Raw genomic sequence first — 144,179 nt, 5'->3', positions numbered from 1 at the left:
TGGGGTCTGATGTGTTTCTGGGCCCTGGAGGTGTTCTGACATGCTCTGACATTTGTGCTTATTTCTGTTACTTGTGACATTTTCATGGCTAAAATCTGATTACACTGTATTCAGCACAAACTGCTTCAATAATATGTCACCAGCATGTATGTAAAAGTTTGTAGTTTTGAGATAATGACGTTTATGTGTGGTTTGTGAAAAAAAATGTCACTGAAATAAGGTCATGAAACCCATACTGATTATTTCTTCCCAAGACTTTTAAAAATTGTATCACATAGCCTAGAATTTTTGCTTCAAAACTATGTGAAAATCATATTGCGTACTCATACAGATAAAACAATATATTGACGTAAAATTTGTAAGACATGTTTTGTGTAAGAAAGCTCTATGTGAGGAGGCGTGAATCATCATAAATATTAATTTGTTTCACACCTGAGAAAGACAAAGACCCTTCCATAATGGCCCTATCAGGTGCTATCAGGCCCTATCATTATGAGGAGCTTTGCACAAAGAATGAGTAGATATTTAAAAAGGAATGGCTTTTTTGATTGTTTGAATTTATTTACCATACAACATAATCCAAAGATACACAACAAAGAACAAAAAAGCACATTACTGAACACACTGATTTAAAGACAGAGACTTGAACAGTCACACACCTTTGTGCCAAACGTAGTACATACCTGTCATTTCCAAGGTGTTTGTTTTCATTTTACCATGTTCATGTACAGAGACTCATGTGAATGTTTAAGTCAGCTGGACTCATCAGTAGCATCTGGTCCCTGTAAAAAGTAAAAAAAAAAAACACAAAAAAAAAACACAACTGTGAACATGCTGATATCAAGAGAAACTATAGGTCTGCACGATTTTGGAATACATTTTAGATTTTTCTGGTTAACATTGCGATTTAAGATTCACAAAAAATATATACAGTATAATGAACACCAGGTTTGTTGTGCCTTGTAGACATATACTTGTAGGGCTGCATAAAATAATAATAGCAATAGCCTGTAGCAGACAGCCTATAAATTGTTAAAAAGGAACACGTCAGTAGGCTACACTACACTAGAGAAAAATATATGGATTATCATATGTTACTTCAAATGTTTCCATTTCTTATGACCAGTGTTGGGTAAGTTACTCAAAAAAAGTAATCCACTACAAATGACTAATTACTACTTTAAAATTGTAATTTGATTACATTACTGATTACTGCATGTAAAAAGTAATCAGATTACTAATTACTTTACTTTCAAGTTACTTTGAAAACCTATTAAAACTACAAGAATCGCTACAAAGCGAAACTCAGTTATTTCCGTAATTTAATATTGCAGAATACAGACATCCCAAGTCCCCTGGAAGTTCCAGGAGTCTCCCGCGTGTTGATAGCGGCTCCTTGATGCCCGCAAATTAGTTCAAATCTCCCGGAATCTAGAGCGAGCGAGAAAGAGCGCGCATGCGAGACAGAAGAGAGGGCTGTTTCTCAATATGTTCTTGTGGACTTGTGAAACGTCATCAGTCGCTGCCCAAGTACTGTTCCAATTCAAAGTTCACATCTAGCCAAGTCCAGTTCAAGACCACTGATGTGTTCCTGATCCGCCCCTTTTACCCAGGATGCATCGAGAGGTGACTTTAACTTTGTAGCCTATTAGAGAGCTGACTTATGTATGACTGAACTGTTTGCTTTATTTCTAATTGTACAGCTTCTTATACCTTTTAGGCTACTTATACATTTATACTGGATATTATTGAGCATTAAAACTGACATTTAACAAAAAGAGACAGGGTTGTGTAATTTTATTTTATATATTTTAAAATATATAGAATATTTTTTATATTTATTTTACTATACATTCTCTTCACTGTATGTACATGTATAATAAAATAAAATGACAAGTCTGTCTCTGTTAAATGTCAGTTTTAATGATCAATAATGTTTCATATTTTTAAAATGAAAACAAAAAGAAGCAGGGTTGTGTTTTATATATCGTGTTGTTATAAATATATGCAGTGAAGATAATCAATGTATGCGCACATTTGTGTGGCCATTAGCCTAATATGTTTACGATTTTTTTAAATGAAAAGAGGCAGAGTTGTGTTTTATAACATATTTTGTTTTATTGTGAACGAAAAGAGGCAGAGTTGTACTTTATACCATATTTCGTTTAATTGTTGCCTGAAATATAGCTACATAAAGAGATAACCGGAGTAGCCAGAGCGTGCTGAGTGACACGATCAAGAGCGCCGCGGTTCCGTTTGCAGAATAACCGGACTCGCGTCCTCTCGACCTCGGGAGTTCGTTCTCCTGAGTCGAACTTGGCAAGTCTGAACTACCAAGGACGCAAGTCCGAAGTTTGCGTAGGCTACTATTGAGAAACGGCCAGACTGTGCTCCAAACCGTGTAGCGCTGCGTGTGTGTGTTACTTTGTAACGCGTTATACCCAACTCTGCTTATGACGTTATGAAATGAGATTGGAGTAAAAACATCAAGCCTATTGTTTGGCACATTTTGTTTTGTTTTTAACGCACAGCGCGAGGGAGTGAAACTCACAGCGCATGCAGAGAACATTTACTGAATCGATCGAGCCACTCCAAACTATGAAACATTATTGTTACCACATTATGCATATCTACGTTTGAGCAGATATCCACAAACACAGTATTTAACAGTAAACACTGGTCTAAACATTCTTATATTCACCATATTAGAGTATACACTCATGCTAGCCTACTTTTATTTCATGCTGTGTTATTTTCGAACATAAAAACATCATTGAAACCGTTAGTCCGATCGAGACGCAACCACCGTCAGAAGTTTGCAACCATGGCTTGTTAACTATATTTTAATGCCCAAATGACAAAATATTGATAGTAAGGGGTAAAATTCAATCAAAGTTACGTGTCAGTCATTTTAGACGTGCTTTTTCATAAAAATGACAATAAAAAAAAGTGAGATTTTGCCTCTTGTTGGCGCTATAATAGACCAAAACATGAAATTCCCACTGACTTCAATACAGTTTTGTGATGTAAAATGCTATACTTAACACATGCATTGCTGTAACATTGTGAAACTCAGAATTTGCCACCAGCACCATCCCCTGAAGGTACTCAAAAGACTTCGAGACAGTGCCACCTGTTGGTCAAAAGTTAAATTTAAATATACAAAAATGCTAATAACTTTTGAAGAAATATGCCTATTGCAATGACACTGGTCTTACTAGATTCCTTGGGTCATGCCGAGAACATAGATATCAAGATTGACGTATTTGGACGAACTTCCTGTCCAACATCTTTATTTACTTTCAAAACCTTTTTCGGACTTCTCCAAGACCATTCTTCCGATTTTCACCAAAATCAAATCATATCATCTCCAGACCATGCCGACTAAAAGTTATGGATTTCGTGACGATAGATGAAACCGTTTTCGTATAGCGCAGCAGCAAATTTGAGGCAGGCTGCCAAAATGACTATTAAGTCTTTATCTCTGCAATGCCTTGACATTTTGACACCAAACTTTGTATGTGTCATTGTCACCTCACTCTGACCACATCATATCGATTTCGTAACTGCGCCACCTATTTTTCGCCATTTATCCAAAGTTCTCTTAAAATGTCTTTAATTGCTCCTTGCTGCAGTTGGTCTGCCACTCCCACCCATGATGGCATCTGTTGCCACTTCTTGTGCTTGGCCCCGGTAATGGCTGCTTGCAGCTATATTTCAACATGTTTCTGTCTATATATATATATATATATATATATATATATATATATATATGACACAGCCCTTTTAGTCTGGCACTATTATTATCAAATTATTCAAATCCCTTAGCAAATAGGGCATGCATATAAATTGTGTTTGTGTCTTAGAGGCTGTTTACACGACACCGCTTTCAACTAAAAACGTAAAACTTTATATCCGTTTTGGCTGTTCGTTTACATGACAACAGCGTTTTGGGTGCCTAAAAACGCAAACTTTTAAAAACTTGTTTCAAAGTGCATGTTTTTGAAAAAGTCTCAGTGTAAACAACAAAAACATGAATCGTGCCATGTCCCAAATGGAACACTAAGGACTTCTGGACTTCCTCAGAGTCCACACTTTGGTGACGTCATGTAGTGCAGAACTATGGGGCTCTTGGCACGAGTCCACGAGGGCGCATTGAGAGGTATTTTTGGGACAGACTCGATCGTCACGCCGGAAATAGGAAGATGGTCTGGTTGTTGTTATGGACAGGAGCTGCAGGTTCGGGGAAATATGCTGCCTATTGTTGTTGTTGTTACATATGACTCAGTAAAGCCCTGACAATCGTTTCTATTAATTTAATGAATCATAATGCGATCATATTATTCAGCGCGGTATTGTTAGCCTACGTTTGAGTTATTAGGCACTGGTCGATGACCATAATGTTTGTATACACTTGTATGACCTAGGTCATAAAAACTGCACAAAGGAAAAACTTCTCCGTTTTAAGCATGTCACATTGAGAGACATGCTCTTAGAAATGGAAGGGTTAGAAATTTGCGTGATACGTCGTGAAGCATGTGTAAAATCAGTCCAATGGAAGCCCGCTACGACATAGGTGACGCCATTGACCAGGAAACTATACTGCCCTACAAAGGCAAAAGACCTTAAGTCGCTAGAGTGTGGAACTGAGAAAAATGACTTTAAAGTTTTTTAGTTGTCCAGCCAAATGAATTATAGGTAGGAATCTGAAAATCTGGCAATTTAATGTTTTAGTAATGAAAATTATCTACATAAAAAAATATTGATCTCAAACTTGACCTTTGACACCAATTTTGAAGTTACTGTACTCTGCCTTTGTATTGTCTGCAAAACGTGAGAAGTCATGCCAAGGCAAAGGGCAGTAACTTACACATTATCAATATTTGGTTGCTGATCACCATTAACAAAATCTTTATAGTAACACCAGTATTGTGTTTTATGGTTTGTTTGTGTTTATGTTATGTAAGGTTGGTTCTGTAAAGCACTTTGATCAACTTTTTTTGTTTTAAAATGTGCTTTAGAAATAAAACGATTGATTGATTGATAATTTTGGATGATTTACAATTACTCTTAGCCATTATTGCTATCATCTGATTTGGTTGCATCCTGATGGCATTATTAATTAATTAGACATGACACAATATCTCCATATCAGTAAAGAGTATCTTGTGTGCAGTAAAACTAACAGGTTGACTGCAGATAGGTGACACTGAATTATATGAATACATACAAAATAAGCATATTTGTAATAAGTAAACATATTCATTTAATTAATAATTGAAAAATGCAAAGATATAACAAGATATAAAACAAAGATATAGCAGATAGAACAACGGATCATGTACAAATTTAAAACACATGGAATGGGAATAAGGGAATAAGAGTAAATCATTTACAAGTAAGTGAACTTGGAATCCTGCATCCATTTAATGTTGTTTCAGGGTGTTCTCACTCCTCATCCTCCACAACTTCGCTTACAGGCAGTGAACACCAGAAAGCCCTCCTGTTTTGGGGCATAAAAGGACATAATTTTCCGATTATGTCGTTCTTTTTAGCCTCTTCAATCCCCCGGTCATGTGGTCTCAGGAGAGAGGGAACCTTCAGCTCGAACTTAGCCCGGAGGAAGTCCAACTCGGTAAAGTCAGCATCTATATGGTTTAGTTTGAAGAACAAGCTCCTTGAACCACGTCGCAGCTGGATCACTGACATCTCGCCCAACTTTGATGCCTTCTTGGTCTTAACACAGGAGTGCCCATCCTTCCAATTCAGCACATCTTCATTCCTCATTTCAACCACTTCCACCTTCCTGGAGTTTGAGGTTGTCACAACATTCACAAAATCCTCAAAGTCATACAGCACACCTCCAGGTCGCTTTTTCATCTCCAGCTCGACACCATGATGAAAACTGTCAGCACTCATGAATGTGTGTCCCTTTTCGAAGTATTTCAGAGTTATATCCTCCATGGAGGTGGTATCACCATTTACAAGGCAGACTAGGGAGGATAGCAAGCACCAATTCTTATTTTGGGCTGAACAGTTGTCCACCCAAAAGATGCAGTGGCCTATGTCCCTTTCTTTTTTTAGTGCAGTCACATAGGCCGAGGTGATCTCTGTTGCTCTTCGCCCTGCCGTGCCCTCATGCCAGACCACAGAGATGGTGTTTTTTTTGTCTTTTTTCTTGCCTACAGAGGCAAAGGTCTCATGGAATGCCACGATGCGTTTTGTGAAGATTGATGTTTTTAAACCAGGCATACGAGGCAACATGATGACTTTTTGAAGGTCCACACTCTTCACCAATGTGTCCTCTGGCCAGTCCTTCTCTGCATCAGCCTGGTACATTATTCTGCTCTGCACGGCAGACTCTTTATGTCCAAGCCACCTCTGGCACTGCAAGCAGTCCATATCATGGCCATCCCCATCATGGTCAGTTTTCATGTGCTGATCCTGCAGTACGCACTCCGCACATTCCTCCTCTCCAAGCTTTGCAAAGCTGATCTTCTTATGTTTTACAGCTTTGCGGTAGCTTTCATAGGAGCAGCTGTTGCCTTTTTCCAAATAATCAGCATACATGAGCTTGATGTTAACGTCGCTAGGGAGATAGCGACGATGTGGGGCATGCTCTCTTCGGTAGTGGCTCACTGATGGGTGGAATGATTCAATGTGGTCGTAAAAAGGCTGCATGTCCAGCTTGTTGGATGGTGTATGTCGTCCTCTTTGGTCTCGTGTAATCACCTCATTCCCATTCCCCATCACAGAGAGGACCAGGCTGTCATTCGCTGGGTGGTACCCCAAAGTGGCCAAGAAAAAAGTTTTACAGACCTGCTGTGGGACCTGATCTGCATTATTTAGCCTGTAAACAAAGGACCTGCACCGTCGACTTGTTTTTCCATCCACACAAACTGCTGCTGTTGGTAGCTGGCTGACACTGTGGAACATGAATGCACGTCTGTCTGTGTAGTTGATGTCCCAGTACCTCTTCCAGATCTCCTTACGCCTCTCCTCACTAAATTTGTCTGTGCATTTTCTTCTGCATTTACACGGATCTCCCATTGGTGGGGCTTTGGCTGGAGCGAGGGTAGGCTCTGGTTCTGGCAGTGGAGCGAGTGTGGGCTCTGGCAGTAGAGCTGTGGCTGGAGCTAGGGTGGGCTCTGGTGCTGGCAGTGGAGCGAGTGTGGGCTCTGGCAGTAGAGCTGTGGCTGGAGCTAGGGTGGGCTCTGGTGCTGGCAGTGGAGCGAGGGTCGGCTCTGGCAGTAGAGCTGTGGCTGGAGCTAGGGTGGCCTCTGGTGCTGGCAGTGGAGCGAGGGTCGGCTCTGGCAGTAGAGCTGTGGCTGGAGCTAGGGTGGGCTCTGGTGCTGGCAGTGGAGCGAGGGTCGGCTCTGGCAGTAAAGCTGTGGCTGGAGCTAGGGGAAACTCCATAAGAGCATCAAGCGTGGTGTCAGGTGTGCTGCAGAACAGCTCATCAGAACCAAACTCTGGGAAACTAATATCCAAACAACTATCAAGAACTGTCCATGTTTTTGATTTGGGTGCTGGATCACAATCAATATCGCCATAAGTAACTGAAATGAACAGAACAAATTTACAATGGAGACATGCATGGAAAAATATGGAACATGAACATGAAATATTTGAAGAATATTTGATTAATTAATGTCAATGTTATGAAAATGCCTACCACTGTCCAGAACGATCATTTTTTTTGTTTGTGGTGCATCCGGACCACAAGGAATATCACCACAAGGAACTGAAAGGAATAGAGCAAATTTAATAATACTAAAAATAATAATAACAATAATGATAATAATAAAATAATAATAAGGCATGGAGGGAAATTTGAATAGGAAATAATATTTTATATTCAATACACGTAGGTCCAGCAAACATTTGATTTTACCAATAGGCTATTTGATTAATCAATGTCTACTTTAACAAAGTATCAGGCATAGGCCTACAAGTTAGTGCAACTGGTTAATCAAGGGTTAAGTTTGGCTCGCTGACTGGTGGATTAATCTCAAATGCGTGGAGTGATTTGAATATTGTTTTTCTGACGTAACTGACTACCAGACAAAAAAGCTATAGCCCGTACATGCGGGTGGATACAGTTTTGCAACCAATTATTATTTATTGCAACGTAAAAGGAATTGCCTTTACATCTAATTGAATGTTAATCGCCTGACTTGTGGATTGATGTGAACGCCAGCTATGGAATAATGCTCAGAATGCTTGTGGATTAAACATCTCTGATGACGTTCATTGCCATGGATTTTATCATGTTACAAGAAAAGGTAGGATATGGATTTGCGAGCTGTTTCTATACTGTTTTTATGTGTGATCATACACTAACGTTAACTGCATTCGACTCGCACTCGTGTCGTGCAACTAGTCTGTTGTCTAACGTGACAGTACGTGTCACTGACAGGCTAGCTGGCTGTGAGTGAATTACCATTATGAAAAAAAAAACATTTATTTGAGATTATATACGGTTAAATTACTTATTGCTGGTAAGTTATTTAGTCTCTGCTTGTTTACAGTGCTTATATGGAGCAGTTTGGTAGCCTATTCATAACTGACTAACTTTAGCCTTATGCTAGGCTGCTGTTAGCTAGTTAAATTAAGTAAATCGCGATCTTAAGTTTGTCTAATGCACATTTTGTGTTTCACAATTTCTTACCTTCACAATGATGTCTGCGTTTCAAAGCCATCTCAACCATCATTTTCCCTCGAGAGTAATGGGCCATCCTTACGCTATAATAAAACAACCACTCAACAATATTGTTTTACCTACTCTTTTATTCAGGTATTGTGTGTGAAGTGCTTCAATGACAGTATGACAGTAACACAGGCTACACCGTAACTTAAACGCGGCAAACTTTAATGGACAGTAAAACAAAGGCAGAATACCGTAACTCCTGGCCGGCACAGTAACTTCATATTGACGCGCGGCGATACAAAGGCAGAGTGCCGTAACTCAATTTGAGCATTCCAAAACACAGCCAAACAGCGGTAACTGGTGTTACGGTCTTCTGCCTTGGTTTCTCCTTTGCTTTTTGGAAATTACTGTTAAGACAACCCATCATTTTTAGAAAAAACAACAGAATTGACGCAAGATACTTATCCACATGATAAAGGGGGTCTTGAATTTGCCAAAAATATCAATAACTCATTTTCGACCTAAAACGAAGTTACGGTCTTTTGCCTTTGCACGGCAGTATAAAGCACCCTTGAAATCAGACCGCGACAGCTTCTGAAAGGCCTGAAGCAAGTCGATCAGGGCATGCAGGAAGTATGGCAGGCAAACGCAGCGCCTCGTTCCCTATCAGGGAACCAGGGTTACATACGTAACCTGAGACGTTCCCTTTCAAGGGAACTCGAGCTGCGTTTGAGATGCGGTGGGAACCCCATCCCCACTATGCCATAATGACAAATGCCCGTTCTGTGTGAAGTCCTGCGCACACTAAGAAGCAAGCAGCCTCGCCCCAGGAGTGGAGAGGTCAAGGTCATCGAACCTGACAAATGTATGCGGAGAGGACCATCCTGCCGCATTACAAACGTCAAGAAGAGAAACACCCGAAATTAAGGCCAAAGAGGCCGCCATACTCCGAGTAGAGTGGGTCCCGCACAGCCATAGGTGAAGGCTGTCCGGCCACTTCATAAGCCAATGAAATAGCCTCGACTATCCATTTACTCATAACCTGTTTAGATGCAGGGCATCCTCTCTTGAGTGACCCAAAACAAACAAATAGTTGCTCAGATTTACGCCGGAGGGCAGTTCTGTGAACGTAGGCATCTAAAGCCCGGACTGGACATAACAGGTTAAGCTGTTCCTGGTCTGGGGTATTAAAGGGTGGAGGATAAAAGGCCTGCAGCACTATTGGGCCCCCAACATTCAGTGGGACCTTAGGGATATAACCTGACCTGGGGTAGAGAAATGCCTTCACCATACCAGGTGAAATTCCAGACATGAAGGAGCAACCAACAGAGCATGTAAATCACCAATTCTCTTGATAGAGGAAATAGCAAGGAGAAATAAAGATTTTAGGGTGAGGAATTTTTCTGAAACCTCCTCAATGGGCTCGAAGGGAGCCAAGGCCAGACCCTCAAGTACAATGGTCAAGTCCCATGCCGGTGCTCTAGAGTGCAGTGCAGGTCTCAACCTCAATGTACCACGAAGAAAGCGAGTGATTAAAGGTTCTCTCCCAATAGAAGCACCCCCCAGAGGGGTGTGGTAGGCAGATATAGCCGCCACATAAACCTTCAAGGTGGAAGGAGATAATCTGGCAGAGAAACGGTCTTACAGGAAATCAAGAACTGAACCAACAGGGCAGTTAACAGGATCTAAGCGACGTTCACCACACCAAGTGGAGAATAATTTCCATTTCAATGCATAAAGCCTTCTCGTGGAAGGAGCTCTGGATTGGAGGATGGTCTCAACGACCTCAGTCGAGAGACCGGATTCCCTGAGCCAGGCCCTTTCAGAGGCCAGGCCCACAGTTTCCACAATTCCGGCCGAGGGTGAAATATTGTGCCCCCTGCCTGGGACAACAGGTCCCTCCTGAGAGGAATCTCCATGGGAGAGCCGTCCAGAAGAGACACTAAGTCCGAGAACCACACTCGGGTCGGCCAGAAAGGGGCTACTAGTAGCAGACGAGCCCCCTTCTCGGCGAACCCTCTCCAGAACCCCCGGGAGCATCGGTATCGAGGGAAAGGCGTACAGGTGCAGCCTCGGCCACACCTGCACCAAAGCATCCAGTCCGAGAGGAGCTGGGTGCATGAGAGAAAACCACATGGGACAATGAGTTGAATCTAATGATGCGAAAAGGTCAACTTGAGCCTGACCGAACTTCTCCCACAGGAGCTCCACCACCTCTGGGTGAAGTCTCCACTCCCCGGGCCTCAGCCCCTGTCTTGACAGAATATCCACTCCCACATTCTGTTTCCCTGGACTATATACTGCCCTGAGTGACAGCAATCTCCCTTGGGACCAAAGGAGGATCTGATGGGCCTGTTTGCAAAGGTGTCGTGACCTCAGACCCACCTGATGGTTGATGTAAGAGACCACCGATGTGTTGTCTGTGCGGACCAACACATGACGGCCTCTCAGGTCTGGCAGTAAATATTTGAGCGCTCGAAATACCGCCATCATCTCCAAACGATTTATGTGCCAGGAACATTGATGGTCCTGCCAAAGACCTTGCGCCGAGCGGCCACTCATGACCGCTCCCCATCCCGTGAGTGAAGCATCCGTCGAAAGCGTGACGCGTCGACAAGAAGCCCCCAGCACTGGGCCCTGGGCGAGGAACCAAGGTTTCTTCCACATGACCAAGGCACGAAGGCATAGCCGTGTGACCTTGATCCTGCGGAACGGATTTCCCATCGGAGAAAACCCCTTGGTCCTGAGCCACCACTGCAGGGGTCTCATGTACAGAAGGCCAAAAGTAATTAGGTTGGAAGCAGTTGCCATGAGACCCAACAGTCTCTGAAACTGTTTTACAGTGAGTGACTGGCCTAGTTTCACATTCCTTACGGCTATGAGAATCGCAGAGATAGGCGCAGGAGACAGACGTGTCTGCATTGTGGTCGAATCCCAAATTACCCCCAGAAAAGTGGTCCTCTGAGCAGGGGGGAGCACACTCTTCTTGGTGTTGAGCCGCAAACCCAAATTCTTTATGTGGGACAGAACGACATCTCGATGCCGAACTGCCAACTGCTCTGACTGAGCTAAAATCAACCAATCGTCGATGTAATTCAATACGCGAATGCCCTGGAGTCTCAAAGGAGCCAGAGCTGCATCCACGCATTTTGTAAAGGTGCGGGGTGATAAACCTAGGCCGAATGGAAGGACCCGAGACTGGTAAGCTTCGCCCCCGAAAGCGAACCTCAGGAACTTCCTGTGATGAGGATGGATAGATACATGGAAGTACGCGTCCTTCAAGTCTATTGTGACAAACCAGTCCTCGGACTGAATCTGTGATACAATCTGTTTGAGTGTAAGCATTTTGAACTTGAGTTTCTGAACTCTGCTGTTTAAATGGCGCAGATCTAGAATAGGACGCAACCCTCCATCCTTCTTTGGAACAATGAAGTAACGGCTGTAAAACCCTGACTCTCTGCTGGGAGGAGAAACCCTTTCTATAGCTCCTTTTTGAAGAAGCGTCAGTACTTCCTGCTCCATAACCAGAGCCTGCTGTGAGTCCACTAACGTAGAGAGGACCCCCTGAAATCTGGGCGGACGAGAACCGAACTGAATTCTGTAACCCTTTTCTATTATACGCAGGACCCATGAAGAAATATTTGGCAGAAGTTTCCACGCTGCCAGAAATTCAGATAGGGGAACCAGTCCCTCGGGACTGGTCTCTGGATTTGATGGATCAATCATCTCGGTGCCCTGAAGCGGCGAACCGGCAGGGAACAACCGAACTGACCGTTCTACAACCCTCCTCAGAGGATTGCACGGCGATGCTGACACCTCGGCACCCTGAAGCGGCGAACCGGCAGGGAACAACCGAAGTGGCAACGCTGCGACTCTCCTTGGGGAATCGCCCCCCGGAGGGTGCCAAGGAGGGACGGTTCCTCGGAACCGTTCCTCCCTGGAGGGGACCACCCTCAGAAGCCTGATAGCCTTGGCGTCAGGACTTCTTCTTAGACCCAGCTCTCTTAGTGATGACAGCCCTCAGATCCTGTCTACCTCTAACAGGCTTGGGCTGCGACCGCCACTCAGGAACCCTAGGTTGAGGAGGAGCCCGAGCGGCGACGCTCTGTTTTTGCTGATATCTGTGTGTGTGTGCAGAGCTCGTAGACGGACGAGACTGCTCAAGCTTTATGTTGCGAGCAGCCTCGGGTACACTGGACCGGCGAGGAAGAAACCTCTGAAACGCAGCCGCTTGTTTTTTGTTTTCTTGGAACCGATCGACAACACAATTTATAGCGTCGCCGAACAGACTTGATGGTGAAAGCGGTGCATCCAGAAGAACAGATCTATCTTTGTCTTCAGTATCTGAAAGATTTAGCCATAAATGACGTTCCGTGGCCACCAGGGCTGCCATAGAACGGCCCACAGAATTTGGCTGTTTCCTTGGTGGCCCGGAGAGACAGATCTGTCGTGCGACGCAATTCTCGAATTGCCTCAGCACTAACTTCCTCACAACTGTCCATGTCCCTCAGCAGGTCAGCCTGGTATGCTTGGAGAATCGACATAGTATGTAAGCATGCCGCTGCCTGACCTGCTGCCGAATACGCTTTACCCACTAACAAAGATGTATTTTTTAAAGGTTTAGTGGGTAATGTCGGGGCTTTCAGAGAAGACGATGACTCGGGGGAGAGATAGCTTGCTAGCGTGTCTTCAGCACTAGGCATAGTCAAATAACCAAAGTGATCAATCCCTTGAACTTTACTATAGTTACTAGTCTGCTGATTATGCACTCTGAAAGAAGCCGGTTTAATCCACGATCTCGAGACCTCGGTGTGGAGATCGGGAAAAAACGGGAGTTCCCGACGAGGAGGTCGTGATCTAGATGGCAGATATCGTTCATCTAAAAGACTTTTTCTAGATTCAACATCAACATCATCGGCTGGCCACTCAATATTTAATTTAGTAACAGAACGAGATAAAACCTCCCAAAGCTCCTCATCAGCAGGGGAATGAGCTGGCGAACACTGAATATCCCCCATATCAGCGACATCCAGATCCTCAGAACTGGATAGCCGCAATATTGGTGCCTCAGCCTGGGAAGGAGAAGCCGCAGAGCGGGCTCCTTCCTGGGCAAAGACACCGGATCCAGCAGGCCAGGGCTGAGAAAGGGCGGGGCCCGTCTCAAACCCCGCTACTAGATCCATCTGCGAACCCCAAGATGAAAGCCGACGCTGTGCCTCGGCAGCAGCGGGACCCGCACCTCAGGGAGCGCAAACCGAACCGTCCTCCTCAAAGAACGCCCGGCGAGAGCGGAGAGTTTTCATAGACAAACTCATGCAATGCTCACAATCAGCCCCCTCGAGGACTGACTGGGCATGCTCCACTCCCAAACAAGCAATGCACATACGGTGTGTGTCCCCACCCGTGATATAACGAGGGCAGGGAACAACACAACGCTTATAACTCTGCTTGCTCGCCATGGTGATATATATATATATATATATATATATATATATATATATATATATATATATATATATATATATATATAAGGGGCTTGACAGACAACAATAAATAGACAAGGACAGATATACAGAGAGCGCTTGCTGAAGGTGCAGAAGCTGTCGCGGTCTGATTTCAAGGGCGCTTTATAGTTTCCTGGTCAATGACGTCACCTATGTCGTAGCGGGCTTCCATTGGACTGATTTTACACGTTCTTCACGACGTATCACGCAGAGCGTTCCCACCGCGTCTTAAACGCAGCTCGAGTTCCCTTGAAAGGGAACAAGTATTTTACTAGACCAGCAGTTCCCTTTCAGTCGAGAACGTCAGACGTAGTCGACGGTCGACTGAATTGGGAGATCGCTAGAGAGCCTGTCTTCTTCGAGTACTATTGAACGAGCCAATGTAATTGGCGTGCGTGATTCGCATCACACACTCCGCCCCCGCGGCACGGATATAAATACGGAAGTGGATGCACGCACTAGTTGCCTTTCGCTTCGGAGCCGATCGTTTGATGTCTCTGAGAGTGCTGTTGTCTACAACGAGCGAGTGTGTCGGTGTTCTTCAGGAAGACTCTCCCAGTGCTGGTGTTCTACAGCGCGAGTGCAGCGGTGATCGCGAGCTTTGAGCTCTCAACTGCTGTTTTAACAGCAACAAATTTCTAAATGTTTGTGTGTGTTGATGGCTGGTTAGAGGGCGGAAAAGTGAGTGCTTCACTGTTTCAGTTCTCTGTTCAGTGTTGCCGCGGTCATTCCCCTGTGTGCTCCGGCACTGGTGACGGTCCTATTTTCTGAAAGAGCAACACGGGTGCGTTTGCGTCTTTTTCAAGATGTCATTCCGCCTGTGCGTTTCTGGGTGCGGTCGTTCCCTGTCTCTCTCTGATGGTCACAACTGTTGTATCACGTGTTTGGGCTTACAGCACGCTGAGACAGCTTTTGTGGACAGCTCATGTTTTCACTGTGGGAACATGACTGTCGCAGTGTTGAGGGCGAGACTCGCCTTCGTTCGCGGAGAGCGAGTCCCCATTACCATGCCCCACCCTCGGGTGCTGTGTGGGATGGGTGACCGGAGGATAGTGTTGGATGTCCCGCCCGGTAACCATTCCCTGTGGGCTCCTCACTCCTTCCTTCCACTGCAACCACTGGAGCCTCCTGTGTAGTCTGCTGGTCCATCTGTAATGGGTGGGCCAGCGATTTCACTCGGGGCTCCCCTGGAGGACAGGACGCCGATTGCAGCATCGGAGGGTGAGCTGACTTCTAGAGATGATGACTCGGCTGCATTGTCTCCCTCCGGGAGTTCAATGTTGCCCGAGCCGGATCCAGAATTATCAGCTATGCTGAAACGGGCCGCCGAGGCTGCCGGGCTCGAGTGGAACCTCCACCGTGTCCCGTTCAGTCTCGGTTGGAATCTGGAGTTTGGTATCTTGGGGCGGGCCGCGCTGGTTCTCAGCTCGCCGCCCCAGTGCCTTTCTTTCCCGAAATGCATGGAGAGCTTGTCAGGTGGTGAACAGCATCTTTCTCTGCCAGAAACTGCCTGACTAGCCTTTCCCCCTCATTACCCTTGATGGAGGAACGGTGAAGGGTTGCGAGGTGTCCCTCCATTGGAGCGGTCTGTCGACACAGGTGCACCTGTGTCCGGCGGCCGCTGCCTTTTGGGGGGATCCTCGTCTCCCCCCTAAGGCCTGTGAGTTTCGTCTGTTCCGACGGGCAGAGCTTACAAAGCCTGTGGGCAAGCCCCTTCCTCTTGCGTGCCATGGCGTTGCTGCAGGCTAGGGCACCCATGGCATGCACGAGGGTAATCCAGACCGTGCGCTCATAGGTGAGCACCGCACTGCATCCGACCTCACCCTCCGGGGTACGGGTGTCGTAGCGTGCGTGATCGGTCTGGCGATGTCCACCTTGGTGGTCCAGTAGCGCCTTCGTTGGCTCAGCCTGGTTGGTATGGCGGATGCGGACAAGGTTCGGTTCCTGGTCTCCCCAATTTCCCAGGTTGGGCTGGTCGGCGACGCGGTGGAGAACTGCATCAAACAGTTCTCTGCCGCTCAAGCGCAGACGGAGGTCATCCGGCACATCCTGCCCCGGTGGCCAACTGCTGCCTCCACCCGCCGCCGGTGGCAGCTCCTCCGCCTGCTCGTCGCCGTGGGCGTTCTCCGGCCGCCGCTCCTGCTGGCCCTCCGCAGCAGCCTCCACCCAGGCCTCAGCATGGAGCCGGCCGCAGTAGAGACGCCCAGCCCGCTCCAGGCGCTGCCAAGCCAGGTGGCAAGCGACAGCGAAAGCATTCCGGAGCGGGCCGCCCAGGAATGGATGAGATGCTCTTGGAGTGGCACGATCACTCCCTCCCCCCGGGTGAGGGCCGGGTGGAGCCTTTGTTTATGTGTGTGTCTGTTCCGCCGCTGGCTCCCTAAAAAAAAAAAAAAAAAAAAAAAGCGGAGCAAGCGGTACCCACACTTCAAAGAGAGAGCAATTTCATCTGTTCCTGGGTCCCAAGAGGGCCAGTCTGGTGGGTGTGACCCTGTATAGCCTTACACCCCTCAGCTCCCCCTTGGTCGCCAGCAGGCAGCTTGGTGCGTTCGAGGACCCGGTCATCCGCCTTCTCACGCGCCCCCTGCCGCTTGTGGAGACAGGTAAGTGTTGCACAGCACACTAACACCACTCTCTCTACTTTGCTGCCCCACCTCAGGCTCGGCTACCCCGCTCAAGTCAGTGATAGTCATCACATTAGGTGTTGAGCAGACGTGCTCCTGAAAATTCAGTGATATTCATCACACCGAGTGTTGAGCAGTGCTCCTGACTTGTGCGTGCTTATCTTATCCTGCTGGCGAAGGATTTGATATAGCCGCTCCTCCAGCCGGTACGAAGGCCAGTTGTAAACTCGTTCTTCGTGCTACTAGGGGGTGGGTCGTGACCATCTTGGCCCAAGATTGGTCTGCAGCTTTGACCTGAAAGACAGGTGCTTCAGATCTCTACCTCCCGCACCGCAGGCCATCCTGTGTGTTGCGTCTAAGGGTGGAGTATCAGTACAGTGTCCTTCCCCTCGAGTGCTCCAGAGCCCGTTGGGTCTTCAGGTCAACTGGAAGAGAGTAATCTCGCCCACGGGCTGAGTATCTCTTTTCTAGTTTTGGAGAGGTACTCGGTCCAACATGTCTCTCCAATGAGAATGTGTTCAGCTGGTGTTGAAGTGAGAAAGGGTCCCACTGAAAGAACTTTCAGAGGCTCCTGGGGTATATGGTAGTCGCAGCCTTTGGCTCCCTCCATATGTGACCGGTTCAGCGCTAGCTTCACGATCGAGTCCCGAGGTGACCGTGGCAGAGCAGCTCACCCTGTGTGACTATAGTTCATCCCGGTCTGCTGCCAAACCCTCTTCAACAGAGGGGCCATGTACAAAGGGCGTGTTTTAACGGGGGCCTGGGCGACCCCCGACTACACGGGCATTCGTGCCTCGAGTTGTTAGACATTGCGACCGTTGCGCAAGCTTCCCCTGCATGTCACAAACTCACCCGTCACCTCCTCCTTGGAGTCAGACGCTTCTGAGGGCGCCTTGTTCCACTCCTCCCGCTTACTCAATCGTGCCGCCATCGAGCCTCACAACAGTTATAGCCAGGGCAGGTGGAGACTCCATCCCCTGGGTCCGGCTGGGTCATGACCATTCCGGGGCCGCTCAGTTGCCCCCCCGGTTTTATTTTTCCGCCAGTGTTTGGGTAAACCGAGCGGACTACCCTTGGACAAACACTGGGACTCAGCTGCCCCAGGGGCCCGCAGAAATGCGTTTAACCCCAGTGAGCCTTCTAAAAGTGACTGCGACTCATGGTCGCCTTGCGCCTGCAAGTCAGTGAAATCATCACTCTTCATGTTGAGCAGAATTGCTCCTGAAACTCAGTGAAGTTCATCGCACTCAGGTGTTGAGCAGCAATGCTCCTGTAGCTCAGTGAGTCCATCACAGGTAGCTCAGTGAATTCATCACACGCAGTGCTGAGCAGAAATGCTCCTGGTGCTCAGTGAAGTTCCTCGCACTCAAGTGTTGAGCAGAAATGCTCCTGAAGCTCAGTGAGTTTATCACACTCAGGTGTTGAGCAGTAATGCTCCTGAAGCTCAGTGAACTTGTCACACTCAAGTGCTGAGCAGAAATGCTCCTGTCGTTCAGTGAAATTCTTCGCACTCAAGTGTTGAGCAGAAATGCTCCTGAAACTCAGTGAGTTTATCACACTCAGGTGTTGAGCAGGAATGCTCCTGAAGTTCAGTGAACTTGTCACACTCAAGTGCTGAGCAGAAATGCTCCTGTCGCTCAGTGAGGTTCTTCGTACTCAAGTGTTGAGCAGAAATGCTCCTGAAGCTCGGTGAGTTTATCACACTCAGGTGTTGAGCAGGAATGCTCCTGAAGCTCAGTGAACTTGTCACACCCAAGTGCTGAGCAGAAAATGCTCCTGAAGCCCGGTGATCTTCACATGTTGTGTTGAGCAATGCTCCTGTCTTTTGCGCCCGTCGCTTGCACCTACGTGCCAAGTCAGGAGAGGAACAGGTCTTCATAGTTGCCCCTTATTGGCCCAACTAGACCTGGTTCCCTTCAACAGCCTTCCTGACTTCCCCTGAGAACTCTTTCGGGGACGGGGCACGATGGCACACGCGTTCTTCCCCCGGAGATTCCGGGTGGTCTTACATCTGAACGCGGAGGTTCAGGTGGCTATCACAAAAACATGTGATAGTTACCATCACTTCTGCGAGCACCCCCCAGAATTGGGTAGCGTGCTTACGCCTTTAGAAGTGGAACCTAGTCGTTGAGTGCGTCTTCTCTCCAGAGGAGATCCTGAAAGCTTTCGATCACTTCAGTGTTCTCTTTCCTGCAAAATGGGTTGCAGTAGGCTGTTTTCCTTCACCCTCAAAATGATGTTGCCTCGGTGTTTAAACGACGCTCATCGTGTTGCAGAAGTATGCAAAAGCACGTTCTGATCGTCAGGTTCCTGAGGAGCAAGGTCTTGTAAATCCTTGTGTCCCTCTTTATCCTCTTGGGCCTTGTCCCTGGTGCGACTGCACTGCAGAGACCGCCCCTGAGCCACTGCAGGGAGTGAGTTAAAAATTCTGTTATATCAGTTCTCCTGCTCGCGTGGTCTCTACTAGAGGGTAGGGACTTGCTCGATTTCGGTCAACGTATTGTGCCTGGAGTCTGGGCCGGCTAACTCTCACAAGCTGAGACCCCGGCTCGGATGGTGCCCAAGGTTCCTACCTCTCCCGTAATAGGAGCAGGTGGTGAGCCTGCAAGCGCTGCCCTGGAGGAGGCAGATCCAGCCCTGGCTTCTCTGTCCGTTCGCTTGGACGTGTACAGAATGCAAGTCATAGACCTCAGACCAGCTCTTCAAATATCTTTTGGAATTCAGCAGAGAGGGAAGGCTGTTTCCATGCAAAGTTGCACTTAGTGCTTGCCTTCATTTCGGCAAAGATCTGAGATGCAACATGTCCACTTAGGTGTTGAGCTCCTCTTTGATGAGTGTAAAGTGCTCCGCCTGGGCGTTGACGATATACTTTGCTAAACAGATTCTAGAGTTGGGGGCTGGACGACACCTGGTTGAACCGCTGCTTCCCGTGGGCTCCCTTCTCATGAAGCCAGTTTCACCGTGAGCCCGGTTCAAGTGTCGGCTTGCTGCGCCATTCCCCTCCTATGGACTGGATACGTGCGCCTTTCTACTCCAGTTGAGTTCCCTTAAAATTGAACCCTGTTGAGTTCCTCCACACCCCTCCGACGTTGGACGTGCGGAACGTCTGGTGTTAGGCCTACCACTCGTAAGCAGTGTGGAACCTGTGTTAGGCTGGGTCCATATGTTGCGGTCCCTTCGGTGACCCCATATGTGTATTCTTCCACGATACGGCTCCCTGCGGTGAGCCCGTGTCTTCCCTCGGCAGAGTCTCTCTGCCGTCACTGTCCGGTGTGTCTCCCCCCGTCTTAGGCTGGGGCCACCCCAGTGACATTCCATATGTTAGACTGCCCGGTTTCCGCCCAGTTCATATGTGTATTCTCCACATTACCTCCCTTGGGTTGGATGTGGCTTCCGCAGCGTCCCTTCCTTCCAACGTACGGGGAACGCTTTCCCAGTGGTCCTGTAGGAACAGCAGTGACTTCCCTGGCCTAAGCCCTGTCCTTCCCCGCCTTAAGTTTGCGGGGGCATCAGGAGGCTTTGGTTTAGGCACTGGTAGGTGGCAGCGTTAGTGGCGTGTTCAATGGGTGATCCCAATTCAGTCGACCGTCGACTACGTCTGACGTTCTCGACTGAAAGGGAACGTCCTGGTTGCGTATGCAACCCACTGTTCCCTGAAGGAGGGAACGGAGGACGTAGTCCCCTTGCCACTACCGCTGGACCACCGCTGACCCCGGGTTACTCTCGGCTCCTCAGCGAAAAGCAACTAGTGCGTGCCTCCACTTCCGTATTTATACCCGCGCCGCGGGGGCGGAGTGTGTGATGCGAATCACGCACGCCAATTACATTGGCTCGTTCAATAGTACTCGAAGAAGACAGGCTCTCTAGCGATCTCCCAATTCAGTCGACCGTCGACTACGTCCTCCGTTCCCTCCTTCAGGGAACGGTGGGTTGCATACGCAACCAGGACGTTCTCAACTCTAGCCCTCAAGATCCACTTACCTGCATTTAGCTCCAACCTGGATCAAACTAACCTGCATGTAACTTTCTAGTAATCCTAAAGACCTTAATTAGCTTGATCAGGTGCGTTTGATAAGGGTTGGAGCTAAACTGGAAAGAGGACCTTGAGGGTCAGAGTTGAGAACCCATTAGACATATCCCTTGAATTTGTGAAGAGAGTACTCTTTACTGGATTGTGACATTGCTTTTTGTGACCTCACATGATATCATATTGTATAATGGCAGGTTCAGACATTGAATTTTGCAGATACAGTAATTGGTTCATGCATCTTCCAGTTTGTGTATGGAATGTGAACGCTGGTGTTACATGTACAGTAACTTGATAATTTGTATGGTATGTATTGAAATTGAAAGTACTGTACCTTGTTTTACACTCCACCTATATGAATACATTGAGTGCACTATACTGCCCTACAAAGCAAAAAGGCAGTAACTGCATTTTTGGTCAAAAATGAGTTATTATCATTTTCATGACATTCAAGGCATTCTTTGTTATGTGACAAAACATCTTATCTCAAATGTGTGTTGTTTTGGAGAAAAATGGTAGTCGTTTCTACAGTAGCTGCAAAAAGCCCCAGTGAAACAAAGCAAGAGTACAGTAACATCCATTACTTTATTCTTGTTATGTTTTACCTAACAAAAAACAACCGTGTTGCTGCGCAGTGTAGTTACTGTTGCCATGGTGAACACACACAGCTGATTTTGCGGCATCCTCACGGGATGGTTTAAACATTTGCGATTTCACCCTTCTAACTTCACACAAATTTACATTTAACATTTAGAGGCTAGGCTATCACAATATAAACACCTGTCAGCCGCCAGGGCGGGACTTCCTCTCAGAGGTCCATTCAGATAGCATTATGCTAATTGACAGGCAGTGTTTTAAATAGCTTTGCTTACCTGCCCCTGATCCTCCCTGCTCCTAGCTGTAACTTTATCCTCTGTAACTTCACATCATCGCCGATGCCATGTCATCATTTTGTTGTTCATGTCACAAAGTTATAATCCAACCAGCGGTGAAAAAATATTTAATAACTAGAAAAGCACTCGGAGAGCACTAACCTGTCAAGGCGTGATCTACTTCTCTTATTAGCCTACAAGAACGGCGTCTTCTTTTTTCATAGGCTAATCATTCACGGCGTTAATGTCCAGCAGGAGAATATAACCGTCCATAAACATGGTTTAACATTTATTCTTTAACGTGAACAGGTGTCTGTTCAACTTAAAACACACTCTCTTCGCGGCCGCTGTTTGAAGACTATGTCCGCTGTTTAGATAAGTTAGCGAGTTGTCAGCAAAGCAAGCTTCTAAGTTTTATCCTATTATTGTAGGCCTAATGTAACTTATGAAGCCAGGCTTCGTTTTTGTGTGTTGGCTTTTCTTTCTTCATTTTCATTAAGGGTGCAAAACTGTTCATTTATTGTGTTAGCCTAATTCATGCACTATTTTGTCATGGACCTAATTTAAGTTATTCCCTGCACAATGAAATATTATGATATACAGACATCATCTGTAATATTTGTCCTCTCATACCAGGAGGGTATTTTGGGGTAACAGGAGGGTGTTTTGGTATTCCCTGCCAGTGAGCAATGTTGTGGAGGATGAGGAGTAATAACCATGAAATTTGGTGTTCATCAATTATTTTTAATTTTATTATTATTCTCATATATATATATATATATATATATATATATATATATATATATATATATATATATATATATATATATATATATACAATCTATTATTAAATGTATGTTTACTAATTTTAAATATCTGTCCCATATATTCATTTCATTCAGTACTTTGTGTTTATAAACCTACTGAAACAGATACTGCACCATATAAACTCATCAACTTGTTTATCTTAGTTATCATCATAAGAGTTTGAAAAGCCTTCAGAGTGGTTCGAAACACTTAGGCAAAATTATTTTGTTTTGCTCTGTTGAATTGGAGTTTAACTTGCCTATTATTGCTCCAAAAAATGTTTTGCAGTGCTTTAACATTAATGTGATTTGTAGGTATAGCAGATACTACACTACATTGGAAAATATTGACCTAAAATGGTCAAATTAGTTTGGGTTTGGTATATCCATGTTCAGGAAAACAAATGGTTCCAATTGTTTCAAATACAGTGTATCTAACACACCCAGAGCCCAAGTTGTGGCAAAATAGTTTTTGGAGAATCTGTAGTTACTGCCTTTTTCCTTGGTATGGTCGGTGCCATGTTTTTGGTAAGTAATACAAAGCAAGAATACAGTAACTGCAAAATAGGGGTAAAATATCAAATTAAATATGAGGATTGATTTGTACAAAGAATAAGCTAATATAAAGTAAAAAAAAAACAGCCACATGTCCAATAATCTACCTACAACTACTTAGGCTGGATGACAGGATAACTTTAAAGTCATTTTTCTCAGTTCTGCACTCTGCGTAGTTACTGCCTTTTTGCTTTGTAGGGCAGTATAGACTGGAGTGCATTTCAAAAGCTCAATGCATGCAGTACATATACTAAATAATGTACTGGTCTAACTGCAGAAAGAAAAATTACCTACATTGTGTAATGTATTAAATAACAATGAAATGATGTGCTGTATTGCTTGGATACAAGAAACTAATATAACACACTAAACAGTAACATAGCGTCTGAATACAGTAACAGAGAAAGTGACATAAGGTCTTACTAAATGTGCCATTACTTTCATGGCATATGGGAGGTCAGGGTAATTAAACTCCTGCTTAAAGAATCATATAACCACATTAGAAATGCAGGGCGGAAACAGAGTCCGGTAATTATCATCTTTAATGTTAAAAGAGCCATATTGCTCCAACAGTGAGCCAAGGGTCACCATAACTGGACATTTAGTGAGTGATTCATCTTTGAGGCAGGTGTACTAATGACTTCAATTTAGTTGTAAGCAAGTATGGAGACTGTATCAAGCTCACAACTCGGGTGGATGTGACTGACCAGACTTTCACTTGGTGTAAACTACTTCTTTAGTGCAGGATATCAGACTCTTTTTCATACTGCAAAAATATTTGTTGAATTATTGCAGAAGTGAGTCCCTTAAATAATGCAAATGAGATGCTATTGAGGTTTGTTCATGTGTGTACATTTTATATATTGCATTCTCCTGGTTTCTTTAACCTCATATATTTTTTGTGTGTCCTTGAAGTATATGCAAGGAAATGGAGTTGAGCACTCAAATGAAATTACTTGCCTGATAGTCCCATAATGACGGAGCTCTATGTCAGTGCTTTGCATGAAGACATCAGATATGTTAAAAAAGGAATATATATATATATATATATATATATTTATATATGATTTTTTTTTGTCTAAGAGAAGGGTTGTCACAGTGTTGTGTTGGTTGAAGGAGAAGGCTGAGTCAAGAGGCTTCAGTTCCAACATTTGCTAATATTCAAAAGCAACAAACAGGTACAGACAGGCAGACGGGAAAAGGTAAACTGAAAAATACTCTCCAACACATTAACAGGTAATGTAGACACAAGAACCGACAAACACAGACTGAACAGAAGCCAACTAAATACAAGTACAAATCAAACATAAGGTGAAGACAGGTGACACAAATGATTAAGACGAGAAACAGGTGGATAATTAAGGGAGTGAGTTCAGGTGTGGAGACAAGGAGGATACTGGGTAGTGAAGTGCAGACGAAGACAGACAGGTGCAGATGAGGACTGTGACATAACGCCCCCCTTCAAAAAGGTGCGATCTTGCGCCATAGGACATAAATGGAATGGGGGAGGGGTTCCTGGAGGCTGACGAGGGCGTGACTGATCTGGAGCAGGAAGCCTCCAGGGTGGAGCAGGCTGAGCAGGTGGCCAGGGCGGAGCAGGACGGGCAGGCGGCCAGGGCGGAGCAGGCCCTACGGGCGACCATGGCGGTGAGGACCCTTCGGGCGGCCGTGACGGTGAGGACCCTTCGGACGGCCACGGCGGTGAAGACCCTTCGGCAGGCCTTGGCGGTGAGGACCCTTCGGGCGGCCGTGGTGGTGAAGACCCTTCGGGCCTATGGCCCCCCCACAAAAATTAATGGGGAGAGTGACTGAGTCAGCACAATGTTCTGGGCTAGACGGAATCAGCGGTGAAGGAGTCCCTGGGCTGGACGGAACCAGCGGTGAAGGGGTCTCTGGACTGGACAGAACCAGCGGTGAAGGGGTCTCTGGGCAGGACGGAACCAGCGGTGAAGAAGTCTCTGGGCTGGACGGAACCAGCGGTGAAGAAGTCTCTGGGCTGGACGAACCAGCGGCGAAGAGGTCTCTGGGCTGGACAGAACCAGCGGTGAAGAGGTCACTGGGCTGGACGGCGCCAGCGGCGAAGGCTCTGGGCTGGACGGCGCCAGCGGCGAGGGCTCTGGGCTGGACGGCGCCAGTGGCGAGGGCTCTGGGCTAGACGGTGCAGGCGGCGAGGGCTCTGTGAAAAAGTCTATTAAGTCTAACTCCATCGGATCCCGGACGAGGACCAGCGGTGAAGGCTCTGGGCTGGACGGGACCAGCGGTGACGGCTTTGTGCTGGACGGGACCAGCTGTGAAGGCTCTGTGCTTGACGGGAACAGCGGCGAAGGCTCTGTGCTGGACGGGACCGGCGGTGAAGGCTCTGTGCTGGACGGTACCGGCGGTGAAGGCTCTGTGCTGGACAGGACCGGCGGTGAAGGCTCTGTGCTGGACGGGACCGGCGGTGAAGGCTCTGTGCTGGACGGGACCAGCGGTGAAGGCTCTGTGCTGGACGGGACCGGCGGTGAAGGCTCTGTGCTGGACGGGACCGGCGGTGAAGGCTCTGGACTGGGGTTCTCGGCGGGATGAGATTTAGGAATGCGTTGGGGGGTGCTGGCATTGTACTAGAGGGCCTTTCTTTGGCCCCCTTTGAACCTATTGAGGAAGTTTCTGAGAAATTTATCACGTATAAAACTCTTTTTCTGCTTGCAATCTCCTCACTTAAGAGAATCGGAGATTTGCCTGCCCTGTCGGTTGCACCCTCGTGCCTGGAGTTTTCGCCTGGTATGGTTAAGGCTTTTCTATACCCTAGACCAGGTTATGTCCCTAAGGTCCCTACTAATGCTGTTAGACCTACAGTGCTGCAGGCTTTCTATCCTCCTCCTTTTGTGTCATCAGATCAGGAGAAACTTAACCTTCTCTGCCCGCTTAGGGCGTTAGACCCTTACGTCCACAGAGCTGCCCTGTGGAGGAAATCAGAACAGTTATTTGTGTGCTTTGGGCCACCCAGGAAAGGGTGTCCCGCGTCTAAACAGAGAATGAGCAAGTGGATGGTTGAGGCCATCTCACTTGCTTATGAGTCGGCTGGTCAGCCTTCACCTTTGGCTGTACGAGCCCACTCTACTAGGAGTATGGCTGCTTCTAAAGCATTGTTGTCAGGAGTATCGCTAAGTGATGTTTGTGATGCGGCTGGGTGGTCCTCACCGCATACATTTGTTAAGTTCTATGAATTGGACTTAAGTTCCACTCCTGGGGCGCAGGTGCTCTCGTCCTCTGTGCGCTAGTTCCCACATGACGGTCATTTGCTCCTATGGCGACGTGGGTATTGGCGTTCCCACAGCTTGATGCAGCTCGAGTTCCCTTGAAAGGGAACGTCTTGGTTACGTTTATAACCATAGTTCCCTGATAGGGAACGAGACGCTGCGTCGTTCTGCCATACTCCCAGCATGCCCATTTGTGCTTCCTTCAGGCCTATCAGAAGCTGTCGCGCTTGTGTTTTGGGGGTGCTTTATAGTTTCCTGGTCGATGACGTCACCCGCCTATGACGTTCCGTCTCTCCATTGGACTGATTCCATACGTGCTTCATGACGCACACACGCAGAGGCGTTCCCACAGCTTGACGCAGCGTCTCGTTCCCTATCAGGGAACTAGGGTTACACATGTAACCGAGACGTTCTTCAATGTAATATTCTAAATGTCCATTCACACCAAGAATGATAATAACAATAACGAAAAAGTTTTAATAATCATTCTAATTCTATGAGAATAGTAAAGTCAACTCCACAACTAATGAAAACACAACAGAGGAACAATATTGTTGATTTTTTTTTTCCAGCTGATAATTGACAGCCAATCAGAATCCACCTGACTACAAAGAGCTTAAGCATTTAAGGTGGCAGATGACAAAACTATATACATAATAAATACATAAACAATACAATAACTGTTATAGTAAACACAATGTTATCGTGGATTAGTGGAGTTATTGTCATAGTTATCTTTATAGTTATTGTTCTTGGTGTGAACAGGCCGTAAGTTAGTAATATATGGTTACATTCTTACAAACCCATATATTTATCATTACTAACTTAATCATTAAGAATCCAAACAAATGTGACCAAACCACTTATAAGCTTCTCAAACCATTGAAATGTCATCTGGTTCATCTGATGGGGAAGATTCTGAAGCCTTGAGTTGCTAAGGTTACAGAGGAGAGTTCAGGGTAATGGATGAAAAGTGTTGAATTAAAGTGTTTCTCCCATCAGCTCAAACTGTCAGATGAAAAGGACTCACTCTACTCTACTGCACTGATTTTTTTTTTAATTCCTCTCTTAAATGCAACAATTACTAAATTGTTTCATAACTAAAAAGTGTCTCACATGTCACCATTGCAGCAGCAAAAAGAAAAAATAACTAAAAACCTTTGGCGAACCATCAGCTTTTGAGATGTAAATGGAAAATCTAAATGGTAAAATGAATGGAAATAATTCCCAATAAATAAGATAGCATTTCCTGTGTCAGATCGAACACACCCAATGATTTTAACTAACCCCTAACTGTCACAGACACTTAACCTTAGTTTCATTTTCATGGACTGTTAGTTTGTCATTTTCAGGCATATGTGACCAGTCACGGAAACTAGGGACACAAGTCGGTTCTGGGGCATTTTGAGTTATTCATAGATTCTGAGAGTGTAATATCCAAGCTTTCCAACGATGTGTAACATGTGGAAATCTGATAATATTTGGAGAAGTTGTGGCCATTTTAAAGTAGGCACTTAAAAAAGCTCAAAGAGGAGAAAACGAGCTAAAGATTGTGCAGTTCTCACCTGTCTCTGCTGCTGGGGGTGACGATAGGGCTCATTTACATCTCATTTAGATAAGCCATACCCCCTGTAAAGCTCCTCCATGTGCTTTACAGCTTTTTTTACACTTCGAATGAGTGCACTTCTGCCGCACTAGGCGAAAAACAATTGTGCTGCCCCTCTATTTGCAACGTACCAGCAACAACACACAAAGACCAATAATGCCATATAGCCTGCATATAACGCGAAACCAGCAACAACACATAAAGACCAATATGCCATATACATATAACGCAAAACCAGCAACAACACACAAAGACCAATATGCCATATAGCCTGCATATAACGCAAAACCAGCAACAACACACAAAGGCCAATATGCCATATACATACAGTATAACGCAAAACCAGCAACAACACACAAAGACCAATATGCCATATACATATAACGCAAAACCAACAACAACAAACAAAGACCAATAAGCCATAGGCCTACATATAGCGCAAATAGTACGCAACGCTCGTGTGCCCAAAATGTCAACAATATTAAAGTTTATGTAGGAGGCAAATGCCTGCTGGCATTTTTCTTTAAGCAGTCATTTCTGCAATTTTCCAAATAATCACATTTCACCTCCTCAAATTACTGTTGCAAATCTCTTTACACCACTTTCTTATGTGCGTATACACACACAAATGAAATGTCCGCAAGCACATTATATCATCAGCAGGTTCAGCATCTTAAATAACGACTAAAGAGCAAATGAAGCTTAACTTACATTTCAGAAACACGCACGGCAGGCCTTCATCGCAGCAGCAAAGGTCTTAACTGCATCCTCTATTTCGATTCTCCGTCACATATGCAACAGCCAGCCACCGCTGTCAGCGAGCCGAGCCGCCGTATTGAAGCACTGAGGGCGAGCGCGCTGCGCCCATACCTCCGGTTCAGTTTCCCGAGCCCACGAAGTGCGGCGAAAACATTTTCGGTGTAACTGCCAGACGGTTCATCTCGTCTGCGACAATCTTTGCGGCATCCATCTTCATTGAATTTTGATATCAGAGAGAGCTGGCCAGAGCACAGCATAATAAGTAGCCATGTGGTTGACTTGGAGGGCGGGGGCAAAAGCGCCGGGTTATTCAGTATGGAAATACACACAGACAATGACACGCCACGCCCCTACTGCATGCTAGAATCTCCGAAAACAAGCCGATTTCAACCTCAAAATGTAAGCTTTTAAATATACCAATACTGCTATCTCAAACATGGAGAGGCTTCTTCGTGATTTCAATTAACAGATTCTCCAAAAAATTGAAAATCACCAATTTTGAAAAAAAACTCTTCTTTCTCATTTTGCTCGAAAGTTGTGCTGCCGACTTGTGTCCCTGGTTTCTGTGACGGGTCACATATGTGTTCCTTTGTTCAGTTCCCTTTCAAAAATTGACATGCCCTTCACTCGCTAACTTCCCTCCGTCTTGTTCACTCGGATGTACGTCATTGCTTACGTTGCACGAGTGCCCACTACTGGCGAAAACTGCAATGGGCTGAACTGGAACGTCCTAAGCCCTTGATCACTTGGAACAGCTATTGAGTATTTTCCCTTTAAGAATGTGTTTAATGCAGCATCCAAATGTATGTGTGTTTGGGTTGTTTTACATAAAAAAAGTCTAATTCATATATCATAGAGTTGTTTTTGGTGGTGGTTATTAGACGAGATCTGCAATGACGTCACAATCGTGTTGCATTGTGGTATATGGAACTGCCTGAAGTGTACATATGAAGTAGACTCGTTCCCTCGGTCAAAATCGAGGGAGCAAGGGTCTGCCCATATAAACTTCCCTCGTCCACTTCACGAAGTGGAACGCACTTCAAAATGGCGGCAGGGATTCCCCCGAGGGTAGGTGCTTAGGGAAGTTCGCAAGTGTGTGTCTAAAACTGGACTGGAACGCAGCCAGAGTTAGCTCTTTTTGCTCTTCAGCAAGCGCTCTGTCAAATTGTCTGTCCTATTTGGTGTTGTATGTCCCGTAAGAACTGACCTAAATAAAGATCTGCATTGCAATATAGAATCACGTTTGCCGAGGCAGCGCATAGATTACAGGTCTACTCTGCAATAAAGATTCTGTGTGGGTGCGAGGCATGCACAGTCAGCTTCTGAGGGTGCTGGCTGTGTTCATTGAGAAATATCTCGACGTGCACAGCCGTGTGTTTTCAGGTGTTTCAGACGCGCAATATATTGTAACGTTTGCAGAGGCAGCATGTAGATTACGATCCCTATCCGACAGGTTGATAATCTAACGTTCAGTTTTGTTCCTTAGAATTGGGCTACACATTGCAAATGACTAGACACGCCCACCGGTGTTGATCCGAAGTTGACATTGAGTACACCTGCGCAGTGCAATCAGGATGGTGCGTCTGTGTCTAGTGGTGTGATAAAAACCCTGTCTAAGGTTGGTTAATTGTTGTTCTTCTCTGTGCGGTGTGAAGTAACCGGCTACCCATTTCTAGTTGCTTTGACTCTCTGGTGAGTTGTTTTCCCTTATGTCCCCATCTCAATTGCAGATCATGGTCTAAATATAGCCTATGTTTGCCATCAGGGTCTTGTGTGCGTGAAGTGAGGAGTGCAGGGGACATAAAGGTTACTATAGCTTAACATCCCCTACGAGGTAAGAAGTGTTATAATTAGGGTGACCAGATTTCTCGGAGTGGAATACGGGACAGATACAGAACGCATGCGTATAGAGGGAATGCACGTGACGTCACCGTTGGCCGGAGTGACTGCAGTTACACCCACAAGTGGCAAAAAGACTGAGCGGCAGCATTGGTCTTCAGTGTGAATGCTGCGGAAAAACACACAAAACGCGTCTAAAACAATAAAGAGCTTTGAGACTGACTGTACAACTAGAGTTGACAAGAAATATGAGGAATATTTTTACAGACTACCTAAAGCTACAGAACAGAGAAGCAAATAGATCGCTACAATTCATAAAAACAACTGGACTCCAGGCAGCGAAAGGTGGATTTTCAGTTATCCTTTTTGTGTCAATATGCTGAATTTAGTGGTAAATTCTCTATATATTGTATTGTTATATATTGCAGTGACAACTCATCAATCAAATATTTACCACTGTATATTCTGTATAATTTGATATTTTTAAATAAACACTGACAAAAAACTATACAAGTTTTAAGTCTCTAGACGATATGATGATATATATAACATTGATAAGTGATCACCTGGATTTAGACCTGCCTATTTTGTATTTATATAAAGCATTCACAGGCAAATTTGCTGTATGTATTTCCCTGGTGTCGAAATCAGGCACATATAAATGTCAGGCAACACGATTCCTGGCTGCATGTTAATATCCATGGATCACTGGATCTTTAGTAAGTTGTAAGGAACACTATATTGAGTCCAATCTTTAGTTTAAACTGATAATCGTTTGTTTTACTTGCGTTTTCGCAGTTTCCCCTATTAAATCCAGTCACGCAGGTGCTCTTCTGCCACTCAGTCCGGCTGAGGGGGCGTGTTCCGGCGGGAAAGTGACGTTAATGCATTCCCTCTATTAATGCGTCTTACATGCGCTTCATTAGGCACACTAGCACACACACACAAGGTCTCTCCCTCTCTGTCATGCGTGCGCTACACGGTTTGAACGTAACATATATATTCACTTAGCCTTACGGAAACGAAACCTATTATATATAAAAAAATATATATATATTAACGATGAAATAAGGGACAAAACATGATTTTTTCAGAATAAGTCGGGACACTAAAATTAGAGTGGAAATACGGGGCTGTCCCGGGAAAAACGGGACGTCTGGTCACCCTAGTTATAATTGGTGTCTTATGTTGGGAGATGGGAAATTAATCCATGTATTTACTATTAGTGTTTTTATTTGCAGGTGCGGCCCCAGAGCGCTAGGTGCTGTTTTTTAGTATTTTTTTATTTATTTATTATATTTATTTTTTTGTCACTGTTTCATGGTCTTAGTACAACTGACGGCTGCGGATATTGCGGTTGTGACCTGCTAACGATCGAGCTCTTGTGAAGAAATGTGTTGAAAGACTGACGTAGCCTAATGTATGTTCGGTGAGCTATTAAGTTATAGTACACTGATATGCGGGTAGCCTGGTTCATGTAAAGCAGCGCAAACAATATTAACATCAGTCTTAATTGAGAAGTGAAATATGATGTTACTGTGACTGAGTGTTGTAATTATTTCCTTGTTGTTGTTGTGTTAAATCGATTTGCCAGTTCTATCTGCTGGTGGCTAGACATATTGAGGCTTAACAGAAGGGGGAGTGTATTTGTTTTCTTTTGATATTCTCTTTATTTGGTGTGACACGTGTTTTATGTTTTGTTTGCTCACTGATTTGCTGTGTTTTTTTTTCCCTTCTGTTAAAGTAGTCAAATTGTGGTCTCTTGTTTCTGTCGGTATTAACTGGTAAGCTGTATTTGAGATCTATCTTGATGTTTTTAAGTGGATGATTTTATTTCCTGTGATAAATAAATTTGGCATACTTTTGGAAAGTCACCTCTCTGTCTTCAGTGCAAGCCGAACCAGCAGGGTCCTTCCTTTTGCTGTAATTATGTTTGGTTTAATTTTCTTTTTGGGTTATTTTTATTACTTTATACTTTCCTGGGTAGAGACGGAACCTAGGTGGCGTAGTCGGGTATTTTTATATCTAACCAAAGGTTACAATTATGGAGCATTCGACAGGGTAACCTTTTGTGTGAAGCGGATATGTGACTTTATTACTCTTTATTTGATATCAATTTGTTTTTTTACAGCAGCTAGCGCATTAGAATACTGTTTGGTACTTTCCTCTCCTGTGTTTTTGTTTGTCGCTTAGATCGTCATTATGGAGGATGAGATGCAGCAATTGCGAGACGTGGTAGCCCAACTTAAGGCTGATAATGAACTCCTGCGACAAGAACGTTTGGAGGTTCAGGCAAGTCCGAGTATTGCGCCCTCTGGGTCTAATCATAGGGGGGCGGGTTTAGATGCGGGGCCAAGATCTTCCTCCAATGGTAATCCAGTGGTGATGGAAAGGTTGATTTATGTTCCTAGGGAGAGGAAATGTCCTGTTTTTAGGGGCCGCACCGGAATTTCTTTAGCTGATTGGCTAGAAAGTGAAGGTCAGTATGCGTGTTCGCCATTTATCCATTTTTGATAAAGCACACTTGTATGACCATCTAGAGGGGGAATCTAGGGAAGAAATAAAATTTAGGCCTAGGGAGGACCAGAAAGACCCAGATAAAGTTATTCAAATACTAACTGAGCTTTATGGCTGCCCGGATTCATATATTGTTTTGCAGGAGAATTTCTTCTCTCGACGGCAACTAGAGGGGGAGACGTTCCAAGAATTTTCACATGGCCTTCTTGACTTGATGTCAAAAGTTATACAAAATGCTCCAAATGGTATGCCCAATCCGGATGTCCTGTTGCGTGACCAGTTTGTGGAGTATGTGCTGGATTCTGCCCTTCGTAGGGGATTAAAACAGTTTGTACACCAGCATTCGGGGGCTACCCTACTGGATGTGAGAGGGGAAGCTATTAGATGGGAACAGGAGGGTATGTCGAGGGCTACTGGGGGTCGTAGTTTGTCAACCTCTTCTATTTATGGGCTGCAGTATGGGGTTCAACCCTGAATTATCGGAGCTAAAAGAGATGCTCAAAAAGCAACAAGAGCAGCTTGATCAGTTAACCCGTAGTATGACTTTGCTGCAAAATGCCCCAAGAAGTCTCCCTTTTACCGCAAGTCCCTTTAACAGGGGTTCAGTTATTTGTAGGAAGTGCCAACAGCCTGGTCATTTTGCCCGCGAATGTAGTTCTCAAAGTTTGTCACCAAGGGTTAATCCCTCTCCCTCACGTTACCCTCAGCCAGTCGCGCCAAGGTCCCAGCCCGCTGTTACCTTTCAGGAAAACTAGAACCTTCTGTGCTCCCGAGCCAGAGTTCAGAAGGGTGTGTGTTTGGCTCCGATGCTGTTTTCCCTGCTATAGAGCACATGGCCCCATTATTATCACCATGCCCCCAGGTGACTGTTAGTATGGGGGGGGGGGTGTTAGTTCCCTGTTTGTTAGACCATTGTTCGGGTTCAATGGTGTCTACAGTGACAGGAAGTTTTTATTTGCAGAACTTTGAGCCGTGGGGTGTAGAAAAACTCCACTCCTGTAATTGGTTGCAGCTTAAGGCGCCCAATGGCTTAGATATTCCATACATAGGCTATCTAGAGAGTTAAAGATTCCCCAGGTACTTCTACTCAGGCCTCCGGTATTTTGGGTATGAATGCTATTCGAGAATGTTATCGCGATTTGTTTGGACAGTATGGACCAACTGTTTTTGAAACCGCTTTAGTGCAGCATGCCCCTAATTCTTGGCGACAAGCCTTGCAGAAGTGCCATCAAGCTCAAGTTCATGCCCCTTTAGATTCTTCAGCCCGTGTTCGGGTTCGAGGCGGCAGGTGCATTTGTGTATCAGGCGGTACCATGAAGTTTATTCTGGCTACTTGTTCTCAGCGACATACGGGATTGAATGTAATATTTGAGCCTTCTAGTAGTGGGCTGGCAGCTGGTCTTTTGGCGTTGTTAGGGTAGTTCGTGGACAGGTTTATATTCCAGTAATTAATGTGGGGTTAGTGGATGTTAACCTTTATGCACGAACCGTTCTTGGTACCATTAGTCCAGTAACTGTGGTGAGTTTACCCAGGGGTGTAGAGGATGTCCCCTCAAGTGTGCAGGCCACAGTTTCTTCCCAGATGACTGTAAGTCCCCTACGAGACAAGATAGATTCTGTTGATCTGTCGCCAATGACCCCTGAAGAACAGTGTCAAGTCAGGGCTTTACTATCCGAGTACTCTTCAGTGTTTGCACCACATGATGGCAATTTGGGCTGCACTACTTTGATCTCCCATGACATTCCTTTGACTGATGAGGTTCCTGTTAGGCAGCGTTATAGACGCATTCCTACCTCAGAATATGAAGCTGTTAAGGCACATATTAATCAGTTGCTGGAAACTCAAATCCTAAGAGAGAGTAGCAGCCCCTATGCTTCTCCCATTGTCCTGGTGAAGAAAAAGGATGGTAGCCTGCGACTGTGTGTTGACTATCGTCAACTTAACAGCAAGACCAGAAAAGATTTGTTTCCTTTACCAAGAATTGAGGAATCTTTGGATGCGCTTGCCGATGCCATGTGGTTCACTACAATGGAACTTGCTAGCGGCTACAATCAGGTCCCGGTGGCTTAAAAGGACAAGATGAAGACTGCTTTCTGCACCCCTTTTGGGCTATATGAGTGGAATAGGATGGCCTTTGGCCTGTGCAACGCCCCTAGTACATTTCAGAGACTGGTGGAGTGTATGTTTGGCTCGCAACATTTTCAATCATTGTTGCTGTATCTGGACGATGTTATTGTCTTCTCTTCCACAGTGTCTGAGCATCTGCAACGGCTGGAGGTGGTCCTGAAGCGTCTACAACGAGAAGGCTTAAAGGCCAAATTGGAGAAATGTTCGTTCTCTCAGTCTGAGGTGAACTATTTGGGACATTTGATTACTGCCCAAGGGGTGGCTACCGATCCGAAGAAAATTGAGACAGTTGCCAATTGGCAGCCTCCCCAGCTGGTTTCGGAGCTTCGGTCATTTCTGGGTTTCGCAAGCTGTTACAGGAGGTTCATGGAGTCTTTTGCTAAACTGGCTGCTCCACTTCATCGCCTGGTAGCTGACCTGACTGGAGCTAAAAGGAAGATCCCAGCCCGGTCCGGCAGGGGGGCCTGGACAGAGGAGTGTCAGCAGAGTTTTGATGCCCTGAAGCAACGGTTGGTGAGTGCTCCATTGCTGGCGTATGCCGACTTCTCTTTGCCATTCATCTTAGAAGTGGATGCCAGTTATAGTGGATCGGGAGCAGTCCTGTCACAGGAACAGGAGGGCCGAGTTCGACCAGTAGCCTATGCCAGTCGTGGTTTAAGGCCTACGGAGAGGAACATGTCCAATTATAGTTCCATGAAACTTGATTTTCTTGCCCTTAAATGGGCAATGGCCGAGAAATTCCGTGAGTATTTACTGGGACACAAGTGTGTGGTATATACGGACAATAACTCTCTGAGCTACCTCAACACTGCTAAGCTCGGTGCTTTAGAACAGAGATGGGCTGCCCAACTTGCCACTTTTGACTTCAGTATTAAGTATCGTTCTGGACGTAGTAATCGTAATGCTGATGCACTCTCACGACAGCACCTGGCTGGACCCGTTCTGGAGGCTATGATTCCAGGAAGTTCTCTGCCAGAGCCTCTCCAACAAGTCGCTTCTACTGGACCCATGAGCGAGGTGCAAACATCCATTACTGCTTTCCCTGGCTATGCTTCTGCAGATTTACATGGCCTACAGGAAGCAGATGCAGTGTTGGGAGTATTCCTGAAGTTATGAAGAAGAGGGACATACCCTTCTCACGGAGAGAGGCAGGGGTTGTGTCCAGATGTAGGTAACCTCCTGAAACAGTGGAAGCGATTACAGGTGAAGGATGGCGTAATGTACCGTCAGTGCTACCATCCCCAGGGCGGCGAGGCCTTTCTGCAGCTATTGGTCCCAACATCCTTAAAGACTATGGTGATGCAGCAGCTTCATGATGAGCATGGCCATCAAGGAGTGGAGCGTACGACAGAGCTGGTGAGACAAAGAGGTTTCTGGCCAGGTATGGTTGAGGATGTGAAACGTTGGTGCCAACAATGTGAACGTTGTACTGTTGCTAAAGATGTCTTCCCTCGAGTACAGACATATATGGGTCATTTGTTGGCTTCAAGGCCTAACCAAATTCTGGCCATCGACTTTACTTTGATCGAGCCATCGCAGAATGGAATGGAGAATGTTCTAGTTCTGACAGATGTGTTCTCAAAGTACACCCAGGCCGTGCCTACCAGAGAGCATCTACAGTGGCAAAAGTGTTAGTTAATGAGTGGTTCTACAAGTTTGGCGTTCCTAGTCGCATCCACTCGGACCAGGGGAGGAATTTCGAAAGCACCCTTATTCAACAGTTGTGTGCGTTGTATGGCATTGAACTGAGTCGGACCACCCCAGCCCATCCTACTGGAAATGGTCAATGCGAGCGATTTAATCACACTCTGCACAATCTGCTGCATACTCTGCCCTCGTGCAAGAAGAAGAACTGGGCAGCATATCTCCCTCAAGTGGTATTTTCTTATAACACTACTCCACACCAGTCTACAGGTGAATCCCCATATTTCTTAATGCTTGGGCAAGACCCACAATTGCTGGTTGATTTTCTTTTGGGCAGAATCGATACTCCTACTCGGGGCAGTGTCCATGACTGGATTTCTGACCATCAAGCAAGACTTCAAGTGGCCTATGATGGAGCTAGAAATCGTATGAAGGCTGCAGCGGACCGTAGGAAAGAGCGACATGATCGGAGGGTACAGGATGAGCCTTTGAGCCAAGGTCAACTGGTGTACCTGCGGGACCTTTGTGTGCGAGGCCGAGCAAAGATCCAAGATCGCTGGAGTTCTGTTCTTTATAAAGTGCTGCGAGCCCCGACTGCAGGTGGGTCACTGTACACCATTGTTCCCGTGGAAGATTTGGAGAAGTTTAGACATTTGCATCGTACGTTGTTAAGAGTCCAACCAGCTGGCCGGAATCTGGCAGAACCTGTTAGCCCTCTTCCTTCAGACTCGGATCAAGCATCGGTGGACCCTGGAGAGGAGGATATACTGGATGCGTGGCTAGTGGTGCTGCCAGAGCAAGAAGTCCCTCCCCCAGTGACAGTACCCATTGCTGTCTCTTCACCTACACGTGGTGTGCCACTTCTGACCCAAACCCCTGAGTGTGCCTCCATACCCTCTAGTAGAGTTCCTGAGCCTCCGCTGGTCCATGAGCATTTTTCTAGTGATCCCTCAATGGCATCAGAGGGTGTCTCCATTACTGAAGGAGCACCACTACGACGGACCACTCGAAAGACCGCAGGCTACCATTCCAATGCCCATCATTTGCCAGCGACAATGGTGGGCAGAGGAGGTATTGTGAATTCGCAAGTAACTGTCATTAGCAATGATACTACTCTCTTTAGGCCTTGGCGTTGATATCGTCGGGGCGCCGGATTTAAAAACTAGGGGGTAGATTGTGACAGGTTGATAATCTAACGTTCAGTTTTGTTCCTTAGAATTGGGCTACACATTGCAAATGACTAGACACGCCCACTGGTGTTGAGCCGCAGTTGATATTGAGTACACCTGTGCGGTGCAATCAGGAGGGTGCGTCTGTGCCTAGTGGCGTGATAAAAACCCTGTCTAAGGTTGGTTAATTGTTGTTCTTCTCTGTGCGGTGTGAAGTAACCGGCTACCCATTTCTAGTTGCTTTGACTCTCTGGTGAGTTGTTTTCCGTATGTCCCCATCTCAATCGCAGATCATGGTGTTACGGTTGTGACGTAATGCAGCTATGTTGTTTCTGCTGTTGTTGCTGCTGTCTCCTTCTCCTTTAGGATTGGTCCTGGATCTAATGCAACGCTATGGGTGGTTGGATCAGAGAAGAGGCTTGGACTATAAATTCCCTGGAATTCCTGTAGAGGGTGCTCTCTGCCTCTTTGATTGCCCCGGTGTTGTACTGTGTGTTTGTCAGCCGGTGAAAATGTAGCCCGATTGTGTGATTTATGTGCTCTTAGCTTGTGTTAGCAGAGTGTTGTGTAACTACTTTGATACTGTGTGATCTGTACCCAGCACATCAGTGCCCGTGATCGTATCTGTATGTTTATAATTAATTTGAGAAGCCGTAGGGGGTGAGTGCCTTGTTTTCTTTGTAGGCCGAAAGGCCGTTATTTTTCTCCTGGTTATTGTGCTAGTTAAGGGGATAGGGTATTTCATTGTATGTTTTGTTTCTTTTTCTTGATGCACAGGAAAGGTAGTTTTCGTGGGAAAGTTAGCTCTGTTTGGTTTATTGTTTTGGCATTAGCTCACCCCTGAAGATCTTGCTTCCAATTTTTTCCCCTGCTTGTTTGATTATTTAATTCTGTATTTTCAAGATATTGTTTTATGAATGTCAACACAATGCGGCCCTGAAAACAACTCGGAGGGCAAGAAAATAGCAATAAACTCAAGCTAACTAAAGGAATTGGTTTTGTTGTTTATGTTACACCCTGACCTAGACCAGGGATCGTAACATAAATTGGGGGCTCGTCCGTTGCATATCATTGAAGGTAATTGATATTAGTTTCACATGCATTTGTTGCCTGGTAATTTTCCTTGGGTGCGGGACGAATTTGAGGAGTGTAAGCATGGAATTTGATTTAACGTCATTTACGTTGTCTCCTACCACGGAGGAATTTAATAAATGTCGTAAAGCTGATTTGTTACAAATTGCAGATTTCTTTAATATTGTTGTTCCTAGGGAGGGGCGAAAACAAGTTGTTAAAGAGAAGTTGTATAGCAAATTGGTGGAGGCTAGAATTTTGCCTGATGAATCTGTGGAAGGAGTAACTGGGACGGGTGCTGAGGCAGCAGTTGATGGAGATACCTTTTCTTTTCCTAGCATAGATCCTAGTCATTCCCGATTTGATCCTATGCTAGCTATTAAATTGAAAGAGTTGGACTTGCAGTTAAAAAAACAGGATTATGATGCACAGCTTCTTCACTTTCGGACTCGGGAGTTAGAGGCTGATAGCAAATTTAATTTACGCAGGTTGGAACTACAAGCCAAATTGCCACCTAAAGTGCCTGTGCCTGTGCCCAGATCTAGACCACCATCTCCTCGTTTGCCAGTTTCACCTGCACCGAATCAAAGTCTACCCATTACCTCCTCTGTTGGTGCGTCTGTGACCAGCTTTGATGTGAGTAAATACGTTACACTTGTTCCTCCTTTCAGGGAGACGGAGGTAGACTCGTATTTTGTCGCTTTTGAGCGCATAGCAGCTACATTACATTGGCCAAAAGAGTTGTGGTCGCTGTTATTGCAATGTAAATTAGTGGGTAAAGCTCAGGAAGTGTGCACATCTTTACCTATTGAACAAAGTTTGAATTACGATACTGTGAAAGCTGCTGTTTTGAGAGCATACGAATTAGTACCTGAAGCTTATCGTCAGAAATTCAGAAACCATCAGAAAATTTCCAGTCAAACATTTGGCGAGTTTGCTCGCGAGAAAACTGTGTTGTTTGACAAATGGTGTGCTGCAAGCAGAGTTACAACATTTGAGCAATTACGTGAACTTTTGTTGCTAGAGGACTTTAAAAGTTGTGTTTCAGAGGACATTGTTGTGTATCTGAATGAGCAGAAGGTCTTATCCGTGACTAATGGCGCTGTTTTGGCAGATGAATTTGTGCTCACGCACAAAACTGTTTTTACTCCGTCTGTGTGTAGATAGAAACATGTTTCATCTGTTGAATTTCCTGTAAGAAACGATTCAAGGGTTTTTTTTAAGGGTAAGGGAAAACGAGAGAACAGAGAGGCAGCCTCGAGTGTGTTTCGTAATACAAATGTGGCTCGTGAGGGAGAGAGGCGCGTGTGTTTTTTCTGTCGTGAGCCGGGTCATTTGATTGCAGATTGTAAGCGCTGGAATCAGAATAAACCATCTGAGAAACCAAAGGGAGTTGCTCTAGTTCATATTGCGCCCTCTGCGTGGAACACTATTAATCCGCATACAAACTTATACTGCCCATTTATTATGAACGGTTCAGTATCTCTCTCAGGTGAACAGGGACACTTGAAGCCGATTACGATCTTGCGAGATACTGGTTCGGTTCAATCTTTTATTGTGGAGAGCGCACTCGATTTCTCAGAACGGTCATACTGCGGATCTAGCGTGCTAATCCGTGGCATTGAACTCGGTTGTGTTAAAGTTCCCTTGCACTCTGTTTATCTCCAATCTGATTTGTTCACTGGAGTTGTATGTTTGGGAGTACGTGCTCAGCTTCCGATAGAAGGAGTAGGTTTGATATTAGGCAACGATATTGCTGGTGGTAAGGTGTTTCCTCAGCCCATTGTTGTGGACAAGCCAGAGGTGTCTGGGTTTTGTGAGCGGGTTGATGTGGGCCAACAGTTTCCTTCTGTTTTTACTGCTTGTGCGGTAACCCGTGCTCAGGCTAGGAAGTTTGATGATGTTTTAGATGTGTCTGAAACATTTATGACTGATAAAGTTGACAGAGAGGAATGTGTGCAGGATGTTTCTCCTAAGGGGTGTGATTTCGACCAGGATGTTGCAGTCCAGTTTGAGTCTATGTGTGGAACCGGCAAAGAACAGCTGGCGGCTGCGCAGAAAGCTGACCCGTCTCTGGTCAAATGTCTCACTGAGGCTGTACAAAAAGATAAAGTAGCAGATAAGGATGTGGCTTATGTTTGGGAGGATGGAGTGCTTATGCGTAAGTGGTCTCCATCAGAGAAGGATCTGAGCTGGAAGACTGTTTTTCAGGTAGTGGTTCCTCATAATTATCGTGAACAGATTTTGTATTTAGCCCATGATCATGCTCTCTCTGGCCACCTGGGAGTAAACAAGACTTTTAGTCGCATCCTTCACTATTTTTACTGGCCTGGCTTGAAAAAAACGGTTTCAGAGTACTGCCGTTCTTGTCATGTGTGCCAGCTAACTGGTAAACCTAATCAGGGAATGCCTAGTGCTCCTCTCCATCCTATTCCAATTGTGTCGAAGCCATTTGAGAGAATTATTATTGATTGCGTCGGTCCATTACCCAAAACTAAGTCTGGATATCAGTATTTGCTGACTCTAATGTGTGCTGCTACGCGGTATCCTGAGGCGATTCCTATGCGTACCATTAGGGCTAAGAATGTGACTAAAGAGCTAGTCAAATTTTTCTCTACATTTGGTATTCCTAGAGTGATACAGTCGGATCAAGGTACAAATTTCACCTCCAAGCTGTTTTCTCAGGTTCTGGACTGTTTGTCAGTAAAGCATAAACTTTCTAGTGCTTACCATCCAGAGTCACAGGGAGCACTGGAACGCTTTCATCGACCCTGAAAAGTATGTTGCGTACGTACTGTTTTGAAACTGGGAAAGATTGGGATGAGGGCATTCCCTTGGTCATGTTTGCGGTACGAGAGACCGTTCAGGAATCCTTAGGTTTTAGTCCTGCCGAATTAGTGTTTGGGCACACTGTGCGGGGCCCGTTAAAACTGTTTCGTGAACAGTTGCTGGCAGAGACAACCCCCCAAACTAGCGTACTTGAGTATGTGAATTCGTTCAGAGAACGCCTACACCGAGCTCGTGAAGTGGCACTTTCGGAGTTAGGCCGCACTCAGGTTAAAATGAAGACCCGCTTCGATAAAAAGAGTGTCTTTCGAAGTTTTCAGGAAGATGATTTGGTGCTTGTCTTTCTTCCTCTTCCAGGGTCGCCATTGCAGGCAAAGTTCTCAGGTCCCTACACCATCAAGCAGAAATTAAGTGAAACTGATTATGTCATTAATACTCCTGACAGAAAACGAAAGACCCGAGTGTGTCACATTAATATGCTAAAAGCCTATGTAATGAGGGATGTAGTTCAAAGGATGACGTTCAGAATATGCAAAAAAACACTGATTCCATCTCTCCTGCTATGGCAGCCGTATACTGTCCTGAGGATGATGGGCTGCGAATGCGAGATGTATCGTGTGCTCGGTTGGACAATTCAAAGCTTTTAGTGGATTTAAAGTCCCATCTGTGTTACTTGAGTGAATCTTGTCAAAGTGATGTTATTGCGCTCATTAAAAAATTCCCTGCTCTTTTTTCTGATGTGCCAAGTCAAACTACAGTGTTGGAGCATGATATTGATGTGGGTGATTGCTCTTCTATCAAGCAGAATTCCTATCGTGTAAACCCCATCAAGAGAGAAATAATGCAAGAAGAGACTGCATATTTGTTAGAACATGGCTTTGCTGTGCCAAGTTCCAGTTCATGGAGCTCACCCTGTCTGTTGGTGCCTAAATCAGATGGCAAATTTCGATTCTGTACCGATTACCGCAAGGTAAATTCCATAACGAAACCCGATTCCTATCCTTTACCAAGGATGGATGATTGCATTGATAGGGTTGGCGCTGCAAAGTTTGTGACTAAGCTCGACCTGTTAAAAGGTTACTGGCAGGTACCTTTGACCGCCAGGGCTTCAGAAATCTCTGCCTTTGTTACACCTGATCACTTCCTAGAATACAAGAGGATGGCTTTCGGGATGCGAAATGCACCCGCCACTTTCCAACGCCTGATGAGGATAGTGCTGGCTGGGTTAGGAAACTGTGAGGCATACCTGGATGACATTGTCGTTTGTTCATCTGACTGGGAGCAGCATCTAACAAATCTGTATTCAGTTTTTCATCGATTAAGTGATGCATCGCTTACATTAAATCTTGCTAAATGTGAGTTTGGTAAAGCTGTTGTGACATACCTTGGGAAATGTGTGGGTCAAGGGCAAGTGCGTCCTGTTAATACAAAAGTTGAGTGTATTATTGATTTTCCCGCTCCTAAAACGAAACGAGAGTTGCGCCGCTTCTTGGGAATGACCGGGTATTACCGTGCTTTTTGCAAGAACTTTGCTGAAGTTGCATCACCCCTTACCAACTTACTGAGTCAATCTAGAGTGTTTGAGTGGACTTCAGAGTGTCAGTCAGCTTTTGATGCGGTTAAAACGCTGCTGTGTAGTGCCCCAGTTCTATCAGCTCCGAATTTTTCACAACCATTTTAATTGGAAGTGGATGCGAGTGAGGTGGGAGCAGGGGCAGTCCTTATTCAGGAGGATGCTGTGGGAATTGATCACCCGGTATGTTATTTTTCAAGGAAATTTACGAAATCGCAGCAACATTATAGCACAATCGAGAAAGAGGCTCTTGCGCTGTTACTTGCACTTCAGCATTTCGAAATTTATCTTGATGCTTGTAATGTCCCTATCCTGGTGTATACTGATCATAATCCCCTGGTTTTCCTTTTTCGAATGTCAAATTCGAATCAAAGACTGATGCGCTGGTCTTTGTTGATACAAGGTTTTAACTTGGAAATTTGGCACAAGAAGGGGTGTGAAAATATACTTGCTGATGCCTTGTCACGTGCGCCATGTGAATTTGGGGATTAAGAATTGTTTTGGTGGTTACAAATAATAATTTGTAATTTTAAGGGTGGGGGTGTTACGGTTGTGACGTAATGCAGCTATGTTGTTTCTGCTGTTGTTGCTGCTGTCTCCTTCTCCTTTAGGATTGGTCCTGGATCTAATGCAACGCTATGGGTGGTTGGATCAGAGAAGAGGCTTGGACTATAAATTCCCTGGAATTCCTGTAGAGGGTGCTCTCTGCCTCTTTGATTGCCCCGGTGTTGTACTGTGTGTTTGTCAGCCGGTGAAAATGTAGCCCGATTGTGTGATTTATGTGCTCTTAGCTTGTGTTAGCAGAGTGTTGTGTAACTACTTTGATACTGTGTGATCTGTACCCAGCACATCAGTGCCCGTGATCGTATCTGTATGTTTATAATTAATTTGAGAAGCCGTAGGGGGTGAGTGCCTTGTTTTCTTTGTAGGCCGAAAGGCCGTTATTTTTCTCCTGGTTATTGTGCTAGTTAAGGAGATAGGGTATTTCATTGTATGTTTTGTTTCTTTTTCTTGATGCACAGGAAAGGTAGTTTTCGTGGGAAAGTTAGCTCTGTTTGGTTTATTGTTTTGGCATTAGCTCACCCCTGAAGATCTTGCTTCCAATTTTTTCCCCTGCTTGTTTGATTATTTAATTCTGTATTTTCAAGATATTGTTTTATGAATGTCAACACAATGCGGCCCTGAAAACAACTCGGAGGGCAAGAAAATAGCAATAAACTCAAGCTAACTAAAGGAATTGGTTTTGTTGTTTATGTTACACCCTGACCTAGACCAGGGATCGTAACAATGGTCTAAATATAGCACATGTTTGCCATCAGGGACGTGTGTGCGTGAAGTGATGAGTGCAGGGGACATGAAGGTTACTATAGCTTAACATCCCCTACGAGGTAAGAAGTGTTATAATTGGTGTCTTATGTTGGGAGGGGGGAAATTAATCCATGTATTTACTTTTATTGTTTTTATTGCAGGTGCGGCCCCAGAGCGCTAGCTGCTGTTTTTTTTATTTTTTTTAATATTTATTTTTTCACTGTTTCATGGTCTTAGTACAACTGACGGCTGCGGATATTGCGGTTATGAACTGCTAACAATCGAGCTCTTTAACGAGCTGCTCGTAAGAAATGTTGAAAGACTGACGTAGCCTAATGTATGTTTGGTGAGCTATTAAGTTATAGTACACTGATATGCGGGTAGCCTGGTTCATGTAAAGCAGTGCAAACAATATTAACATCAGTCTTAATTGAGAAGTGAAATATGATGTTACTGTGACTGAGTGTTGTAATTATTTCCTTGTTGTTGTGTTAAATCCATTTGCCAGTTCTATCTGCTGGTGGCTAGACATATATAGGCTTAACAGAAGGGGGAGTGTATTTGTTTTCTTTTGATATTCTCTTTAATTGGTGTGACACGTGTTTTATGTTTTGTTTGCTCACTGATTTGCTGTGTTTTTTTTCCCTTCTGTTAAAGTGGTCAAATTGTGGTCTCTTGTTTCTGTCGGTATTAACTGGTAAGCTGTATTTGAGATCTATCTTGATGTTTTTAAGTGGATGATTTTATTTCCTGTGATAAATAAATTTGGTATACTTTTGGAAAGTCACGTCTCTGTTTTCAGTGCAAGCCGGACCAGCAGGGTCCTTCCTTTTGTTGTAATTATTTCGGTTTAATTTTCTTTTTTGGTTATTTTTATTACTTTACACTTTCCTGGGTAGAGACGGAACCTAGGTGGCGTAGTCGGGTATTTTTATATCTAACCAAAGGTTACACGTATAATAATTATTAAAACAGTATTGTCTGGTAATTATGGCTGCCTTCAATTTTAAGAAATTAAAATTATGAAATATTATCTGACTTTAAGAAGTTAGATATTTTAATTCAGCCTACCATTCAGATCTTGTTTCACTTATCCAGTGTTTATGGCTGCATTTAATTCTGAGGAATTAAAATGATGAGCAGCAAACGTATGCTGCTCTGTCTGCCCCACAGGCTTGCGGCCATGCATTGTTCCTTCCGCACATCGAAAATCGTTTCAGTTTTCCCTGCTGGTCCTCCGCTTCAGGGTATTGAAAACGAGACTAAAATAGCAGGGCTGTCCCCTCCCGTGGAGTAACGAGCGAGAATCGCTCCTCCTCTGAGCCCTCAGGAAATCGATGCTTCGGGACACATCCGTTTTTTAGCGAATGAGCGCTGCAGTGTCTGCACCAAAGGCTTGCGGCCAGGCAGTGTGCGTGTTCGCCCATCGGGAATGGTTTTCGATTATTCCCTCCCGGTCCTCTTCTTCAGGGTGTCGAGAATGAAATGGAAAGAGCCTCCCGTCTGGGGAGCTCTTAGGAAATCGAAGTCTGTATCCCGTGTGAAGTCTGTATCCCGTGTGACACATTGGTTTCCAGCGAACGCACGCTGCTCTGTCTGCCCCACAGGATTGCGGCCAGGCAACGCTCGCGTCCGCACATCGAGAATCGTTTCGACCAAACCCTGCCAGAGAGTCTCTTCAGGGGATCGAGAACAAATCTCGAACAATACCTGAAAGCAGTCTCGAGAGGCTGGTTCCCTTAATAGAATATTTCAAAGCATGGCAAGACCTGCCAAATATTTCTCCTTGGGTCCTGCACACAATAGAGAAGGGTTACAGGCAGCAGTTCGATTCCACCCACCGAAATTACACAGTTTGGTGTGGTCTGCAGTCGACCCAGTGCAGGGTCGGGTATTGGAACAGGAAGTAAACTCCCTGCTGGTAAAGGAGGCCATAGAGCGTGTTCCTCCACCGGACAGGGAGTCCGGGTTCTACAGCCGCTACTTCATAGTTCTCAAGAAGGATGGAGGGTTGCGCCAAATCTAGATCTAAGGGATTTGAATCGGTCTCTGAGGAGATTCAGGTTCAAGATGTTTACTATTCCCATCATTGTGAGTCAGATCAAATCTGAGGATTGGTTTGTCATGATGGATCTATGGGACGCATACTGCCATATATCCATCCTTCCATCTCACAGGAAGTTCCTGAGGTTCACTTTCGCCTGCGAAGCGTTGCAATATTGGGTTCTTCTTCTGTTCGGCCTAGCTCTCTCCCCTAATGCATGGATGCAGCTCCGCTGAAGCTTCAGGGTATCCGGCTGCGAAAGTATATCAACGACTGGCTTATTACGACCCAGTCACAAGAGCTGGCAGTTCGGCATCGAGATGTCGTCCTTGCCCACATCCAGAGCCTGGAGTTGAGACTCAACACGAAAAAAAGCATGTTGGGACCAGCCCAGAGTACCACGTTCCTGGGAGTGGTTTGAGACTCGGTCACGATGCAGGCACAATTGTCTCCCTCCTGGCCACCAGTATAAAGTTAGGCCAAGCCATCACTGTAAAACATTTTCAGAGAGTGTTAGGGCTCATGGCAGCAGCATCCAACGTCATTCCATTCAGCCTGCTGCAGATGAGGGCCCTGCAGTGGTGGTTGAAAACCAAGGGGTTTCCCCGAGTGGGAACCCATTCCGCATGATCAGAGTTGCGCGCAGATGCTTTTGTTCCCTATCTATGTGGAAAAAAACATGGTTTCTGTCCCAAGGACCCGTGCTGGGAGCATAATCTCGCCGGAAAGATGCTTTGACAGACGCCTCCCTGACGGGCTGGGGCGTGGTCATGGATAGCAGGGCTCTGAGCAGCTTCCTCCCAGACCTCAGGGGTCACCACGCAGACAATGTGTCGGTGGTCTCCTACTTGATTCATCAAGGGGTTCTGAGATTGCACCCTCTATCCAGATTGGCACATCAGATCCTCCTGTGGTCTCAGGGGAAGCTGTTATCTCAGAGCAATGCACGTTCCACGGACCAGAATCAGAGAGCAGACATCACATCCCGTCTTTGGTTACGACTGTAACCCTTGTTCCCTTAGGAGTGAACAAGACACTGCGTCCCTCCGCCACGCCTTCCCCTGCCTGGGAGCGACTTGCTTCATCGCAGAAGCTAACTCTGTTGTGTGCCGGCGTCCCTTTGTAGCTTCCATGTATGCCGTCACATGTTACGTCATGACGCAGCACCAATCAGGATTGGATTAGTTTCATTCATACTTCAGATGTGTTACACTAAGGGCGTTCCCCAAAGTGTCGTAGTCATTGTGTCATGGTAATTAATTTAATAAGCACAGGTGTTTATCATTTGTCCCTCATTTACCTTTGTTTTTTTTGTTCAGTGCACACCTCAGTGGTCTGGTGTTGATTGTTTTAACACACTGTTACGCATTTTGGATTATCTTGGAGTTATCGAAATAAACCTTACTTGCATTCATCTTCGTCTCCTCTTTGAGCCATCCTTGACACTAACACTATTAAATGTCAGCATGTTCTATACTCTATGTGCAAAATACAGCCCATGTATAACATTTCAAACTGTGGTGTGGAAAGCTTTTCAAACTTTTCATAATAAAGAAACCAGAATATCAGAAAATTGGGGGTGGATGTCTTTGGTTTGAACCAGTAAGAAACCTCCCAGAAAACCCCATAGCAACCACTCACACCTAGGCAATACATTTCACATAATATTTTGCAAATGTAAGAATCTAGTTTTAATTATTATATAGATTATGTACGTATATGTATTGACTGCAAAGTGTCTGTATTTTCTGTCCAGCACCAAGTTTTTTGGTGTTTTTTTTTTAACACTCTAGCATTTTAGTTTGTTTGTTGTTTTACCTCCAATGCAATGGTCTCTGCAGTGAGCTTTGGTCTTGAGCTTTCTCAGAATAAATCAATAAATGTGTTCTGGAGAGCATTATTGTGAGTGCTAATGACTACAAGCTCAGAAGAGATAAATACACCCACAAAATATTTGCTTTTAAATGGAAGTAATTGCTTCTGCTAACTAGATCTGATTTTAGGCTTTTAAAACATCTAGATTATCTATCTATCTATCTATCTATCTATCTATCTATCTATCTATCTATCTATCTATCTATCTATCTATCTATCTAATGAACACTCAGCAGATTACAGGAAAAGTGCCAAGGAAAGGAGTTACTGTAAATGTAAATAAAATCTGTCTAGCTTGTGAGAATAGTAAGGCATATGTTTTTTCATATGAGTCTCAGCCACATACACTCACACTGACCTGCTGTGATATCTGTAGAAAGAATGTGTGAGAAATCATGACATCTCAAATCCATCTGTTTTTTTTGTTTTTTTGTGTTCTGTGTGTCATAATGGATGGAACTGGAGAATTTAGGGTGGATGTCTTTAGCTTGAACCAGTACGCAACCTCCCAGAAAACCCCCTGGCAACCCCTCGCAACTAGACTAAACTTTTAAGCTGTTTTCCTCATGGGGACCAACAAATGTGCAAATAGATTTTGTCTGTTTTTTTTTTTTTTCCTCCTGCACAATTATTCAATTAAAACCAGCCTCAAGGTGAGAGGAAACCCACCCAATACTGCAACACTGTCTTGGGTATAAGAACATATTTTAACATTGAAAAGATAATTGTCAGGATTCGGTTGTGTATAAACATTGAAGAAAAAGGAGAATCAATATAATGTCTTTACAGTTTTTTTTTCAATTGCTTAAGCACAATTTTGAACACAGGGCCCGGTTTGTCAAAACACCACACACAATTAGCACAACCCTACACCAAAGTAGCACAACACATTTGCAAAATGGAACACTTTTATACAAATATAAACAACTTCATCAAAACAATATTTTGTTACCATACGAAACATACACATTTAATATGACTTCGATCTTTTTAACCAGTTACACACTGCTGTTGCTAACCTAAAACACTTTTAGCAAATCTAATTCTCAGTGATTAGAGTACTGTCAATGAAGTAAACAGAGAACATGCAACTAAACAATAGTTCACCAAACACTACACAAGACCAATGTTGCAGATTGAGTAAAATATCATTGATTTCTCTCCATATACCAAAATCAGTCAACATGGAGAATCACAACAAAACATGTCCCAGTTGTCATGCTACTACAGTAGTGTGCATAAAACTGTTAGCTCAGCAAACAACAGACAAAAGTAAAATACTGTATCCAGTACAGGGGCTCGTTCTTCGTACGTTGCTTAAAACATCCGAGATCAAATGAGACATCCAAGATGATATCATCGTGCTAATCATGATCCGGCTAATTGGGTTCTTCGAACACACCTGTTGTTTATGATTAGTATCGCTGGATTGAGTTATCTGAGATAATTGCGCGTTCATGCGCTGGGTTAAAAGGGGATATGTATCGATAGTAGAAACAATGATCAGCAACGCTGCTATTGGCTGTTCAGCATGGCCAAAGAACGCGCCCAGTTTTTCTCCCAAGGAGAACAAGAGCTTTTAATGGAAGGTTATGCCGAATTTGAATCTTTAATTAAAACGACAGGGAACACCTCGAAGTCTGCAAAATCCAGGAGAGAGGGCTGGCAAAAAGTAGCAGACAAATTAAATGCGTAAGTGCTGTCCATGGTAGATGTTTCTATCACTTTCTACAGTATGTATTTTTGCATTTTAATAATTTCATATTTATTTTGTTCTTTTATGTCAGAGCCTCCGCGGGACCCACTAGAACATGGGGACAAGTAAAAGTGAAGTACAAGAATATTCTACAAAATGGTAGCCTTTAATTCTTATACTGTCTTTATTTTAAAAAGCCAATTTTTTCCTCTTTTTAAAAGCCACTGTTAAATAATGTGTTTGTCTGTTTATAACAGCCACCAAGAAAAAGGCTGAAAAAAAAAAAAAAACAGGTGGTGGTCCTGCACCACCACAATATACCCCAGCAGAGGAGCTGGCCCTTGGGTTGAATGAAAACCGACCCATTGTGGAGGGCATCCCTGGGGGCAGCTCTTCCTCAGACCCAAAGCCAGGGACCAGTAGCAGCAACACCTTTATTACTGGTAGGCTAAATGAGTTTTCAATTCTCTTAGTACACTGTAAAATTATTTGTTGCTGCATTAAATGAAGTATAATCCAAATGGCTTGTACAGTAATTTAAACCGTTTGTGAAAGTGAAAACTTCTAAACTTTTAGTTAATATAAAATATATTGCCATGAGTTATTGATCACATTATATTTTTTACAGTGTAGTTAATTGTAATGACAAATTTTTTTGTTCCCCTCTTTTGTGCAGTTTTACATAATACACCAACACTTTTACCTGTTCCCAAGCAAGTGGTGGCTGAAGCATATGCAGTAAATTGTGTACTTTTTCTAACTTGCATAAAGGGAAGAAAGTACAACACTTTGTAATACCCATTTATTTCCATTGCACAGGACAGTGAAGAAACCCTCTCAGATGACTGTCCTTTGGAGGAAGAACCTGTAAGTGCATAAATAACTTTACACTAATTTGTATATACTTGTGTACCTATTCTTTCTGTCTGCAATATGAGTTGCAGGAGTCCACACCTACAGAAAGGCCTACAGAAAGGCCTACAGAAGAGTCTGCACAAAGAACTGATACAGAGGTGGACAGTGTTGTACTTTTACTTTTTACTTTTGTTGCATGAGGCATGTTTTGACCCTTTTTCTTTCACAAAATGACACAGGGTGATATCCGTTCCCTATATAAACGGCATCTTCAACAAAAAATCGAGTATTTTGACCTGAAAAAACACAAATTAAGAGGAGAAATTGAACTTGACAACTTGAAAAAGAGAAAAATTGCACTAGAGATAGTTGCTTCAAAAGGACCTTCAGAGTAAGTGCTAATACATCATTTGACACATAGTAGTATTGCTGACTTTACATAACTATCTCTTATTGCAGGCAAAGGATGACTTGCTGGCTTTTCTTTATAAAGAATTGTTTAAATAAAACTCCAGGAACTAAGCATTTTTGTCTTGTCTTTTATTACACATTCAAAAATGGTGTTCCACAATTCTGTCCCGTGCAGCTCTGCCACTAGGTTGGTCCAAGTGCACTGGCTGGAGGTCATCATCAGGCTGCACCCCCACCACAGGGGTCCTCTCCTTTCTGATAGTGGCAATGTTATGCAATATGGCACATGCAACAATTATGTCACAGGCCCTGTCAGGTGCAACCCTCAGACCCTACAGACACTGAAATCTTTCCTTTAGTTGCCCAAAGGTCATTTCAATGCGCGCCCTTGTCCTGGCTAGAGCTGCATTGTAACGGGTTTGTGGTCCAGGGTTTGGGTCAGGGAATGGCGTCATGAAGTACTGCCTGCAGGCATAGCCCCGGTCACCAAGCAGGACCCCGTCAAAATTCCCTGTATAATGGAAAAATGCAGTTTTGTTAGGCTCAGCATAAGTGTGTGTAATACTGTGAGCTTGACATTTATAAGTTCCCTTACCACGTTCAAATAATGTGCATAAATGTGACTCTCTGAAAATGCTGGACAGAGTCATGCACTGATCCTGGCCATTTTGCTTCCACATTTGTTATATGGAACATAGAGTCACACACCATCTAAGAGATTTTAGTCAGTCAACTGCATACTTTTTGATTACATTCATTTTTTTATGTAATATATTACTAATCTGGAATATTATAAATTGTAATAGTAACTTGCCTGCACATTTACACTGTGAACCCCCTTTCGGTTCACAAAATCCCCTTCATTGGGCCCTGGTGGGGCCTTGATGGGGACGTGTGTGCAGTCTATGGCACCAATCACGTTAGGGAAGCCTGAAGGACACATACTGTTAGTCATACTTTTTGGCATGGTCATGACTGCATGTCATTAACAATTATAAATGTACCTGCAATAGCAAAAAAATTCTGCTTTACAACCTGGGGTCTTAAGTGGCTTGGAAATACCACAAAACCCCCTAAAAACTGCTTGAGTGCCAAGTAAACTTTGCGAATGGCACGACAGACAGCACTTTTCACTAAGTTCTCTGCATCTCCAATAGTGTAAAGGAACGTGCCACTCGCAAAGAATCTCAGGGCAATGCACACAGTCTGTGCAGTTGTCAAAGCCCGACTCCTCCGTGTTGAACATTTAATGTGTGGTTCCAGCAAATTAATGATGTAAATAACACCCTCACGAGAAAAACGATATCTCTCAAAAATTACACTGTCGCGCTGCGCTAAAGGATCCTGTCTATCCTGCAATACGCGATTAATTCGAAAAGCTCTGCGAATTATCCTCGCACCTTCCGCAACAGGTTTCTGTCCTAAAAATGGACAAGACATGGCTACGACAGACTTCCCGTATCACCTCCGCTTATAAAGCCGCAATCTAATCCTGTTTACATGAAATAAGCCTGCTCGCGAGCAGGTTCAAGCTGGCGCACCTGTTGCTATGACAGCAAGTCTAGGATGAGCTTCGAAGAACCAAACGATCCAAGATCATGCCAAATCGCCAACAATCAAATCCAGCTAACTGAGTTAGCGACGTACGAAGAACAGGCCCCAGGTTACAATTACCGTAAATAACAACAACAACAAACATAAAAAATAATCTGTTTTTACAAGTTTTTTTTTTTGTAGGCTACTGTATCACGTGCCGTTTGGACTGACGAGCAACGGCGTTCTTTCACAAAATCTTGATTTGTTCCCTTCTTAAGTCTCCTCTTGTTTGCAGTCTTTGTCGGATCGTTGTCTAATGTTTCCTGTTCCCTGTGATCCTCCAGTAAGTTTCATGTTCTTTTTTGGTTTTATATTTATTAGTTATGTTTTCCCCCTCGTGGGTTTTGTTTTGTGTTTATATTTTCTTTTGTAAATAAATATAATTTCTCCTGCACTTGAGTCCTCACACTTTTTTCCTTATCCGTTCTGTGACATAACGATCCGACCTAATGAGGACTCAGCGGAGAAGAGGGGCCAAGTCAGAGACTGTTCACGTCACGTCTGCCCAGCGAGAGACTATTCACGTCACGTCTGCCCAGCGAGAGACTGTTCACGTCACGTCTGCCCAGCGAGAGACTGTTCACGTCACGTCTGCCCAGCGAGAGACTGTTCACGTCACGTCTGCCCAGCGAGAGACTGTTCACGCTCCGTTTACCCAGTCAGAAACTGTGCACGTCCCGTCTGCCCAGTCTGAGACAGATCAGGAAATGCCCATTCGTGTGGCCGCCAAGGCACTTTTGGACTATCTGGAGCGTCTGGCTCGGATCCTGGACATGCCCGTGTCTCCTGTCCCAGAGCCGGAGCCAGTGTCTCCTGTCCGAGAGCGAGAGCCGGTGTCTGCTGTTCCAGAGCCGGAGGCAGAGCCAGTGCCCGTTCCAGAGCCGGAGGCAGAGCCAATGCCTGTTCCAGAGCCGGAGGCAGAGCCAATGCCTGTTCCAGAGCCGGAGGCAGAGCCAGTGCCGTCTGCCTTCATGGACCTGGACTATCTGGAGCGTCTGGCTCGGATCCTGGACATACCCGTGTCTCCTGTTCCAGAGCCGGAGGCAGAGCCAATGCCTGTTCCAGGGCCGGAGGCAGAGCCAATGCCTGTTCCAGAGCCGGAGGCAGAGCCATTGCCTGTTCCAGAGCCGGAGGCAGAGCCAATGCCTGTTCCAGAGCCGGAGGCAGAGCCAATGCCTGTTCCAGAGCCGGAGGCAGAGCCAATGCCTGTTCCAGAGCTGGAGCCAATGTCTGTCCCAGAGCCGGTGCCTGTTCCAGAGCCGGAGCCTATGTCTGTTCCAGAGCCGGAGGCAGAGCCAATGCCTGTTCCAGAGCTGGAGCCAATGCCTGTTCCAGAGCCGGAGGCAGAGCCAATGCCTGTTCCAGAGCCGGAGGCAGAGCCAATGCCTGTTCCAGAGCTGGAGCCAATGTCTGTTCCAGAGCCAGTGCCTGTTCCAGAGCTGGAGCCAATGTCTGTTCCAGAGCCGGAGGCAGAGCCAATGCCTGTTCCAGAGCTGGAGCCAATGTCTGTTCCAGAGCCGGAGGCAGAGCCAATAACTCTTCCAGAGCCGGAGGCAGAGCCAATGCCTGTTCCAGAGCTGGAGCCAATGTCTGTTCCAGAGCCAGTGCCTGTTCCAGAGCCAGAGCCAGTGTTTGTTTCTGTGTTCGTGTCTGTTCTTGTGACTGTTACAGTTTTTGTGTCTGTTCCTGAGCCGGTGTCTGCTGTACCTGAGCCGGTGTCTGCTGTACCTGAGCCGGTGTCTGCTGTTCCTGAGCCGGTGTCTGGTGTTCCCGAGCCGGTGTCTGGTGTTCTAGAGCCGGTGTCTGGTGTTCCCGAGCTGGTGTCTGGTGTTCCCGAGCCGGTGTCTGGTGTTCCCGAGCCGGTGTCTGGTGTTCCCGAGCCGGTGTCTGGTGTTCCCGAGCCGGTGTCTGGTGTTCCCGAGCCGGTGCCAGGTGTTCCCGAGCCGGTGCCAGTGTCTGTTCCAGAGCCGGTGCCAGTGTCTGTTCCAGAGCCTCTGCCATGGCCGCCCGAGGGGTCTTCCCCGCCCTGGCCGCCCGAGGGGTCTTCACCGCCCTGGCCGCCCAATGGACTGTCTGCCTTTCCCTGGCCGCCCGATGGACTGTCTCCGTCCCGCCCTGGTCTGTCCCTCCCGTCCCTCCCGTTTATATTTATTAGTTATGTTTTCCCCCTCGTGGGTTTTGTTTTGTGTTTATGTTTTCTTTTGTAAATAAATATAATTTCTCCTGCACTTGAGTCCTCACACTTTTTTCCTTACCCGTTCCGTGACACGTTCCCGACCCTCAATCCCATGTAGAGAATAATACATGTAACTTACTGTACAATGTCACAGGAAAAGGTGAAACTACCTGCTGCATTTTTAAAGTGCTTAAACCTGATTGGTGTGTCTACAATTTACCAATCATGTGTTTGTGTACCTCATGGCTGTGTAAACAGATTGGCTCATAGGTGTGGTAATTTGACAGTCAGTGCTTTGGAATTGCAAGGAAGTGACTTTATGATATACTTCTGTGCCTCATGTATACATGTGTGTCTAGTGTTTTGCAAATCACTGTGTGTAATGTTTTGCGAATAGTGTGAAGCTGACAATGTGCTTACAGTTGTGCAAATCCAGCCTTGTGTTTTGCTCCTTGAGTGTAAGGATTTGCTAATTGTGGGAAAAGTTTAATTTTAGTGTGTAAGCAATCGTAAAAAACTGTAATGACAAAACTCTCGAGATCAGACAGAATAGCTTGACTTACACAATGTAACACAAACGAGAAAGAACAGAGAATGAGGGAGAACAGGGTATCGTTACATGGAGCAAACAATAGAAACTAATGAGGAAACAGGTGAACATAATGATTAATCATACAACTCAGGGAAACTATTTCACAGGGAAATACAATGAAACAGAACATAACTTAGTAATATTTTTAAATTGTAATAATGAAGAAAAATGAAGAATGGGAAATGTTTAAATTTAAATTAATTAAATGTGTCATTGACATTATTTCATCATCCTGAAAAATATCCAACCATCTTTCAACTACCACAATTCATGGTTTATTGAAGCACTGTGGCTCTGTCGCAGGTGAGACATAATCCTACTGATGGTGTTCTGCACCTTTGCCAGGCTTTATTGCCAGTTTCACACAGACATACCACCATCTGGAGTCCACAGAGAACCAATCCAGAATGCAATCTCTAGAGGAAAAGAGAGAATGTAGGTGAAAAAATAAAGAGATATTGCATAAAACTGTACATCATGCATTTCTCAACTGATTATGACAACATTTGCCAAGATACTCAGCAATGCTTCATCACTCATTTAATCTGCATGCTCATTTTGCTTAAAAGGGAGTTTAGGAGAGAGAAAGATTTAAATAAAAAGTGTGTGTGTGTGTGTGTGTGTGTGTGTGTGTGTCTGATATTCGATATGGGGACCAAATGAGGATAGTAATACCAGTAAATTTTGATCTTATAGGAAAAATGTTTTGGTCCCCATGAGGACGGCCGCTTATAAATCATACAGTATATATACAGAGCAATATCATATCTCAATATCAATCTACTTTAAATGTTACACAATTAAGAGAAACAAAATAAACTGGTCAAAAATGGTAGCTAATGGCTAAGTACGGATTACCAAATTAGGCTATTGTCAATATAGTGTGTAATTGGAATGTTGTGGTTGTCTTATAACCTTAGGAGATCAATGGTACATTGTGTGGGTCCTGTGCTGATATACTAATGAAATATCAGCAATCCTGGAAGGCCCCCAGCCAATCAGATTTGAAACGTACTGTTGTATAAATTGTAGCTATATCCTAATAGGAAAGGGAATTATATTTAAAATAAGTAAATAAATAAATAATGTCATCAGCTATACGTTGTTATTGTTATTATTTCACAAAATAAGTTGTAGGCTAAAACAAATGGAACCTTTTTAGAATCCCAGCTAACAAGGAACATTCTCAGAAGAACAGGCTCAGCTGGCATCGTTTTACTATGAGCAGTTTCACCCTCTAGTTATCCGCTTATTCAGTCTTGCTTGGGGTTATTATATAAGTAGGTAATGAAGTATATTTCAGGAATCCGAATACTGCATAGCAGGTTGACGTAGCAAAGCTCTCCCTCCGACTCACTCGCTCCCCTCACATAAAAAAGCACAAGTTTGAGCCTTCTAGCAGATCCTTTCAGAGAGAGCTCATCTGCATCTCACACCTGTAGACGGAAGCTGGACAGAGCTTTCATTCTTAGGATACTGTTACTCACCATTGATGGACTTTGGATTTTATTAATCGCGTGTCGATTCTTGCACAAACCGAGCTTATATTATAGTTAAACATTTCCCCCCGCTCTGATATCGAGAAGTTCAAATCGTCAAGTATCCCCGCAGTGAGCGTGCAGTGACACTGAAACGATGGAGCCGTCAGTCATCCCCGTTGGCGAAATGTCCGACCTTTACTCCATTAACCCGTTTAATGTTACTTTTCCGGAGGACGTTATGGGTTTCGTTCCTGACGGAAGGAACTACACGGAGCCTAACCCGGTAAAGAGCCCCGCGGGAATCATCATCGCAATTTCCATCACTGCTCTATATTCCGTTATCTGCGTGGTGGGACTCCTGGGAAACATCCTAGTGATGTACGGGGTGGTAAGGTAAGCAAGGCAAAAAATAAATACATTTTAGCCTAAATATCTATCTATCTATCTTGATAAACGTTTAATAGATAGTTTGTTTAATACATGGAAGATGACTTTGCGACATAATATATAGCCTATATATATATATAAAAAACACTGCAACAGAACTGTAAATATTATAGTTAGCCTACTGAGATAAAGCCACTGTGCCAACTTCCTAGTCTCTATTTTACATTGTGTGTTGTATTGAGCATATTAAATTAATATGTGAATCAGATTGCCTATGTAAAGCAGCAAGTGCATATTGTAAGAATGATTATTTCGAGCAAATTCTTTACCATTTTCAAAATCACATAGGCTACTGTGAAACCACAAGATGCAGGTCATGCAATACTTATTTTGTGTCATGTCTTAGAACAGGGTATTAGCAATCTTAAGTGTTTTCAATGTCACTGGGTTGTCTGTAAAATTACATTGTCTAAAAAGGAACTGCCCCAGCTGTGCATTTTAAAAATGACAGTAATTGCTCTGTTCTCTTGGTACTGAGGTGCTTCTACACAGACAGCTTTAATCAACATACCAATTGAGTGCTAATTCTACTCTGCTTCCGGGTAAAGTAGAGCTTAGCTTTAACACAAGGTTCTTTAACTTTAGATAATTAGAAAATTATAAGGTGCAAACAGATAAAGATATATTAGGAGCACATGTTAACACAATGTTCTTTAACTTTAGATAATTAGAAAATTATAAGGTGCAAACAGATAAAGATATATTAGGAGCACAGGGAAAACATAAGCAACATTTTTTTTGTGTGTGGTTTACAAAAGATTAACCCTGTAACCTACATCTCAATCAATATTAAGATTAAATGTATTAAGAAAAACTATGGGAAACCATGTTTTGTGGTATAGTCAAATCAATGTTTTACTTCATCATGACAAGTGAATGTGCTAAATTGAATAAAAAAATGGAGAATACCTTTTAACAAAATGTGTAGCAAACAAAATACACAATTATAATTAGAATGTGAAATTAAATAGTAAATTGAATTGATGTACCTTATTTATTATTATTCTAAGGTCAGGTAAGTAAGTCGAATCAGACCTAAATTATTTGTACTATAGTCAAACAAAAGACTTCGCAGGGGTCTGTTGTAGCTCAACGTCATAAATCAATGCCTCGTGAGGCAGAAATTGTTATAAAAATAGAAATCAATTTATTGATTAGTTTATCTAGCAGTAGGCTATAAGTATTCTACAAATAATCTGTATAAGTTAAAGTATAAACATCAAAAAGATTTTGAATCAAAGCAATTTCACTGATGTCACTGTCGTTGTCACATATATTTAATGATAAATTAGTGACCTCCCCAAATGAGTTCATCCAAACTAGTAATGCCCCCTTTTAAAAGGCCTGTTTTATGGGTTCTCCTCCGCATATGGCAAGCTCATCTCCTCTTGTCTGCATCACTTTTCATCCACAGCAACATACTTTACACATAGTTATAAAGCTGCTCTAATAGATGTTTTCTCTTCTACTTTGAGCATAAATAAGTCATCTGTAGAGTTATATGTAGAGCAGTCTCATCCTTATCTCTTTGACCTCAGATTTAACTCTGGACAGCCGCTTCTGCACACACATATAACTATGCAGTGCTAGCCAACCTAACACTCACAGCACTACTTGGTGAATACAATAACACATCATGCAAATGTTATATTCATTGTATTATAAATAAAATACATATGTAACAGTTAAATCATTGGCCATAATGGCTTTTCTATGAAATAATCAAAATAAAGCATTAAACATAATATATTAGTTAAATATGTTGAACAATGAGACAGGGTAATTGTATTCTTAAGCATATAGGGAGTACACAGGAGAATAAACCACACATTAAATACTACACGAGAACCCAACAAGTGAACTGAACATAACAGGGAGTATAAATACCAAGCAAATATAATGACAGACAGGTAAAATAATATGTAACTGTAGTAACAAAACAAAGATATAATCAGTAATCAGGGAAACCAAAACTAAACAGACCAGGGAAATTAACAGAAACAAAACAGAAGAGCAAAATGCTAGTCCATAACACCCATGTCATCATAAATCACAAAAACACATGCACACACACACACACACACACACACACACACACACACACACACACACACACACACACACACACACACACACTCACACTCACACACACACAGCTTTGTTTTTGTGATTTTTGAGGACATTCCTTAGGCGTAATGGTTTTTATACTGGACAAACTGTATATTCTAACCCCTTACACTGCCCCTGTCCCTAAACCTACCCATCACAGGAGACATTCTGCATTTTTACATTTTTAATAAAACACTGCTTAGTATGTTTTTAAAGCCATTTGAAATATGAGGACTCAGGAAATGTCCTCATAAATCACGTTCAAGTTGTAATACCAGTGTAATACCCATGTCATCATAAATCACAAAAACAAACACACACAGCGCTTCACAAACAAGTTGATCGAAACGAAACCGAGACAGCAGTTTGTTTGTTTTCTTTATTTTACAAAAGCACAAGGGTACACAAATATAAGTGGAAACTTTGCAGTTTCGAATGATGTCCTGTACAAATAACGAATCGCACCGGCGCCACACACACACACACACACACACACACACACACACACACACACACACACACACACACACACACACACACACACACACACACACACATACACACATACACATACACACACACACACACACACACACACACACACACACACACACACACACACACACACACACATTTCTTGTAACATTTCTTGTTAATGGGACTAGATTTGGTGTAGCAAATTCGGTTTACAAGAGCCTTAAAATATTCAAAATGTTCTCAAGATTTGAAGCCTCTCCTCTCATACAAGCAGTACCTCTCTGTAAAAAAAAGAAAGAAAAAGAATATATAAATAAATCATTGAGCAGTATAGTGGCCACTAGCAACTATGAGTGGATGGAATGTTCTGAAATTGCAGCTGTAAAAATTCTATCTTCTAGACATTATTTTATGAGCAAAGCTGAACACAGGAAATGATAGATTGTGGGGGTAAGAAAATATAAACAAAATGTGCTCATCTTGTAATGAAGGGAAAAATATTGGAGTACAACCAGTTTATACCCTAATACAGTTTGCCATCAGAAGATGGTGGGAGTCAGTAAGGCTGATAATGATGTTGGATCACACAACTGAGTTGAAGCTCAAGGCACTTGTCAGTTGTCTGTCTGACGGTCTTTTCATCACCTGTCACTGAGAGCTTTGCAAATGAGGAGCCCTGCGTCTGATTATTGAAATGAAGAAAGCCTGTTTATAATTTTAAAACAACATCAACATCATTCTATCCAGCATGTGAGTCTGTCTGGTAAAAGTACATCATCACAACGCAGGTTATAGGTTGGAATATACATTGGAATGGGTGGCTTTGTGATAGAAAGAGTCTCGACTGTAATTGGTGTTCATTTTATATATGTCTGAAATTGCCTTGTATTGTTGCTTTCCCATATAGTGGTGGCCATTAACTACATCTACATCCACAAAATATTTATGCTCTGGTTTTTTTTTTTCAAATACCATTTTCTAAGACGAGGAGAAACATTTGAATTATTATTATCATTTTGTTAGAAACATAATCAGAGACTTTTTTTTAGGAATAGGAATAAAAATTATGTTATTATTTAGTCTCCCAATGTTGTTCCAAACCCAACCCAGGCTCATTGAAAAACATGCCTGTGGTGAGATTTATGCAAAAACTCCACATCAAAGTTATTATTGTAAACGAAAACTGAAACTAAGACTAAAACTATTGGTCGAAAAACATTTTCGTAAACTGAAATAAAATTAAAAATTCATAATAAATGAAAAACTAAAACTAAACAAAACTAACAACAGTTACTGAAAAACTAACTGAAATAAAATAATAAATAACTGTTTGCACAGTTAGTGATGAACACATTGATACTTGTGAACCCGGTCAGAATAACCAGCATAAGAGAGAAAAGAACCTCAACGGGCATAGGCCTGGAGTTAGATCGCCAAGAGCTTGTGAGAAAACTGCATGGGACACGGTAGACACAGATCTATGCTTTGCATTGGAAAGATTAACTGGTACAGTTGAAAAGAAGCTGGATAAATTTGGGGACATAATTTATGCATACGGAAGTGAGAGGTTTGGTATGGAAAAAAGGAAGGAAAAAGTACAAACTACTCCTGCTGTATCTAGACGGCAGCAGAAAATTGAAGGGTTAGTTAGAGAAAGGAGACAGCTGAGGAAGCAATGGAAAAAAGCAGAACAAAGTGCGAAGGAGGGACTCAATCTCTTACAAAGGGCCATAAAAGATAAGCTTGCAACATTACGCAGAGCTGAGCGCCTACGGAAACGCTACAAAAAGAAGGAGCGTGCGAGGGCTAATTTCTATAAAGACCCATTCAAATTCGTAAATAAGTTATTCACTCGTGAGAAGAATGGCAGTTTAAAAGCATCTAGGGTTGAGCTAGAGAGATATTTGGAGGAAACGCATACAGATGCAAAAAGGCTTGAGCCTATGTCAATTCCGTCAGATATCCCACCTATCAATCCACCAGAATACCAAATGGAGGTCTGTGCACCTAAGTGGAAAGAGATAGAGCAGGTTGTGAGAAAGGCAAGGGCTTCATCATCTCCAGGGCCTAATGGAGTTCCGTACAGTGTACAAGAGTGCTTCTGGAGTTCTACGAATTCTGTGGAAATTGATAAAAGTGGCATGGGAAAAGCAGGTTGTACCTAGAGCATGGCGCCGAGCAGGTGGAGTCTTTATACCTAAAGAAAAAGATGCTACAAGCATCAGTCAGTTTCGTCCTATTTCCCTATTAAACGTCGAAGGTAAGATTTTCTTCAGTATTATTGCGCAGAGATTGTCAACCTACCTATTAACCTGTTAACCGTTTCCAGAGCGTCGGCGCACTGAAGCGGTTTTTTTTTTATTTAGTTCAAATTTACTATCAGATTTAATGTTATACCTTGACAAACTATACATCATTAAAAAGATATAATACTCAAGATTCAGTATTTGACCACTATTGTATTCTGAGAAACTTATAGTGACAGTTATGTCTTAATTTGTGTCAGGAGTTATGAAATGAAAAAATGAGTGGATACCTTTAATATGAATTATGAGCGTCAGCTGGTCCATTCATAAAAAACACTCCAAGCTGTCGTCATGACAGCGATTCGCAAAACATCGTCCCTCAGGGCTTTAGCTCAAAAATGTGCAGACTTGGAGAAATATTGATATATTCTCATAGATTCACATCATATTTCTATAGACAGGAATAATATTTGTTGAATTTATACCCAAATGCGTCGATGTAATCATTATGATCGCTTCTTACTGAGATGTGCTGTGTTTTCAATTCATACCAATAGCCTGAGGGCGCTATATGCACAATAACAGTCCATATATGGATCACGAAGAAGACCCATAGTCATGTGACATTCCAGGACGTCACTGATACAGAAAGTAGCTGACAGAGATCGCTGTAACATGCAGATAAAGATGTTTTGAAGACAATAAACATGATTGCAATGATATTTGAGTTACCTGTGTTCTTCAAGCCATGCCAGGTATTTCATAATAATAGATTATATTTATAATGTAATGCTAATCGATATAGATTTCATCATCGTGCAGAACACTATAAATAATACATTTTCTGTCGGATTTTTTTTATCTGAAGCCAAATTAGATCAGAGAAGATTATTTAAAACACTCGACTTGCGTTATAAAGTAAGTTTGGAGCACAAACATGGTTTTAATCTCATAAATGGTCGTGTATTGATGGTGTGCTAAGCTAACATGCTAGCTAGCCCAGGTGCACCTGCCACCAGCAGTTATTGTTTTATGATTTTTTTCTAAATAGGAATGCTTACTGAAATGTTTCAGTGCATTTGATACCAGTTTCAAATATTTAGTGAGAACTTTGATAAAAGAAATTAGGGTTTGAAACCCTATGAATAGCCTGTGAATAGCCAGTCGTTAGTAGCTATAATGCAGACAAAAGAAATGCATATTTAGAGGCATAACCAGTCTGGAGAGGTGTGAATGTGTGCAAGGAGAGACTGACTCTGAATGGGGCTCGTTTGCACCACAAAATAATAGAGACAATAGACTGATTAGATGACTCAGAAGATGACTAAACATCAGTTTGCATTGTAGAGTCTAATCAAAATAAAGTAATTTGACATGATCTTGAAAAACATTTAACTAAATACAGAGTTTTAGACTTATCATTTTCAGATTTTAAATATAAAATGGTCACACATATGGCTTTAGCTGCAGTGCATTTCTAGATTCCTCCAGGGCCAACTTCAATTTTATTTTTATGAAGATGTTTCATAAAAGTAAATTTCTAATAACTTTACAAAACTTTGAAGCTATTTAAACATTTTTTTTTTCATTATGACAATAATTATTTCTACATTTACAATAAACTACTAGGTGTCAGCTTTCAAATGAGATCATACTTGTGCTTTTAGTGCAAAGGGTTCATGAACTGTATCTGTTTAAGTTTGGGTATGCCATTTCTGGGGATTTTTCAAAAGTGGCCTTGAAGGTTAACAGGTTAAAGAATGGCTTCATTGACACGTCAGTTCAAAAAGCGGGCATTCGAGGGTTCTCAGGATGCTTAGAACACATCAATGTTATCTGGCAACGAATTCAATCAGCTAAAAAGGAGAGGAAGGAGCTCCATGTGACATTCCTGGATTTGGCTAATGCATATGGTTCAGTGCCACATGAGCTTCTTTGGGCAGCATTTGAATTTTTTAGAGTACCAATGTCAATAACAAATTTAGTGAAAGCCTATTTTGGAGATTTGCAATTTAGTTTCTCAACTCCAAAATTCAGCACCGCTGTCACGATGCACACACAGGAAACAGAGATCCAATAGCAGTTTTATTTAAAGGGTAATCCGTACTCACAAACTAGTCCAGGCAAGGGTCAAATCCAAAGGCAATCCAAAAACAAGAAAACAAACACGAACAGTCAAAAAACAGGCAACCAGAAGTGGTGTGACAATATACAAGGACTCCGTAACAAACACTAAACAGGCAGGGTATATATAACACAGAACTAACAATGATAATGGGGTACAGCTGAGTGCAATGATGATGGGGAACAGCTGAGTGCAATGATGCAGTGATGGGTACAGACAAGGATTGTGGGGAATGCAGTTCATAAAGTGGATGACACCGTGGGGAAGGAGGACATCTAGTGGATACCTGGGGAACACAAACCCAACACTGTGACATAACCCCCCCTCTACGGAGCGGCTACCAGACGCTCCAAGACAAAACACACAACACAAGAGTTCAGGAGGGAGGTGGAATGGTGGAGGATCAGGGGGAGGGATGGGGGGCCAGGTCCATGAAAGGGAACAGAAACAGGGGGTGATGGTTTAGCCGGGGGGCAGGGCGAAGCAGACGGTTTAGCCGGGGGCCAGGGCGAAGCAGACAGTCCATCGGGCGGCCAGGGTAAAGCAGACAGTCCATCGGGCGGCCAGGGCAAAGCAGATAGTCCATCGGGCGGCCAGGGCAAAGCAGACAGTCCATCGGGCGGCCAGGGCAAAGCAGACAGTCCATCGGGCGGCCAGGGCAAAGCAGACAGTCCATCGGGCGGCCAGGGCAAAGCAGACAGTCCATCGGGCAGCCAGGGCAAAGCAGACAGTCCATCGGGCGGCCAGGGCAAAGCAGACAGTCCATCGGGCGGCCAGGGCAAAGCAGACAGTCCATCGGGCGGCCAGGGCAAAGCAGACAGTCCATCGGGCGGCCAGGGCAAAGCAGACAGTCCATCGGGCGGCCAGGGCGGTGAAGACCCCTCGGGCGGCCAGGGCGGTGAAGACCCCTCGGGCGGCCAGGGCGGTGAAGACCCCTCGGGCGGCCAGGGCGGTGAAGACCCCTCGGGCGGCCAGGGCGGTGAAGACCCCTCGGGCGGCCAGGGCGGTGAAAACCCCTCGGGCGGCCAGGGCGGTGAAAACCCCTCGGGCGGCCAGGGCGGTGAAGACCCCTCGGGCGGCCAGGGCGGTGACGACCAGGGCGAGCATGGCACAGGAACAGCAACAGACACCGGCTCATGAAAAGGCACCGGCTCTGCCTCCGGCTCTGGAACAGGCACCGGCTCTGCCTCCGGCTCTGGAACAGGCATTGGCTCTGCCTCCGGCTCTGGAACAGGCATTGGCTCTGCCTCCGGCTCTGGAACAGGCACTGCCTCTGGAGCAGCAGCCACCGGCTCAGGAACTGCAAACACCGGCTCAGGAACAGTCACTAGAACAAAAATGGTCACAAGGACAGACACAAACACAGAAACAAACACTGGCTCTGGCGCTGGAACAGGCACTGGCTCTGGAACAGACATTGGCTCCAGCTCTGGAACAGGCCTTGGCTCTGCCTCCGGCTCTGGAACAGGCACTGGCTCTGCCTCCAGCTCTGGAACAGCAGACACTGGCTCCGGCTCTGGAACGGACACTGGCTCTGCCTCCGGCTCTGGAACGGGCACAGGCTCTGCCTCCGGCTCTGGCACGGGCACAGGCTCTGCCTCCGGCTCTGGCACGGGCACAGGCTCTGCCTCCGGCTCTGGCACGGGCACAGGCTCTGCCTCCGGCTCTGGCACGGGCACAGGCTCTGCCCCCGGCTCTGGAACGGACACTGGCTCCGGCCCTGGAACGGACAATGGCTCTGCCTTCGGCTCTGGAACAGGCACTGGCTCTGCCTCCGGCTCTGGAACGGCAGACACGGGCATGTCCAGGATCCGAGCCAGACGCTCCAGATAGTCCAGGTTCATGAAGGCAGACGGAACGAGAACAGTCTCTGACTGGGCAGACGGAACGTGAACATTCTCTGACTGGGCAAACGGGACGTGAACAGTCTCTGACTGGGCAGACGGGACGTGAACAGTCTCTGACTGGGCAGTCTCTGACTGGGCAGACGGGACGTGAACAGTCTCTCGCTGGGCAGACGTGACGTGAACAGTCTCTGACTGGGCAGATGGAGAGTGAACAGTCTCTGAATCGGCAGAAGTGACGGTAGACGTCTCTTTCTTCCTCCTCCTCCGCCTTCGGACCACCGGACTCGGGACCCCCGGACTCGGGACCAACGGACTCTGGACCACCGGACTCGGGACCACCGGAACTGGGACCACCGGACTCGTGACGGCGTCGGCATGGCGAGGCTCCAATACATTCCACTGACTCCGATGCTCAAGGTATCTGGTAAAACTCCAAAAGTCCAAGACTTCCAGACCCTTCATTTCCCACCCCGGCAATGGGTCATCAAGACAGGTATTAAAAATGTCTTTTAATGCTGCCTCACTGTATCCCATTCCCCTCGAGAGCGTCCAAAATGACTGGGCTATGCAACCCACCGGCAGGCATTGCTGACGAAAGCTCATCAAATTTTGGACACGGCCCATCCTCTCTTTCTCCGTGGTAGGAGGGAGGATACGGAACCCCATCATGCTGGATCTCTTTGTGACGGAGTCCTTCTGTCACGATGCACACACGGGAAACAGAGATCCAATAGCAGTTTTATTTAAAGGGTAATCCGTACTCACAAACTAGTCCAGGCAAGGGTCAAATCCAAAGGCAATCCAAAAACAAGAAAACAAACACGAACAGTCAAAAAAACAGGCAACCAGAAGTGGTGTGACAATATACAAGGACTCCATAACAAACACTAAACAGGCAGGGTATGTATAACACAGAACTAACAATGATAATGGGGAACAGCTGAGTGCAATGATGATGGGGAACAGCTGAGTGCAATGATGCAGTGATGGGTACAGACAAGGATTGTGGGGAATGCAGTTCATAAAGTGGATGACACCGTGGGGAAGGAGGACATCTAGTGGACACCTGGGGAACACAAACCCAACACTGTGACAACAGCATGGCAATGCTAAGAGGTTGGAATAATGGCAGGATGTACCATTTCTCCACTGGCTTTTACCATGGCAATGGAAGTAATCATTAGGGCATCAAAATGGGTAGTAGGAGGAGAGCGCTTGGCTTCTGGGATGCAACTACCACCAATCAGAGCATACATGGATGATATGACAACCATGACTACAACAGTAGCCTGCACTAATTGGTTATTGGGGAAGTTAACAGATAATATTGAATGGGCACGAATGCAATTTAAGCCCTCTAAATCAAGGAGCATCTCGATAGTTAAAGAAAGGTAGTAGATAAAACATTCTTCATTAATGGTGAGGCAATACCAACAGTTTCTGAGAAGCCAGTGAAGAGTCTTGGGTGATGGTACGGTGGGGATCTAAAGGACACAGTTCGAGTGGGAGAAGTTAGACGACAAGCAGTGGAAGGGTTGAAGAGCATAAACAGCTGTGCTCTACCAGGCAAACTAAAACTCTGGTGCTTTCAGTTTGGTCTACTGCCAAGGTTGCTGTGGTCACTGACTGTGTACGAGGTTTCTTTGACAACAGTGGATAAGCTGGATGCGTTAATAAGTTCATACATCAGGAAATGGTTGGGAGTTCCACGCTGCCTCAGCAGAGTGGGACTTTATAGTAAAGGAGTATTGCAGCTGCCAGTCTCTGCTTTAACCGAGGAGTTTAAGTGTGCCAAGGTCAGACTGGAAATTACTTTAGCAGAGTCACGCAACAAATGTGTAAGGGAGGCAGCCCCTGTGGTAAAAACTGGTAGAAAGTGGTCAGCAAAGAAATCTGTAGTTATAAGCAAAGGCTCACCTTCAAATTGGGGATATCGTGGGACAGGTACAGCATGGAAGAGGGGGTTTTGGGCTCAGTTTAGCTCCTCCTAAATGGCACAAGGCAGGCCCAGCTCACGGATGAAGCTGGTAGTCAACGAGGTGCGAAAGCAGGAGGAGAGGATGAGATGTATAAAGGCCATTTCCCAGGCCAAGCAGGGAAAGTCTCACTGTCCACTCTTGTTGTCCCTCACGCATCCAGCTCCTCTCGGACTGGATGTGTTGGTACAGACGTGGCCGAGGCTACGTTTGTAGGCTTTTCCCCCGATCGCTTTGCTCCCGGGAATTCTGTAGAGAGTTCGCAGGGACCATCTGTGCCTACTTCTTTTATCCCCGCGGTGGCCGGGCAGAGTACGGTTCCTAGATCTATTGTCTCTCCTCTTCCCGTCAGGAGAGACTCTCTGTCCCAAGCAGAGGGCTCTATATTTTACCCTCGTCTCGAACTGTGGAACCTGTGGGTTTGGCCTCTGAGGGGCCCCATCTCATAGGGTCAGGTCTCTCAACCGAGGTTGTGGAGACCATTCTACAATCCAGAGCTCCCTCCACGAGGAAACTTTATGCCTTGAAGTGGAATGTTTTTCACTTCATGGTGCAGTGAGCATCAGCTGAACCCAGTTAGCTGCCCGGTTGGTACAGTTCTGGAGTTTCTGCAGGATCGGTTCACTGCAGGTCTATCCCCGTTGTAGGAATTGAGGGCAAACCAAATATATGAATCTTCCAGGTGATTCGTTCCATAATTCCACACAAATCTCAACATTCCAGAACCGTAAAGATCCCGGCTCCAGCTAGTCTACAAAACGACTTTATGGCCCTGCAAGCTTCAAAGAGATGAGCCTTAAAAAGAGGAAGAACTGGTTAAAGTTGGATAGTTTGGAAAAGGCTGATTGGTTCAGTGATGGCACGGCTCAGAACCCACCAAGATAACGGCAGGGGTTGTTTGATCCCAAGACAAAGGATTTAAAACAGGCCACCTCCTTTTTAAAGACCTTTTGACGACCCCAGGGTGGGAATCTCTTAAAACCACAGAGACTGAGATTTTACATATAAAATACATAAAATCATCCCAAAACAATTATTGACGGACTTCTAATCAAACATTGTTAAACCACATAATCCTATATCGTATCTACCACCTCTGTATGCGTCTATTATGCTTAGATCACATACAAGTCATGTAATTGTTATAACTATTAGATGTTTGAATGAAAGTGTGTCTTGTTTCCTATCAGTACGATCATATGTTCTTAATTCAGAAGATGGCTTGATTGAAATCTGTGTAAAATATGTTGTGTTCTTATAATAGGAATCATGTCTAAACTGTACCATTTTTACTCTCTGCTAGAACTGGAGAAGTAAAGGGATCACAGATAACACATCATTTACGATGAGAGGTGACAAAAATACTGCCTCTCAAATAATTCAGTGTCTTATTGGTCAGAATCATCCAAGAGGTTGGACAAAGAGCTGATTTTAAAATCTTAGGACCCGAAAAGCCAGTAGGGAGTTTAGTAGAGATTTTGTTAAGTTGGGTTGAGGTTTGGTTTGTGAATTTGTTCACTAGAGCAGATTTACAGAAGTCATTGAGAAGCCATGACTGGTAACCAGACAGATGAGTAACCAAGTAGACCAGCAAACAAAAGAACCCAAAGAAGATCAGAAGAACATCCATCGGTTAAACAGCTTCACTCAAGCCATCTAACAACTATCGTCTCACTTTCCTTTCTTTTTCTTAGCTTATTTTCTTTTCCGCTGAGAGTCTCGATTCTAAGTTAAGTTTTGCTGCAAAGTTCCGTTTAAACGATTCGACTGCAAAGCCCGCTTTCCAATTTCAAAGACTTTCATCCATCGCCAACGCACCACGTAATTGGCTGCCCAGAGACATCTATTCAGGCATGAGGACCCACCAGTCGACGAACCCAAGAAACACCCTTTTACGCCGACAAAAGGAATCCCAAAGAAACGCACAGATAAACACAAGTATACCTCCAGACTCTTAGCTGAACTGGTGATTGAGATAAAATTGAATAACCCGCCTAAGAAACGATAGAAGGGTTAAATTAATTATTAATGGTTTGTTCAAGTCATGCCTTATAAGTGCATATAGAAACGTCTATGGTTACGTATGTAACCCTCGTTCCCTGGGTAGGGAACGGAGACGTTACGTCGGATGACGACGAATGGGGTTTCGCTTAGAAAGCCTATCAACTTCGAGTATTACAAAACGAGCCAATGGCAAAGAAATGCAATGGGTCTGCGGAATTTGCATAGCGTATCTCCGCCCTACCTCGAGGGTATAAAAGGAGGACGCCGGCAACATGCAGATATGTTTCTTCGCTGAGAGGCCAAGACTGAGCTCAGGCGATCCCCGCGGTACAGCGGAAAGTGGCAGGCAGACGTAACGTCTCTGTTCCCTACTCAGGGAACGAGGGATACATACGTAACCATAGACGTTCCCTTTCGTTGTCACTCCGAGTTACGTCGGATGACGACGAATGGGGTTACCAGCCTAATCACGCCACCTTCTCAGCTGTCTTCCAGTGCCCTGCGTAAATCGAGATCCCTGTCAAGACTGGACGAAGGACTCCATTTATCACAGGAATACCAAGGTACACTGGGAAGCATATCCCAAGCTTAGGGGAAGTATGCAATTAATGTCAACCCGGAGGGGGAGGGAACTTAGAGAATACACATATGACCCGAAGGAAGCATATGGAAAACACTGGGGTGTCCAGCCGCAGGTGGAATATTTCAACCCCAGGGGTGGGAAGGTGGCTTGCCAAGGGAAAGACACATGCTCAGAGAGGCTCACAGTGGAAATACACATGTGGGGGTCGCTCAGAGGAGGGACAATGCACAGGGGAGGCACCTAGCCGACGCGCAGGCAATAGACACTGGCGCCGACGTCAGGAGTGCTGGAGGAGCTCAGGGCTTTCGGGGAAGCTCACCTGAGGAGAATATCGCACGTATCCAGTCCGTGGAGTGGAATGGCGAGCAAGCGAAGACACCTGGTTGAAGCGAATACATGAGAGGTCACAGTTCCACTCGGAGATTATAGAATCTGGCGAATGTGTTAGGTGTCGCCCAGCCTGCAGCTCTGCAGATGTCTGTTAGCGAGGCGCCAAGCGCTAGAGCCCAAGAGGACGCCACACTCCGGGTGGAGTGGGCAGTCACACCAAGGGGGCACGCCTGGTTCAACCAGGAGCGCTGTCTTCATAGACAGGAATTTAAGCTCGACTGATTGCAGGGGCTCAAATGGAGCACTCTTCAGGGCAGTTAGAACCACTGAGAGGTCCCAAGAGGGAACGAGAGGAGGGCGAGGTGGATTTAGTCTCCACGCTCCTCTCAGGAACCTGATGACCAGGTCGTGCTTCCCCACCGACTTACCTTCGATGAGGTCATGGTGTGCGGCAATGGCGGCAACATAGACCTTCAGGGTGGAGGGAGACAGCCTTCGCTCCAACCCCTGTTGAAGGAAGGAAAGCACAACGCTGATCGAGCATCTCCGCTTAGACGTGTCACGTGGACGACGCCCTAGCGGAAGTGATGGTAGCCACCACCGCTGGTGGTAGGGTACTCAAACCTGCCTTGTCCCATCCAGGAGCCTCACGCGGCGGTTCCATAGATCGGGACGAGGGTGCCATAAGGTGCCCCGTCCCTGAGAAAGAAGGTTCTTCCTCAGAGGGATCGGCCAGGGAGGTGCTGTCGCGAGGAGTACTAGTTCGGGGAACCAAGTCCGGTTGGGCCAGTAAGGGGCAACCAGAATGACCTGCTCCTCGTCCTCCCTGACCTTGCTCAAGGTCTGCGCATGAAGGCTCACTGGGGGAAACGCATATTGCGGCCCTGTGGCCAGCTGTGCACCAGAGCATCCGTGCCGAGCGTGCCCTCGGTCAGGGAATAAAACTGGGCGCAATGGGTCGAGTCGTGAGAGGCAAACAGATCTATCTGTGCGTCCCCGAACTGGTCCCAAATCAGCTAAACTGACTGGGGATGGAGTCGCCATTCTCCAGGGAGTGGCTGAAGCCGTGAGAGCTCGTCGGCTGCACAGTTCAGCGCTCCGGGAATGAAAATGTCTCGAAGCGACCTCAGATGCTTCTGACTCCATAGGAGGAGGTGGCGAGCGAGTTGTGACATACGGCGGGAGCGTAGACCACCTTGACGGTTGATGTACGCTACAGTGGCGGTATTGTCTTAACGGACTAATACGTGTTGACCCCTGAGCAACGCCCGGAAGCGGTGCAGGGCAAGGCGTACTGCCAACAACTCGAGGCAAATGACATGCCATAGCCGCTGGGGCCATAGCCTGTCCAGGAGCCCGCAGCAGCATGTCCATTGCACATGGCGCCCCAGCCCGTGGTGAAGGCATCTGTTGAGACAACAACATGCCGGAAAGCTCATTCCAGGGGGACACCCGCCCTGAGAAAACTGAGGTTCGACCATGGGGTGAAGAACTGACGGCAGGTCGGAGTAACTGGTACTCGGAGCGTGCCTTGTTGCCATGCCCACCTCGGGACTCGGTCGCAAAGCCAAAGCTGAAGCGGTCTCATATGAAGCAATCCGAGCAGCGTGACCGCGGCTGCAGATGCCATATGCCCCAGGAGCCTCTGCAAAAGTTTCAGTGGAACCGCACTCTTGCCCTCGAATTGTCTCAGGCAAGTCAGCAGTGACTGCGCGTGGTCGCTCGTAAGCTGCGCGGACATGGCGACCGAGTTGATGTCCATACCGAGAAAAGAGATCCTCTGCACGGGGCAAAGTTTGCTCTTCTCCCAGTTGACCCGAAGGCCCAGACGAGCTAGGTGCCAGAACACTAGGTCCCTGTGTTCGCAAACCCTATCTCGAGAGTGAGCTAGAATCAGCCAGTAATCGATATAACTCAGGATGCGAACCCTGTGTTCCCGAAGGGGAACAAGGGCAGCCTCGACGACCTTCGTGAAGATGCGAGGAGACAGGGCTAGCCTGAAAGGGAGAACCGCATACTGGTATGCCTGCTCCTCGAAAGCAAACCGTAGGAACGGTCTGTGTCGAGGAAAAATGGAACCAGGAAAGTAGGCGTCCTTCAGGTCGATCGCTGCAAGCCAATCCTGGTGCCGTACGCATTCGAAAACGCGTTTGGCAGTGAGCATCTTGAACGGCATCCTGTGAAGGGAGCGATTCAGCACGCGCAAGTCCAGGATAGGCCGTAACCCACCGGTTTTCTTGGGGACAATGAAGGAGGGGCTGTAGAAGCCGACCGTGGCAGAGAAGAATAAACTTGGCTCCGAAGCGAAAACATATCTGCATGTTGCCGGCGTCCTCCTTTTCTACCCACGAGGTAGGGCGGAGATACGCTATGCAAATTCTGCAGACCCATGGCATTTCTTTGCCATTGGCTCGTTTTTTAATACTCGAAGTTGATAGGCTTTCTAAGCGAAACCCCATTCGTCGTCATCCAACGTAACTCGGAGTGACAACAAAAGGGAACTTGGGATTTCACTATCTCACTCTTGAACTCATTTTTCTTTCCTCCCTCTCTTTCCTTCTGCAACTCGTATGAATGTGTGTGTGTGTGCGTGGGTTTGTGTTAGATATTAGTTCTCTTACGAGAGGTTCTCTCGTATTGCGTAAGTTTAGCTTACGCTACGGGGGAAAGATTCATCTTCTCGAGATACTGAAGCCAAAAAGTTATCCTTAATTTTGTATTCCTTGTCAACGCAGTGCAGCAGCTAGCAGACCTAGAGCAGGCCATCTCGCGTGCTCATTGGCTGCCCTGCGGGCAACTGCTGCAGCCTACCAGTGAGCCCGGCGTGACGTCACGCCCAATGAAGGGCGCCCGCGCCTTCATAGCGTCACAGCCCGCCAGAATGGGCGTGGTTTAGCGTATAACACTAGGGGCTGTAGGCTGAATTCCCTGATTTTCGTCTCTTCAGCGAGCTCTTCGCATCGCTGGATCTGAGAGAAGCCACCGCCGCCGTCGAACAGCGGACAGCCAGCTTAGGAGAGCGCTGAGGAAGCCGGCCGTCTTCGCCACCTTCAGCCATCCGTGCGAGCTATGCTATCCGGCAACGTATCCTTTACCTTGCTAAAACCTACTCTAAAACCTATTCTAAAAGAGCAGCGATTGCTTTTTTAAGACGCCTCGCACTTCCGGCTGTGAAGCGCTTCCGCTGTCGACCCTGCGGGCTCGACTCGAAGCCTTCAACACCCCCCGCCTCTCCTCACCGACGCGCAGCTGCCGCTCACGAGCCTCACTGCCGTCGCATCTGAGAATGAGGCCGAGGGACACGTACGAGCACGCGGCTAGCTCTCTTTACGTTAAAAGAGAGCTACCCCGCCCTCGTGTCCCCGTTCGCGCGTCATGCAGAGCCCTCTCGAGCTCTCTGCATGACCCGGACGGGCATCATCTGTGTTACATGTAGGTCCCGTGCCCACTACTCGTGCGCGCGCCCTCGTACAAACACTGTTCCAGTCCAGTTTACGTTACAAGAGAGCTACCCCGCCCTCGCGTCCCCGTTCGCGCGTCATGCAGAGCCCTCTCGAGCTCTCTGCATGACCCGGACGGGCTTGCGCGCCGCCGTCGAAATGTCTCGCCATGTCAGTCCCCTTAGATAAGGCTACTGCAGTGGTGTATTTGGCAGCCAACGAGCCGGTAATGCAACCCGCTCGCCTGCACACATCCGCCGTTCTCGCGGCGACCCAGAGAAATCTCAAGTGAGTATAATGTCTGATTAAGAATGTAAGTTACGTGCCCGCTCACGAGCGCTCACGCTTACTAACAGACACATCGCCTCCGAAAAGACGTGCGTGTTTAAGTTTATTCCCTGTCAGTCCCCTTCAAACAGGCTACTGCAGTGGTTCAATTAGCAGCCAACGAGCCGGTCTGTTGACCCTCTCGCCTGCACACAAACGCCGTTTCAACGGCGACCCAGAAAAATCTCAAAATGAGTAAAATGTCTGGTCCGGCTCATGCCGTCGGTGTTGTAAGTGTAATGAAGGTGCCCACGCCCCAGTGTTCACCACTACACATAAGCACTCCGAACCTCGCAGAGCACACTCTCCTGAAGCGCAGAAAAGCCGCTCGAGTGTTGAATGTAAGAAATGTGTCCACAAGTCTGTGCCCACTATCTGCCCGCTCTGTTACACGATCAAGAAAGCAGGTTATGAATGTAAGTCTCGTGCCCGCCAGAGTGCGTTCACGCTTGCTAACACAAACCTCCACCCGGGCTCCGCCCGCGCGTTTAAGCGTTATCACAAAACGCAAGGCATTAATAAAACGTTCCCCATCCATTATGATCGGGGCGTCAAATACACTTGTAAGTCCAGTGCCCGCGCTCATGCTTACAGGAAGCTTTTCCACCCGGAGCGCTGCTCGCGCGTCAAAGAGTGAAAAAAGAATGTTCCCCATCCCTTATGATTGGGACATCTCACATAAATCAGCCGGTCTCGGCTTTCAGCGAGCAGCCATTGCCCAGGACCGAGAGTGCGCGCGCCGCGCTTTCGGCTCCGGGTCAGTTTCACAAAAGAAAGCAGGTTTTGGATGTAAGTCTCGTGCCCGCCAGAGTGCGTTCACGCTTGCTAACACAAACCTCCCCCCGGGCTCCGCCCGCGCATTTTAAGTGTTATCACAAAACGCAGGGCATTAATAAAACGCTCCCCATCCATTATGATCGGGGCGTCAAATACACTTGTAAGTCTCGTGCCCGCGCACACGCGCTCACGCTTACAGGAAGCTTTTCAGCCCGGAGCGCTGCTCGCGCGTCAAAAAGTGAAAAAAAAAAAAAAAAAAAAGAATGTTCCCCATCCCTTATGACTGGGACATCTCATATAAATCAGACGGTCTCGGCTTTCAGCGAGCAGCCATTGCCCAGAACCGAGAGCGCGCGCGCCGCGCTTTCGGCTCCGGGTCAGTTTCACAAAAGAAAGCAGGTTATGAATGTAAGTCTCGTGCCCGCCTGAGTGCGTTCACGCTTGCTAACACTAACCTCCCCCCGGGCTGCGCCTGCGCGTTTAAGTGTTACCACAAAACGCAGGGCATTAATAAAACGCTCCCCATCCATTATGATCGGGGCATCAAATACACTTGTAAGTCTCGTGCCCGCGCACACGCGCTCACGCTTACAGGAAGCTTTCCCGCCCGGAGCGCTGCTCGCGCGTCAAAAAATGACAAAAGACTGTTCCCCATCCCTTATGATTGGGACATCTCACATAAATCAGCCGGTTTCGGCTTTTCAGCGAGCAGCCATTGCCCAGAACCGAGAGCGCGCGCACCGCGCTTTCGGCTCCGGTTCAGTTTCACAAGCCCGCAAATGGCGATTTCCCCCCTAGCGGCTCACATAGCTGCGTGGGAAACTATCCCAGGGATTTCAGAATGGGTGTTGAGCACAATAAAGCAGGGCTATACACTTCAATTCATTCGCCGTCCCCCGCGCTTTCAAGCCCGGACCGCGACGATTGTCAATGCGTAAGTAGCACACCTACTTCACGCAGAAATAGCAAAGCTGCTGTGCAAAGGGGCTATAGAAAAGGTACCGCCTTCTCTGAGCGAGTCAGGCTTTTACAGCCGATATTTTCTCGTACCCAAGAAGGACGGAGCCTTCAGACCTATCCTAGATCTGAGATATTTGAACTAAGTGCTTGCGAAAAGACCGTTCAAAATGCTTACGACCAGGAAAATCCTCACGCACGTTCGCCCGAGGGACTGGTTTATTTCTCTAGATCTGAAGGATGCCTATTTTCAGATTCAGATAGTACCCCGTCACAGGCAATTTTTGAGATTCGCCTTCGACGGTCAGGTATATCATTACACCGTCCTGCCGTTCGGCCTGTCCCTGGCACCCTGTACATCTACGAAGTGCATGGACGCGGCGCTCACCCCCCTGAGAAGTCAGGGGCTGCGAATAATGAACTATCTGGACGATTGGCTGATATTGGCACAGTCAGAGACAGAACTGCTATCTCACAGAACAGTGCTTCTCAGTCATCTGGAAAGCTTGGGTCTCACGATCAACTGGACCAAGAGCTCATTACTGCCCAGCCAGTCAATTTCCTTTTAGGAATAGCACTGGACTCGGTGACCATGACGGCTCGTTTATCGACACAGCGCGAGCGCCGTGTTCGCCACCTAGCCGCATCTTTCCAGAAGGGCAGCTTTCTCCCTTTGAAAACATTTCAAAGGATGTTGGGCTGTATGGCATCAGCTGCAGCGGTGCTCCAGCTGGGCCTACTGCGCATGCGCCCGCTGCAACGCTGGTTGAATGCTCGCGTGTCCCGCCGGGTGTCTGGCGGCCAGAAAATCAGAGTGACTCAGGCCTGCATAGCAGCTCTGCAGCCCTGGTTAGTGGCCGACTGGTACCAGCAGGGAGTAATGATGGGAACCATCTCTTATCGTAAAGTCATCTCGTCAGACGCTTCCAACTCGGGTTGGGGCGCACTGTTCGACTGTTCGAGGGCAGACCGGCCTTTTGCCAGTGGTCAGACCAGGAGAAGGGTTTTCACATAAACTATCTGGAAATGATAGTGGTCGAGAACGCGCTGAAGTGCTTCCTCCCGTTCATACAGGACCAGCATGTTCTTGTCCGCTCGGACAACATGTCTGTGGTATCCTATGTAAACCGTCAGGGCGGTGCAGAGAAATCTCTGCAATCTGACGGAACGCCTCCTTATTTGGTCTCCGATGCACCTGCGCTCGCTGAGGGCGGCGCATGTGCCTGGCCATTTGAACGACGGCCCAGACAAACTGTCCAGGGACAACGTTCCCCCAGGGGAATGATCCCTGCACCCCAAACGGTCCAGAAACTGTGGCGCCTATTCGGCAGAGCGGAAGTCGACCTATTTGTGTCAAAAGACAACGCTCAATGCCCGACGGTCTGTTCGAAGGATGAGGATGCGCTGGCCCAGGTTTGGCCCAGCCTCCCGCTATATGCTTTCCCTCCAGTCTATCTGTTGCCACAGGTGATCAAGAGAATCAGGGAAACGCGCCACTCGGTGCTCCTCATAGCCCCGCGTTGGGAGAATCAGATTTGGTTCCCGGAACTAGCAGGGCTGTCACATACAGCTCCGTGGCCGAATCCGGTGAGGGCAGATCTCCTCTCTCAGGCTCGCGGCACGATCTGGCATCCCAAACCAGAGCGCTGGTCTCTGCATTTATGGTTGATCAACGGGTACTCGTTGCCCTGCCAGAAGGAGTGATGAACACGATCACGCAGTCTAGAGCCCCTTCCACGAGAAGGCTCTACGCGTCTAAATGGTCGGTGTTCTCTGGATGGTGCACCGACAGAGATCTGGAACCGCGGACATGCGGGGTGGCGCATCTGCTCACCTTCCTACAAGAGCTGTTGGATAAGGGAAGTTCCCCATCCACGCTCAATGTATACGTGGCGGCCGTGGCAGCGTTCGCAGAATCGACGCACGGCCAGTCATTGGTAAGACACGAGTTGGCCATCCGCTTCCTTAGAGGAGCTAGAAGGATGAATCCGCCGCGCCCCCCGTAGGTTCCCATGTGGGATCTTTCATTGGTCCTCGAGGCCCTGAAAGCTTTTCCATTTGAACCACTAGACACCGTGGGGTTGAAATATCTATCACTGAAAACCGTCTTTCTGACTGCACTGTCGTCAGTAAAACGTGTAGGGGACCTGCATGTGCTGTCTGTCAGCGCGTCGTGTCTTGAGTTCGGACCGAATGACTCTAAAGTCATCCTCAGACCTAGACATGGCTATGTCCCTAAAGTGATGGGCACTCCATTCAGAGCGCAAGTTATTTCGTTGTCAGCTCTCCCAGCATCTGACAGCGAAGGTGATGTGAATCTCCTCTGCCCTGTCAGAGCGCTGAGGTTTTACATTACGCGCTCCGCCTCCTTCAGGCGTTCGGAACAGCTTTTTGTTTCGTTTGGTGGGCGCACCAAGGGTCTCGCCTCCTCGAAACAGAGCCTGTCCAGATGGATAGTAGACGCTATAGCGGCCGCTTACGCGTCAAAAGGTCTGCAATGCCCTCTGGGCATCAGGGCTCATTCCACGAGAGGCGTGGCCTCTTCGTGGGCATGGTCCAGTGGAATTTCTATCCATGACATATGTGTAGCGGCGGGCTGGAGCTCCCCGTCTACCTTTGTCAGGTTTTATAACCTAGAAGTTCCTGCCTTGCAGGCTAAACTGTTGTCAGTCTGAAGGAGAGGTGTATTCTGCCCAGATCTCCTGCTCAGATCACTCTCACATGACTCAGCTCTCCTGGTTGAGGTGCACTAAGTAGGGTATGTGCCATGTGCCTATACAGACCGGCGCGCTGCTCTGTATTCCCTATGTGTGCTTATGTACAAGTGATGGCCCGCGTGGCTGGCCACCTTATTTTTTCCACTTATGGGGTTCCCCTGAAAGCTCGGGGTCTCATGTGGATGCTTGGCGTGCACGGCGTTGACAAAGTGTTCCCGTAGCGTAAGCTAAACTTACGCAATACGAGAGAACCTCTCGTAAGAGAACGATACTCGGTTACTAACGTAACCTCGGTTCTCTCTAGAGAGGGAACGAGTATTGCGTAACCGGCCGTGCTCGCGCCACGAGCGACTTCGCTTCAGTCGACGAAAACCAGGGAATTCAGCCTACAGCCCCTAGTGTTATACGCTAAGCCACGCCCATTCTGGCGGGCTGTGACGCTATGAAGGCGCGGGCGCCCTTCATTGGGCGTGACGTCACGCCGGGCTCACTGGTAGGCTGCAGCAGTTGCCCGCAGGGCAGCCAATGAGCACGCGAGATGGCCTGCTCTAGGTCTGCTAGCTGCTGCACTGCGTTGACAAGGAATACAAAATTAAGGATAATTTTTTGGCTTCAGTATCTCGAGAAGATGAATCTTTCCCCCGTAGCGTAAGCTAAACTTACGCAATACTCGTTCCCTCTCTAGAGAGAACCGAGGTTACGTTAGTAACCGAGTATCGTTTTATGTTTTAGAATAATCAATAAAGTCTTGTTTATATTTTAAAGATAATTGTCTTGTGTTATGTGCTTACAGATTCAATGTCTTAAACTGCTGATCTAAGTTACCTTGCTGATAAATAGTGTTTTACTATAGTTTGGATATTTATATCCGCTGCAGAGGTTATAATTACGGCCCGTTAGATGAACGCTGGACGAGTCATTTGCTCGGCCGCATAACTGATTCTTTTAAGATTCCCTATAAATTAATTAATAATTCCTTTTGAGCTAAATTGACCTGTCTAACGCAGACACGTTTGACCGGAGTAGGTTACTTACTTAGTTCCTTACACCGTCCACTCTGAAGGTCTATGTGGCGGCCATAGGTGCTTTGGGTGGCATGTCTGTGTGTAAAGACCTCTTGTATCTCGTTTTCTACATGGCATGTTGAGGCTGAGGCCTGCTGTACGCGCTAGGGTGTACAGCAGGGACCTGGCTATTGTCCTCCAAGGCTCCCTTCGAGCCCCTGGAGGAGGTTCCAGCTAGTTGTCTTACTTTAAAAACGCGCTATTTCCTCCTCGCTATTTCTTCCCTTAAAAGAATAGGAGATCTTCAGGCTCTGTCGGTTGCACCCTCGTGCTTGGAATTTGCACCTGGCATGGTTAAAGCGTTCCTTCATCCTAGACCAGGTTATTTTCCTAAGGTCCCCACTAATGTGGCCCGATCTATAGTGCTGCAGGCTTTCTGTCCTCCTCCGTTCCAGGATGCGGACCAGGAAAGGCACAATTTGTCCACAGAGCTGTCCTGTGGCGTAAAACCGAACAGTTATTTGTCTGCTTTGGACCCCCTAACAAGGGGTCCCTGCATCTAAGCAAAGGATGAGCAAGTGGGTGGTTGAGGCCATCTCACTTGCTTATGAGTCGAACGGACAGCCTTCACCTATGGCCGTTCGGTCTCACTCAACTAGGAGTATGGCGGCCTCTAAGGCCTTATTGTCAGGAGTTCCTCTTCAAGACGTTTGTGATGCGACAGGCTGGTCCTCACCTCACACATTCGTTAGATTTTATGCTCTGGACTTGGACTCTACACCAGGGTCCCGAGTGCTCTCATCCTAGTGCTGCTCGCTCTGATTTTACACTGGACAGGTACTTCTCGCTATGGTGGTGTTGGCATAGACTTTCCCTTAACGTCAATCGACGCAACGCGAGTTCCCTTGAAAGAGAACGCGTCGGTGAAGAGGGCATGAGACGTTGCGTCACCTGCCACATCACCTGCGTGCCTGTAAGCGACTTGTTCAGACCCTGCGAAGCTGTCGCGGCTGGGTTTTGAACCGGTTTTATACTTCCTGGTTCATGACATCACCCGCTTCTGAAGTCCCGTCACGCCATTGGACTGATTTTACATGTGCTTCAATACATCAACACGCGAAACGTTCCCTTAGCGTTAATCGACGCAATGTCTTTTTCCCTCTTCAGGGAACCGAGGTTACAGTTGTAAACGAGGCGTTTGTTCCATGGCAAATCTTTTTGGCTGAGGCCTGAGGGCAAAGTGAAGTTTCATAACTTTATATATTTAGGCTATCTAACTTTAACTTTGTAGCCTATTAGAGAGCTGACTTATGTTTGACTGAATTGTTTGCTTTATTTCTATTTGTATAGCTTCTTATACCGATTAGGCAACTTTTAATACGGGATATTATTGAGCATTAAAACTTCTTTTATATATATTATTTTACTATACATTCTCTAACTATTATTATAGTACATGTATAATAAAATAAAATGACACAACCCTGTCTCTGTTTGTTAAATGTCAGTTTTAATGATCATAAATGTTTCATTTTTTTTAAAATGAAAACAAAAAGAAGCAGGGTTGTGTTTCATATTTCGTGTTATTATAAATATATGCAGTGAAGATAATCAATGTGCGTTGCCTGAACCACATTTGTGTGGCCATTAATATGTTTAAGATTTTTTTTAAATGAAAGAGGCAGAGTGGTGTTTTATTACATATTTCGTTTTATTGTTGATGAAAAGAGGCAGAGTTCTATTTTATACCATATTTCCATATCCAAAGAGAGTTTCCATACCATATTACTGCCTAAAATATACATAAAGAGATAACCGGAGTAGCCAGAGTGTGCTGAGTGAAGCGATCGAGAACGCAGCTGTTCCATTTGCAGAATAACCGGACTTGCGTCCTCTCGTCCTCGGGAGTTCATTCTCCTGAGGCGAACTTGGCAAGCCTGAACTACCAAGGACGCAAGTCCGAAGTTTGCGAGATATTATGTTTTCATGAAGGTTTACAATGTAGGGATTCTATGGAATACCAGGACACGACACCAACAAGCACGCACACACACACACACACACGAACCGACCACTAAACCTACCATTCTCACACACAACTTTCTGCATTTATACATTTTCAAAAAAACTCATATGAATTATAAGCTTTTTTTTTTTTTTTTATGCTTGCAAACTATACAGAGATGACAATCATGGCATACAATTTTGAAAATTGCAAACTTGTCTGTAAAAAATACGGCAACAATATGTACAATGTCATCTGAACACAGAATAAAGGAAGAAGTTAGCAATGCGTGACTAACTAAAACAGAGAAGAAGAAGAAAAAAAAACAAAAAGAAAAATCAAGAAATAGGAGGGTAAGATATTATTATATACATCATTTAGAGTAGGGCTACACAAATTAAAGACCTTACAATTTTAAGTTGTTTCAATTGCTTTCTTATTTACTGAGGATGAAATAGTGTTAAGGTACATTTGAAATTCTTAAAAAAAAACACAATAAAAATTGGTTTGTTGTTGATGAATTTACATTTATGGATATAGAATTTGCACATGTAATAAATTTAGTAACAAAGCAGGCTTTTTTTGTGGGGTCAGAATCAAAGTATCCAAAAATAATGTATATAAAGGTTACTGATATATCTTGCTGGATATTTTAATAAATTTGTCAATATCGTTCCAAAGTTCCAAAGTATATATATATATATATATATATATGTGTGTGTGTGTGTGTGTGTGTATGTATGTATGTATGTATATGTGCATCTATATGTGTGTGTGTGTATAGATTTTTTTTTTGTATTATTTTTTTTTAATATATATATATTGAGTTTGATTTAACTTCATAATGTGTGCGATACTATTCCATTCTTTGAACTTTTCTCCCTTCAGGTTGCCTTGCATAGTGTGACCAGGTGTTTGCTATTTGATTAATTAACTGCTACTTAAAATGTACCTGTGACTCTGTTTGTTACACACACCCTGACGAAGGGACATAGCCGCAACGCGTAGGTGTATCTCTCACCAATTTTAATGTTAAAAGCCATGATTTAATAAAGGCTTTTTATACTTTTTTCTACACAAGGTCGAGTGCCTTGTAGTATTTTCTAATCTTTCCAAAGTTGTTAAGTATAGGAACATGACCAAAATAAATGATACACCGTTTCTGTGTCAACTTGGCAGAATGAGCATCTTGTGTCAATGTTACTTTTATATTTAATCATGAAATATTTAACAGGATAAAATGTATGTATTATTTTGAAAGATACTTCTTTTACTTTATTAGTTAGAAAATATTTTTGTTGTAGCGACCAAATTTTTTTCCAATCTAAATTTTTAAACAAATTATTCCAGTAAGAGATAGCAGGAGAAACAGAAATTATATCTTCAAGAAAAAGGGATCTAACTTTATTGTTTCTATCTTTTTTCCCTGAAAAACATATTTTACCTATTGGAGTTTCAGTTGGCTCAGGAAAAGTGGTAATTATAGTAGGAGAGTGAAAGCAGTTCCCTTTCGAAGGGAGCTCAACAATACGTCATTGATGCTATGGGGAACGCCTCAGGCGTGACAGGTGTCTGAAATCACTATCAAATCACGTCAATCATATTGACCGGCGACAGCCCGTGAATCATTAGCGTGAGTGATTAACGTGCGACCTACAAGTATATAAGGGCGCCTTGCAAACATGACAAATCATCTCATCGTCTTCAGGGACTGTTTGTATGAAACACTACTCAAAGTTACGTCAAAAAGGTAAGAGTATGAAACGCACAGCAAAGGCAGATTGTTTTCGTAAGTGTGCAAGGCAAGGCAAGGCAAGGCAAGTTTATTTATATAGCACATTTCATACACAATGGTAATTCAAAGTGCTTTACATAGAAGAAATTAAAATAATCAAAAGAAATCAGAATAATTAAAACAGTTTAGAATAAAAGATAAAATACAGAAATCAGAATAATTAAAACATAAAATAAAATACAGTGCAAACAGTCGGACGAACAGTGGCACAGTGCTCATTCAGTAAATGCACAGCTAAACAGAGGTTTCTGACACCGGCTGACACACACGAACTGTGCGTTTTTGCCTGGGAGAAGAGCTCGCACGGTAGGTTCTCGAGGGAGCCCTCTGTGCAAACTGCAAGTGTTTTTCTCTTAAAACGCTCCGCTCTCATCTGGCCCTCTTTTCGAATGAAGGGGGCTCAGCGTCTGGTCCTCATGGGGCAGGTCCCGCTCATGCCGAGGCCGAGCGGCGACTTACAACATGGGGTTCCCAGATGGAGCTCGTCGATCGCCTTGAGAGGGCTGTAAACCTCTCAGATGATTCGACGGCTGACGAGGGCGAACTGCAGGTCGATGGGGAAGATTACTCACCGACTGGTCCTGCAGTTGCGGCTTTTCAGGACGCGCAGGAGATGGTTGAGGAGGTTTATGATCAGGTAGATCCTGAACCCCCTCAGCCATTCTGCCCCGTGTATGCAGAGCAGTTGGATGTTATGGAGCGTGCTGCTGGCAGGCTGCAGTTGCCTTGGCAGCGCGCTAGAGGAGAGACCGCTCGCGGGAGGCTCGATATTCCGTTTCTCCCCGGCCATACACCACCAGCTCAGGTGAGCCTTCATCCAAACCGCTGAAAACAACGGCTCGTTTGAATGGTAGAGCATACACGGCAGTAGGTCACTGCACACCATGGTGGTGTTGCAGGCATACCAAGACGACCTGCTGGGGGATCTCGACCAGGGGGCAGAGATGTCCCCTGAGGCGGTGGCTGAGCTGCGCCGTACCACAGATCTGGCTCTCCGGGCTACCAAGCAAACCGCTGCCACGATCGGACGGTCCATGGCGGCGATGGTGGCCATGGAGAGGCATCTGTGGCTAAATCTAGCCGGCATCGGGGAGAAAGAGAAAGCCTTTCTCCTCGATTCGCCAGTTTCACCTTCTGAACTCTTTGGCACCTCTGTAGAGGCGGTGATGGGGAAGTTCAGGGAGGCAAAGGCGCGCTCAGCAGCATTCAAGACCTGTACACCCCTGAGTTCCGCGTCCGCACACGGGCAGGCGGAAGAGCCTGACCCTCCACGGTCTGAAGCCAGTGTCGCCTCTCGTGCTCCCCCTCCCCCGAGGAGCAGGTCGCAGAGGAGGCGTGACTCCCGCATCAGAAGAGATTTGAGGGAGGTTATCCAGCACAAACGCGCACAGCGTTGGTAAGGGATAAAACATCCCCGGAGGGTCACGAAATCTGCCTTCTGTCTTCCGACCCCCAGGCGTTCATTACATCAGGCCTGGGGATGGGCCTATGATGAGAACTATGTTCTGATGGCCCACCTAGGCTTGGTTAGTGGAAACGCCCCTTTCAGGCATGTAAACTGGCGGATCCCAGGTTCGTAAAGAACTATCTGGCGAGTCTTCACTTTGCACGCCGCAGGTGAGCTGCTGGTCTTTCAAAGAGTAATTTTTGTGTTCAATATATAGGGACTGGAAGATGCTGACTGATCTTGATCAACGGCTTATTTTTCCACCTAAGATTGCCACCACTAACCTACGACCAGATATTGTTTTGTGGTCTGGATCAGCACGCATTGTTCAACTGATAGAGTTAACAGTGCCATGGGAGGATGCGGTAGATGAGGCATATGAGAGGAAGGAACTGCGGTATGGTCATCTGGCCACTGAAGCAGAACAGCGAGGATGGAGAGTCCAGGTTTATCCAGTGGAAGTGGGTTGTCGAGGTTTTGTGGCACACTCTACAACCCGGTTCCTCAGAGACGTCGGATTCAGTGGCCAAGAGTTGCGTCGCACAGTAAAGAACTTATCTGAAGCAGCAGAAAGGAGCAGCAACTGGCTGTGGTTGAGACGGAAATATTCTAGCTAACAGTGCTAACAAGAAATCTACGGTTTCGTAGATTTCTTGAAAACTTGAAGAGTCTGTTGGTTTATTTGTATAGGCTGTATAGTATTTACAGTCATTATGTTCCTGTGTATATTGCGTGAATGACGGGTGGTTGGGCAGATATTGTGTTTTGCGGTAGGTGGTATGCCATACGGAACCGTTGCCACTGAAACTGCATATTAACGCACCAGTGGGGCTCGACAGCCTTAGTCAAACGGGTTGGCGCGTATGGTTGGGTTGCGGAGAGATTGTGAGATTGTGGTTAGGTCTCAGAAGCAACTGTTGATTTATTTGTAGAGGTTGTATAGTATTTACAGTCATTACGTTCCTGTGTATATTGCGTGAATGGCGGGTGGTTGGGATATTGGCCCTCATTTATCATTCTTGCGTAGAAACGGGCGTATATGTTGGCGTAAGATTATGCTTACACTCCTCTCACCGCCTGATTTATGAAGCTGTGCGTACCTTTGAAACCCAGGTGTACACAATACCTGCCCTTGATAAATGCCGAGGCTGAAAACGATCGTCATTAGAATAACACGCCCCTATATATTCAAGTATCCGCTTCCCCCACACCCTCATTGTACGCCATGGACACACGGAAGACGGCATAGAGGAGACACTTCTCTGGAGATCGAGACCATCACCATCATGAAAAATTATTATTAAATCAAACAACAATATTGTTGATGATAAATTCAAAGTTAATTGTATTTTTTTTAAACGCTATAAATCCATCAATTTTTTGTCTAAAAAAACAACAACAAAAACAACAAGAAGAGAACATGCAACATAATCAGGGACTCATACTATAAATTAATATAAATTAAGTAAGTGCAACTGCATGAAATAAATAAAAGCCAAACAAAATAAATAGTAAAATATATTAAATAGTAAAAATAAAATAAATATTTCCAATGTCACGTTCCAATATTGTCCACCATATAAAACAAGTAATTTAAAAATAACACACAAATACAGTCCTTAAATACAACAATGTTAAAAATACATTCAAATCATTTAGTAACACATTTAGGCTAATAGTAATTCGTGCCGAACTTGAAAAAAGTAATGATAACAATATTCAGGCCTAATATTAGGCTACGTGTTGTAGCCATTAACTAAGTGCATTTAGTTTCATATTTGTTAAAAAATAATAATGTTATTTTTTCCCCATCTATATTGATTATGAAAAGTGAACATAGGCTAAGATAGGATGCGCAATATATCGGGAGACATGCTCAGACATGATTTTGGCCACTTAATTAAGTTTTGTTTTGTAGAAAGCCTTTCTTTAAAGTGAATTTCGTTTTGTATAAATTGTATCTTAATTTTAATATTTTTTTCATCAACCAATTGCCTGGATTTAATAAATAAGAAGCAAATAGCAGACAATATAATCATGAGTCATGACATGGAGGCGCGGGCGCGGTCCCTTGCATTGCACGTGAACTGGAGCGCATCTCATCACAAATTAACCGAAACTCAGTAAATGCCTCACAGACATGAGAAATATATCTATAAAGAAAGCTTGAAATGTCTTTAAACGAAACAATTATAAACGAAAAGAAATAGGCTACTCTCTCTATAGGCCCGTTCACCACGGAGATGGTGATCATCAATTTCATCTTTGCAGACACAACACTAGTTTATTAACAGAAATAAACGTTTTGGAAAAGAGCTCCTCATATCTTTTAGTTTGTCAGTGCGTTTTGTGGTGTTAGGAATTGTTTTTCTGCGCATTTCCGCACTAACTCAAAACGTGTGTACATGTACACCACCTCCTGACCTGGCGTAGGATTTGAGCGTGCCGTACGCCAATGTCCATATTGATAAATATCAAAGTCACCGTGGTTTGGGTGTACGCCAGGTGTACGCTGGAAATTTGGTGTACGCACTTTTGATAAATGAGGGCCATTGTGTTTTGCGGTAGGTGGTATGCCATACGGAACCGTTGCCACTGAAACTGCATATTAACGCACCAGTGGGGCTCGACAGCCTTAGTCAAATGGGTTGGCGCGTATGGTTGGGTTGCGGAGAGATTGTGAGATTGTGGTTAGGTCTCAGCAGCAACTGTTGGTTTATTTGTATAGGTTGTATAGTATTTACAGTCATTACGTTCCTGTGTATATTGCGTGAATGACGGGTGGTTGGGCAGATATTGTGTTTTGTGGTAGGTGGTATGCCATACGGAACCGTTGCCACTGAAACTGCATATTAACGCACCAGTGGGGCTCGACAGCCTTAGTCAAACGGATTGGCGCGTATGGTTGGGTTGCGGAGAGATTGTGAGATTGTGGTTAGGTCTCAGCAGCAAGAGGGAAGTAGAGGTCAGTAAGCTGGGCTGAGTTGAGTGGGGGACGGAGGGGGCCGACTCTGGGACGCCAGAGTCACTGTCGAGCCCTCTTGAGGTGTCGTGGGCTAGTCAACGAAACACTGAGGACGGAAGGTGCCCACTTGAAGACCCTAGAGATGTTCCCTACTCCACTCAATCCAGAGGGTTGTTATGGGGGGACCGCACTGTGGTTGCAGCCATTGTGTGTGCTGACGTGCAGTACACTGCAGCTATTAACACCAGACAGAAGGAGATTCACGTCATCAGATGGAAAGAAGCGTAAATGGATGGAGAAGCATAGGTTACTGTAAAGCTACGTCTTAGTAGGTGATTATCTTGGCGAAAGCCGAGTACATATCAGCATGAAGTTTTAACACCTACTCTCGTGTAATGGAAATCATGATTTAAACTCCTTTGAATTTAATTTGAATTAAGTTTGTCTGTTCAGTCAGGTGCACCACCATTGAGGAAATACGCACCCTGGTGGGACCAACACGCCACTACAGCCTGCCTCCTCCTGTGTCCCATCTGGTTTTCTTTATTTTCTCTTTTTCTCTTTTGGGGTTAGGTTATTTTGGTAAAATACCATAATTATCATAATTTCCCTTTGTTTATTATTATTTAGTAAAACCTTTGACTCTTATTGCTACATATAAAGAAAAATCCTTTTGGTTTGAACAAAAAATCCTCAATCCACTTTAAGCTTCACTTGTTCAACCTTTGTGTATTTATAGGTGGCATTCACTAGAGCACTGTGGTGAGTTTCGGCATTCTCTGATTGGTATACACCAGGTGAGGTTACCCGACCGGCGGTACTGACGCTGGCCGTGTGTGAGTTTCGGACACTCCCGAATCCCGTACCATTGCTGCGGCACGCAACTGCGACATCAGCAATTTGGCACTCCAAAAGGTAACGTCAACCACATCAGTCGACACACAAGGCAATTTTGGAATAATTACCTAAACCGAGGCCTAAAGAAGGGCCACTCTTTTTGAGGGTTCTGGGGAAAATCCACTTTGCCGTGCCGTCTGGCGGTTGACACTTCAGGGGTGCTGGTTGTGTTTAAAGTCAGGTTGTTTGAGAGGGCGCAGCAAGGTACAGGGAGACAACGGAGTTGCCCGAGGACACTGCGGTCAAGTGTTGGTAACCGTCAGAGGGGTGAATGAGCCACGGGGTCCCACCGGAGTGGCCTCAATTCACCGCAGGTAAACTAAATTTAATAAAACCCATTCCGCTTACTATAAGCCACAGAATACTAGATATCTCCCGGATAGTTTAAGTATTTGGCCCATCTCTTCCCCAAGTCACACTATCGTCCTAGGGTTTTCTACCCCGATAGTCCTCACTCACCTGTTGGCCCTATCTTAAACCCTAGCAGCAGGCTCAGGCCTCCTTATCCCCTATAACACTTTGTGTGTTGTCATCTGTTCCATGTCATTATAGACCAATTAATTTTTCTTTTTGTTATTTTACTTCAACTTTCTATCTCACTATTTTTCCCGTTCTGCTGTGATTTGTTCATTTCAGTTCATCTAGACACAGAACCTTTGAGAGACACCAAGGATAAAGCTAAATCATAGATCAACAATCTTGATTTAGCTCCTGCGCTGACCTGCACAAATTGTCCCCACCTAACTGTTTGCATCAGTTAACTAAAATTCTCATAGACGGTATAAGCCTTATTAGCATAATTTGTTAACCATAGAACGAACTTGCACTGGTATCGTTGTGTGTGTGTGTGTGTGTGTTCTGTATTCCTTTCGCCTACAGTGAGCAGTATGTCCCGTGCCTCCTGTCCCGCAGCCCACTGGGACAACCTCGACGCATGGCTGACAGCCATGCCGGCTACCTTTCTGCCCAAGGACGCCGGCGACTCAGAGCCCCGGTGCCAAGAGCAGCTGGATGACGACTATGAAAACAGACTGACGACACACGATCCCACCCAGAGGTACAACTACAAAGACTGGGCGAAAATCGTGGGAAACCTCGCTCACACCCTTGTCGCCCAGGCACGGCTCAGCGAAAGAAACGTCATCGACCTGGAACAGGAGGCAGCAACGCTAAGGCTCCAAGCGGAGGAGGCCCGGAGTGACCAAGCCAAGACCCAGAGTCAGCTAGATCAGCTCCTACTCGAGACCGAGAATCAGCGCAAGGAAAAAGAGGAAACGGACCCAGAGCTACAAAAGGAAGTGGAAAGACTTCAAAAGGCCCTATCTGACCTTCGTTGGGATACAGACCAAAGAGAGAAGTTGGAGAGAAAAACCAGAGAGGAACTCGATGGACAAATCCGACAAGGTGAAGCTCTTCTTGCAAGAGCAGAGATTGAACTGAAAGAAAGAGACGCGAGGGCCAAGGCCTGTGAAAAACATTTGAAAGCGGCCCGAGTTGTAATCCATGAGCTTCGCCAGCACAGAGAGGATCTAAAAGATGAACTTGACATTGTTCACAGAGAGTTAATACACCTTTCAGCCAAGAACTCAGAGCTGGAAAGGGGGGCAAGAGCCTACTGTTCAAGACATCACCAGCCAGCCCACGAGGACCCCCGTCAGCAGCAAGGGAGGGGGGGCCTCTCCAGCCAGCCACTGACCACGGCATGGCCCCAAAAGAACTTGACAAGCTTGCCCGAAACATCCCTACGTTCACTCCGAACCCTGCAGGGGGCCACGACGTGCATGCCTACCTACAAGATATAGACTTTCACTTGTGCACTGTTCCCAATGTGACCACATGGGACAGATTGTACCTGCTCAGAATCAAGTCTAGTCTTGATGTCCGCAGCTTCCTAGATCGTCAACCAGAAACTGTTAAATCCGATTACCAGCAGCTGCGGCAGGCTTTCATCACGGAATTCTCTGATCCAGAAACTGATCAGGGACTCATTACTGCCATGTACCTCAAACAGGCCCGACAAGAAACTCCACAGGCCTTCTAAAACCGCATCCGACGAGCCTATTTCGGTGCACGGAACGAACCGGGGATGGAAGAAGATTTCAATTTACGAACTCTATTCCTCCGTAACCTGCATCCCACGGTGAGCCATCACTTAGGGGTCCTGGCCTGCCCTCGGAGCATGAGTACCCAACAGCTGCGAGACTTGGCCCATAAAGCTTTTACCAAGCAAAAGATTGCTTCTTAAAAGACTTTAAAAAATCCATCCATTTTCCCTGTCACTGATCAGTGCTCCGAGCTGGCACTTTTAACAACGAGTCAAGACCGTTCCAGGCCAACAGAGGGCAGCACAACCATGATGGTGCTCGTCCTAAGCACCAGAGCGGGCACTCTGAAAGATTCTACGGCGGCCCACTGCCCTCCCACAACCAAAAGGGGGGAGCCACGTGGGAAGCCAGCCGACGGCCCAGAAAGAGCCGAACCCCATCAACTAGAACGTCCAGCCCAGACAGCCCAGACAACCCTCAGTGGAACACCTCTCGGCATGCCCCAGGCAAGTCCAAGTCCGAGCCTACCTCAAAGAAGAAAAGTGACGCCACGTCAGAATCCACAGAGATCCTGAAAATTCTGAAAGAACTTATCCATAAGAAACCTCACAAGGAAGACAAAGAGGACAGGCCAGACTCCTCATGACTAAGAGTAAGGCCTGAAACCAAAACCCTTCCTGACCGCCCTCCTACCGAACCAAGCACCCAAAGCCCCGCTCTTCAGACACAGACTACAGAACCAGCTGTCACCTCACCAAGGGATAGCGTCATACACTCAGTGCAGTTAACAACCGTACAACCTGAAGCAGACAACACAATTCGTCACACCAGTGACCAAACCCCTCAGATACCAGAAAGTGCTGTGTTGGTTGTGTGTCTCTGCAACGAGCCACAAGAGACCGACACTAACTGCTTATCGATCACCACACAAGCCCAGACACCAAAACTCCTGGGTAATCTGATCGAAAAGGGCGTGGCACGCAAACTATACCTGGCCATCACTTTGGAAAATGAGGTGAGACTCGAAGCCCTGGTGGACACTGGCGCAGACCTCACTTTGATATAAGCTGAACTTTTCAAAAGACTCAGATTTGAAGCTATTCTCAGAATTGTGTGCTGAATGTGCAGTCATATGGCGCTTTTCCACTGCATGGTACGGCTCGGTACGGCTCAGTATGGTTCGGCTCGCTTCGCTTTTCCACTGCGTGGTACGACTCGGCGCGGCGCGGCGCGGCAAGGCACGGTTCGCTTTAGCTCGGTTGCTTTTCCACTGCAGTTAGTACCGCTTCAAAGTGGGTGGGATTATGACTGATCGTTATAGTTTATCCGCTCCTTGGCAACTAACAAGAGGAAAGTCTGCGCTTCTCGTCCACTGACCACGATTCAGCCATTTCTTTTTTGGACGTTTTTTTTCTTCAAGCAAGTCAAGCAAGTAGTTTTAAAACATTGGAGGCTGTTACTGGCTATTTAAATCTAGCGGGTTTGATGTCTCGCAAATACAATGACGCTGGTAGTGACGATTCTGTCTGTCTGACCAATCAGTGATCTACAGTGCTTCCACGTCACATTTTAGTATCGGTACGGTACGCTTGGAACCTCAACAGAGGTGGTACCATTTAAAGCGAGCCGAAGCGAGCCGTACTGTACCGTACCTTGCAGTGGAAAAGCGCCACAAGTGAGCCGTGCCGAGCCGAGCCATACCGTACCATGCGGTGGAAAAGCGCCAAAGTGTGCCGTACCGAACCAAACCGTACCGTACCATGCAGTGGAAAAGCGCCAATACAGCCAAAATGACATCCGGCTTGAACAGGTAGCTCCCATTCATTTAACGATTGGTCCCATGATTCTGGTACACCCTATATACATCTCAGCGATGGACACATATCCCCTCCTCATCGGCAAAGATCTGCTAGACCGTTTCGAGCCCCTGCTGGACTTCAGACAGCTGAAGATTTGGGCTCAAGTGCGGGAACCTCTCCCCTTTCAGCCACCCAGGTCACCCGAGCCAGACTGCCAGGTCACAGAGGTCACGGGAACTCTCGCAGCCTGCCGCAAAGACACAGCCTCAGCACCAGAGCGAGATTCAAGTTCGCTACTCTGCACATTCCAGCTCACCAAAGACTCTGAGCCCTTCTGCCCCAAGGTAAAAGGCAGCCTGCAGTTGAATGAAGTAACCACTACTGACATTATACTTGCACTATGGGCAGACAACTCAGCCATCAGTGTCTCACTATTTCCATGCCCTCACTGAACACACACCGGACCTTCCGTCTGCCAGCAAGCGCACCCGTTTCCCTTTGAACTCATGCCCATCAAACATGGTGACTGCCAAAGGCATCTGCGCTTTTAACTTGCAATGGAACCACCGGTGCCTGACCCATCACTTCCTGGTCCTTCCGGACCCGCCCCATGATGTCTACATCGGTGCAGACATTCTGATTCGCCTCCAGGCTCATGTAGACATTATTAATGAGGTATTGTGGGCCCCACTGGCTTTACAGCCAGCCATTGTTCCAACCAACACTGAGAACCTCCTGTCAGGCCAGACCATTCCAGAGGTCTGCACCTTAGTCAACGAACAGGAAACTGTCGTACCAGCGTACACCAAAGGGGTCGCTGTTCGGCTCAACATGCGATGTGCCCAAACCCTAAACCACACACTGGGTTTCTTTCAACCTTCACCCGAATGCGTTGAACTTGGACTCACGCTACAGGCCACACCCCTCACTGAAGTGTCCTCCTGTGCAGTCTACATCCTTTTCAACAACTGCATGGCGATTGACATCACCATTCCAAAAGCCTATCGGGTGGGGTGGCTAGTGAGCCACGACTTTCTTGACTTTGAACTCACATTACCAATCATTGGGCCCATCCCATCTTCAATGATGCCCGAAGGGAACACCGACAACACAGTGTTCATGACACCCTTCAAGAACATCTCCATCACTTCGGTCATGCCGGTGGACAAAGACCAGGTATGCAGAACAGAACTGACAGATGACCAACACCTGGCAGTATACACAGTCTCCAAACAGCCTGCCTGCGAGACTAATGAAACTGCTGTGCCTCTGCCTACCAACACGACAGACGACACACCAACAGAGGAGCCGTACCCAGGATTTGAATATCAAGTTCAGCAAATTTTACAAGACGCTGATGCAATTAAAGATGATGCAGATCTACAAAGACTCAGACAAGTCCTTTACAAATTCAAAGCATCCTTTGCCAAAGACTCTTTAGATTGTGGTCTCACCAAACTCCACACCGTGCGCATCCCAACGCACCCTCAAGCTCCTCCCACTTTCGTCAGGCAGTACAAGATCCCCATCGCATAACACGAACTGGATCAAGAGATCATTGATTCCATGCTTGAAAAAGGTGTCATCCATCCATGCAACAGCACCTATTCTGCCCTGATCTGGCCCGTAATCAAACCAAACGCAAGTGCAACCTGCCATTGACTACAGAAAACTGAATCAACAGGTGTCACTGTCACATTGGCCCATGACCCAGCTGGAGCAAGAAATACCCGGAATCAAAGGTGCCACAATCTTCTCTACACTTGATGTGGCCTCTGGATTCTGGACCATACCAGTGCATCCAGAAGACCAGCACAAGCTAGCTTTCACGTTCGGCAACAGACAATACACTTTCACCAGGTGTCCGTTCGGCTATGCCAACTCACCTGCTGAGTTCAACATCTTCCTGAACAAAGCATGCCCAAATGCCAGAATGAGAGGTAACCTGATCTACGTAGACGATGTTCTAATGAAGAGCAAAACAGTGGCTGACCACTTAAAAGAGATAGACTATGTTTTGAACCAATTGTCAACTGCCGGCGCCAAGATCGCTCTTCACAAAGGACAGTGGTGTCGAACCAAGGTCAACTACGTAGGCCTACTGATTGGGTCACAGGGCATCGAACCTCAGTCCAACCGCATTCAAGCCGTCCAAAACATCAAACCACCCACCAATATCTCAGAACTGCGAAGTTTTCTAGGGGTGTGCAATTACTCACGGCAGTTCATCGAGAGCTACTCAGACATTGCAAAACCTATGACAGTCCTTCTTAAAAAAGACTGCCCATTTGTCTGGACTGAAGTTCAAGACAATGCCATGAATGAGCTGAAACATCCCCTACGCACAGCTCCATGTCTGGCTTACCCTGATCCACAAAGAGAGTTCTACTTAGAAGCTGGATTCTCCAACCACTGTCTCAGCGCTGGCCTATACCAACGCCACGATCAAGACAAAAGAGTAGTCGCGTATGCCAGTAAGACACTCCTGCCACCAGAGACTAAATTCTCAGATTTGTGAAAAAGCTCTGCTCTGCACCGTATAGACCATCCAAAGATTCTCCAACTCCATTGGATCCCAGAAGGTTATTATAGAGACCTGCCACCAGCATGTCATGTTCCTCAACAGCCAACGTATCAGCGATGGCGTGGTCACCAATTCACGCATTGCCACGTGGTTAATGGCCCTCCAGGGGCGCAATGTCGAGGCACAATATGCTCAGAATCACAAATCTGTACTAGGCAACGGCCTGGCAGCCTGCCAAAACTGCTTTGATAACACACCAGCTGCGATGGTGGATGTAGAAGAACCCCAACAGCAACAACTGACCTGTTACAGGTACTTTGAAGAGAATGCGTGCCAAGGTATGCCCACAGCCTACGTCGATGGATGTTCCTACAACCACGAGGGCACTCGCCAAGCAGGTACGGGCGTGCTATGGGTAAATGACCAGACTTGCCCACCACAAAACTTCAAGTTGGGCCCGCAGTCATCACAATATGCTGAGATAGCAGCCATTCTCATAACGCTGCAAATCGCATTGACACATAACATCAGAGAACTACTTATCTGCACAGACTCTAACTATGCCAGACTCAGTTTCACATGCCAGCTTCCAGGCTGGAAATAAAATGGCTTTAAGACTTCAAATAACAAGCCTGTCACACACCAACACCTGTTCCAGGCATGCGATGACATCACGAGAACACACAACATGATTATCTACTGGAAAAAGGTGAAAGGACACTCAAGGCAACCGGGCCTTGACAAAGACTTGAATGACCAAACTGATGCCCTAGCCAAGACTGGCGCACTACACGGAAATCTCTGGTCAACCCCAACCCACCCACCCACCCACCTTAAACGTTGCAGTGATAACCCGTAGAAAATAAACCTTTCCTGCAACAGTGCCAATTTCACAGCCTCTAACACTGGCTCCACAAATGTCTAACAACGACATAGCGGACATGCAGGCCTCTGACGCATCCATACAGACTATTCTGAACCACCTCTCAGACCCCTCCAACCACCCTATCGCACCGCCTGAACTCACAGGTAACCCGTGCCTCAGACGTCTACATGACATCAAACACATGATGCGTGTGACAACATTCTGTGGTATGCACCTAATGACATCACTTCGCCGAGGCTTGTGGTGCCATAGTGCCTAAGGGGGGTCATGCTGATGTATTCCCACGACGCACCATGTGCCGGACACCACGGTACCAGGGCCACTTATGAGACTCTGAAGCAAGTGGCATACTGGCCCCGCATGCAGAAAGATGTTGCAGAATATGTCTGAGAATGCCTGGTTTGCTGCCAGTTTCAACCAGCAAACCCAAACTACAGAGCTCCACTGCAACGCAGAGGAGACACATTTCCATGGTCAGACCTCCAAATCAACTGGGTAGGACCTCTGCCCAGGTCAACGAGGGGCAACAAGTACTTCCTCACGGTCGTGTGCCAGTTCACAAAGTGGGTAGAGTGTCTTCCAGCACCCAACGACACTGCCCAGACCACGGCATACCTCCTGATGAACCACATCTTCTCCAGGTTCGGACTGCCACTGAGAGTCAACTCAGACAGAGGTACTCACTTCACAGCTGAGATTATGCAGCAGATCTGGAAACTTCTGGGAGTTCAAGTTCAACTACACGTCAGCCATCATCTGATCTCATCTGGCCAAGTGGAACGTTCGAACCGGACCGTGGTCAGTATGCTGAAAAAGTATGTGCTGAGCTACTGACTCTCTCTCTCTCCCTTTCTCTCCCCCTCTACCCTTTTTCCTTTCACCAGGATGCTGCTGTGGTTCGCCATCCTGTGCCTTCAGTCAACCAGAGGGCAACCACAATCGGAGATCATCTCACCAGGTCCGGCATCAGGCATTGTCCTGAGGGAACAACCAGGACTCCTGATCACCAACTGCCGGACCCACACACAGAAAGTGTATGTTCGACTAGACCCCCGCAACGTTTACAGAGCACATTACCCCAGCGCAGTAGCCCAATACAGCTGGGCCGGTGCCCGATGGACAGAGGACTCCCTCACTCACACTGAGGCTGATGTCAGGCACATGCTCAACCAACTTGAGAAAATGACTGTCACACAAGTGGAGCTAAGTGGACACAACCGCCGCTCCAAACAGTTCCTTGGAGCTTTGCTCGGAGCTGCCGCTGCCGTTGGAACTCTGTTTAACATTGGTATGTCTAGTGTCAACTCAGTGAACCTAGCCACAGTGAGACGGCATGTGGCCGAAATTCGGACTGAGATCCCACAGATAAAAGAGCAACTCAAATCACAAAGTGCCTCCCTCCAGACCATCGGCAAGACTTTGAGGGGAACTGTGGTGGTTCTCAACACTCACAGCGTCCTGCTGAACCAGACCGTGAACTCCATGAAACAGCTGTTTACGGTCTTCCAGAATGACTTTGCTCAAACTCAGCTGGTCACAGCCCTGATGACGGACATGCTTCGGGAAGTGAGCTCTTCCATTGACCGCCTAGCCATGGGTAGGATTCCACCGTATCTGATACCCTTAAGCCTTGTCCAAATGGTGCTGGCTTCCGCCGTCACCACGCCAACTGACCCCACAAATACACCTCGCCTACTCTCTGGGCAGCACCATCCCACTCTACGTCGACCCCGACCAAAGGGAAGTGGGTTTTCTCCTGAACCTACCCATCATAGAGTCAAGCCGAATCTACAGACTCAAGAACATTGTCAATGTCGGGTTTTGGAAAGATAACACCCACGTCAAGATCCGCACTCCCGATGTAGTGGCCTATCACGACAGTGACCCACAGCTGTACCTGGCCCCGAACCTGCACATATGCACGTTGACTAAAGAAATTCATTATCTCTGCCCTAGCAAACCCTTCCTTAGAGACAACACTGATGGAATCTGCGGGTTGCAACCTATGGCCAGCAACACCCGGTGTCCTTCCGAAGCCAAGTCTCGCACTCAAGTCACCGAGACACGAGCAGAAATTGTAGGTGACAGCTACCCTCACCTACGACCAGCACCACACTGCCACCCGTGTCACCCTGCTCGACCAGAGCATGTGGATTCAGGTAGCAAAAGGTGCCATCCTCCACCTAGATGATTTAGCTTTGTACCATCTTCCAAGCAACGAGTACGAATCAGAACTGGAAATCCCCTCCTTTTTCAAGAACCGTAACTTCACCCTGGATCTAGAACTGAAATTGGGGATTGAAGAAGGGGGATCCCAGCTAATTGACATTGCCCCTATCGATACCGCCCTCCAAGCGCTGTCTCGACTGCCCATCCTGACTACCTCACCTATTGTCCAAGCCTGGACCGCAACTGACACCGCGCTGTGTATCTCTATGGTAGTCAGCCACATCCTGTCACTAGGCTTGGCCTTCATCCTGTACAGGAGGCTCAACGAGATGCGAACATCGACAGCCAAGCTCACGAAAGCCGTGTCTGGAGGTTTCCGACGGAACCCCCGGAAAGAGGGGATCACGCCAGAGACCGCTTTGAATCTCATCGAGCTGAGTCCTCAGCCTCAATACCCACCTGCTACAAGACCCTCATGATTCACCTGCCATCCGCCATTGTGATGACTGTCGTCCGACGATGTCTCCACAGAGACGTCATCTGACGAAAAGGGGGACTGTAGGGTATGAGCGCAGAATCATGAAGTCATTATTTCTTAACACAATAAACACATGTTCACGAAGGGTTTCTAAAGGGTTTCATATTCTAACCTATGACTCCCCAAGTCTAAATCTTCCCTTAGCGCCAGCCAGTCTGGAGGGTAGATTAGTTTGCGACACCTTTAGGCGTAATGAGTCCCCACAGAGATCCTTGCGCGATCCTGATTCATTAGCGAGCCAACATCTAAGAAGACCGTTATCTCCAACCGACAAAGACAAAGGGAAGATCTGGCGCCAAAATCTGTGAGGTGCTATTGGCCTGTGCTCCCAAAGAAGGGGCGTTAAGTTTCACTTTAAAAGATGCGACATGGCTCTTCTTCACTCTCTTCTTCGTGCTACTCTTCCTGTGTATGTCCTGCGACCTAGTCGTCTTATTTTATCTTTGGTTTTATTTTACGTTTAACTCAGTCTTTCATTTGATGCTCAGTTCTTGTCGGCAGACCGAACGCAGCATTTAATGTTTTTGATAGAAGTCCTATATCCTCTGGGTGAAAGGACTCCTCCACAGCATACCTTTAAGACTTTCGATTTTCCCGCGAGCAAAACACACTCTCGAAACACCGAAAGGACGCTTCCAGCTCACCAACTACGAGGACATCCACACCCACACACGCCTGCTTGTCCAGTGACATAAAGGTCCCTTGTTAGTATAACAGTCTTTGTTTTCCTGTCTTCTACTTATCTTTCTCATTGTTTTTGCTTTTATTATTCGATATATTCATTGTTAAATGTAGTTGTATTTTCTAGTTCATTTTTATTAAACTCATTATACTCTCGATTGTCTCTGTTTGTTGGCCACGGAACAAAGCCTCTTTAATGTATGACCTAAAGCTACGAGCTGATGCTGTTAAAGTTAACTAATTTGATTAGTAAACTGATACTAAGGATAAACCTTTTTGAGAATTGATAACGAATATCAAACAAGCAGCTCGGTGGACGAACTGACTAGTTGGGATAATAGTTACAGTTAACTCTATTAAGGTATTCTAAAAATTAATATAGCCCGCCTGCATGTGAATTATATACTTAATTACAATTCGTTGCGTTAATTAACTATATATATCTGAAGCAGGCGCGTGAGCTATATAATCCATATTTGGGTGATTTTTATGTATGATGATCTAGTTCAGACCCGTATTCAATCACTTTTGATCCTCAATTAATAATTGTTGAATACTTATTCCCCAAACCTGAGCTAAATTCCTTACACCAGAATGTGAGCAAAGGTTCCAGTCTCTCAAGCAGAAATTGGAGGCAGCTCCTATGTTTGCCTATGCTGATTTTGCTAAGCCCTTTGTTCTTGACATTGATGCTAGCCATTTGGGACTAGGGGCGGTGCTTAGTCAGGAGCAAGGTCAAGTCAGGTCACCTTTATTTATATAGCGCTTTTTACAATACAAATTGTTTCAAAGCAGCTTTACAGAGATATCAGGAAAGTAAAGTTGTAATAGTATTGTTAAATTCAAAATTAAATGTTAAATGTCCCCAACAAAGCAAGCCAAAAGCCAATGGCGAATAAAGGCGAAAAAAGGCGACAGTGGCAAGGAACCAAAACTCCATCAGGTGACAGAATGGAGAAAAAAACCTTGGGAGAACCCAGGCTCAGTCAAGGGGGCCAGTCCTCCTTTGTCCAACTAACAAGCAGTGTATGATTATGATTTAGGCGGCATAACAGGTCAGAAGTCAGATTGGATCAGAACTTTCACAATATTTATCCAGTTCATCTGGTTACGGGTCGGAGTCATCACGCCGGTATGGAGATGAGTTTGTTGAGGTGTCAATGAGGCCTTCACAGTGTTGATGAAGGTGGGAGATTACGGCCAATGGCCTATGCCAGTCGAGGGCTTAGGCCTACAGAGAAGAATATGGAGAATTACAGTTCCATGAAGCTGGAGCTCCTTGGCCTTAAATGGGCGATGGCGGAAAGTTTAGGGATTATCTCCTGGGTCATCAGTGTACTGTCTATACCGATAACAACCCACTGAGCTACCTGAATTCAGCCAAGCTGGGTGCAACTGAGCAGCTTTGGGTGTCTCAGTTGGCAATTTTTGATTTTGAAGTCAAGTATCGCCCTGGTCGGGTTAATGGTAATGCCGACTTATTGTCAAGGCAGTATTCCTCTTGCATTCCGACACAATCCTTTGGTACACCAATGCCCAAGACACTCTGCACAGTTGACATCCGCCAGGAGGTTGAAGGTGAGTTGGTAGGTGCAGAGCAGCATACTATTGTCGCTTTCCCATCCCGTTCTAAGGAAGAACTCCAGCAGATGCAGTTGGATGATCCAACATTGAGAGGATTTCTTGCATTTTCTTCTAGAAATAAGTACCCATCTAAGGTGGAGCGACAGTCAATGTCTAAGTCTGGGCTTGAGCTCTTGCGACAATGGGGTCGATTTGTTTAAGGAGGGATTGCTGTACCGCCACCTCCAACTTCCTGATGGTGGGGAGGAGTTGGATCAATTGGTACTACCAAAGGTTTTATGGAAGGAGGTATTTACGCAGTTACACAATGGGCATGGCCATCAAGTCAGGGAACGGACCTATGAGTTAATTCGTAGGAGATGCTATTGGCCAAGCATGAGTGCGTATGTTCAAGAGCATTGTCAGAACTCCCGGCAGTGTACTATTTCAAAGTCCAGTTATCCAGTAGCTCTTGCTCCTATGGGCCACTTGTTGGCATCAAGGCCCAACCAAATATTGGCCGTTGACTTCACGTTCTTAGAACCATCTAGTGATGGATGGGAAAATGTCCTAATTATGACAGATGTATTCTCCAAATACACCTTGGTGGTGCCAACTAGGGACCAGAGGGCAACTACTGTAGCCAATGTTCTGGTCCAGGAATGGTTTTGCCAGCCAAACTCCACTCCGATCAGGGTTGGAACTTTGAGAGTGCAGTGATTGCCCAATTGTGCCATCTTTATGAGATTCAGAAAACTCACACGACCCCGTATCATCCTCAGGGTAACGGACAGTGTGAAAGGTTCAATCGAACACTGCACAATCTTCTTCGTTCCCTTCCACCCGAACAGAAACGTTCCTGGACTCGGCACTTGGAACACGTGGTCTTTACGTATAACACCACTTGCCATCATACCACCGGTGAGTCTTCTCATTTTTTGATGTTCGGACAGACTCCACTGTTGCCGGTGGATTTTATGCTGGCAGGAGTGGAGGATCCAGTTGGGGGTAGTGTGGAAGATTGGGTGGCTAGGGATCAGGAGGGGCTAAGAGTAAACTATGGAAGGGTAAAAGCCCATCTTGAAGCAGCTGCAGAACATAGGAAGAACTTGTATGATCAGACAGTAAGGGGTCAACCACTAATTGAGGGCCAGTTCGTACTTTTGCGTGAGTGTGGAGTTTGAGGCCGGAATAAGATTCAGAATAATTGGTCAGCTGCCCTGTATAAAATAGGCTCATAGATGGGAGGGAATTATAAACTTAGAATATGGTTGTTCGTGGGAATTTAACTTAATTCACATGTTTGATTAAAGGAGTAGTTCACTTTTTAAAAAACTTGTGCTGATAATTTACTCACCCCCATGTCATCCAAGATGTCCATGTCTTTCTTTCTTCAGTCGAAAATAAATTAAAGTTTTTGATGAAAACATTCTAGGATTTTTCTCCATATAATAGACTTAATTGGGTACCAAACGGTCCAAGGTCCAAATGACATTTTAAGTGCAGCTTCAAATGGCTTTAAACGACACCAGACGATGCATAAGGGTCTTATCTTGCGAAATGATCGGTCATTTCAAAAGTAAATAAAAAAGTTTAAGTTTTATAAGCACAAATCCTTGCCTTGCTCTGTTCTGTGATGCACGTTCGTGACTCTCCTGTTCGAACTCGTTCATCAAAATGAACAAATATTTTTTAGAGTCATTTCGTTCGTTGATGAAATGTTTTCATCAAAAACCTTAATTTCTTTTCGACTGAAGAAAGAAAGACATGGACATGTTGGATGACATGGGGGTGAGTAAATTATCAGCAAAAGTTTTTTAAAAGGTGAACTACTCCTTTAATGTGCTTGTTTGGTGTAATTTTAGATTAGTCGGGTGCGTCCAGGCAATGTTAGTGAGTATGTGAGTGTCATACACGTGAAAGGTAATTTTATTTTTCCCTTACCCTGTTTGTGTGATAAATGTGAGAGGAGTGGGGAGGGAGAAGAAAGCAAATGAAAATGTTTATTTGTTTTGCAGAAGTTGCCAGCTGCTGCTTTGCTGCGGCTTAAATTGCGTTTCCAGTTTGGGACGCAGGATTTTGCCATGAACGCTCGGGATTACATTGAACGTCTTCGCTATTGCCTGTACAACGCTCACGTTGGATGCGCTAAACCCGTGGCCTTTGATTCTGGAGCCACCTTGTGTTCTATCACTTTGCTAGTGTAATTTCATTGATTTGTGTCTATTCGTTGTTTGTGAATTTTGTTTAAGTGTGTGTGTGTGTAATGGAGTTGAATTGAAATTGTTTTTTTTTTTGTTTTTTTTATTTTATTATTATTATTATTAGGGTTTGTTTATTAACCTATTTAGTTTGTTTATTTTGGGTTGGTTGTATCATTTCTTTTTCTTGATTTCCATTACACGAGAGTAGATGTTAAAACTTCATGCTGATTTGTACTCTGCTTTCGCCAAGATAATCACCAACTAAGACGCAGCTTTACAGTAACCTATGCTTCTCCATCCATTTACGCTTCTTTCCATCTAGTGACGTGAATCTTCTGTCTGGTGTTAATACAGTGTATTGCGCGTCAGCACACACAACGGCTGCAACCACAGTGCGGTCCCCCATAACAACCCTCTGGATTGAGCGGAGTAGGGAACATCTCTAGGGTCTTCAAGTGGGCACCTTCCGTCCTCAGTGTTTCGTCGACTAGCCCACGACACCTCAAGAGGGCTCGACAGTGACTCTGGCGTCCCAGAGTCACCCCCCTCCGTCCCCCACTCAACTCAGCCCAGCTTACTGACCTCTACTTCCCTCTTGCTGCTGAGACCTAACCACAATCTCACAATCTCTCCGCAACCCAACCATACGCGACAACCCGTTTGACTAAGGCTGTCGAGCCCCACTGGTGCGTTAATATGCAGTTTCAGTGGCAATGGTTCCGTATGGCATACCACCTACCACAAAACACAATATCTGCCCAACCACCCGTCATTCACGCAATATACACAGGAACGTAATGACTGTAAATACTATACAACCTATACAAATAAACCAACAGTTGCTGCTGAGACCTAACCACAATCTCACCGCAACCCAACCATACGCGCCAACCCGTTTGACTAAGGCTGTCGAGCCCCACTGGTGCGTTAATATTGCATTACATTGATACTACTCAATTATGGAGCCGATTAATTGTGGTTTATCTTTTGTTCTTTTTTTTTTACTTTGGTTTATTTGGTTGGTTGAGGGGGTTTAAATAATTATTGTATCATTGGGTTTTGTTGGTTTGAAGTGTCTTGATTTGTATTTATTTTGCTTTATTATTTGAGCGGTGAAATGTTTTATGCAATGACATGATACCAAAGAAAGAAACCAACTTGTCTAGTTTATTCTTTTTTTTGGGTGAATCGTTCTTTTGTTAGTATATTGCTCTGGTCTGTGTTTGGCCAGTGTATGCGTGGCCGGCCCATGTGAATCGACTAAACGAAGCCCAGTGGGCTGATTCATTCACACTGATTAAAGTGTTTTTTTTTATTATTGATGCTGAGCTCAAGGTGTTTTAGTAACTAATTGATAAATACAATTGTAGTCTGTGTTTTTGTCTCTGCTCGTCCTTTTCATTTAGTTGAAAGTCTGATTGGGGAGGCTTGAAAAGTTGGGGTCTTGATATACTCTTATCCTTCCAGACACCCTCACTACTGTAAATGCTTTATATCTCACTGAGCAGTGAGTAGGCTTGTGTTGATAGCTACAGATGAATATAGAAAAGAAGTGGAGAATGCAAGAGCCTATATTGCACTGCCAATTGTTCAGGACAATTGCTCTGGGAATAGGCATGAGATGTTTTTTCTCTACAGCTCTCCTCGGACTAAATGTTTTTTTATAGACATTTACATAGCTGCCAATTACCTGGGAAAATGAAGATCCAATCACAAGGATTGAGGATGACATTTATTTAAATTAATATTTTTTCCCTTTTCTTTCTGAAGCACATTTCAGAGTAATATTTTGTTCTTGGGCTAAAGGAATAACTTAATTCAATCTTGATACTGCACTTGTGTGGCCAATAACTTGAAAATGTCAATTAACACACACACACACACACACACACACACACACACACACACACACACACAAACACACACACACACACACACACACACACACACACACACACACACACACTAAATAAAAAACTCGGCTATTACATTCTCAAATATTATGTATGAATAAAATACTTCACTGGGGGTCTTAATCTCCAGTGATTTGAGGTTAAGATTCATGTCAACCAGACGTACGACTGGGAGAAATAAATGTAGCTGTTCCTCTCCTTTGAGAAATCACATCACTCCTGCATTCCACAAAAACACCCCCACTCACAACCTGTGGTCTGTAATGCAATTTACTGATCGGCAAGATATGAGATCTACACCTGCATAACTATTATATAACACCAGCTGTGTTCATATTAACACCTAGGCTGTTATGTTATGCCTCATTGATATGAGCACAAGATGAAAAATCTCTTTACTGTTTTTTGAGTCACATATATATTATTGCAGTTATATATATATATAGAGGAACATAAATTGCATACAAAAAAAAAATAGAAAAAATATATCTACACAGGTGGTGCTTTTCAGGAGCGCTGTCTTCATTGACAGGAACTTAAGCTCCACTGATTGCAAAGGCTCAAAGGGAGCACTCTGCAGGGCAGTTAGAATCACTGAGAGGTCCCAAGAGGGAACCAGAGGAGGGCGAGGAGGATTCAGTCTCCTCGCTCCTCTCAGGAACCTGACGATCAGGTCGTGCTTCCCCACAGACTTACCTTCGATTGGATAGTGGTGTGCGGCAATAGCGGCAACATAGACTTTCAGGTTGGAGGGAGACAGCCTTCGCTCCAACCCTTCTTGAAGGAAGGAAAGCACGATACAGATCGAACATCTCCGGGGGTCTTCTCAGTCAGTAGAGCACCAGTTGACGAAGAGGTTCCACTTCTACACATAGACGTATCTAGTGGTCGACGCTCTAGCGGAAGTGATGGTAGCCACCACCGCTGGTGGTAGGGTACTCAAACCTGCCTCGTCCCGTCCAGGAGCCACACGTGGAGGTTCCAAAGATCGGGACGAGGGTGCCATAGGGTGCCCCATCCCTGAGAAAGGAGGTCCTTCCTCAGGGGAATCGGCCAAGGAGGTGCTGTCGCGAGGAGTACAAGTTCGGAGAACCAGGTCCGAGTGGGCCAGTACGGCGCGACCAAAATGACCTGCTCCTCGTCCTCCCTGACCTTGCGCAGGGTCTGCGCAAGAAGGCTCACTGGGGGAAAAGCATATTTGACGCCCCGCGGCCAGCTGTGCACCAGTGCATCTGTGCCGAGCAGGTCAGGGAATAATAAAGGGCGCAATGGGTCGAGTCGTGAGAGGCAAACAGATCTATCTGTGCGTCCCCGAATTGGTCCCAAATCAGCTGAACCGCCTGGGGATGGAGTCGCCAATCTCGCAGGAGGGGCTGAAGCCGTGAGAGCTCGTCGGCTGCACAGTTCAGGGCTCCGGGGATATAAATGGCATGAAGCGACCTCAGATGCTTCTGACTCCATATGAGGAGGTGACGGGTGAGAGACACACGGCGAGAGCGTAGACCACCTTGACGGTTGATGTACGCTACAGTGGCGGTATTGTCTGATCGGACTAGTACGTGTTGATTCTTGAGCACGGCCCGGAAGCGGCGCAGAGCAAGACGTACAGCCAGCAACTCGAGGCAATTGACGTGCAATAGGCGCTGGGGTCCTGTCCAGGAGCCCGCGGCAGCAAGTCCACTGCACATGGCACCCCAGCCCGTGGTGGAGGCATCTGTCGTTACAACAACATGCCGGGAAGCTCGTTCCAGGGGCACTCCGGCCCGTAGAAAACTGAGGTTCAACCACGGGGTGAAGGTCTGACGGCAGGTCAGAGTGAATGGTACTTGGAGGGTGCCGTGTTGCCATGCCCTCCTCGGGACTCGGTCACGAAGCCAAAGCTGAATCTTGGGCGAAATCCTCAACCGCACACCCGAATAGGCCGGCCTGGGACATGGGGGTGTCGAGCAGCCGGGACCGCTCAGCATCCCGCATGTCAGCCAGGTTCAGCCACAGATGTCTCTCCTGGACCACGGCTGTGGACATCACCAGACTCAGGGAGTGCGCGGTCACCTTCGTCGCCCGGAGAGCAAGGTCGGTGGCGGCGCACAGCTCATCGAAGAGCCCTGGGTCTGTCCTACCCTTGTGCATGTCCCTTAGCATCTGGTCCTAGTAGACCTGCAGAGTGGCCATGGCATCCACAGAGGCAGCTGCCTGTCCCGCCGCTCTGTAGGACATCGCCACTAATGTAGACGAACCTACAGGCTTTGGATGGGTGCTTAGGCTCGCCACCAGAAGAAGCACTCTGAGGAGACAACTGCATCGCAACAGAGCGTTCAGCCGGGGGGAGCCCACTGTACCCACGGGCAGCTGCCCCATCGAGGGGTGGAAAGGCGGATGAAACCAACGAGCGGTCGCGAGAAGACATGGGAGTCTTCCAGGACTTCGAGAATTCATCATGCACGTCCGGGAAGAAAGGTATTGGGGCAGGCTGCAGATGGGAACCAGCAGCTGCACCCAAAAACCAATCGTCCTGCCGTGAGCGCTCAGGACAGGGTGGAGGGGTCCACTCTAAGCCGATGCTCGCGGCCGCCCAGGAAAGCATGGCCGTCCTCTCTGGATCAGACTGAGCCACAGCTGTATTCACACCCGAAGGTGGCAGCTGTGATGAATCGTCACTTCCAGATGAATCAGACCCACCTTGATATGCTGCGATTGCGAGCGGTGATCTAGCGTGATCAATGCCCAAACACACCAGACAGCGCTTGTGCCCATCAGAGTCAGATACAAGTTGACCGCAACCAGAAGTGAATGGCCGAGGCATCTTTAAAAAGACGTGCTGCATGCAAGCTCTTTTGTGAGAGAAAAACTTGAGTGCTGAAGCGCCCGCGGAGAAACACACTCACCGGGATATCGCCGTCACAACAACACTGGAGAGTTTTCTCATCTCTTAAGAAGCTGACAAAATCAGAGATGGCTAAAGGAGTGAAGAATAAAACTTGTCTCCGAAGCGAAAACATATCTGCATGTTGCCAGCATCCTCCAAATTCCACAGACCCATGACATTTCTTTGTCATTGGCTTGTTTTGTAATACTCAAAGTTGATAGGCTTTCTAAGCAAAACCCCATTCGGTGTGACAATGAAAGGGAACAAGGTATTTACTAGTAAACTCGGGAGTAACATACACGTTCACACAAACAATAACCGACAAGGGATAGAACAAAACAGGGAGTATAAATACCGAGGGTGAAATCAGGAAACTAACTAGACACAGGTGGAGGAAGATTAACTAATAAGGGATTAACAACAACAGGTGCAGACAAGACAAATCATAATTGTGTCATTACGCCCCCCTCGAAAAGGTGCATCCTCGTGCCATGATGACAACAAAAAATCAAACAGAAAAAGGGCGGAGGCTTCGGTGGAGGGCATGGAGCTGGGGACGGACTGGAACCTGGGGACGTTGGCCATGGACACTATGGTGGCGCAGACAGGGTGACAACCGCTGAAGGCTGATCTGGAGTGTCGAGTGAGCCCATCGGAGCTTCCTGGCAGACAGACCATGGAGGCGATGAAGCAGTGGTTGGTTGAGGTGAGGGCGACGGGCTGACAGGACGAGGTGGTGATGTGGGCCTGGAGGCCCGAGGTGTAGCTGGGGATTTGGCCTCCAAACAAGCTTGTGGCTGGGGAGCCCGAGGCGCGGAGGATGAGCCGCACAGAGTGAGCGGCGGTGGCAGAGCTACACGACACCAGTGGTGCCGACGGATCCAGGGGGCTGGTCGTGACCAGCGATGGAGACAGGAAAAGGATGACAGGCAGGGATGTGGACAGAAGACTTCCGGACGGGACCGATGAAGAAGATGATGTGAGGGTGGGGAATTGGGTGGGAATAGGATCTGCGGACCACAGGTCTATTATGTTGTAGTCCGCTCCTGGCTCTGCGATGGACTGACCTGCCTGCATCAACTCCGGGGCTGGTTCAGGAACGACCTCGGTGGGTTGGCTAGCTGTGAGGGAGAGGTCGCCATTCAAGATCATCCAGGCCAGGTAACCCAGATAGGGCCTGCTCTCCAGGCAGAGGAGAAGCTTCAGCGTGGGTGAGTCCATCAAGTTCATCTTTGTTTGGTCGGTTAATATGTAACGTTTCTGGGCTGTAGAAAGCGCACGACGAAGGATATGCAGAAAAACAAAGTTTTTAATAGTAAACTCGGGAGTAACATACACGTTCACACAAACAATAACCGACAAGGAATAGAACAGAACAGGAAGTATATATACACAGGGTGAAATCAGGAAACTAACTAGACAAGGGTGGAGGAAGATTAACTAATCAGGGATTAAAAAGAACAGGTGCAGACAAGACAGAACATAATTATGACATCTATAACTATGTTTGAGTGGTGCAATCTATTAGCATGCACTACTGACATATCTATATTATATGTGCAATATGACTCGAGCAGGAGTGCATTATGGCTCTATATCACAGATCTGCTGATATAGAGCCAAATAATATGAATGCGGGTATGATATAGCGTTTATTCGACAGTTTGACGGAACACGTATCTAAATAAATAAGGAAAAACTAAAGAGAGTCTAAAAAATCTTGTGTGGAACTACTTTCTTTAAACAGATGCCAAATGCCTCCATTTCAATTCTAAAATGTCTCTTTGGAACAAGCAATGACGACTTTGGCTGTTTCAGTGAAGTTATTAGTGTATTAGAGTATTATTGAGTAGAAGAGGATTATGAGAGAAAGAAAGACTGTCTCCAGTAAATCTAGATTAAAGGCCCGTTCACACCAAGAATGCCAACTATAAAGATAACTATCATGATAACTACATTATGGCGCTTTTCTACTGCATGGTACGGCTCAGTACGGTTCGGCTCAGCGCGGCACAGTTTGGCTCGTTTTGCTTTTCCACTGCGTGGTACGACTCGGCTCGGCATGGCTCGGTTCGCTTTTGTTCGGTTTGCTTTTCCACTGCAGTTAGTACCACTTCAAAGTGGGTGGGATTATAGACTGATCGTTATAGTTTATCCGCTTCTCGGCAACCAACGAGAGGAACGTCTGCACTTCGTCCACAGAAGTGACCACGAATCAGCCATTTCGTTTTTGGAAGTTTTTTTTCTTTCTTTTTTCTTCAAGCAGTCAAGCAAGTAGTTTTAAAACAGATGCTACAGCGGTGGCTGTTACTGGCTATTTAAATCTAGCAGGTTTGATGTATCGCAAATACAATGACGCTGGTAGTGACGATTCTCTCTATCCAATCAGTGATCTGCAGTGTTTTCACGTCACATTTTAGTATCAGTACGGTACGCTTGGAACCTCAACAGAGGTGGTACCATTTAAAGCGAGCTGAAGCGAGCCGTACTGTACCATGAAGTGGAAAAGAGCCAAAAGTGAGCCGTACGAGCCGAGCTATACCTTACCATGCAGTGGAAAAGCGCCAAAGCGTGCCGTACTTTGTTTAATGTTTTACAGAAATAATGATTTATTCTACAAATTAGTTTAGGCAATTGAGAATTTGGTTCAGAGAATGGTTTAGTGTTTTAGCAATAAAGAAAAACTGTAATCATGTTCAGGTAGTTAAAACACTGTTTGCAAATGCACTCTTTTTGCAAAACTCTAAACACATTCTCACTCACTAAAACACATTTCGCACTGGGATTCACTTATGATCAAACCGCTAAACACAGGCAGGCAAAAGTTAAACACAACTACAACTAGTTGTCTTTGTTTACACAAAACATCTCAAAATTGTTCACACTTTTTTCTAATGATGTGTCCAAACCAACTGTACATAATACAAGTCAGTTCAGAGTGCCAAAATGTACTCAAAATGTTGCACTGAATGTTGATACCAACAATGGTTGGAAACAATATAAGAGGGAGAGAAGGAAGAGTATGAGTAAAAGGAGGTGGAAGTGGAGGAAGAGGATGAGGATGAGGATGAGGATGAGAAAGAGCAAGGTGTGTAGAATGTTGTCAAGGCTGGATCTGGCTTTAGGGGTTTTCCCTTTGCCTGCAGAGATGACATTGTCTGTGATGTGGACAAAGTACTTAGGACAGACAAAACATAAAGACATGATGCTGAAGCAGAATAAAATCTCTAAGTTGGGTCACTGTATTTTCACAGAATGCAAGTGCTGAATATAAAGACATTCAATACTATACAATATTCAGTACAATACTATACTTTCAGTGTATACTGCATACAATTTATTCACCTCACTACTGTAAGTTATAATTGCTATACTTTTTTGTTACAATATACCTTTTTTCTGTAACTGCATGCTTTTGATTCTGTGTTCTCCATTATTTGATGTAGTGAATGATGTATTATGACTTGCAGAGTATGATCTGAAAGCATTGTTTGATTTTGAGCACAAATAAAATGGTTTTGAGGCAATTATTTGATTTAACCAGAAGAGTCAGAGGTTCTCTGAATAAGGTTTGGAAATTTGGTTCCCTTTCAAGGGAACTTCGAGCTGCGTCAAACGCTGCGGGAACGCCCCTGCGTTGTGCGTCATGAAGCACGTATGGAATCAGCCCAATGGAGAGATGAAACGTCATAGGCGGGTGACGTCATCGACCAGGAAACTATAAAGCACCCCAAAAACACAAGCGCATTAGCTTCTGTGCTTTCAGTCGCGCTACATGTGAATGTGTCCCTGTGTGATATTGTCTGTCTTACATACCCTGCACCACACAAACAATTTATCCCTATATATATATATATTGAGAGATTATGGCGGACGAACAGCAGTTTAGAAAGTGTGTTCCTCCCTGCTCGCGTTATTTAACGAGCGGGGATACACATGATCTTTGTGTTGTTTGTTTGGGAGTTCAGCATGCCCAGTTTGCTCTCGAGGGAGCAGACTGTGAGCATTGCGAGCGTTTGCCGTTAAGGACGCTCCGCTCCCGCCGATCGCTCTTTGAGGAGAGCGGTTCGGTGCGCGCTCCCCGCGGTTCGGGTCCCGCTTCTGCCGAGGCAGAGCGGCGGCGCTTATCGTGGGGATCGCAGATGGATCTCACAGCGGGGTTTGAGACTGGCTCTGCCTTATCTCTCCCTTCACCTGTGAGATCCAGTGCCTCAGTCCCGGGTTCGGAAGCACGCGCTGCGGTTTCTTCCGCTCGGGCTGAGGCACCAATGCTGCAGCTATCCAGTTCTGAGGAACTTGATGTTGTTAGTGTTGAGGGAGATGTGGAGGATTCGCCACCCCACACTCCTGAGAGTGATGAGCTTATGGAGGTGTTAACAAGAGCTGTTGAAAAACTTAATATTGAATGGCCAGTGACTAGACAGGAGTCTGTTTCTAAATCAAAGTTGGATGAGAGATTTTTGCCGTCACGTGTGCAGCCTCCACGCCGGTGCCTGCCGTTTTTCCATGATCTCCACACCGAGGTGTCGAAATCATGGAGAAAACCGGTGTCATATAGAGTGTTTAGTCCCCAGACTTCAACATACGCTAATATTATGGGAGCCAAGGCTCATGGTTATGGTGCTTTGCCTCGTGTGGAAGAGACGCTTGCGAGCCATCTCTCCCCCGAAGCAGCATCATCTTTTAAGGCACCGGCATTACCCACCAAGCCTTTAAGAAACACTTCGGCTTTGGTGGGTAAAGCATATTCGGCAACAGGTCAGGCTGTGTCATGTCTATGTCAATCTTGCAGGCATACCAGGCTGATCTGCTAAGGGACATGAGTGAGAGTGAGGAGGTCAGTACTGACGTAGTTCGCGAACTGCGTCAGGCTGCTGATTTATCCCTGCGTGCCACCAGAGAATCGGCCAAATTAATGGGTCGTTCTATGGCAGCTCTGGTGGCCGCAGAAAGACATTTGTGGTTAAATCAGACTAATATTAAAGAGAGAGAAAAAGCTTTTCTTTTAGATGCTCCTCTTTCTCCCATGGGGTTGTTTGGTGATGCTGTGAATTCAGTTATCGATAAATTCCAAGAAGAAAAGAAACAAACTGCAGCTTTTAAAAAGTTTCTTCCCCTTAAAGTTCATGTCCCTGGGGCTGCTGGGCGGGAGCAGCCCCGGCCGTCTTCGAGCTCATCACATAGAGCGCAGCAGAGGCAGAGTGTCGCGTCTCGTGCTCCCCCTGCTGGACAGTGGGCTCAGCCGCGACACTCTCAGCCGAAGCCTTCTCCCAGTAGAACTGATCTGAGGACAGTTATATTGGCTAAGAAGGCTTCGGCTAAGAAGAAGTCCTGACGCCAAGCCGTTCAGGATGCTGAGGGTGGTCCCCACCGAGGCGGAAAGGTGTTCACCTCTTTTTACGGTGCCCATTCCTCCTCGGTGCCCTCAGGGGCTCGTTCTGCCAACCCCGCCTTTATGCCGGGGCACAGACGATCCCAGCGAGCGCTTTCCCGAGGGACGCTCGCTCCCTCTGAGGAGGGTCTCAGAGCGGTCAGACCAGTTGTTCCCTGCCGGTGCGCCGTTACAGGGCGCTGCGTCTGCTGCTCAAGTTACACCAGAGGCCAGTCTCGAGAGGCTGGTACCCTTAGTAGAATTTCTGGCAGAGTGGAAAAGCCTTCCAAAAATATCTCATTGGGTCCTGCAGACAGTAGAAAAGGGTTATGCTATCCAGTTCAGGTGTCGTCCACCAAAATTCAGAGGGGTTCTGCACACAGTGGTGGGCCCCGAGCAGGCTCTGGTATTGGAACAAGAGGTGAAAACGCTCCTTCAAAAAGAGGCTATAGAACGGGTTCCTCCTCCCAGTTTGGAGTCAGGTTATTACAGCCGATATTTCATCGTTCCAAAGAAGGATGGGGGGTTGCGTCCAATTTTAGACCTGCGCATATTGAATCGCTCGGTAGGGAAGCTAAAATTCAAGATGCTCACTATCAAGCAGATCGTGTCTCAAATCAGGTCGGAGGACTGGTTTGTCACGATAGATCTGAAGGACGCATACTTCCATGTGTCCATCCTTCCACAACACAGGAAGTTCCTGAGGTTCGCCTTCGGGGGCGAGGCGTACCAGTACAGGGTTCTTCCGTTTGGAAATTTGGTTTTGTGTTTAAGGTTTTGAAAAAGTGAGTGATGGTTTCAAGAAATGTGTTTTAGCAGTTCAGAAAAAAAGGTGTTAGGTGTTCAGAAAAACTGTAAGTAGTAAAACTGATGACACACCAATAAGGATCTCAGGATAATATAAAAAGGGCCACGGTTGATTGTGCTTTGGACAATGAATCCTAGTGGTAAGAGACAAAGAGGAAGAGGAGGAGGAAAAGAAAAGGAAAATTAAGGGTGCTGGGTAAAATGACATTTGTTTCTGATGAAATACAAAGCAATAGTTGCAATAGTTGCAATAGTTGCAGCAAAAGTGTTCTTGTGCATGGAATGAGCATGAGGAAAGTTGGTCTACATGCTCATCTACAGGGTTTTTCCACATACAGTATAACACAGTAGCAGTACTTTAGATGGGAGAATTTTCACTATTCTATGTACAGCAAGTTCTGTAGCACATCTTGTACACCCTCAAATTCATAATTGTCAAACTGATTTGTAGCCAAGTACTTCTTACATTTCATATTTTTGTGAAGGTTTCAAGAAATGTGTCTTAGCAATTGTGAAAAACTATAACATGGGCACATTAGCATCATGAAAATTAGGCAACGGAAAAGCTTATTTGAAGATCAAGATCCATTTCTGAACTCGATAGGATGCTCCAACAATCCGTTTATTGTATTTTGATGGAAGATTTAGAATACCGTAACAAGGATGACTTTATAAGTGTGTTGTTGTTGTTAAATATACCTCTACCATTACAGGTAATTACATCACCTATGGTTTATATTTACAATGATACCAACATCATGTAATAAGAAACATCTGGTGTCACACCGGTATCGGCTGCTGTTATAGTACAAGTCTGATGTTTAAAGGGAAAACAAAACTGGAGACAGGATCGGTGGTACAGTCTTGCATATTACTAAAATGATCTAGGTAGATGATCTAGGTGTGATGGCAAAAACCACAGAAGCAATAATGCAAGTGAAGGAATATTTAATGTACAGTTTCACGGTCAGATGACAAACAACAAGACTGGTAGTGCAGGGACAAGATGGTCAGGGTCCACGTGATGAGTCTTGAAGTGAAGTGAAGTGAGAGTCCAGGTGAGGTGAGGTAATCCACGGCAGTGATAATCCCAGGGAAAACATGAACAAGACACGAGCTGACACGCCGACAGGAAAGGACAACCACACACGAAGGACTTCCAAACAACGATCTGACAATGAGAGTACAAAACAGTGAGTATAAATAGGGAATGGAATGAGCTGCAGCTGGTGAGTGGATAACGATCAGCTGAGCGCTGATCAGCTGGATCGCTGATCAGCAGAACGGAGTGGTAACGCCCACTCACACACACACACACAGATAACAACAGAAACACGAGACAAGAAGGAATCAATGAATTTATGAACCGTGACACTAGGTAGATGTTCTGGTAATCTGTTGGGGTTTTTAATTCAGTGGGACTTGATAGTGCTAAAAGCACTCAAAAGTTCAAAAAGAAAAAAATATTATAATATCATCCAGATGGTGTGCAACCAGGTCCGAGTTATTTGACAAGCAGTCTCTCAAACATCATCATGATGTGCAAAGTTAGGGCAACTGGTTTCTGGGACACCTCAGCTTTGGCATTGCAACCAAAAGTGTTCATAGCTGGAGCACTTTACATGGTATAAAAAAGTAAACGGATGATGCAGTACTCCAGAGAGCTAGATAGCACATCATCCACACAACATAGCCCACTATTCCCCAACCCTGTTCCTGGAAGTACACTGACAGTACATATTTTTGAATCCTAATCAGACACACCGGATTCAACTCATTAGCTCATTAGTAGAGACTCCAAGACCTGAAATGAACGGATCAGATAAGGAAGAAATACAAAATGTTTACTATTGGTGTTCCTTCGGGAGCAGTGTCGAAAAATACTGTTCTAGCATGTGTGGAACTTACTCAGCTCTCTTTTCTTCTAGCTGGCAATTACAGACATGATGAATAGTGGAATGGGAGTGGATGTTGCATGGTTGATATTTCCAGGTATCGAGTCACAGGAAGAAGAAGAGGTAGTGCATGGAAAACTGATCAGATATCAGAGGAACAAATCTGCTGAAGGAAAAAAAAAGAATATATATATCAGCTGAGCTCATTAGCACCCTTTCCAAGTCTACCAGTACTTAAAGTCAGGCCAGTGATGGTTCTCTTTACTCTCCACACTTCCTTAACATTATTTGTAGAAGCTTTTCCCTGTAGTGTACACTCACATCAGAGCTGTAGTTACACCTGATGGATCTTTTAATCTCGTTCATCTTAGTAGAGTTAAAATGGTCATCAAGGCCAAAGGGAATCTGGTGTTTCAAAACAGCAGGTCTTGCAGAAAAAGATTGAATATTTTGGAGAAAGGACACTTAAATACATTTTCCAAATTTCTAATCAAATTCCTCTGAAGTTCTTTTTGAACTTTATTAAAAGACTTCCACCTTTAGCCACTTTACATAAACCACATAGACAAAAAGTATAGGACAACATTAGTCAAACCATACATGTGTTCTAACAAACTGCTCTGTCGATTCTGTCTCTGCAGATACACCAAGCTAAAAACTGCCACCAACATCTACATCTTCAATTTGGCCCTGGCAGATGCACTGGCCACTAGTACACTTCCATTCCAGAGCACCAAGTATCTAATGAACACCTGGCCCTTTGGTGAGCTTCTATGTAAAGTGGTCATAGCCATTGACTACTATAACATGTTTACCAGTATCTTCACCCTCACTATGATGAGTGTGGACCGTTACATTGCCGTGTGTCACCCTGTGAGAGCACTGGAGTTTCGTACCCCGGTCAAGGCCAAAATCATCAACGTGTGCATCTGGATTCTCTCCTCTGCTGTAGGAGTGCCAATTATGATCATGGCAGTTACCAAAGTGACACACCAAGGTGAGCATGTATTTATATATATATATATAAAAAAAACAATTGCTGGGTGATGTGTCTTGATATAACCAAGTAAATCAAAGTTCTCCTTCTTTCTAGATCTGATTAAAACTGTTTAAATTTATTCCATAACAGGTGCAACTGTCTGCATGCTGAAGTTCCCTGATCCAGACTGGTACTGGGACACAGTGACAAAGATTTGTGTGTTCATCTTCGCATTTGTGGTACCAGTGCTAGTCATCACAATCTGCTATGGTTTGATGATCCTACGTTTGAAAAGTGTCCGAATTCTCTCAGGCTCAAAGGAGAAGGACAGAAACATGCGTCGAATCACTCGTATGGTTTTGGTAGTGGTGGCTGCCTTCATTATCTGCTGGACGCCCATCCACATCTTCATCATTGTCAAAACACTTGTAGACATCAACCAAAAGAACCCCTTTGTGATTGCCAGCTGGCACCTGTGTATCGCACTTGGCTATACCAACAGCAGCCTCAATCCTGTCCTCTATGCTTTCTTGGATGAGAATTTCAAGAGATGCTTCCGAGACTTCTGCCCACCCTTCCAAACCAGAGCTGCCCAGAATAGTCTTAACCGAGCAAGAAATGTAACAAGGGAGCCAGTGTCAGTTTGCCCACCTTCGGAAGCAGGAAAAAAGCCAGTATGACTAGGCCTGGAGAGGATCCCACGGGGGTCCCAGTCCAGAAGAGTTCAGCAGGACCTTCAATCTGAGGTCACCCAAATATCCACTACTGAATTCTAGGAACAGAATGTCCTAGACCCTGGGAAGCATACAGCTCCACAGTACTCAATAATATCTCAAGTTTTGTATATTCAGAAAGTAATCAGAGAGACTGAGTTGAGCAGCTCTTCTCCTGCACCATTTATTACTTTGTATTGTGGATTGGCCCCAGGATTATTTGTAATAAATAATTGCCATACACAATGCAGAGCCTCTTCTGAGCCCAATGTTATGTCCAAAACAGAGTAAATTACATCAGTATTATTATACTTTCAGGGTCTGAAATCACACTGTTACTGAGAACATAACCCAAATGTGAATGAACGACCAAGCATTGAAATTGAGTCTGTAAACAACAGATGGATAAACTCTCTGTGACTGAAAATAAATTTCTGACACATCAAGAAATGAAACCTGAAACCTACAAAAGCAAACAGTGGAGATGAGGTTCAATTGGAGGACACTGTCTGAAAAGGAAAAGTATTTTCAGCAGTTGATTAAATATTTCATTTCTCTACCTTTCAGAGATATTGGACTGTAGACCCTTTGGGATAAATAAAACAAACATTGGACATAGATGTAAAACTCTCCTCAAATATCTGTTGACCCCCAGTGAAACCCTGGAGAATTATGGGAAAATATGTCTTGCCCCAGAATAGACAGCTGTCAGATTGGAGCAGAATGGAAAAAGGTTGTGTAATATGACATGCAGACCACAGAGTATATGGTCTTAACATGTTCATAGCGATATGGACAAATAAATTATGGACATAATATTGAAGGTTTATTAGCCATTATTGCTGAAGACCACCTTGTGATACTCTGCATCAACTCTCCAACTTACTGCATTTGTCTATGAACACATCTTCAGACAAACTTATTTTCAAAACTTGTCATTCCTCTTTTATGTACAGTGATGGAGTGTACATGGCAAATTTCTTCAGTTTCCTGGACATTTCCAATCAAGTTTACTTTTAAAACGAAGTGTAAACCAAACTAAAGAAACATTCTAAACTACCATTTAGAGTGACTGTTGAAAGAAATCATCCATTAAATGCCACGCGAAAAAACTGCATTAGATTGACTTTGCTTCACTTTGAAATATTTATTGTGTCCACAAAGCAAGATCAAATTTTACAAGTATTGTTTTTCACTGTAGTTCCTGATATACATTAAGTATATTGAGAATTAGTGGAAGATGATATAGCCCTTGGACCCTACAATAATTTTTGAATGTCTTGATTTTGACATCTAATGAAAGCAATGAGCAATTTGATCAGTTTATGGCTTATATTCCTTTAGAAGCTGAAGGTGCTTTTTATAATCACTGTGCTTGTACAGTCAAGTCAAAAGTGTAGTAAAAGAGAATGTGCATAGATAAGTACATTCTGTTATTTTGGATCTTTTATTGTTGTTAGTAGTTCATTTTAGTTAATTTCCATTCAAAATATCAAGAAATGGTTCTGCCATTTTAATTGAGCATACCTCATAAATGCTTGGTGATTTTGAATCGCAATACACCCTAGTAATTTAGTCTACTAAATTGATTGATTTTGATCTTAACCAAAAATAACATAGGCCTAGATGACTCATAACTCAAGACTAAGTGTTTTCGAAGCCTTGCCTTTGGATATTTTCTAGTTGTACTAGCTCACTGAGTCTTGATTTTGTTTTACTCTTATGATACTGATAATTGCATTGAGCTGTAATTTTGTTGATGATAAGTGATGTTAGTGAAATTGTTGCATTTTTTAGTGTTTGTGTTGCATTTTTAAGAATAATGAGTTTGTTTGTTTTTTATAGAAGATTGTAAACGTCTGCAGGATAATCTGTTTTGTACATGATGTTAAATTTAATTTGGTTTTAAACTGCCAATAGACCTGTTCAGGCATTAATTCATATGTTTGTAGTTAACATTATCAGAAAAGATATGCATGTTTTTTTTCTACAACATATTTTCTTTTTTTCGCAGTCATATCTCGTAAAGCATTCTGTTTCAAGTTGATATGGATGTATCAAAATGTAATGCTAAATTTCGCCTTTTGGACTACAAAATGAACAGCTCTATACTCTCACCATAAAACCATAAAGACAGCATAATCTGTATTGGAAGAGTAATGAAATGGTGATGTGTTTGAAATGATACTTGACTCCATAGGGCTTCTCACTCTTGAAATAGTTAACCCTGGGTCATTCTAAACCCAAGGTAAACTGAAGTCTGGGTTATCTTGCTTCACGTTTGACATTGTTCATAATTAATCCTGGGTATTCATAAACTGAATTTTCACACTCTACATTCCTAAACCCTGGTTTAACGTCCTTATATGCAGTGTCAGTCATATTGACTGGAAAAATGCAGCACGCAATCTGTTTATATAAAAGCTATAGCATTGTGCATTCTCATATTATGCTTTGCCAACTGTACTGTCAAGATTTTTTTTTTCTAAATATGATTTTTTTTTTGGACTATAAAGATAATAATAAAATGGTTTATTCTTGGCTTTTTTCCCCATAAAACACACGATTCATGACCCAAGATTGGTTTTTGTTTGCAAAGCATCATGTAACATTCTTACACTGCATCGGTTCACACAGTAGGTGTTTGGCATGTTAATGCAGGTTAACAGTGCAAACTGCTCAGGAGTAGGGTTTCACAACCCAGGGTGCTAACCCTGCTTCTAAATTACAAGTGTGAAACATTAATTTACCAAGGGTTTGGAACAACAATAACCCAGGGTTAAGCACAGAGTGGAAAGCCCTAATTTGTCTTTACACAATGCCAGTTAACAGAATATTCAGTCTTATTTCTGAGTTTTTTATTATTTATTATTTATTATTGATCAACAGATAGCAAAGAGTCTGCTTCCTGTTATAATTGCTGGTTGTTTATGTGGCAGAACAGAAGGTATATTTATGTTGTTTGCATATCTATAGACTGGTCATGATGCAGTTCTTAGTGTATAATTGCATCAGTCTGTGGGGCATAACTGTAGAATTTCTCATTAGCTTGCACAACTGCTTATACTGTAAATCTTTGAAAAGATAATATTCAATCGAATAAAAGCATATGCTAATAATTGATAATTGGTAACTCTCTAAACTTTCTGTGGAAATCATTGACTACAGAAATAAATGAACTCGGGTGATTAACACAAACATTGCTTACTTGTTCTGCTTCAGAGTGTAAGTTGTTATGACTTATTATATCCCAGAAAACAAATGTTACAAATGTTCTCTGAACGTTTGAAACGTCCAGTTCCCCTTCAGGGACTACCGCTGCGTGTAATCGCAGTGGGAACGCCCTCCAGCGTAACGCGTCTGAAGCATGAATGAAATCAGTCAATGGATAGATGGAGCGTATAGCGAGTGACGTCATCGACCAGGAAGCTATAAATATCCCCTGAGCACACAATACGCCAGCTTTTTGTTACTTCAGCAAGCTACATGTGTGTCTGAAATCTAGCGATTGTGTTTGTCTGTTTAGACAGGAGTTTCTCACTATATATATATATATATATATATATATATATATAAACCAATATGAGACGTCAAAGTGACGAGCGAGCAATATAGAAAGTGTGTTTCCCTCTGTACACTATACATCATGGGTGGGGATACACATCAGCTGTGTGTTGCTTGTTTGGGATTGCAGCATGCCCAGTCGTCTCTCGAGGGGGTCGATTGTGAGCATTGTGAGCGTTTTCCCTTGAGAACTCTGCGCTCGCGGCGATCGCTCTTCGAGGAGAGTGGTTTGCTGCGAGCTCCCCGAGGCTCGGGTCCCGCTTCTGTTGAGGCAGAGAGGCGGCGCTTGTCTTGAGGCTCGCAGATGGATCTCACTGGCCATGTTGAGATGGGCTCCACCCTATCTCAGCTATCTCCAGCGAGATCTAGTGCCTCTCACCCGGCTCTGGAAGAACGCGCTGCGGCGGTTACTTCTGCCCGGGTCGAGGCACATGATGTCGAACTTAGAATATCCAGTTCTGAGGAGCTCGGTGTCGAAAGTTTTGCATCAAAAGAAACTGACTCGTCACTCCAGCATACTGCTGAAGAGGGGCTGATAGATGTGTTTTCTCGGGCTGTTGAAAACCTCAGCATCGAGTGGCCAACTGATAGGCAGGAGTCTAGAAATAAAAGCAAATTAGATGATAGACTTCTGTCTGCACGTCCTCAGCCTTCTCGCCGGTGCTTACCATTCTTCCCAGATCTTCACTCTGAGGTTTCAAAGACCTGGGTTAGACCTGCTTCAAATAGAATTTATACTAACCAGTCTAATGCTTATGGAAACATTTTTGGTGCAAAAGCTTCAGGGTACGTGACCATGCCGTAGGCAGAAGAGACGCTCGCTAGCTATCTCTCTCCTGCTTCGTCATCTTCCCTTAAAGCACCGGCTCTGCCCTCTAAGCCACTAAAAAAAAAAAAAAAATACTTCTTTGTTAGTGGGGAAGGCTTACTCGGCGGCGGGTCAGGCGGCTGCATGTCTACACACTATGGCCATTATGCAGGCTTATCAGGCTGACCTGCTTAAAGATGCTTGTGAGGGGGGTGAAATTTCTGTGGATATGATTAATGAGCTCAGGCAGACTGCTGATCTCACTCTCCGGGCCACCAAGGAGACCGCTAATCTATCGGCCGGTCTATGGCAGCCATGGTGGCCACAGAGGGACACTTGTGGGTCAGACCTCTATGAAGGAGAAAGATAAGACTCTCCTTTTAACCCTCTGGGGTCCAATGTGTTTTTGGGGTCCTGGAGGTGTTCTGACATGCTCTAACATTTGTGCTTTTTTCAGTTATTTATAAACATGTTAATGGCAAAGGTGTAAATTCACTCTATATAGCACAAACAGGGCTACCATAATATGTTAGCAAGATGTATGTACATGTTTGTATTTTTGAGAGAATATTGTTTATGCATGGTTATTGAAAAAACTAAAACTTAAAGCCTCTGAAATAAGGCCACAAAACACATACTAAATATGTGTCCACAAGACTTTTGACTAATGGATGTTCTCGCCTAGGATTTTTGCTTCAAAATGATCTGAAAATCATCCTGCATAATCATTCACATAAAACAATACATTGATTTAAATTTAGTAAAACACTTTTTGTTTGGAAAGGCAATATGCGAAATGGGCGTGACTCATGTATAATGCTCTGATTCACACCTGTGAAGACAAAAGACCTGTTTAATGAGCCTGCATAATGAGCTTTTCACAGGTGTGTCACTGAGCCACAAGAAAGAATACAAGGACTCAAGAAAAGAAATGTGTATATATACTACAAAATTGGTTCACAGTTGGAAACATCTATAAAAAAATAGTATTTTTCCACTAATATTTTTGCTTGCAAATTGTATAATATCCAAGGTGAACATTTCTAGTAATTGTGTAGTTAATTCTCATACTGTATTTTCAGAAAGTTTTGGATATGTATCCTCTCCCCAAATTTGTTACTAATAAAACACAATACAAATAATTTGAAGAGAAGGCTTATTTTATTAAAAAGGTTACAATTACAGCAACAATTAAAATAACAATATTTCAAGTGTAATATTTCTTTGTAAAAACTAAAGTATACATTTTATCATACATATTTCAAAGTTAAGGATTCATTAGTTTGAATAAAGCCTACATTGGAACAAACACTATAATAGCATCCTAGTTGATGACTTTATTTTTGACAAAACAAACATAGCCTAATATATTTAACATTTGAGCAGAAATTGGTGAACAAAAGCTTATTCAATGTGGCAGTAGTCTATAGTTTAGGCTACAGTAAACAGTATATACAAAAACTAGTCAACGAAATGTTGTCTTTCATATTTCGTCTGTAACATAGGGATATCGTTTGTTGTTTTTATGATAGCCTATATTAGGGCATATAAATATTAATTTGCAGTTTAATACGTTGCTAATACAAAGACATTTTAACGTTATTTCAACATATTTCAGTTGATTTTCACTGATCTCAGTATAGCAATAGGGTTTGGTAAAAACTGTTCAGTTCATTCATTCACACACAGACGCGATTCATATTTAAACAGTCTTTTTGCGGTTTAGATACACTATGATATCGCGATTAGAACAATAATAATAAAAAAAAACTTACTTATCAGATGGATCCGTTGCTCCTCGAAATGAAAAAAACCAGCTCATGTTCTGAGGTAAATGTCCCAGGATTATACCTCACACAGCCTCGCAAGAAGAAATAGTAGGCTACATTAATCTGATGATTACATTTGTTGTGTTATCGCGTTTATGAGGGGCGTTGACACTTTGCATGTGTTGCCTTAGATCATTTGCGTTTGAATAGCGCGCGCTCTCCGTGGGCGTGTCAGATTAGCAGAATAATGAGCTAAGAGAACGATAATGAGATCGGCTGATACCTCTCTCTTTTTTAATAGATTACATAAACAGAGAATATTTATTTTAGTTTTGAATTGGATATTTTAAAAGTACAAATTTAAATGATTATAAAGATATATTGCTCATGCTTGTGTGAATAGTATTCGCTGAGCTTTGTTTAAGTTTAGAGACGTGCACCAGAAAAAAATTTAACGGAGACAGAGAGGCAGAAAGCACACCCTGTTTATTTTCTTAATTTTACAAAAGCACACGGTTTTGATGTTAATGTGAGTGTACACAAAAAAAGAAGACCCTCTATAGTTTATAATCATGTATTGATTTTATTTATATGACCAAAAATGACGGAGTATTTTAAGTCTATGTTGCTGCTATGTGTAAAAAAAACAGCAAAACGCGCCGGCGCGTTTCTCGACCCCAGAGAGTTAAATGCTCCAGTTTCACCTGCGGGCCTCTTCGGTGACGCTCTTCACTCTGTCATGGAGAGGTTCCAGGAAGAGAAGAAACAGGCGGCTGCTTTTCAGAAATTTATGCCCCTTAAAGTGCGTGTCACTGGGGCTGCTGAGCGAGGGCAGTCCCAGCCGCCGAGTACTTCAAAAAGAGCGCAGCAGAAACGGAGTGTCGCGTCTCATGCCCCCCCGCAGAGAAACTGGAGGGACGAGGCGGGGCGCTCTCCGGCGCGACCTTCTTGGGGTAGGGCTGATCTGAGGACAGTCATTATCGCCAAGAAGGCCGCGTCGAAAAAAATCCTGACGTGCTGAACGTCACGATTCTGAGGGTGGTCCCCATCGTGGAAGACTTGAGTTCACTGCACAAAAACACGGTGCCCTGTCTTTCCCGAAGCCCTCAGGGGTCTGCTCTACTAACCCTGCCTATACAGGGCGTAGAGAGACTCGGCGAGCGATTTCCCGAGGGACGCTCGCCCCCTCCGAGGAGGGTTGTGGAGTGCCCAGACCAGCTGTTCCCTGCCAGTACGTTACAGGGCGCTGTGTCTGTCACTCGGGATGTTCATCCAGAGGCCAGCCTCGAGAGGCTGGTTCCCTTAGTAGAGTTCCTGGCGAAAGGAGCTATAGAGCGGGTTCCTCCACCCAGCAGGGGGTTAGGATACTACAGCCGGTACTTCATCTTTCCCAAAAAAGATGGAGGGCTGCGTCCCTTTCTAGATCTGCGTCTCTTAAATCGCGCTGTAGGGAAGCTCAAATTCAAGATGCTCACTCTCCAGCAGATCGTGTCAAATCAGATCCGAGGACTGGTTCGTCACGATAGATCTAAAGGACGCTTACTTCCACGTATCTATCCTCCCTCAACACAGGAAGTTCCTGAGGTTCGCTTTCGGGGGCGAAGCTTACCAATATCGGGTTCTTCCGTTCGGCCTAGCACTGTCACCCCGCACGTTCACGAAGTGTATGGATGCGGCTATAGCGCCGCTGAGGCTGCAGGGCATCCGTATTCTGAACTATATAGACGATTGGTTAATTCTAGCTCAATCAGAACAACAGGCGGTTCGGCATCGAGATGTCGTTCTTGCTCACATCAAGAGGTTGGGGTTGAGGCGCAACGCCAAGAAGAGTGTTCTTTCTCCATTACAGAGAACCACTTTTCTCGGTGTAGTGTGGGATTCGACGACGATGCAGGCACAGTTGTCACCTGCTCGTGTTGCTTCGATTCTCGCCGCAGTAGATCAGGTCAAGCTAGGCCAGTCATCCACTGTAAAACAGTTCCAGAGACTGTTAGGTCTCATGGCAGCTGCGTCCAACGTGATACCTTTTGGCCTCCTGCACATGAGACCGTTACAGTGGTGGCTCAGAACCAGGGGATTCTCCCCGAGGGGAAATCCGCTTTGCATGATCATGAGTTCGCGACGGTGTCATCGCGCCCTGGTTATGTGGAAAGATCCTCGGTTTCTGTCCCAAGGCCCTGTGTTGGGAGCTCCTTGTCGTCGCGTTATGCTAACGACAGATGCCTCTCTCACGGGGTGGGGGGGCGATCATGAGTGGTCGCCCAGCTCAGGGTCTGTGGGAGGACCATCACCGTCTATGGCACATAAATCGTCTAGAGATGTTGGCAGTGTTTCAGGCACTGAAACATTTCCTCCCAGACCTAAGGGGCCACCATGTTCTTGTCCGGTCAGACAACACATCGGTGGTCTCTTATATCAACCATCAGGGGGGTCTGCGTTCTCGCCCACTTTACAAACTGGCACGTCAGATCCTTCTATGGTCCCAGGGGAAAATTCTTTCTCTGAGAGCTATTTATCTCCCGGGGTATTTAAATCAGGGGGCAGACATCCTGTTGAGGCAGGGGCCGAGGCCCGGGGAATGGAGTCTTCACCCTGAGGTGGTGGAGCTCCTATGGGAACATTTCGGTCGTGCCGAGGTAGACCTATTTGCTTCCCGAGAGACATCACACTGTCCACTGTGGTTCTCTCTCAGCCTGCCAGCCCCACTGGGGTTGGACGCGATGGTACATCTGTGGCTGAGGTCACGTATGTACGCTTTTCCCCCGATCGCTCTGCTCCCGGGAGTTCTGGAGAGGGTTCGCCGGGACGGGCTCAGTCTTCTGCTAATAGCCCCGTTCTGGCCGGCCCGAGTATGGTTTGCAGACCTAGTGTCTCTCCTCGACGGCTCTCCCCTGGAGATACCGATCAGGAGAGATCTACTCTCTCAGGCGAGTGGGTCGATCCTTCTCCCCCGCCCAGAACTATGGAGGCTGTGGGCTTGGCCTCTGAGGGGGCCCAGCTCATAGATTCTGGTCTCTCGACTGAGGTCGTTGAGACCATCCTCCAATCCAGAGCTCCCGCCACGAGGAAGTTATATGCCGCGAGGTGGAAACTTTTCACCTCTTGGTGTGGAGAGCGCCAGCAGGACCCAGTTAACTGCCTGGTTGGTACAGTGCTGGATTTCCTGCAGGACCGTCTCTCCACAGGGTTATCCCACTCCACACTGAAGGTGTACGTGGCGGCCTTAGCTGCTTACCACGCCCCTTCGAGCGGAGGTTCTCTCGGGAGACACCCACTTATATCTCGCTTCCTTCATGGCCCTTGAGGCTGAGGCCTGCAGTTCGCACGAGGGTACCAGCTTGGGATCTGGCCATCGTCTTAGAAGGTCTCTCCCTAGCTCCTTTCGAGCCCATCGAGGAAGTTTCGGAAAAGTTTCTTACGCTAAAGACTATCCTTCTTCTCGCTATCTCATCTCTATAAAGAATTGGAGATATTCAAGCACTTTCGGTGGCTCCCTCGTGCATGGAATTTGCTCCTGGTATGGTTAAGGCCTTTCTCTGTCCGAGACCAGGTTATGTTCCTAAGGTGCCAACTACTTTTGTTAGACCTATAGTTCTGCAGGCTTTCTGTCCTTCGCCTTTTCTGACGTCAGACCAGAAGAGACTTAATTTGCTGTGCCCCGTTAGGGCTTTAGATGCTTATGTCCACAGAGCTGCCCTGTGGAGGAGATCGGAACAACTGTTTGTCTGTTTTGGGTCACCTAAGAAAGGGTGTCCGGCATCTAAGCAAAGGATGAGCAAGTGGGTGGTCTAGGCCATCTCGCTTGCTTACGGTTCAGCCCATCAGCATTCACCATTGGCTGTAAGGGCTCATTCCACCAGGAGTATGGCTGCCTCTACAGCTCTTCTTTCAGGAGCTTCTCTTCAGGACGTTTGTGATGCGGCAGGCTGGTCCTCACCATACACTTTCGTTAGAATTTATTCCCTTGATCTTAGCTCCACCCCCGGGGCTCAGGTTCTCTCGTCGGTTTGTGTCTCCTAATGACACACAATGGGGATTCGGCCGTATGGGGATGTGGGTATTGCGTTCCCACTGCGATTACACGCAGCGGTAGTCCCTGAAGGGGAACGTCCCGGGTTACGTATGTAACCCTAGTTCCCCGAAGGGACGGACGCTGCGTGTCCTGCCGTACTCCCGGCATCCCCTTGGGTCGCTTGCTTCAGTAACTTTAAGCTGGCGTATTGTGTGCTCAGGGGATATTTATAGCTTCCTGGTCGATGGAGTCACTCGCTATGACGCTCCATCTCTCCATTGACTGATTTCATTCATGCTTCAGACGCGTTACTCTGGAGGGCGTTCCCACTGCGATTACACGCAGCGTCCATCCCTTCGGGGAACTAGGGTTACATACGTAACCCGGGACGTTTTTTATGTTTTAAAAATGTTTATTTTTATTTTTATTGGTAATGTGAACATAAGGGAACATTCCATTTTATCATTTTACAAACATTATGGGATCATTACTTTTGATTGTTTTCTGAACATTCCAAAACACATATTAACATTTAAAAAATGTTAGATGAATGTCCAACTAAAATGTTTCAGGGGGGTGCTGTGATCTCCTTTTTGTTGTAGTTGTTGTATGCTATGATCAAATCAAAACACATAACAGGTGGCTTCTTTTTTAATTGAGAGGGCTACTTTCTTGTATCACTATAAAGTGGCTGCTAGCTTATTAATTAGGCCTTTCATTTATTTTGGTAGAGAACACCCTCATGGAAATTAGGGTCGTTTACACAAAGGATTTAGCTAAATGAATTCAAGAAACACAGACAATTATCTTTAAACAACAAGTCTTTGACAAAACATCCACAGATACAATAACATCAGCATCATCCAAATAAACAGAGTACATGTTGGAAATAGTAAGTAAAATGTGCACTCTACATCAATGTTTAAGAGGTCATTCATTCTGGGAATAGCCATATATTACCTCATTCTATTGAATGACAAGGCCATTCTAACTGCAGAAATCACAGTGAAGATAAATGAGCCCAACATGCCACTTAATGAATAGCATCATTAGCAACATGCAGTTATGTTCATAATCCAGAAACACTTCACAAAACATGCCTCATTGATCCAAGAAAGGACACATCTTTAAGAGAATGTAAACAAGACATCCGTATGATGAAATATAGATAATAAAAGTATCACTTTTATTTAAAGTCCATGAACAAATGAAAGAACAGCACGAGACTCAGCTGTAAATAAGCAGAGAAGGCTAGACAAAGATAAAAGTAAAAAAGGATTATATCATTAACACTGAGTTGCAGATGCAACACATTAAATAAGCAGTCCTTTGTTAAATAGTCAATTTATGCTACATTAAACCTGTATGCTGCATTATACCTGCAAATACTGATCAATATCCTTTACAGAGGGGAGGAAGCACCTTTGAAAATGTATCCTTTATAGTGATACAAGCTACTGAGAATTTAAAGAGATGTATTCTGCAATCATGAAATAATCCCAGGCAAAGACCCTGCCTTTGCTTCACATTAAGGATCTCAATCACCTCGTCAGATTTACCATGTGATAATGACTGTCTGAATGTGTATTATACCACTTAGACAGCTACTTAGCAAATAAACACACTGAATAAAATAAGTGTTACATGATAGTTGTGTGTATAAATCACACAATGAAAGAGAATCAAAATAAACAGTCTTTAATAACAAACACAGGAGAACGTGGAGAAATACAACACATCTAACACAAACGAGAACAGACAAGGAAATAAAGAGAGCTCAGAGCTTACATACATGGAACAAACAATCAAAGGAAACAGTTCAACAGAGGAGGGTGCTCTGGTCGAGGGCGTGGAGCTGAAGAGGGGAGTAACATAACTATGGCCATCCAAACAGTACATGGGGGACTGAAAGCTGGGAGGAGCCATGGGGGGAAACAGGACCAAGAGGAGCCAGATGGTCACCCAGATACATCCAGGATGAAACCCCAAGGTAGAGTCGAGGGAGGGAGGAGCCATGGTGGAGACTTGGCTGATGACACCCTGGGGACGATCGATGGAGATGGAGACCCAGATGGAGCTGACGAGCCAAATAGCTCATGCAAAATCGCTCGTACTGGAGACAGAGGTGGATCCGTGGCAACTGGCGTCCAAGGTGGAATTAGGAAGCCTGAGGACTGAGTTGGAGCTGGTGGGACTAAGGATGAATGCGGGGCCAGGGGGAGGCAGAGCCAGTCGGAGCCGAGGGTGCAGGCAGGACGACGTCTGACCAAGGCGGAGCCAGTGGGACAAGGGAGCCCAGTGGAGCCATCAGGATGATGGTTTCTGGTGGAGCCAAGGGAAAGAGGAGCCAAGGTGGAGCTGACAGTTCAACAAGCTGCGGATTGACGGGCTTGTAGGCTGGAAACGGAGCCAGGGGAACCTCCCTACAGAGACGGATTAAATAAATGTACTATATTAGGCAGGCTGCATTTTTTGGGCCCCCTCCATCTATGTTATTTATGAATTGAAATCTGAAACTTACCAAAGTTACTAATAAAAGTTAATTCACATTTTACATAGCATAGTCTTTGGTTACAAATTGGTTGTTTGTATGCCAAAATAAGTAATGTGTTGTATAAACAGTCTATCAGACTATTTTTTGATATTCATTATTTATACGCCATTACACGGCTCTATTAAATGCTATTAAATTATCCTCATCTTATCCATTGGGAGTGTCATTGTTAAGGCAGTAGTACCAGTAAATAACCAATAAATAACCAATGTCAGTAAACTATGTAAACAGAGCAAATAAGTTTATCTTATTTGCTCTGTTTACATTTAATCAACACATTTAATTAAGATTTTCTGCTAAAATGCAATAGCTTACAACATTTATAAATGTTGTAATTAAGATTTACTGCAAAATACTATAGCTTACAACATTTATAAATTTTGTAGTTAAGAACAAGAAGGCAAACATGACCCCTTCACATTCATCAAGACCATTTAGAAACTTTCTAACAATAAATAATAATAAAAATAAGGATGGAGGATTTAAACTATGGAAAACTTAAGGTATTCAGACAATTAAAGACTTGTATATGGATGTAAAACTTCTTACATTTGAAGAATTGTGTGATAAACACCAGATTCCCTCAAAACATTTGTTTTAAATATTCACAGCTTAAAAGTTTTGTCTTCCAGGTCTACAGATATTATGTACATCCCCATGTTCATTAATAGAGGAAATAATTGGAAAAAGACGTGAAAAGGGCCAATTGTCAAAATATTATAATTTAATAATGTCTAACTCTAAAGAGTCTGCTGTAGACAAATTAAACGCATGGAGGAAAGACATTCAAGAAGCAATAGAGGAAATTTGAATGGACTGAAGCATGTTTAAAGGCGCAAAAACAAATCATAAACACGCAGCTTAAATTATTACAGTATAAATTGTTGACAAGGGTTTATATAACACCTGGAAAACTCAATCATATGTCTAGCAATATTCCTGATATATGTACAAAATGCCAAAATTATAAAGGAACTCTAATTCACTGTCTATGGGAATGTTCTGATATACAGAAGTTCTGGAAGGATGTCATAAACTGTTTGTCAGAACTGTTTAATCTTAAAATATCACTTTGTGCCAAACTTTGTGTACTGTTGTTGACGGCGTCTTCCGCCGCAGCGTCTTCCGCCGCATTTCACGCCGCATCTTCCACGGCGTTTCGGGCCGTGTCTCCGGGCATGGCTCGGCCTCTGGCTCTGCTGACTCGAGCAGGTTCACAGCTGTAGGACGGCTGCCCGACAGAAACTTCTGTAAAGTCCCCCGCTGTCTCTTCTTTTGTTCCTCTTCATTTTTTTTTCTTTTTACGTTTTGCCGCACCCGAAAGCATATTGAATGTTAGCCTACTCAAAACACACCTGCCTGCTAGCTTTGTTGTCCCGCTCTGACCGCCGCTGACGTCCCCTCGGACTTAACTGGCTGGCGCGGTGGCGCCTCTATATACAGTATATACAGTCATGGGCTGGCGTTAATGTGACGTAATGTATGATAATGTCTATGGTTAAGATAAACATCATCACTATTTTTAGTTAATTAATAAATATTGAAATAAATTGTTGATAGGACATTTGCATATTTTTTTATTTTTTTTATTTTTGTCCCTCTGTCTGGGCCCCATCCCGCCAATCGGGCCCTAGGCACGTGCCTAGTTTGCCTTTGCATTAATCCGGCTCTGCCTCCCTACAGGGAGGAGCCGGACGACTGAAGCTCCCAGGCAGTTTCTCACAAAAAGGCGTTGGAGACGCAGAGGGCTGAGAAACTGGCTGATCTGGGAAGAGGAGGTGGGAGAGGGAGGCTGAGAGGTATCACGTGGAGCAAAGGCGACATGGGGTTGGGTGGAACCAGTGGGAAAAGGGAGATTCAGGGCTTGGCAGGACCAGCATGAGGTCAGAAAATCAGGGAATTATCTTCCCTAAACATCTCCAATAATTCTTCCAAATAATTTTCATAGGCTATATAATTCATATCCACAGCGGTGGGGTTGTGGCCAGGGCTTCCCTCCTATACCCCGAACTCCACAAGCACTCCCTCGGTGACGCACGGTGTTTTGGGCTCACACACCTGGTCAGACTCTCCCAGTGGCTCAGGCTCTGGGGCGATGTCTTTTCCCATCCTCCTTGCAGGTGGGGGCTTGTCCATTGCGACAGGCTGATCTCCACAGTCTGCGGGCACAGAACTCAGGGCTTAAAGTGTTAGTCCACCCAAAAATGAAAATTCTGTCTGTAATTACTCACTCTCATGTTATTCCAACCCCGTAAGACTTCCGTTCTTCTTCGGAACACAAATAAGGATATTTTTGATGAAATCTGAGAGCTGGCTCACGCCTTCATAGGCTGCTAGGTAATTGCATCTTCTGGCCCAGAAAAGTTAGTAAAGACATTGTTAAAACAGTCCAAGTGACTACAGTGGCTAAACCTTAAGTTTATCAAGCGACAAGAATACTTTTTGTGCGCAAAACCCCCCCAGAAATAACGACTTTATTCAACAATTCATTTTCTTCCGTGTGGGCCTCTGATGTGAGTTCACGAGAGCGCCACGACGCATGCGCGAGAACTGAAAAGATGATGCAGATGGGTCTCGATGTAGTGTTAAAAGGGTTCCCTTTCAGTCGATAACGTCAGACGTAGTCGACGGTCGACTGAATGGGGATCTCGCTAGAGAGCCTATCCTCTTCGAGTACTATTGAACGAGCCAATGTAATTGGCGTGCGTGATTCTCATCACACACTCCGCCCCCGCGGAGCGGGTATAAATACGGAAGTGGATGCACGCACTAGTTGCCTTTCGCTTCGGAGCCGATCGTTTGATGTCTCTGAGAGTGCTGTTGTCTACAACGAGCGAGTGTGTCGGTGTTCTTCAGGAAGACTCTCCCAGTGCTGGTGTTCTACAGCGCGAGTGCAGCGGTGATCGCAAGCTTTGAGCTCTCAACTGCTGTTTTAACAGCAACAAATTTCTAAATGTTTGTGTGTGTTGATGGCTGGTTAGAGGGCGGAAAAGTGAGTGCTTCACTGTTTCAGTTCTCTGTTCAGTGTTGCCGCGGTCATTCCCCTGTGTGCTCCGGCACTGGTGACGGTCCTTTTTTCTGAAAGAGCAACACGTGTGCGTTTGCGTCTTTTTCAAGATGTCATTCCGCCCGTGCGTTTCTGGGTGCGGTCGTTCCCTGTCTCTCTCTGATGGTCACAACTGTTGTGTCACGTGTTTGGGCTTACAGCACGCTGAGACAGCTTTTGTGGACAGCTCATGTTTTCACTGTGGGAACATGACTGTCGCAGTGTTGAGGGCGAGACTCGCCTTCGTTCGCGGAGAGCGAGTCCCCATTACCATGCCCCACCCTCGGGTGCTGTGTGGGATGGGTGACCGGAGGATAGTGTTGGATGTCCCGCCCGGTAACCATTCCCTGTGGGCTCCTCACTCCTCCCTTCCACTGCAACCACTGGAGCCTCCTGTGTTTTCTGCTGGTCCATCTGTAATGGGTGGGCCAGCGGTTTCACTCGGGGCTCCCCTGGAGGACAGGACGCCGATTGCAGCATCGGAGGGTGAGCTGACTTCTAGAGATGATGACTCGGCTGCATTGTCTCCCTCCGGGAGTTCAAAGTTGCCCAAGCCGGATCCAGAATTATCAGCTATGCTGAAACGGGCCGCCGAGGCTGCCGGGCTCGAGTGGAACCTCCACCGTGTCCCGTTCAGTCTCGGTTGGAATCTGGAGTTTGGTGTCTTGGGGCGGGCCGCGCTGGTTCTCAGCTCGCCGCCCCAGTGCCTTTCTTTCCCGAAATGCATGGGGAGCTTATCAGGTGGTGAACAGCATCTTTCTCTGCCAGAAACTGCCTGAATAGCTTTTCCCCCTCATTACCCTTGATGGAGGAACGGTGAAGGGTTGCGAGGTGTCCCTCCATTGGAAGGGTCTGTCGACACAGGTGCAGCTGTGTCCGGCGGCCGCTGCCTTTTGGGGGGATCCTCGTCTCCCCCCTAAGGCCTGTGAGTTTTCCCCCTAAGGCCTCATCGCCGTGGTCGTTCCCCGGCCGCCGCTCCTGCTGGCCCTCCGCAGCAGCCTCCACCCAGGCCTCCGCATGGAGCCGGCCGCAGTAGAGACGCCCAGCCCGCTCCAGGCGCTGCCAAGCCAGGTGGCAAGCGACAGCGAAAGCATTCCGGAGCGGGCCGCCCAGAAATGGATGAGATGCTCTTGGAGTGGCACGATCACTCCCTCCCCCCGGGTGAGGGCCGGGTGGAGCCTTTGTTTCTGTGTGTGTCTGTTCCGCCGCTGGCTCCCTAAAAAAAAAAAAAAAAAAAAAGCGGAGCAAGCGGTACCCACACTTCAAAGAGAGAGCAATTTCATCTGTTCCTGGGTCCCAAGAGGGCCAGTCTGGCGGGTGTGACCCTGTATAGCCTTACACCCCTCAGCTCCCCCTTGGTCGCCAGCAGGCAGCTTGGTGCGTTCGAGGACCCGGTCATCCGCCTTCTCACGCGCCCCCTGCCGCTAGTGGAGACAGGTAAGAGTTGCACAGTACACTAACACCACTCTGTCTACTTTGCTGCCCCACCTCATGCTCGGCTACCCCGCCCAAGTCAGTGATAATCATCACATTAGGTGTTGAGCAGACGTGCTCCTGAAAGTTCAGTGATATTCATCACACCGAGTGTTGAGCAGTGCTCCTGACTTGTGTGTGCTTATCTTATCCTGCTGGTGAAGGATTTGATATAGCCGCTACTCCAGCCGGTACGAAGGCCGGTTGTAAACTCGTTCTTCGTGCTACTAGGTGGTGGGTCGTGACCATCTTGGCCCAAGATAGGTCTGCAGCTCCGACCTGAAAGACATGTGCTTAAAAACAGACCTCTACCTTCCGCACCGCAGGCCATCCTGTGGGTTGCGTGTAAGGGTGGAGTATCAGTACAGTGTCCTTCCCCGGTCTGCTGCCAAACCCTCTTCAACAGAGGGGCCATGTACAAAGGGCGTGTTTTAACGGGGGCCTGGGCGACCCCCGGGCATTCGTGCCGGGCATTCGTGCCTCGAGTTGTTAGACATTGCGACCGTTGCGCAAGCTTACCTTGCATGTCAAAACTCACCCGTGACCTCCTCCTTGGAGTCAGAAGCTTCTGAGGACGCTTTGTTCCACTCTTCCCGCTCTACTCAATCGTGCCGCCATTGAGCCTCACGACAGTTATAGCCAGGGCAAGTGGAGACTCCATCCCCTGGGTCCAGCTGGGTCATGACCATTCCGGGGCCGCTCAGTTGCCCCTCCGGTTTCGTCTTCCTGCCAGTGTTTGTACAAACCGAGCGGACTACCCTTGGACAAACACTGTCTCTCAGCTGCACCAGGGGCCCACAGAAATGCGTTTAACCCCAGTGAGCCTTCTAAAAGCGACTGCGACTCATGGTCGCCTTGCGCCTGCTCAAGTCAGTGAATTCATCACACTTCATGTTGAGCAGAAATGCTCCTGAAACTCAGTGAAGTTCATCGCACTCAGGTGTTGAGCAGCAATGCTCCTTTAGCTCAGTGAGTTCATCACACTCAGGTGTTGAGCAGAAATGCTCCTGTAACTCAGTGAATTCATCACACTCAGTGCTGAGCAGAAATGCTCCTGGTGCTCAGTGAAGTTCTTCGCACTCAAGGGTTGAGCAGAAATGCTCCTGCAGCTCAGTGAGTTTATCACACTCAGGTGTTGAGCAGGAAGGCTCCTGAAGCTCAGTGAACTTATCACACTCAAGTGCTGAGCAGAAAATGCTCCTGAAGCCCAGTGATCTTCACATGTTGTGTTGAGCAATGCTCCTGTCTTTTTGCGCCTGTTGCTTGCACCTACGTACCAAGTCAGGAGAAGAACAGGTCTTCATAGTTGCCCCTTATTGGCCCAACCAGACCTGGTTCCCATCGACAGCCTTCCTGACTTCCCCTGAAAACTCTTTCAGGGACGGGGCACGATGGCACCCGCGTTCTTCCCCCGGAAGTTCCGGGCGGTCTTACATCTGAACGCGGAGGTTCAGGTGGCTATCACAGGGACATGTGATAGTTACCATCACTTCTGCGAGCACCCCCTAGAAATGGGTAGCGTGCTTACGCCTTTAGAAGTGGAACCTAGTCGTTGAGTGCGTCTTCTCTCCAGAGGAGATCCTGAAAGCTTTCGATCACTTCAGTGCTCTCTTTCCTGCAAAATGGGTTGGAGTAGGCTGTTTTCCTTCACCCTCAAAATGATGTTGCCTCTGTGTTTAAACGACGCTCATCGTGTTGCAGAAGTGTGCAGAAGCACGTTCTGATCGTCAGGTTCCTGAGGAGCAAGGTCTTGTAAATCCTTGCGTCCCTCTTTATCCTCTTGGGCCTTGTCCCTGGTGCGACTGCACTGCAGAGACCGCCCCTGAGCCACTGCAGGCAGTGAGTTAAAAATTCTGTTATATCAGTTCTCCTGCTCGCGTGGTCTCTACTAGAGGGTAGGGACTTGCTCGCTTTCGGTCAACGTATTGTGCCTGGAGTCTGGGCCGGCTAACTCTCACAAGCTGAGACCCCGGCTCGGATTGTGCCCAAGGTTCCAACCTCTCCCGTGATAGGAGCAGGTGGTGAGCCTGCAAGCACTGCCCTGGAGGAGGCAGATCCAGCCCTGGCTTCTCTGTCCGTTCGCTTGGAAGTGTACAGAATGCAAGCCATAGACCTCAGACCAGCTCTACAAATATCTGTTGGAACTCAGCAGAGAGGGAAGGCTGTTTCCATGCAAAGTAGCACTTAGTGCTTGCCTTCATTTCGGTAAAAATCCGAGATGCAACATGTCCACTTAGGTGTTGAGCTCCTCTATGATGAGTGTAAAGTGCTCCGCCTGGCGTTGATGATATGCTTTGCTAAACAGATTCTAGAGTTGGGGGCTGGACGACACCTAGTTGAACCGCTGCTTCCCGTGGGCTCCCTTCTCATGAAGCCAGTTTCACCGTGAGCCCGGTTCAAGCGTCGGCCTGCTGCGCCATTCCCCTCATATGGACTGGATACGTGCGCCTTTCTACTCCAGTTGAGTTCCCTTAAAATTTAACCCGGTTGAGTTCCTCCACACCCCTCCGACGTCGGACGTGCGGAACGTCTGGTGTTAGGCCTACCACTCGTAAGCAGTGTGGAACCTGTGTTAGGCTGGGTCCATATGTTGCGGTCCCTACGGCGACCCCATATGTGTATTCTTCCACGATACGGCTCCCTGCGGCGAGCCCGTGTCTTCCCTCGGCCGAGTCTCTCTGCCGTCACTGTCCGGTGTGTCTCCCCTCGTCTTAGGCTGGAGCCACCCCAGTGACATTCCATATGTTAGACTGCCCGGTTTCCGCCCAGTTCATATGTGTATTCTCCACGTTACCTCCCTCTGGGTTGGATGTGGCTTCCGCAGCGTCCCTTCCTTCCAAGGTACGGGGAAGGCTTTCCCAGTGGTCCTGTAGGAACAGCAGTGACTTCCCTGGCCTAAGCCCTGTCCTTCCCTGCCTTAAATTTGCGGGGGCATCAGGAGGCTTTGGTTTAGGCACTGGAAGGTGGCAGCGTTAGTGGCGTTTCAAAGGTTATCCCCATTCAGTCAACCGTCGACTACGTCTGACGTTATCGACTGAAAGGGAACGTCCTGGTTGCGTATGCAACCCACCGTTCCCTGAACGAGGGAACAGAGGACGTAGTCCCCTTGCCAATACCGCTGGACAACCGCTGACCCCGGGTTACTCTCGGCTCCTCAGCGAAAAGCAACTAGTGCGTGCATTCACTTCCGTATTTATACCCGCGCCGCGGGGGCGGAGTGTGTGATGCGAATCACGCACGCCAATTACATTGGCTCGTTCAATAGTACTCGAAGAGGATAGGCTCTCTAGCGAGATCCCCATTCAGTCGACCGTCGACTAAGTCCTCCATTCCCTCCTTCAGGGAACCGTGGGTTGCATACGCAACCAGGACATTCTAAAGTGTGCATTTCCTGGATGTCCGAAATAATGGGAAACCAATGAGAAAACATAAACTGCCTTATCAATGCCGAAAAATGAATGGCTTAACCTTCACACTTTCCCATTAAATGATCGTCATCTTCTCAGTTCTCTTGCATGCATCATGGCGCTCTCGTGAACTCACATCAGAGGCCCACACAGAAGAAAATGAATAGTTGAATAAAGTCGTTATTTTTGTTAGTTTTTTGCACACAAAAAAGTATTCTAGTCACTTGATAAACCTACGGTTGAGCCACTGTTGTCACTTGGACTATTTTAACGATGTCTTAACTAACTTTTCTGGGCTGGCAGAATGAAGGAGTGAGCCAGCCCTCAGATTTCCTCAAAAATATCTTAGTTTGTGTTCTGAAGATGAACAAAAGTCTTACGGGGTTGGAACAACATAAGGGTGAGTAATTACTGACAGAATTTTCATTTATGGGTGAACTAACCCTTTAAATACATGGAACAAACAAAGGGAACTAATTTATAGACAGCTGAACAAAATGACAAATCAAGGAGACTAATTAGAACTCAGGCAGGCAGGAAACAGAAACAAAGCAAACAAGGCTCAAACTGAACATAACAGAACAAACAGGTTACAATAATTATTTGTGTTTAATTTATTTTAAAATTGTAGCTTGAAGCTTCTGCTAAGAAATATTGCAGTCCATTACAACATAGATAACAATCCTTAATTTTAATAATTTCACAATATTCATTTATAGATACTATTACTGCAGACTAATTTTTGTTACACTTTATTTTAAGGTGTCCTTGTTATACTGTAATTATGCACTTAAGTACTGATTAATATTAATTAACATGTACTTACTATAGGGTAAATGAGACTATGTAAACTCTGACTAGAAACTACAGTAGACTGTCAAACAAACAATGTAGCAAAGTTTATGGCACACAGAAAGTATATAATGGACTGGCAAAACATTAGGGCAAGAGAACACATATAAAGGGAGCTGAGAACAAGAGGAACAGGTGAACACACTCAGGCAATCGAGGACTCAACTAGACAAGAGGGAGTGATACTGGGGAACCAAGGAGGCAGGAACAGAGGAGCACATGGCCAAAACAAACAAAGAAAGAACTAATGTTCTCTATGTTCAAGCACAACACGAACATAGAGACATGAAACAAAGACAACACAGACAAAGCTGTCAGGGTAGAACCCTGACAGTACCCATCCCCCCCCTCTAATGGACGCCTCCAGGCATCCGAAACAGGCATAGAAGTTCACGGGTGTGACAACTGGAGGGGCGGGTAGGGTGTAAACATGGAAGAACCAAACTGACCAGGGAACACAGAGGGAGGGATAGGGCGGGTGGGAACAGAACCGGGCAAAAAGTTCAGGGCTGACCAAGGAGGTGCCGGCTTAGGGGAACCATATCGAGGAAACACAAATGGGAGGAATGGGAACTTGATTGGAGGCACTCTTGGACAAAGGAACTGGCCTGACTGGTCTGGACTTCCAACTGGGCTTGAAAGACTTGGAGGCAAAGACAGAATTGGCAGGATTGTTGAAGGTCTTGGAATCAGGTACAGGGACTGACTCGTGAACGCCGTCCTGGGCCGCACTGGTATGCTCAGGGACTGACTCGTGAGCGCCATCCTGGGCCACACTGGCGTGCTTAGGGACTGACTCGTGAGCGCCTTCCTGGGTTGCATTGGCGTGCTCGGGAACTGACTCGTGAGCGCCCTCCTGGGCCGCACTAGCATGCTAGGGGATTGACTCGTAGGCGCCCTCCAGGACTGCACTGGCAAGCTCCCTCGTGAGTGCCCTCCATGGCTGCCCTGGCGTGAACAGAGACTGACTTGGGAGCGCCCTCCTGGGTTGCGCTGGCGTACTCAGGGACTGCGCTCTCTGGAGCTGGAGCAACGCTCACAGCAGCCTCCCATTCTGTGGTCACGACAGGTTTGGCAGGAATTATTTCGAGGGACTTTACAAGATTTGCAAGACATTCAGAGAAGGCCTCTGCGGCAATGAAAACAGGCAGCTTGGGAATGTCCTATGTGAACATGACATGACTGGCAGAAATTGTCTCTGAGGGCATGACATTAGTCATTAGTGAAATGATTTAACTGGACTTGATACCTCAGGAATCACTGGATCTGGAGCTTGAGAATAGAGAATCGTAGACTGTTCTACACGGGCCTTTCTCTTCTTCCTCTTTCGACGGGTTGATACTGTGTGCTGGCTAACTCAGCCAACCCAGGCAGAATAGCAGTGAACTTCGTCGACTCAGCAGTGACTGAAACAGACCTGGCAGACTCTGAAGTAACAGGAATACTCTTGGCAGTTACTGGGAAGACATAGGTTAAGTCAGCAGACTCAGAGGTGTCTGAAACTGACTTGAATGTCTGAGAGATGACAGTGGTTGACTTGACTGGTTCTTGAATAACAGAAATTGACTCAGATTTTGAACTGGGACTGACCTGGATGGCTGGGAGAAGATGGCAGTTGGTTTGACTGACTCTGGGGTAGCTGTAGTGGATTGGACTGCCCTTTTCCTTCTGGATCTTAGTTTCTTGGTAGAAGCCAAAAGAGGACCATAAATATGACAAGTCAGGCGAGGAAGGGGTGAGTGATTGCTGCAAACAGATTCTGGTTGACTTGGCATTCCCCACTTACTGCGATGACCAAGGTACCTGGAGAAACCCCAGAAATCCAGAATCGTGAGAGAATCCATCTCCCATGCAGGCAGGGGTCATCCAAGTAGGAGTTAAAGATGTCCTTGAAAGCAGCATCATTATAATCCAGCCCCACAGACATGGTCCAAAAAAAAACCCTCCTGGCGAAGAGCAGCAAGACCACAATGACGGGCCAGTCTCTCCCGGGTGTTATCAGGTGGCAGGATTCTGATGATGATTCTGCTGAGTCCTGAGCTGGCCAGTTCGTTCTGTTATGGATCTATGAGGGAGGACTCAAATGCAGAAATGAGTGATCAGGGGTTTATTTGAAAGACAGCCGACAAGACAGGATATTGTGAGGGAGAGGTTGAAGGTTGAACTGTCCAAACAGTAGGCAGGGAGGAGACACAAAGACAGGTAGGCTGAGAGAGCGACCACTGAATCCAACCCAAAATGACAGTAGGAGGGAGGGTAGACACAGAATGGCAGCAAAACACTGGAGGAGAACAGTAAGTGGTAGGCAGGATTGCACAGTAGAAGGGGATCGAATCTCAGGGTACGAACAATTACTCCACTGGTCTTGCTGCTTGGCTGATGGAGTAAGAGGCCAGGAAAGCTCAGCTTGGAGGACAAACTAGGGAAAACAAAAAACACAGCAAGCACAAGACACGATGAGACTAGACAAGGTGAGACTAAAATAAACTCTGACTAGAAAATACAGTAGACTGTCAAACAAACAATGTAGCAAACAAAGTTTATGGCACACAGAAAGTATATAACGAACTGGCAAAACATGAGGTGAAGATAACACATATAAAGGGAGCTGAGAACAAGAGGAACAGGTGAGCACACTCAGATAAGGAACAGGTGAACACACTCAGGCAAACAAGGACTCAACTAGACAAGAGGGCGTGGTACTGGGAAACAAGGAGGCAGGAACAGAGGAGCACATGGCCAACACAAACAAAGACAGAGCCATATGTTCAAGCACAACACAAACATAGAGACATGAAACAAAGACAACACAGACAAAGTTGCCAAGGCAGAATTCTGACAAATTATGCATAATGTACTGTTATTACAACAATAAGCACATGCAACGTGCAACAGACGCAGTAAAATAAAGTGTTACCTTACCTTTTTTTTCTGGACTAGTTATCTTTCATGTTTAGTTACAGTGTAGCAATGACCTGGATGAGAGAGAACTTCAGATTTTGCCTCTTCTGAAGTTCTCCCTAATTAGGTCATTGTGTCTCTTACCAGTTAGTAATTATTCCGATAAAGAAGGATTCCTGGAAGGTTTGTTAACAAAAAGTTATGTTCACTAAAATATGTATTTTTTAGTATGCATTTCCGTTTGATGCCATTTTAATTACAGTTGCAAGGTGGCACTGACTAACCATTCTAACTTGAATTGGTATGAAAAGAGAAAGACAGGAAGTAACACTTGTATATTGACATGGACAAATTTTAAATATACTGTTAAGCATTATACAAAAATCCTTGTACAAAATATATTTAATTTCCAAATATTTCCAACCACCGCAATAAACTTTGCCAGATTAACATTAATCTGTCTCGAATAAAACTGAACATGTTTTTAGTCCCACTCTCTGGACATTTCACATTGAAAGTTTCACGAAATGTGCAAGAAGCAACTTAATATAATTTTGTAGAAATGCCACCACAGGTATTTCCAATGCGCATGGGTTAAAAAAAAAATTGTGGAGCTTCCAGTGCTGCAACTGACTAATCTGATCTGAGTATTCCAGATAGCCATGCAATAAAAACAGTGAGAAAAAAAGACAATGGACAGTGCACATATAGGATGATATAAACTAATGTAACTGCATGTATTAGTTTCCTCCCATTATCTGTAATGCAACTGTATCTACCCTTGTGAACAAGAAGTGTGCTTAATTGTATTAAAAGTGAACTTTTTATGTACTTAAAATATTACAAGTATAATTTTTAAAAAGTGTACTTACATATAATATAATATAATTAAAATTAAAGGCCACATAATTATACTTTATTACAATACACTTTAATGACAATATTTCGTAACACACTTAATTGT

At 45.6% G+C, this 144,179-nt stretch overlaps 2 protein-coding genes and 1 long non-coding RNA gene across 4 annotated transcripts; all 3 read left to right on the top strand.

Moving 5' to 3' along the window:
- The first annotated feature begins 30,244 nt into the window (after positions 1-30,244).
- Positions 30,245-44,914, top strand: LOC143708841 (uncharacterized). Of its 2 annotated transcripts, none has more exons than XR_013193675.1 (3): positions 30,245-30,331; positions 30,405-30,473; positions 44,837-44,914. It is a non-coding gene; the product is annotated as an uncharacterized LOC143708841 (long non-coding RNA). The 2 variants fall into 2 exon arrangements; XR_013193676.1 differs by lacking the exons at positions 30,245-30,331; positions 30,405-30,473 and adding exons at positions 37,916-38,189; positions 44,687-44,755 and having other exon boundaries at positions 44,837-44,907.
- A 4,984-nt stretch (positions 44,915-49,898) lies between these two features.
- Positions 49,899-51,382, top strand: LOC143708793 (uncharacterized). Its single transcript, XM_077200125.1, has 6 exons — positions 49,899-50,286; positions 50,382-50,449; positions 50,548-50,733; positions 50,967-51,028; positions 51,110-51,157; positions 51,235-51,382. The coding sequence occupies exons 1-6, from the start codon at positions 50,126-50,128 to the stop codon at positions 51,343-51,345; spliced, it is 636 nt and encodes a 211-aa protein (XP_077056240.1). The 5' UTR covers positions 49,899-50,125; the 3' UTR covers positions 51,346-51,382.
- Positions 51,383-57,288: 5,906 nt separating this feature from the next.
- On the top strand, positions 57,289-122,027 carry oprd1a (opioid receptor, delta 1a). The gene is made up of 3 exons (XM_077200130.1): positions 57,289-57,794; positions 117,779-118,134; positions 118,267-122,027. The coding sequence occupies exons 1-3, from the start codon at positions 57,556-57,558 to the stop codon at positions 118,794-118,796; spliced, it is 1,125 nt and encodes a 374-aa protein (XP_077056245.1). The 5' UTR covers positions 57,289-57,555; the 3' UTR covers positions 118,797-122,027.
- The last annotated feature ends 22,152 nt before the right edge of the window (positions 122,028-144,179 follow it).

The sequence above is a fragment of the Siphateles boraxobius genome, unplaced genomic scaffold (assembly GCF_051911475.1).
Source record: "Siphateles boraxobius isolate OS27281-9 unplaced genomic scaffold, OSU_SipBor_1 43, whole genome shotgun sequence".
Taxonomy (NCBI): domain Eukaryota; kingdom Metazoa; phylum Chordata; class Actinopteri; order Cypriniformes; family Leuciscidae; genus Siphateles; species Siphateles boraxobius.
The sequence above is the reverse complement of the archived record's forward strand: the minus strand, read 5'-3'. Positions and strand labels throughout refer to the sequence as shown.

What these genes read in the sequence shown, in the direction of transcription:
- LOC143708793 (XM_077200125.1), top strand. Translation starts at nt 50,126, where the DNA reads ATGGCCAAAGAACGCGCCCAGTTTTTCTCCCAAGGAGAACAAGAGCTT. An exon ending in GTAGCAGACAAATTAAATGC is followed by an intron (nt 50,287 to 50,381) that starts GTAAGTGCTGTC and finishes CTTTTATGTCAG; the next exon opens with AGCCTCCGCGGGACCCACTA. An exon ending in CAAGAATATTCTACAAAATG is followed by an intron (nt 50,450 to 50,547) that starts GTAGCCTTTAAT and finishes TGTTTATAACAG; the next exon opens with CCACCAAGAAAAAGGCTGAA.
- oprd1a (XM_077200130.1), top strand. Translation starts at nt 57,556, where the DNA reads ATGGAGCCGTCAGTCATCCCCGTTGGCGAAATGTCCGACCTTTACTCC. An exon ending in GTGATGTACGGGGTGGTAAG is followed by an intron (nt 57,795 to 117,778) that starts GTAAGCAAGGCA and finishes CTGTCTCTGCAG; the next exon opens with ATACACCAAGCTAAAAACTG. An exon ending in TACCAAAGTGACACACCAAG is followed by an intron (nt 118,135 to 118,266) that starts GTGAGCATGTAT and finishes ATTCCATAACAG; the next exon opens with GTGCAACTGTCTGCATGCTG.